The following is a 144179-nucleotide window of genomic DNA, read 5'->3' on the forward strand; positions in this document are numbered from 1 at the left end:
ATTACAGACCTCTACATGCTTTGTAAGTAGGAAAACCTGCAAAATCGGCAGTGTATCAAATACTTGTTCTCCCCACTGTAGGTCCTGCCTTATCTTACCAGACAAATAACACACATATTGTTGACCATTATTGTTCAACTAGCAATGCAGACAGGGGCCATTCAAATGTTTCATGGGTGAAGAGACTGACGTTCACGACCACATTTTCAAAATAAACTTTACTCATCCGCATCTCTGCCGATTCACCCTATCAGCTCTAACTGATATCATCAGCACTAGTGTTCCTACACAAGCTTGACTATGTTCTCCTGAAATAAATAAATGAATAGGAAGTTTATTTCTTCCGATTAGGGTTGTAAACATTGCTGGTGTGCTTAGTATTCAGTAAGAAGCACAGGGACCAATTTGTGGCTCTGATTCACCTATTCTCTTGGATGGGGACAAATACAACCATCAGAAAGGCAGTGGTGCAAGACCAAATACTTATTTCTACAGGACAGTCTGTCTGTGTACACTACAGAAAAGAAAGGTAGCGGCTGCATTGTGTTAAGTTGCGTCAATTCAAATCTGGTATTAGGAACAAAAGAGGTCAACACGACTTCTAAAATAGACTAGTATTTTAATTAATGCAAAATACTTCAATGGTAAATATGATGTTCGTATATACGGGTCCACTGAAATACCACGCAGGGCACTCAGAGAACTAAGCCATTGTTATGAGTTCTTCTTAAAATACTCTGACAGAGATAGTTCCCGCTCCCTGCTGGGCCTATCAGAGTAGAGACTGAGCGTGGTTTAGACTTACTCAGCCTATCCGTTGGCGCACAGGCTGGTCCCAGCCCCTTGGCGCTCCACTGTTGCACACTGTTGCCAGGCATAAGTTGTTTTCATCACAACCTGTAGAGTCAGCACCCATAGACACTGTTCCCCTGTACCTACGTCCTTGAGCGCGGTTCACAGATCACAAAGAGGCAGTGTTCGTGTCTGTGAGAAATACAAGTCTTATCTCATCCTACCCCCTAACGTTCCTCACATGAATCACAGCTTGTTATGTGAAACAATTTATATCAGTACAGTACAAACCTTTTATGTTTAATCATTAATGCATTCTTTCTAAGCTAGTCATCACATCTAGATCCCCACAATTGGCAATTGGTTGTTCTCATACAGGATATTTTCTCAAATTATGCAGACTTTGCCTCCCTCAGCGCAATTCAGAGAAATAGTGGGTGCATCAGTACTGTATCTGATGCTTTTCTTGGAAAAGAGGATGTGGTGAGTTGAGAGGGCCCGTCCTTTCTCAGTAAGATTTCAATGTTTCTTTGTAAGTATAAATAACCACTAGAAGTTCATGCTCTGGCATCATCGGTTCGCTGCCACATGAGTTGCCCTATTATTACATCAGTTCTTCAGCACTTCTTGCTCCATAAATTGTATACTATTCAATTGCTTGGGTCAACAGAGAATTGATTAAAAAGGACATTACATTGTGCATGATATAAGGCTTGATGCACTGGTGTAGCAGTAGCAGTGTCGATGGCTGTGTAACGGTCCCATTCCCTGTTGCAGCCATTCTCAGCCCGTTATTTATTTTTGCTAGGTAGTTAACGTTAGCTAGCGCTAGTTGGCTGTACCTGCAGCAAAACTTTCTCCACCTATAGCTTGGCCTCAATCTTCTTTTTGAAATGGCGAGCCAACGTTTTCAGCACTTTTATTTTCATGACTGATCAAAACTCATTTTTATTATAGCTCTCTCTTGTCCCTCTGCAGCAGACATAGTGAACAATATGTTTTGAACAATAAATCAAAATCGCAGTATCGAACCGCAATACATATAGAATCGCAATACATATCTTATCGGCACCTAAGTATCGTGATAATATCGTATCGTGAGGTCCCTGGCAATTCCCAGCCCTCCTACTCACCTGTGAACAACAGGCACATCTAATTTACAGTAGTCTTTTTTCTCAAAGTTGCCGGAATGTCACATGCATCTCCTTATTTCAGTACATTCATAACAGCCTAAACATTACAAAACGTATATTCCATCAAATAGGACTGACGTAATTAGACACTCTCTCATAGACCTCCGTACAAAAAAATGCTTATCTTACATGGACATATTTTGGGTGGAGTAAATCATTTCGCTTCGTCTCTTCCTCTCTGGATATACTTGCCAGACTTTATTCCAAGTGCAGACAAAATAACCAGATTTGATTGAGTTTCAGGCATCCATTTCAGGGAAATAAGCCTCTAAAACAGTACACGTCAGATACGCCACATGAACGATTACTTTCTCGATTAACATCTTAAGTATTACATTATAAGAGCTAAGTTTAAATCAGATAATTTAGCATCCACTATTTTTAGTTAGTGGTTGGAATAACCATTTTTTAAAAGATCCAATATGATATGGAACATCCATCACCATTACGGTCTAGCTGAGTATGTGCTTGTATCTCTTCCAGATAACGCTAATGGAGCTAAACAAACACATTTCTAATGTACCCTGGACAGTGAGGAGTCACTAACACACAGATTAATCACAGATCAATTCCATCGCCTTCATTTACTCACTATCTGCCCCTTTAGAACAGTTGTCTCGGTTTATACCTATGATGTATTTCTTCTAGCTAATGCACTACCTATTGACCTTCAGTCTATGACAGAGGAAATTGATTTGCAATGAAGCTCAAATGATGAACTCCTTAGCCACCGCATCCTGTTACACAATGAAATACACTATTTTAGTCTTAACAAATGTCAGCCACAGAAGAAACCTGTTTATGTAATGACTAAGTATAGGCTAGTAAAATGAGGTGTAATAAAGTCATATTTAGCATGTTTTTTGTGAATACATTTCGGTTGTGTAATTCTAATTTGTCTCAAGAGATGTTGTATATTGCCCTTGTTAATGGCCAAGGTGTGAACACATCTTGGAAGACATTGCCCCCTTGTGGCCATTTGCATTGCAAAAGCCAATCTAGAAGTAGTTTATCAATTGATAAAGGTGATACCTCTAATGAAAACTAAAAGAAACAAAGGAAAATATGATGCATCGATGGCAATTTATTCCTCATTCTGCGTTACATTACTATTGAAACTGAGTTCTGGTATGCTTCTGTTCTGCAACACTATATTTCCAACACCTCGGGCAGGTCAGTAAATACATGGTTGTGACATACACAACAACTTATATAATTGGACTTCCAAGAAAGCAGCAACAAATACGTCCCATCTTGGTCCGTTGACCTTTCCTCCCCAGAATGAATGGTACAACAATTACAGAAATAGTTGTTTCATGGCTATTAATCATCTCTTTCATTCAAAATAAAGATATACTCACAATATCTAGTTGATCTATATTGTTTTCAGAATTACTTAAAAGCATAACTTTATACAGAAGTATAAGCAAACTAATGCTTCTAAGGTAAATACATTTTCTAATGTACAGCAGTTAGTGTTACCTGTTGAAGTTTAAAGAATAAAGCGTTCTACAGGATAGGACCAATAGCCAAGGAGTAAGCCAGGACATCATGAAATACCTTCCCATTCAAAGACAATGCAGTCATAGACATTTTCATGTCATTCAGCAACATAAAAATATCTCCCGTGTGCAATGCAATGGATATCTGCATTATTTTACATGTCATGCTCAACCCTAGACTCCATGCACAAAAGACATGGAAAATAAAAAGCTATGGAGAGTTGTTAGAGGCCAACACTGTATTACCATGTAACCATGTTGCATTTATGAATGTGTAAGCCTTCATATTTTAACTTAAAGGGGAAACTTGATGTAAAAACTGTTCTTTATGATTAACTGCATTTATACAAATTCAATAAAAACAAAAGAAGCTGTGTTAAGCATTTATAACTCATTATGCCAATGGTGATGACTTCCCATGCAGTGACTCAGTGTTCCCTCTATGCCTTCAAGATTAAATGAACCACAAAGAATTAGGAAGTTTAAGCTTATTTTAAGTTACATTTGGTCGTTTTACTTGAATACTCACATTCAATATTTGCCTCAGCAGAATCCTACTCCCAATGTTCATACATTAAGACATAAAGCTATGGAGAGAAAAAAGAGAACTAGAACCATTTTTGTGTGTGCAGGCGTCCAGATCTAAGGACATCAATTAGAACTCAAGAACGGTCCCAATTGGGCAGCTTTGCTTCAATATGACTGGGTGTGGGACCAGCTGTGACATTACTGGAGGATGTTATTGTGAGGCTTAGAGGGAACACTGACTCATTCATTCTTGTCACATCAAGACGTCGACCACGTCTTCTACACGGTCCTCCTCCTCTGTGACTTTGAGTGACAGCACCTCTTCGTTGAGGAACAGGCCACTCAGCCTCTCCTTGCGGGCCTGTCTCTGTTCCTTCAGCTGTCTCTTACGCAGGGCTTTCTGCTGCAGCTTCCTCTGCTTAGAGCGTTTCTACAACAAATAGGACAAGAAGATAAGAGATGTGTGGCAGTGGCACACCAAGCACACAACAAAGGCTCAGGCTACGGTTCCATGACTCAAATGTAGGCTAAATGGTTTTTACTTGAGGCAGGGGATCCATTTTCCATTATATCTGGTCACCTCATCTTACAGAAGGTCACCTACATTGAGAATATTTCCCCGTTATCGCTGCGCAAAACTACTAAACTGTAGGAGTGTGTACATATCAAATAGGAATCCATTTGAATACCTCGTGTAGAGTAATTCCCACCACGAGGTGACTGCAATAATTATGCAAGGAGGAATATATACATTGATGTCCCAATAAGTGACATATTTTTGGTTGTTTTGGCTCTGTACTCCAGCACTTTGGATTTTAAATGACACGATGACTATGAAGTTAAAATGTAGACTGTCAGCTTTAATTTGAGGGTATTTTTTAGAATATGCTTCTAAACACTTCTACATTAAATGTAACCTCATTCATTGTATCATTTCAAAGCCAACGTGCTGGAGTAGAGCTAAAACAAACTGTTTAAATATTTTTGAACCTCACTGCAGCCTTCAAAGTGAACGTTCGTTCATTGTGTTTTTTCACAATGCAGGTCTCCCGCTTTCCCTCTGGCTTGTCAACATCCTCCGTTTCAGTGTCAGTTTATTTTTTCCACTTGTCTGTGCCTCCCATCCGTGGTTCAGTAGCTAGTATACTAGCACAGTTTGTAGCATTTTTAAGCTAACTACTCGACCAGGCATACAATTACAGGAAGAAGAGGGAAGCAAAATTACGTCATCTAAATACTCCTCCCTGGTGGACTTCTTTAAAATCTATTCTAGGGAGATTAAAGCTAGTTAAACATAAAATACTGCGTAATACTGGATAAGATTTATTTTTGTATTACGCGAGATGCTGTTGGCGCTGGTAAATACTTTCTTCTGAGCTTCCCTGTCGAGGGAGATTTCCAAATCATTGGTCCAATTCTCTAGGGAGGATAGAGCATCACCCACTTCTGTCAGTTTTTTAAATACATTTTGGAAGTAATATTTCTTGAACTCCGGTTGTCTAAGAGAAATTGGCTTAGCTCTGATATACAGTGCATTCGGAAAGTATTCAGACCACTTGACGTTTTCCACATTTTGTTATGTTACAGCCATATTCTAAAATGGATTACATTATTTTTGTTCCTCAATCTACACACAATACCTCATCATGACAAAGCGAACAGGTCGGTAGACATTTTTGCACATTTATTAAAAATAAAAAACAGAAAAACCATATTTACATAAGTATTCAGACCCTTTGCTATGAGACTAGAAATTGAGCTCAGGTGCATTCTGTTTCCAATGATCATCCTTCAGATGTTTCTACAACTTGATTGGAGTCCACCTGTGGTAAATTCAATTGATTGGACATGATTTGGAAAGGCACACACCTGTCTATATAAGGTCCCACAGTGCATGTCAGAGCATAAACCAAGCCATGAGGTCGAAATAATTATCCGTAGAGCTCCGAAACAGGATTGTGTCGAGGCACAGATCTGGGGAAGGGTACCAAAAAAGGTTTGCAGCATTGAAGATCCCCAAGAACACAGTGGCCTCCATCGTTCTTAAATGGAAGAAGTCTGGAACCACCAAGACTCTTCCTAGAGCTGGCCGCCTGGCCAAACTGAGCAATCAGGGGAGAAGGGCCTTGGTCAGGAAGGTGACCAAGAACCCGATGGTCACTATGACAAAGCTCCAGAGTTCCACTGTGGAGATGGGAGAACCTTCCAGAAGGACAACCATCTCTGCAGCACTGGAACAATCTGGCCTTTATGGTAGTGGCCAGACAGAAGCCACTCCTCAGTAAAAGGCACATGACAGCCCGCTTGGAGTTTGCCAAAAGGCACCTAAAGACTCTCAGACCATGAGAAACAAGATTCTCTGGTCTGATGAAACCAAGATTCAACTCTTTGGCCTGAATGCCAAGCGTCACATCTGGAGGAAACCAGGCACCATCCCTACTTTGAAGCATGGTGGTGGCAGCATCATGGTGTGGGGATGTTTTTCAGCGGCATGGACTGGGACACTAGTCAGGATCGAGGGAAAGATGAACGGAGCAAAGTACAGAGAGATCCTTGATGAAAACCTGCTCCAGAGCACTCAGGACCTCAGACTGGGGAGAAGGTTCACCTTCCAACAGGACAACGACCCTAAGCACACAGCCAAGACAACGCAGGAGTGGCTTCGGGACAAGTCTTTGAATGTCCTTGAGTGGCACAGCCAGAGCCCGGACTTGAATACGATTGACCATCTCTGCAGAGACCTGAAAATAGCTGTGCAGTGACGCTCCCCATCCAATCTGACAGAGCTTGAGAGGATCTGCAGAGAAGAATGGGAGAAACTCCCCAAATACAGGTGTGCCAAGCTTGTAGCGTCATACACAAGACTAGAGGCTGTAATTGCTCCCAAAGGTGCTTCAACAAAGTATTGAGTAAAGGGTCTGAATACTTATGTAAATGTGATATTTCAGTATATATGTATTTTTTTTGCAAAGAAAAATAAAATTCCCTGTTTTTCTTGGTCATTATGGGGTATTGTGTGTAATTTATGAGGGGGAAAAACGATTTACTCCATTTTAGAATAAGGCTGTAATGTAACAAAATGTGTTAAAAGTCCAGGGGTCTGAATACTTTCAGAATGCACTGTATGTTGTTGCTTTGGGTCGAATTGCAATTTAGATTTAAGTAGCTGTTTAATCTGTATTGAAAACTTGAGGAGCTATTCAAAAGCCATAGTGAACTTTAACAGTCAGAGTGAAACCCCTTCCTTACCTTGGAGTCACGGATGCGCTCAGCGGCACTGGACAGGTTCCCGTCGCTGTGGGCACGGCTGATGTTAGCTGTGCTGCAGTTGGACGTGGAGCCTGTGGATCCGGTGGAGCTGCTGGCACTGCTGACCAAGCTAGCATTGCTGCTGCTTGCCCCACTCACCCCACTAGTGCTAGCACTGCTGTGGCCACTCCTCTTCCAGCTGTCCCGGGTGCTGCTGGGGCGCTGCCGCGGACTGTGCTCCCGGATGTAGTTCCTCACCTGGAGGATAGGAATGTTAAAGCTTCACACATCTGAAAAGTTTAATTATTTATTTATTTATATCAGAGTACACTGCACAGCACACAGTGTCACAATTTTAAAATGTTGTCATATTGTGCCATTCACTCACCTGTTTCAGTTTCTCATCTGTCAGGCAGTTGAGCTCAATTATGAACTCGCTGTCTGTAGGGGATATCTGTGCACACGGGTCAATGATCTTGATGATGTCCAACTGCTCTCGTAGCCCCATCTCTGTGCTGACCTTTCTGCTCAGATATTCAATATATTCCACCTGATAGAGAGATAAAGCATGTAACATCTGCAACCACTGCTTTATAATTCCTGGCATTGTGAATTTGAGAGCTGGTCTCCATACCTGTTCATCATTGGTCATAGCACTCCAGGGGAGCTCATCCAAATTTCTATGTGGTTTGGTCTTTCTATTGGAGGAGAGGCAAGGGGAGCTGGGAACACTGGGTATGATGTCAGAGAGCACATCACTTCCACTGGTTATGTCACTTCCAGGCAACTGTGGATAAACAAAAAACATTATTAACCCAAATGGAACAACCACCAACATAACTCGACAATAATATTTATGTTATCACATTGGGGGGGACATACCTGCCACTCAAATTCGCTGTCTGACCAGTCCCAGTAAGTGCTGATAGAGGAAGACACGTCACTGCAGACGCTGCCCTCCGGGAACAGGTCAAAGGAGGTGAACTCCTGGTCGTCCAAAAGGGAGTAGCAGTCCTCCTGGTCTCCCACGGAGACGGAGGAGAACAGCTCCTCACTGCATTCTGAGCTGGCCACACTGGTTCCACAAGAAGTCAGGTTCCATCTGAAAACAGTCAACAAAAGGGACATTTTGGTGTGGTTAGTTTAGCCTGTTACAATACTGTCTTGATTTAAAAAGTGGAATGCAAGTCAAAAACAAGTAGCTAGCCATCAGCCTTACCTGTTACTATGGAAGCGGCGTAGAGGGTCTGTCCGGTGACAAGAGGATAACTGACAGCCAAAGTCACTGACATCCAATGTGCCTGCCTCACTGATGTTCCCTCGCTGAGACAGCAGTAGTGGAAAGTGCTCCTCGGGAGAGAGGAATTTTTCGTAACGAGCCTCAGACATTTTGTTTTCTCCACCTGAGAAAAACAGTGGGAAATAAGTGTAATTAGAAAATGTTTCATAGTTAGCTAGCTAGCTAGCTGGACAAATGTTAAACAAGGCTCCTTTCACTTGGATAATTAAGCAGATTAGCTACCTACCTACATGACCAAAAGTATGTGGACACCTGCTCGTCGAACATCTCATTCCAAATTCATGGGCCTTAATATGGAGTTGGTCCCTCCTTTGCTGTTATAACAGCCTCCACTCTTCTGGGAAGGCTTTCAACTAGATGTTGGAACATTGCTGCAGGGACGTGCTTCCATTCAGCCACAAGAGCATTAGTGAGGTTGGGCACTGATGTTGGGCGATTAGGCCTGGCTCGCAGTCGGCGTTCCAATTAATCCCAAAGGCGTTTGATCAGGTTGAGGTCAGGGCTCTGTGCAGGCCAGTCAAGGTCTTCCACACCGATCTCAACAAACCATTTCTGTTTGGACCTCGCTTTGTGCACAGGGGCATTGTCATGCTGAAACAGGAAAGGGCCTTCCCCAAACTGTTGCCAAAGTTGGAAGCACATAATCGTCTAGAATGTCATTGTATGCTGTAGCGTTAAGATTTCCCTTCAATGGAACTAAAGGGCCTCGCCCGAACCATGAAAAACAGCCCCAGACTATTATTCCTCGTCCACCAAACTTTACAATAGGCACTATGCATTGGGGCAGGTAGTGTTCTCCTGGCATTCGACCAAACCTAGATTAGTCTGTCGGACCGTCAGATGGTGAAGCGTGATTCATCACTCCAGAGTCCAATGGCGGCGAGTTTACACCACTCCAGCCGACGCCTGGCATTGCTCATGGTGATCTTAGGCTTGTGTGTGGCTGCTCGGCCGTGGAAACCCATTTCATGAAGCTCCCAACGAACAGTTCTTGCGCTGACATTGCTTCCAGAGGCAGTTTGGAAATCGGTAGTGAGTGTTGCAAAATACAATTTTTACACACTACCTGCTTCAGCACTCGGTGGTCCTGTTTGTGTGGCCTACCACTTCGCAGCTGAGCCGTTGTTGTTCCTAGGCATTTCCACTTCATAATAACATAACTTACAGTTGACCTGGGCAGCTCTAGCAGGGCAGAAATGTGACGAACTGACTTGTTGGAAAGGTGCCACGTTGAAAGTCACTGCTCTTCAGATCAGTAAATCAATTTTACTGCCAATGTTTGTCTAGAGATTGCATGGCTGTGTGCTCGACTTTATACACCTGTCGGCAATGGGTGTAGCTGAAATAGCCGAATCCACTCATTTTAAGGTGTGTCCACATTCTTTTGTACATATAGTGAATCTATCTGAGCTTGGTTGGCAAGCGTAGCGACTAGCGGTCTGTTAACAAAACATTGCTAACAACGGCTAACTATCTAGTTAGCTAGCTTCCCAAGCAAGCTTCCGAGTTGGTTAGCGTCAGTTAACTAACAAGGTAACTTTACAGTAGATAGCTAACTTGTTCATTTCAAGTGTTAACGACATGGTACATGCTAATTATCTAGTTAGCTAGTTCTTTTGGGACAAAAAATACAACAATTTTGAAGGCAAACAACGAGGCCTCGTTAGCGTTAGCTAAATCCTCTGCGAAATCGAAAAGGCAGAGAGCTAACGTTAGCTGGCTTGTTCGAGATAATCCATTAGCAAATAATACGCCCAACATTATTTGCCGCGGAACATCTTGCCAGGTCGAAAGAAGTTGACCAAGCAACAAACCTGCCGTTGTTCAAAGAAAAACAGTTATTTCCTCCTCCATTTGCAAATTCCCCTCGCCGAGCAAATTCTTTTGACAACACTACGCAACTTCGCAATCACACACACGTCAATTCGACGCTTTGAAAACTACTGCGCCCCCTTGAAAATAGGAAGTAGATTCGTCTTCTTGTCCTTCTTCTGTGGATTTTATATGGCGGATGGCAACCAACTTTAAGGTGCATTACCGCCACCAACTGGACTGGAGTGTGGACCAGAGACCGTGAAGTTATAAATCCTACCCAATAATCTCGTCTCCCTAAGGAAACTAAAGACATAATTAAATACTAAATCCCCTGAAGATTTTCCCCAGCAGTTCACTTAATCCTGACTCTTCAATCCCATTACTCCACTCCTCAAATCTAATAACAATCACTCCCTTTCACTCACATTTCTGGCACTGAAATAGAACATGTTCCACTGTCTCCATCTCCTCCTGACAATGATCACACCTCCCAGTCAGATGTCTCCCCACCCCTTTCAATGTGCCTTGTGTGTCCCAGTCTCAGCCTTGGGACTACACTTTCCTTCCTTCTCTCTCTGCCTGAGGACCTCCCTGCCCCCACCTTTTCCTGGATCTTATACAGGCGTCTTCCCTTTCTCTCCCTGTTCCACAATCCTTGCCACTTATTTTTTAACCACTGTTCTTATTAATCCCTTGGCTTCTGCTTTACTGATTGACAATTCCATCTCAACATTAGGATGTTTAAGAGCCTGTTTGGCAATAATATCAATTTCCTCATTCCCCTCTACTCCCACATGAGCTGGTACCCAGAGGAACATCACAAATAACCCCCATGTTTCACCCTATACAAACACTGCAAAACCTCATACAATACATCCTGTCTGCTCTGAGACACACATGAATTTAAACTCATCAGTGCTGCACAGCAGTCGGAGCAGATGACTACCCTGTCTGGCCACACCTCCTCCACCCACTCTGCAGCTAATAGTATGGCCAACAACACCATTGTGTAAACAGATAAATGATTTGTTGCTCATTTCGTCACTGCCACCTTAAAATCAGAAACACTAAAAGCTGCTCTTGTCCTCCCTGTTTTAGGATCCTTAGATCCATCTGTGAATATATTCAAGAAAGCATAGTATTGTGTTCTTAAATGTTCACTTACAACTGAATCTACTCCTTCCTCAACATCTCTTACCCTCTCAAGCATCTTCTTCTTCTGTTCTTCTTCTGTGGGTTTTATGGCAGACTACAACCCAAAAAGGTGTATTGCCTCCACCAATTGGACGGGTTGAAAAACCAAAACAAGGTAAAAAATAAAATCCATATGTGATAGGAAAACTAACTTAATCCACCCAAATAAAATAGTACATTGACAAAAACAAAACAAAACTCCCACTTCTTCCTTCTTTCAAATCTCCATATCTCCCTTCTCCGGCTCTAGGGCCTGAGAGGGTGGTACGGCTTGTGACAATATTCCATGTAACTCCTCAGCCGCCGAGAAATCTTTTAGTCCCAGGAACCGCTCCGCCGCTTCCACAATGATATCTATCTTCCCGGACCTTCTCTCCACCTTGGCAGTGCCATTAATCACCATAGCTTTAAAGGCCACAAAGTCCACCTTATTAACCTTTCAAATGTCAGGGTCCTGCTGGTGAAAGACATCCCATGCATCCTGCAGTGAAGGCCTATGCACCACCATGGACTCTTCAGGAGCACCATTCAAACCCTCAACCCTTTTAACAGCTGCTGCATATGAAATGCTCTGGATAGCCCTGACTTTGGACACCTCATTCTCTTTCACCCTTGTCGGGCAATCGAAAGATGTAGCTTCATGGTTCCCACCACAATTGCAACATGTCACATGTTCCTCACTTTTAAAACACATGATATGATCTTTTCCACAACTTGGACATCTCGGCTTCTCCCTTCTGCAAACACTTGAAAAATAACCAAAAGCTTTACAATTATCACACTGCATTTGTATGGGATAAATGCTCTAACTCCGTAGTTTATATACACCAACTGGATTTGAGTAGGGAGCGACTCCATATCAAAAAACAAAAGAACAGATAGACTTCACTTTTTCAACATACGATTCATCCAACGTGCATCAATCACTCCAGGAATATTTTTAATCTCTTCAAAATCGACTTCCCACGAGACGCCAGATATAACCCCCCTGTTCCTAAGAGACACACACGAGACTTCAAACTGATCAAATCGGGTGAGACGCAACGCACGTTCCTTCTGATCCGCAGAAGCACAAACAAATCTAAACAAGCCCGCCTCTCGTGATCCTCCCCGCCTTCACTTTACCCAACACTCTCCACCAGTTTGGATATCTCAAATGGTTTCTTCAAGATTGGTAATCTGTACAGCTGCTCCTCATTAACAAACCGTACTCCTAATAGACACGAAGGGACATTCTCATCACTGTACACTGCTTTACTCCGTTTCCATTCTTTTGGACAGTACTCCAATTCTCCTTGATTCTACCGCCATTGCATTCAGAATCCACTTCATCGTCCGCTTCCGCCATCGTCTTTCCGTCCGACGTTCTACCCTCTCCACAAGAGGATGTAGATGGCATGTCACGGAAAATACTACTATAAGCACAAATAGAACAATGAGACAGATATTTCACCGAACGTATAAATCTGAAGCATCCCCTTGGCGTTTCCAATCACTACCAAAAGTGAGAGGAAGCCCAGAGGGCAGTGGGAGAAGGAAAGAGTTTTACATTTATGTCATTTAGCAGACGCTCTTATCCAGAGCGACTTACAGTTAGTGAGTGCATACATTTTTTTTTTTTTCATACTGGCCCCTTGTGGGAATCGAACCCACAACCCTGGCGTTGCAAACGCCATGCTCTACCAACTGCTTCTAAGCAGATCACTGGATCCATAGTTCCCCTACCCTTCCTGAACCCACTCTGATGTGGCATACTAGCCCTCTGCTCTCCAGGAAGTAAATTAGCCTCTCCGTAATCATACGTTCCATAATCTTACATACATGTGATGTTAAAGCTCTTGGCCGATTACTTGTTGGCTTCGTTGGATCCTTCCCGGGCTTCCGGATTGGTACCACTACTGCCTCCTTCCAACTGCCTGGTAGTTTCCCCTCCTCCCTAACTCTGTTGTACAACACCAATACCTTATCCTGTGCCTCATCACTAAGATGGGCCAACATAACATAACATAGCACACCTCATCTTTCCCAGGTGAAGTTAACCCACCCTTACCTATTTCTCTTTTCACCTCTGCCCTGGTAAATGGTGCACTCAACGCATAATTTACATCCTCCAGGATGCTCCTCTCTCGTGTTCTCTCTCCCCCTCTGCCCCTCCTCTGACAGATTTGCGGAGTTATGCACTTGGACAAATGCTTTGGCCATCATCTCTCCTTTCTCCTCATCTGTTACTGCCACATCCTTCCCACTCGTCAACACTGGATAATCCCATTCCCTTCTGATCCCACTCATCCTCTTAATCATCCTCCACACTTCTCCCACAGGTGTCGCCCTTCCAATGGTGTCACAGAACCGATGCCAACATGACCTCTTGCCTGACGGATAGTTCTCACTATGGCCTGGGCCTGGTTATACTGAATCAGATGTTGGAAGTTATGCGTCCTTTTCAGTACTCTAAATGACCCTGTTCCTAATCCTCACCATTGCCCCACATTCCTCCGTCCACCATGGGACTGCTTTCCTCCTCCTCCTCCTCCTCCTCCCTGAACTCTTAGGTATAGCCTCAGTAGCTGCCCCCACTAACGCTGTTCTCACCCAGTTATTCATACTATCTACATCCCCTCTCATATCCACCCGAGCCATCACCTGCTCACTCAGCTCCTGAAACTGATCGAAGGCGTTTCCTAACAGAAATATGCAAATATATGCAAGAACACTCCAATTGGATCTCGCTAGCTCGTGCTTGGCTCTGCCCACCTCCTTGCTTGTTCTGACCCCTATGACTAATTTGTCTTGGTTTGGTTATACAAATCTTTGCTACACAGTACCAGTCATAATACACAAATCAAATCAAATCAAATCAAATTTTATTGGTCACATGCGCCGAATACAACAGGTGCAGACATTACAGTGAAATGCTTACTTACAGCCCTTAACCAACAGAGCATTTATTTTAAACAAAAAAGTAAGAATAAAACAACAACAAAAAAGTGTTGAGAAAAAAAGAGCAGAAGTAAAAATAAAGTGACAGTAGGGAGGCTATATATACAATAGAATAAAGTGACAGTAGGGAGGCTATATATACAGGGGGTACCGTTGCATAGTCAATGTGCGGGGGCACCGGCTAGTTGAGGTAGTTGAGGTAATATGTACATGTGGGTAGAGTTAAAGTGACTATGCATAAATACTTAACAGAGTAGCAGCAGCGTAAAAAGTATGGGGTGGGGGGGCAGTGCAAATAGTCCGGGTAGCCATGATTAGCTGTTCAGGAGTCTTATGGCTTGGGGGTAGAAGCTGTTGAGAAGTCTTTTGGACCTAGACTTGGCACTCCGGTACCGCTTGCCGTGCGGTAGCAGAGAGAACAGTCTATGACTAGGGTGACTGGAGTCTTTGACAATTTTGAGGGCCTTCCTCTGACACCGCCTGGTATAGAGGTCCTGGATGGCAGGGAGCTTTGCCCCTGTGATGTACTGGGCCGTACGCACTACCCTCTGTAGTGCCTTGCGGTCAGAGGCCAAGCAGTTGCCATACCAGGCGGTGATGCAACCAGTCAGGATGCTCTCGATGGTGCAGCTGTAGAATTTTTTGAGGATCTGAGGACCCATGCCAAATCTTTTTAGTCTCCTGAGGGGGAATAGGCTTTGTCGTGCCCTCTTCACGACTGTCTTGGTGTGTTTGGACCATGATAGTTCGTTGGTGATGTGGACACCAAGGAACTTGAAGCTCTCAACCTGTTCCACTACAGCCCCGTCGATGAGAATGGGGGCGTGCTCAGTCCTCTTTTTTTTCCTGTAGTCCACAATCATCTCCTTTGTCTTGGTCACGTTGAGGGAGAGGTTGTTGTCCTGGCACCACACGGCCAGATCTCTGACCTCCTCCCTATAGGCTGTCTCATCGTTGTCGGTGATCAGGCCTACCACTGTTGTGTCGTCGGCAAACTTAATGATGGTGTTGGAGTCGTGCCTGGCCATGCAGTCATGGGTGAACAGAGAGTACAGGAGGGGACTGAGCACGCACCCCTGAGGGGCCCCCGTGTTGAGGATCAGTGTGGCAGATGTGTTGTTACCTACCCTTACCACCTGGGGGCGGCCCGTCAGGAAGTCCAGGATCCAGTTGCAGAGGGAGGTGTTTAGTCCCAGGATCCTTAGCTTAGTGATGAGCTTTGAGGGCACTATGGTGTTGAATGCTGAGCTGTAGTCAATGAATAGCATTCTCACGTAGGTGTTCCTCTTGTCCAGGTGGGAAAGGGCAGTGTGGAGTGCGATAGAGATTGCATCATCTGTGGATCTGTTGGGGCGGTATGCAAATTGGAGTGGGTCTAGGGTTTCTGGGATTATGCTGTTGATGTGAGCCATGACCAGTCTTTCAAAGCACTTCATGGCTACAGACGTCAGTGCCACGGGTCGGTAGTCATTTAGGCAGGTTATCTTAGAGTTCTTGGGCACGGGGACTATGGTGGTCTGCTTGAAACATGTTGGTATTACAGACTCAGTCAGGGACATGTTGAAAATGTCAGTGAAGACACTTGCCAGTTGGTCAGCACATGCTCGGAGTACACGTCCTGGTAATCCGTCTGGCCCTGCGGCCTTGTGAATGTTGACCTGCTTAAAAGTCTTACTCACATCGGCTACGGAGAGCGTGATCACATAGTCGTCCGGAACAGCTGGTGCTCTCATGCATGCTTCAGTGTTGCTTGCCTCGAAGCGAGCATAGAAGTGGTTTAGCTCGTCTGGTAGGCTTGTGTCACTGGGCAGCTCACACCTACTCATTCAAGGGTTTTTCTTTATTTTTACTATTTTCTACATTGTAGAATAATAGTGAAGACATCAAAACTATGAAATAACACATATGGAATCATGTAGTAACCAAAAAAGTGTTAAACAAATCAAAATATATTTTATATTTCAGATTCTTCAAATAGCCACCCTTTGCCTTGATGACAGCTTTGCACACTCTTGGCATTCTCTCAACCAGCTTCACCTGGAATGCTTTTCCAACAGTCTTGAAGGAGTTCCCACATATGCTGAGCACTTGTTGGCTGCTTTTCCTTCACTCTGCTGTCCGACTCATCCCAAACCATCTCAATTGGGTTGAGGTCGGGGGATTGTGGAGGCCAGGTCATCTGATGCAGCACTCCATCACTCTCCTTCTTGGTAAACTAGCCCTTACACAACCTGGAGGTGTGTTGTGTCATTGTCCTGTTGGTATGACACAACACACAACCAGATGGGATGGTGTATCGCTGCAGAATGCTGTGGTAGCCATGCTGGTTAAGTGTGCCTTGAATTCTAAATAAATCACAGAGAGTGTCACCAGCAAAGCACCTCCTCCTCCATGCTTTAAGGTGGGAACTACACATGCGGAGATCATCCGTTCACCCACACCACTTCTCACAAAGACACGGCGAATGGAACCAAAAATCTCAAATTTGCAATGGTCTAATGTCCATTGCTGGTGTTTCTTGGCCCAAGCAAGTATCTTCTTATTATTGGTGTCCTTTAGTAGTGGTTTCTTTGCAGCAATTTGACCATGAAGGCATGATTCACACAGTCAGTTCTGAGCAGTTGATGTTGAGATGTGTCTGTTACTTGAACTCTGTGACTATAATGAACTTATCCACTGCAGCAGAGCTAACTCTGGGTCTTTCATTCCTGTGGTGGTCCTCATGAGAGCCAGTTTCATCATAGCTCTTGGTTGTTTTTGTGACTGCACTTGAAGAAACTTTAAAAGTTCTTGAAATGTTCTGTATTGACTGACCTTCATGTCTTAAAGTAATGATGGACTGTCATTTCTCTTTGCTTATTTGAGCTGTTCTTGCCATAATATGGACTTGGTCTTTTACCAAATAGGGCTATCCTCTGTATAACCCCACTACCATGTCACAACACAACTAATTGACTCAAACGCATTAAGAAGTAAATCAATTCCACAAATTAACTTTTAAGAAGGCACACCTGTTAATTGAAATGCATTCCAGGTGACTACCTCATGAAGCTGGTTGAGAGAATGCCAAGAGTGTGCAAAGCTGTCATCAAGGCAAAGGGTGGCTATTTGAAGAATCTCAAATATTCTACAATGTAAAAAATAGTAAAAATAAAGAAAAACCCTTGAATGAGTAGGTGTGTCCAAACTTTTGACTGGTAGTGTACATGTGAACTCCTTTTCTTTCCTATATTCCTTTCCTCTCTCCCTTTCCTTTCCTCGTTCCCTACCTCCCTTTCCTCTCCTCCTTCCCTATCTCCCTTTCCTTAACTTTTTTCCTAGCTAGGAAAGGAGGAAAATCAAGGGTTAGAAAAGGAGGAAAGGAAGCTAGAAAGGAGGGAAATAAAGGGAGTCGCGGTCTTTGTGGAGCGACGGGTAACAGTGCTTCGAGGGTGACTGTTGTCAATGTGTGCAGAGGGTCCCTGGTTCAAGCCCAGGTAGGGTCGAGGAGAGGGACGGAAATAAAACTGTTACATAAATATAACCTATTTTTGTAGCCCCGTGTAGCTCAGTTGGTAGAGCATGTCGCTTGCAACGCCAGGGTTGTGGGTTCGATTCCCACAGGGGGCCAGTATGAAAAAATAAAATAAAAATAATAAGTGTGTCTGGATAAGAGTGTCTGCTAAATGACAAAAAAAAAAAAAAAAGCTAGGAAAGGTATCTAGGGAATAAAATGGAGGAAATGAAAGGAAGCTAGGAAAGGAAGTTAGGAAGGATTTTTTTTTATAAAGATGTTTTATTGTCACATACACCGGATATGTGCAGGGAAATTAATCACAGGCTATGCTGTGGGGCTGCAGATGGATGCCTCTCGGTTGGGAGGTTGGAAGGGATTATGGAGATGCAGGAGGGTTTGTTTTTGTTAAAAGTTAGTAGGGCTCTTTTTAGTTACTTAGTAGTACAGGATTAGGTAGGAGGGTTTCATAGATGTATTTTTTTGTGTTTGTTTGTTTTATTTTATTCTAAAGTCTGTAAACTATGCTTGACCACACCCTTCAGTACAGTAGGAGGCGGCAGGCACCTTTAACGTTTATTTGCAGACCGCCATTAGAAGAAGAAGAAGGCATATCATGTGATCTACCATTACGGAAATGGTCTGGAATAAATAAACCGAGAAACTAGTCAGCTAGCCAGGTCAAATACATCATCATTTGAAAATAAGTTACACTAATGTAGGTGTGTTCGAGAAGTTTAGCTATATATATATGAATTATCATGTCTTCAAGCCATGCCAAAGTCGCGGTTGGTGTATCCAAAGACTCGAGTTTTTTGGGAGGAAGGATACCATCGGAAATCGAAATCATGGCTAAACAGCTGAAGGATTTAGACCAAGAAATGTTTAGAAAAATACTGAAAGGTTGGTTATTAAATTGCATGCCATTAACTTAGGTATATTGTTAAATTAATTAGTTTCCATTTCTCTCTCTCTCCCCGGTTTGTCCACATACACACGTTAACCATTTTGACATCACTTTTCTTGTGTCTATTCCCAGCGGTGGTGAATGCTATTGAGGGCAAGGACTGCAGAGAAGCAATGAAGGCTATTGCGGAAAATGCTGCCCTCCCTGAAGAACGGTTGAGTTATGTTGTGGCTGGAATGTACAGACTCCTAAAAGAGGCATTACGTATCCCCACATCATCTTTAAAACAAGAGGTAAGGAACTGGTTGTTGTTATGTTGTATTAAAACCATACTCTCATACACAATGCTCAGGTTGGATTTCTAGACAACGTCTGATTTCATGACTCCTTCATAACGTCTACAATAAAATGTTTTACCTCTTCTAGGTCTTCAAAGAAGATCTAAGGGAACTAAAGTAGGTTCTTCCATGTGTCACCTTCAGCACCTCATCACATCTCAAAGCTGTGAAGCATCACAGTTTATCTTGCCTATATCAAGGAATTTAACAACTACTTACAATAGGCCAGGGATCATCAACTAGATTCAGCCACGGATGGTAGGGGGCCTAATTACAAATAATTTGTAGACCGTAAATTGTCCGCAAGAAGCCCAAACAGATATTTGACCAAAACATAATCATTTCAAACCCTGCTTGTATTTATATACGATCACGTGTCTCTCTGTTTTTACAGTCTATTATTTGCTCAGAGAACTTAGGGGGCCAAATAAAACCACCCACGGGCTAAATTCGTCCTGCGGGCCGCCAGTTGGGGAACCCTGCAATAGGCAATCCAAGAACCCCATAATTTGTTTATAACAGAAGGAGCTGGCAGTATATTAGATCACACACATTACAAAATGTCAGTGTGTAAATGACCCCAAAGGTTTTTTTGTGTTTTTTTTTGTTGCATTTATCGTAATATGAAACACTGACTATACACTTGGCAGTCTACATTATTCAAAGCAATGATTCATACTGTACCATCAAAATATTATATGGAAATGTTTTGAATTGTTTTCAGCTGACATTCCATTCTTTCATTGTAGGATAGCTGAGGAATTCATCATAGACTTTGCAAGTGTGGTGTTTGGCAATCGGTATGTTGACTGTTATGGCTTAACATTAGCCTATAGTCCCACAATTAATTTTGTTGTTATACAGTGCATTCGGAAAGTATTCAGACCCCTTCCCTTTTTCCACATTTTGTTACGTTACAGCCTTATTCTAAAATGGATTAAATAGATTTATTTCCTCATCGATCTACACACAGTACCCCATAATGACAAAGCAAAAACAGGTTTTTAGAAATGTTTGCAAATGTATTCAAAATAAACAACATAAATACCTTATATACATAACTATTCAGACCCTTTGCTATGAGACTCGAAGTTGAGCTCAGGTGAATCCTGTTTCCATTGATCATCCTTGAAATGTTTCTACAATTTGATTGGAGTCCACCTGTGGTAAATTCAATTGATTGGACATGATTTGGAAAGGCACACACCTGTCTATAAGGTCCCACAGTTGACAGTGCATGTCAAAGCAAAAACCAAGCCATGAAGTCGAAGGAATTGTCAGAAGAGCTCCGAGACAGGATTGTGTTGAGGCACAGATCTGGGGAAGGGTACCAAAGAATGTCAGCAGCATTGAAGGTCCCCAAGAAGACTGTGGCCTCCATCATTGTTAAAGGGAAGAAGTTTGGAACCACCAAGACCCTTCCTAGAGCTGGCCGCCCGGCCAAACTGAGCAATCTGGGGAGAAGGGCCTTGGTCAGGGAGGTGACCAAGAACCCGATGGTCACTCTGACAGAGCTCCAGAGTTCCTCTGTGGAGATGGGAAAACCTTCCAGATGGACAACCATCTCTGCAGCACTCCACCAAATCAGGCCTTTATGGTAGAGTGGCCAGACGGAAGCCACTCCTCAGTAAAAGGCACACGACAGCCCGCTTGGAGTTTGCCAAAAGGCACCTAAAGGACTCTCAGACCATGAGAAACAAGATTCTCTGGTCTGATGAAACCAAGATTGAACTCTTTGGCCTGAATGCCAAGCGTCACGTCTGGAGGAAACCTGGCACCATCCCTACAGTGAAGCGTGGTGGCAGCATCATGCTGTGGGGATGTTTTTCAGCAGCAGGAACTGGGAGACTAGTCAGGATCGAGGGAAAGATGAACGGAGCAAAGAACAGTAGCCCAGCCAGATCCCGGACTTGAACCCGATCGAACATCTCTGGAGAGACCTGAAAATTTGCTGTGCAGCGACGCTCCCCATCCAACCTGTCAGAGCTTGAGCGGATCTGCAGAGAAGAATGGGAGAAACTCCCTAAATACAGGTGAGCCAAGGTTATAGCGTCAGACCCAAGAAGACTTGAGGCTGTAATCGCTGCCAAAGGTGCTTTAACAAAGTACTGAGTAAAGGGTCTGAATACTTATGTAAATGTAATATTTTATTTTATACATTTGCAAAAATGTCTAAAAACCAGTTTTTGCTTTGTCATTATGGGGTATTGTGTGTAGATTGATAAGGGGGGAAAAACAATGTAATCAATTTATGAATCGGGCTGTAACGTAACAACATTTTGAAAAAAATCAAGGGGTCTGAATACTTTCCGAATGCACAAAATGACAAACTTCATGAAAAGGTTATTTATTTCTTAAACTAAAATCCAGGTTTTCCAGCACTTAAGTGGTGGGTTTATTGTGCACAGAGAAACCTGTGGTGCTGACTCTGATTGTGGATCAGCTCACTGTCCCTTGCTTTCACTGTGTTTGTTTTCAGACGAACAACACTGGAGGCAGTGACTATGCAGCAGGGGCCTCGATTACCCTCCCTTAAGGATTTTAGATGGAGAGTGGATGTGGCCATTTCAACAAGGTACACTATACTTTCTTCACTATAACATAGGAGGGTCAACTTTTTGAAGGAGAAATTGAACAGAGAGAATTAAACTGAGAAAATATTGTGAGAACTGTAAATGTCCATGAAATGCATGCAGTGTTATCATTATATAGTAGTACAATAAATGGTTTGATAAATAGTAAACACATTTCATTATTGTGTAGTGAGAATTTAAAAATAAAACATAATTGCTTAAAGGCTCTGATTTAATAATACATGCATCACATAGTCTGTTGTTTTCTTGGAAGCTCCCTAGCTCGTGCCTTGCAGCCCTCCATTTTAATGCAGATGAAGCTCTCAGATGGAAAGGCCCATCGCTTTGAGGTAAAAATACTGTAACAACTTGCTGGTTATGGCTTTGATATGCATGTCTCCTCACAACTGGCTTACAAGGGTGAGGTTGATTTTAAGTTTGTCTAATGCATATAAAGATTGTTACGTGTAATTACTCAGCCTGTAATTATGTAGGCTTATCACAGTTGTAAGTAGGTTACTATGTAACAGTGTGTCCCTGCATTATACAACTGTAGCGACGACATGGTTTAGACTAGAGAATATGGTTAACATCTGTTTGAGACTATCAACATCTTATGGTGAAGGATTATGATATAACTGTCTGGTATTTCCAACACTTCCCTCAAACATAAATATTGTACTGTGTTCAAACAAGCGATCAGACATTGCATTTATTCCATAGTCCATTTGTATGACAGAGCTTGGTATCAGCATTCATAGTGTTAATAAGTGTTATTTCCTTCAATACAATTGGGTAATTTAAAGGTAGACTCAGCGATATGACCTAGATGCAGAAAGAAAACAGCATAGTTGATCAATTTCTACAACAACTAAGAGCGTTGAAGCGCGAGGCTCAACTTCTCAGCTGTTTTGGTCCCGTGGCTACCATGTTGTAAAAGCGTGAAGCGAACCCGTGCACATGCGCAGATACTGTGTGATGGCGAAGTTGTGCATCTCACTCATCGCAGTATCTGCGTGCTGCTTTTGTTTCTCTCTAGGTGCCTGTTTCCAAGTTTCAAGAACTCCGGTACAACGTTGCGCTTATTCTTAAAGAGATGAATGATCTGGAGAAGAGAAGCGTTTTGAAGATTCAAGATTAACTGAGCATGTCAGTAAGGTTATTAAAGGCCAGTAAGTGGTTTCATCAGGCAGGGTTTCTGCCATAAAACGGATTTATATCATTTTGACATGTCATGTGTAGATATTAAATATGATCAATTGTACAAAAATGGGTGTTGTGTTATTTTAAATATCAAATGTTTTTATTAGCATTTGACTTAATAAGGGTGTTAACGGTAAATGTATTGTTTGTGTGTTTTATAATCATCTGGTTACTTAAAGTTCAGTTCAAAGTAAAGTTGACCTAGAATTGCTAAGGTGACATGGGGAAAAGTTATGGGTCAGCCACAGGATTTAGGCTAAACCTCATCCAGGCCTAGACGAACTGACTGGGTTACACCGATGACCCACTTTCAGAGTCACTGTAAAAGAAGGTTGACCTGTCTGAAAATGGGATTGAGTTAATTTGCAAGCTCAGACGACCAACCTGTGTGGAGGAATTTGGGTAACCGCGTAACCCCCTAACTGTCTTTAGTCCTTGATTAAGAACACATTGTCCATGTAATACTGCCTGTAGCACAATGCCTAATGAATGTGTCACATTAGTAAAACAAGCTCAAGAATTTGTAATTTACATTTACATTTACGTCATTTAGCAGACGCTCTTATCCAGAGCGACTTACAAATTGGTGCATTCACCCTATAGCCAGTGGGATAACCACTTTACAAATTTTTTTATTTTATTATTATTTTTTGGGGGGGGTAGAAGGATTACTTTATCCTATCCCAGGTATTCCTTAAAGAGGTGGGGTTTCAAATGTCTCCGGAAGGTGGTGAGTGACTCCGCTGTCCTGGCGTCGTGAGGGAGCTTGTTCCACCATTGGGGTGCCAGAGCAGCGAACAGTTTTGACTGGGCTGAGCGGGAACTATGCTTCCGCAGAGGAAGGGGAGCCAGCAGGCCAGAGGTGGATGAACGCAATGCCCTCGTTTGGGTGTAGGGACTGATCAGAGCCTGAAGGTACGGAGGTGCCGTTCCCCTCACAGCTCCGTAGGCAAGCACCATGGTCTTGTAACGGATGCGAGCTTCAACTGGAAGCCAGTGGAGTGTGCGGAGGAGGGGGTGACGTGAGAGAACTTGGGAAGGTTGAACACCAGACGGGCTGCGGCATTCTGGATGAGTTGTAGGGGTTTAATGGCACAGGCAGGGAGCCCAGCCAACAGCGAGTTGCAGTAATCCAGACGGGAGATGACAAGTGCCTGGATTAGGACCTGTGCCGCTTCCTGTGTAAGGCAGGGTCGTACTCTCCGAATGTTGTAGAGCATGAACCTGCAGGATCGGGTCACCGCCTTGATGTTGGCGGAGAACGACAGGGTGTTGTCCAGGGTCACGCCAAGGCTCTTCGCACTCTGGGAGGAGGACACAACGGAGTTGTCAACCGTGATGGCGAGATCATGGAACGGGCAGTCCTTCCCGGGAGGAAGAGCAGCTCCGTCTTGCCGAGGTTCAGCTTGAGGTGGTGATCCGTCATCCATACTGATATGTCTGCCAGACATGCAGAGATGCGATTCGCCACCTGGTTATCAGAAGGGGGAAAGGAGAAGATTAGTTGTGTATCGTCAGCGTAGCAATGATAGGAGAGGCCATGTGAGGATATGACAGAGCCAAGTGACTTGGTGTATAGGGAGAAAAGGAGAGGGCCTAGAACTGAGCCCTGGGGGACACCAGTGGTGAGAGCACGTGGTGCGGAGACAGCTTCTCGCCACGCCACTTGGTAGGAGCGACCGGTCAGGTAGGACGCAATCCAGGAGTGAGCCGCGCCGGAGATGCCCAGCTCGGAGAGGGTGGAGAGGAGGATCTGATGGTTCACAGTATCAAAGGCAGCAGACAGGTCTAGAAGGACAAGAGCAGAGGAGAGAGAGGTTAGCTTTAGCAGTGCGGGAGAGCCTCCGTGACACAGAGAAGAGCAGTCTCAGTTGAATGACCAGTCCTGAAACCTGACTGGTTTGGATCAAGAAGGTCATTCTGAGAGAGATAGCAAGAGAGTTGGCTAAAGACGGCACGCTCAATAGTTTTCGAAAGAAAAGAAAGAAGGGATACTGGTCTGTAGTTGTTGACATCAGTGGGATCGAGTGTTGGTTTTTTGAGAAGGGGTGCAACTCTCGCTCTCTTGAAGACGGAAGGGACATAGCCAGCGGTCAAGGATGAGTTGATCAGCGAGGTGAGGTAGGGGAGAAGGTCACCGGAGATGGTCTGGAGAAGAGAGGAGGGGATGGGGTCAAGCGGGCAGGTTGTTAGGCGGCCTGCAGTCACTAGTCGCACAATTTTATCTGGAGAGAGAGGGGAGAAAGAAGTCAAAGCATAGGGTAGGGCAGTGTGAGCAGGACCAGCAGTGTCATTAGACTTAACAAACGAGGATCGGATGTCGTCAACCTTCTTTTCAAAGTGGTTGACGAAGTCATCCACAGAGAGGGAGGAGGGTGGGGGGGAGGATTCAGCAGTGAGGAGAATGTGGCAAAGAGCTTCCTAGGGTTAGAGGCAGATGCTTGGAATTTAGAGTGGTAGAAAGTGGCCTTAGCAGCAGAAACAGATGAAGAAAATGTAGAGAGGAGGGAGTGAAAAGATGCCAGGTCGGCAGGGAGTTTAGTATTCTTCCATTTCCGCTCAGCTGCCCGGAGCTCTGTTCTGTGAGCTCGCAATGAGTCATCAAGCCACGGAGCTGGAGGGGAGGACCGAGCCGGCCGGGAGGATAGGGGACACAGGGGAGTCAAAGGATGCAGAAAGGGAGGAGAGGAGGGTTGAGGAGGCAGAATCAGGAGATTGGAGGGAGAAGGATTGAGCAGAGGGAAGAGATGATAGGATGGAAGAGGAGAGAGTAGTGGGAGAGAGAGAGCGAAGGTTGCGGCGGCGCATTACCATCTGTGTAGGGGCAGAGTGAGTAGTGTTGGAGGAGAGCGAGAGAGAAAAGGATACAAAGTAGTGGTCGGAGACATGGAGGGGAGTTGCAGTGAGATTAGTAGAAGAGCAACATCTAGTAAAGATGAAGTCAAGCGTATTGCCTGCCTTGTGAGTAGGGGGGACGGTGAGAGGGTGAGGTCAAAAGAGGAGAGGAGTGGAAAGAAGGAGGCAGAGAGAAATGAGTCAAATGTAGACGTAGGGAGGTTGAAATCCCCCAAAACTGTGAAGGGTGAGCCATCCTCAGGAAAGGAACTTATCAAGGCGTCAAGCTCATTGATGAACTCTCCAAGGGAACCTGGAGGGCGATAGATGACAAGGATATTAAGCTTAAATGGGCTAGTGACTGTGACAGCGTGGAATTCAAATGAGAGATAGACAGATGGGTTAGGGGAAAAATTGAGAATGACCACTTGGGAGAGATGAGGATTCCTGTGCCACCACCCCTCTGACCAGATGCTCTCGGGGTATGCGAGAACACATGGTCAGACGAGGAGAGAGCAGTAGGAGTAGCAGTGTTTTCAGTGGTAATCCATGTTTCCGTCAGCGCCAGGAAGTCGAGGGACTGGAGGGTAGCATAGGCTGGGATGAAGTCAGCCTTGTTGGCAGCAGAACGGCAGTTCCAGAGGCTGCCTGAGACCTGGAACTCCAGGTGTGTGGTGCGTGCAGGGACCACCAGGTTAGAGAGGCAGCAGACATGTCACTTTATAGCCTACTGCAACATACTCTCTCAGAAAAAGTGTGCTATGTAGAACCATTTGTCCCTGTAGGAGAACCCTCTGAAAACCCTATTTGGTAGCACATAGAACATCTGCTTCCAAATCAAATTTTATTTGTCACATACAGTGGCTTGCGAAAGTATTCACCCCCCTTGGCATTTTTCCTATTTTGTTGCCTTACAACCTGGAATTAAAAATTGATTTCTGGGGGGGTTTGTATCATTTGATTTATACAACTTGCCTACCACTTTGAAGATGCAAAATATTTTTTTTTGTGAAACACAAGAAATAAGGCAAAAAAAACAGAACACTTGAGCGTGCGTAACTATTCACCCCCCCCAAAGTCAATACATTGTAGAGCCACCTTTTGTAGCAATTACAGCTGCAAGTCTCTTGGGGTATGTCTCTATAAACTTGGCACATCTAGCCACTGGGATTTTTGCCCATTCTTCAAGGCAAAACTGCTCCAGCTCCTTCAAGTTGGATGGGTTCCGCTGGTGTACAGCAATCTTTAAGTCATACCACAGATTCTCAATTGGATTGAGGTCTGGGCTTTGACTAGGCCATTCCAAGACATTTACATGTTTCCCCTTAAACCACTCGAGTGTTGCTTTAGCAGTATGCTTAGGGTCATTGTCCTGCTGGAAGGTGAACCTCCATCCCAGTCTCAAATCTCTGGAAGACTGAAACAGGTTTCCCTCAAGAATTTCCCTGTATTTAGCGCCATCCATCATTCCTTCAATTCTGACCAGTTTCCCAGTCCCTGCTGATGAAAAACATCCCCACTGCATGATGCTGCCACCACCATGCTTCACTGTGGGGATGGTGTTCTCAGGGTGATGAGGTGTTGGGTTTGCGCTCATCTGACCAGAGTACCTTCTTCCATATGTTTGGGGAGTCTCCCACATGCCTTTTGGTGAACACCAAACGTGTTTGCTTATTTTTTTCTTTAAGCAATTGGCTTTTTTTCTGGCCACTCTTCAGCTTAAAGTGGTCCTATGGACAGATACTCCATTCTCCTCTGTGGAGCTTTGCAGCTCCTTCAGGGTTATCTTTGGTCTCTTTGTTGCCTCTGATTAATGTCCTCCTTATCCCGGTTGGAGGATACCCGGATCTGAAGGGAATACACAGGAAATCCAGAATCCTCCAACCAACAATTTTGGAAAATCATTGAATTTATTGAAAGTTCCTGGGATTTTGCATCCCTACTCCAACGTGTCTAAAGTCTGACTGTATTGATTAGTAGTCTGGTAGAGAGTTGGTCTATATCATATCATCTGTTTATGTGGTCAACCAGGAGTGGATATTTGTTCAACTTTGTTTGGTCACCTGTTGTACTATGCTTGTGATCTTTTGTACTGTACTCTAAGAGAGACAGAGACAGAGAAAGAGAGACAGAGATAGTGACTAAGTAACTCTTGGTGCTGTGCCTCCCTAGACCACCAGGAGGCAGAAGAGAGTGAACCGGGTGAGCAGCATGGATCTTTAGGTCGATACCAACATGGGGTTTGGGTAACATGGGGTTTTGGTATCATGGGGTTTTAGTAACATGGGATTTTTAATTATTTTAAGAGAGTTGCTCAATTACGTCTGTTTTGTGTTCCAGAATGTATTGCTTTTTGCTTTTGTCGTTATGTCTTTATCTTACTTAGTATTCTCTTATGTTCTTTATCTTGAAGTGTTTCCATTATTAGTCCATGTATTATTATAATCATCTGGTCATTCTTTGTATTTTGAAACATTTGAATAAAGGGGTCATCTTTTTCTCAAGTCATTTTAGTTTGTTGTTGGGGTTTGTTGTGTTGTTTATCTCATGATGTTATTGATTATAAATGTTATGATATTGATTAGGATGCAGATTATTGTTATGACGTTAGTAGTATATAGATGATGTTATTGATTATAAATATTATGTTGATTAGGATGTAGATTATGTTTTTAGTAGTATAGAGATAATGATGTTATTGATTATAAATGTTATGATATTGATTAGGATGCAGATTATTGTTATGATGTTAGTAGTATATAGATAATGTTATTGATTATAAATGTTATATTGATTATGATGTAGATTATTGTTATGTTGTTAGTAGTATAGAGATAATTATGTTATTGATTATAAATGTTATGATATTGATTATTATGTAGATTATTGTGATGTTAGTAGTATAGAGAATGATATTATTGATTACAAATGTCATGATATTGATTATGATCTATATTATTGCTATGATGTTGTTAGTAGTATATAGATAATGATGTTATTGATTATACATGTTTGGATATTGATTGATGTAGATTATTGTTATGATGTTAGTAGTATATAGATGATGTTATTGATTATAAATGTTATGATATTGATTAGGATGTAGATTATTATTATTATTATGTTAGTAGGCAGGTAGCTTAGTGGTTAAGAGCGTAGTGCCAGTAACCGAAAGGTCGCTGGTTCTAATCCCCGAGCCGACTAGGTGAAAAATCTGTCGATGTGCCCTTGAGCAAGGCACTTAACCCTAATTGCTCCTGTAAATCGCTCTGGATAAGAACGTCTGCTAAATGACTAAAATGTAAATGTCTGAGTTTTGGTGGGCGGCCCTCTCTTGGCAGGTTTGTTGTGGTGCCATATTCTTTACATTTGTTAATAATGGATTTAATGGTGCTCCGTGGGATGTTCAAAGTTTCTGGTATTTTTTTATAACCCAACCCTGATCTGTACTTCTCCACAACTTTGTCCCTGACCTGTTTGGCGAGCTCCTTGGTCTTCATGGTGCCGCTTGCTTAGTGGTGTTGCAGACTCTGGGGCCTTTCAGAACAGGTGTGTATATATACTGAGATAATGAGACAGATCATATGACACTTAGATTGCACACAGGTGGACTTTATTTAACTAATTATGTGACTTCTGAAGGTAATTGGTTGCACCAGATCTTATTTAGGGGCTTCATAGCAAAGGGGGTGAATACATATGCACGCACCACTTTTCCTTTATTTATTTTTTTAAACAAGTAATTTTTTTCATTTCACTTCACCAATTTGGACTATTTTGTGAATGTCCATTACATGAAATCCAAATAAAAATCAATTTAAATTACAGGTTGTAATGCAACAAAATAGGAAAAACGCCAATGGGTATGAATACTTTTGCAAGGCACTGTACACACGTGTTTAGCAGATGTTATTGCGGGTGTAGCAAAATGCTTGTGCTTCTAGCTCAGACAATGCAGTAATATTTAAGAAGTAATATCTAACCATTTCACAACATATACCCAATACACACAAATCTAAGTAAGGAATGGAATTAAGAATATATACATGTATGGACGAGCAAATAGCACCTTTGAGATGGTTCTATGTGGAACCAAAAAGGGTTCTATCTGGATCCTTTTTTTTTTTTAGAGGGTTCTCCATAACACTCATTTTTTTCTGAGTGTAGAATGTGTCCATTGCTACGTGCATATGCTCTACCGTCCAAGAGACCAGTGATGGAATGCCTTCAGCCTACATACATCTATACAAGTATTACGCATTTGACCCATTTCAGAACATTGACCGACTTCTATCCACAGTCCAGACGCTCTCTGTGTTACAACTGAATTGTTATTAGGCAACCGCGTTAGAAACCTGTCCAATAGGAAGAGCTGGCTGTGGTCACATGACAGTTTATGTAACATTGTTTTTTTATTTTTTTTATTTTTACGATGACAATATTATTAATGGTGTAGGATCACGTCGTCTCAGAGTAGTGAACTGAGCAGAGGCGAAGACCTCAGAAAATGAGATAAATAGAGAACGACCTGTTTCTTCCAAAAAGGAAAGATTAATTTCGCAAGACTATACCACACAACAGCAGTCATTATGGGAACGGATAGTACAGATTGTATGCTGCTTCTTGCGGCAGAAGCTTTTAAATCTAAAAACTTCGGGCTCGCTGCAGACATATACGAATGTCAAATGCTGCACCTGCGCGACCCTGGTACGCAGCAAGATCTGTTGGTGAAACGGGCGGATGCCCTGGCATTTGCTGGCAAATTGACCGAAGCCTTCGAAATCTACCGAAAAGCTGCTAAAATCGAGAGACTACGACCAGTCCATCTCGAGAATCTTATTATATATCTCTCTAACAGTATTAAAAGAAAGGATGGGACAGACAGTCAAAGCAACAGGCAGGAGACGAACTCTTATTGCGTTGGATATGATGCATTTACCTGCAGAATATGTTATGGATTTCTATACGAGCCAGTTACCTTGCCTTGTGGACACTGCTTTTGCAAAAAGTGCCTGGACAGAGAACAAATTAATGTCTGCTGCAAAGAGTGCAATGACATTACCAAATTCAATGATGTGGACAATTATAGAGTAAATGTTGTTCTTAGTAACTTGTTATCAAAGTGGTTTCCAGTTCAATTACTTGCTGTTCATCTGAGACGTGAGGGGAATGGCCTATATTCAGAGAAAATAATGGATGCGGCTTTGGACAAATACAACGAAGCAGTACAAATAGGTATGGTATTTTACCTTTTCATTTAAATCAATGTTCTAAATGGTATCGAACTCATTCTAAATTAAATTAAATTAAATGAATGGCCTATATCCTATGCAATGTTGCAACAGTATGTAGGCTACTGTTTCCAGTGCGTATGGGCTGGCTTAATTGACAGCTGAATCAGCAGGTTTGATGTAACATTGGGTGTGGTGTAAACTGCGCTACATTGTAACAATTCTATGGGGAAATTATTATAACAATGTATCCTGTTTATTACTTGGCTTTAACCCCTTAATTCTGAGAGAGTCGTGCTTATGTCACACATGGGTGTGTGAAGGTTAAATAAGATGTTATGTTGGCTAGGCCAGGGTTTCCCAAACCGGGCCCCAGGACCGAGTTTGGGAAACCCTGTGCTAGGCGACCAAACATTGAGTAACATGTGAGCCATGGCATTTTGTTGTGATTGTGTAACAGACAATTAAAGGAATGTGGGTCAAGGGTAATCAAAGTTCAACAGTAGACACCGCAGTATTGGTTCCACTGTCATTATTGATTAGACACATACTTCTTCAAATGTTGAACAACAATAATCTTTCAACAATAATCCAAAATCCCCACATTTTCACTGTGATCTGAAGAAAACTGGTCTTGTGTGACATTCAATTATAGAATGATGGAATAATGAATAGATTATCACTTTCAGCCCCTATTTCAATTTCTATTGAATTTGACCTTGATTTTTGAGATGCCAAATGTCCACATGATATTGTATAAAGATATATTGTACAGTTATAGTTCTGGCACAAAGTAAGTCTCTGTCCTTCCAAGTGAATATGTTGTATTTCTTTTCCAGCTCCAAGGGACCATGTTCTGTACAGCAACCGATCACAGATCAATTCCAGTCTGAAGAATTACCAGGATGCCCTTCATGATGCAGAGATGGCATGCAAACTCATGCCTCTTTGGTCCATGGTGAGGGTTGGACGTTTTGCCATGTTTAATTTAGATCTACCATCAGAACTTCACAATGCAAAGAAATGGTAGGATTTGCACTGATTAGTCAACATTATTTTTCTTCCAGGGACATATTAGAAAAGCACAAGCTCTTGTCACTCTGGGGAAATGTGAAGAAGCGTTAAGAGAGTACCTGGTCGTCATTGCATTAGACCCTGAAAGTAAATTGGCAAAAACAGAGGCACAAAAGATTCTGAGTGATCTCCTGGCCCCTGTCACTGATCAAGTACACAACAGAATCCTAGACTGCACAAGTCTTCTATCTTCCAGAAGTAGATTTAAAGGTGGCATCCTGAACACCTCAAGCTGCATCATCACCACATCCTCCAAGTCTTACAAGGTAAGATAAGTCATCCATCTTCTTTTTCTATATAATACAGTACTATCTTATAGTGCCTGGAGTTAAGCTCATGAATTTACTAAAATGTCCTATCATCACCCTTTCTCACAGGATTACAAGAATATCATCACCTCTGACGAGAAGTTGACGTTGTCGCCCACGCTGAGTGAATCTAAGACAGATGGCTCGTTTGAGACGTGCAGCGGAAAGAAAGGAGCACATCAGGTGAATGTCTGCCATTCCAGCGTCACCAACAGGAGTGTCTTCCTCAAACGTAGCTCATCCGAGGACAGCGAAGTGGACAGTATCGACATCTGCAAGCGTTCCAAATCTGGTAAGTTTAAAGAACTCTGGTCTCGCCCCTTAAATGCTCTTCAATTCAATAGAGCTTTATTGGCATGATATACAGTGGGGGGAAAAAAGTATTTAGTCAGCCATCAATTGTACAAGTTCTCCCACTTAAAAAGATGAGAGGCCTGTAATTTTCATCATAGGTACACGTCAACTATGACAGACAAATTGAGAAAAACAAATCCAGAAAATCACATTGTAGGATTTTTAATGAATTTATTTGCAAATTATGGTGGAAAATAAGTATTTGGTCACCTACAAACAAGCAAGATTTCTGGCTTTCACAGACCTGTAACTTCTTCTTTAAGAGGCTCCTCTGTCCTCCACTCGTTACCTGTATTAATGGCACCTGTTTGAACTTGTTATCAGTATAAAAGACACCTGTCCACAACCTCAAACAGTCACACTCCAAACTCCACTATGGCAAAGACCAAAGAGCTGTCAAAGGACACCAGAAACAAAATTGTAGACCTGCACCAGGCTGGGAAGACTGAATCTGCAATAGGTAAGCAGCTTGGTTTGAAGAAATCAACTGTGGGAGCAATTATTAGGAAATGGAAGACATACAAGACCACTGATAATCTCCCTCGATCTGGGGCTCCACGCAAGATCTCACCCCGTGGGGTCAAAATGATCACAAGAACGGTGAGCAAAAATCCCAGAACCACACGGGGGGACCTAGTGAATGACCTGCAGAGAGCTGGGACCAAAGTAACAAAGCCTACCATCAGTAACACACTACGCCGCCAGGGACTCAAATCCTGCAGTGCGAGACGTGTCCCCCTGCTTAAGCCAGTACATGTCCAGGCCCGTCTGAAGTTTGCTAGAGTGCATTTGGATGATCCAGAAGAGGATTGGGAGAATGTCATATGGTCAGATGAAACCAAAATATAACTTTTTGGTAAAAACTCAACTCGTCGTGTTTGGAGGACAAAGAATGCTGAGTTGCATCCAAAGAACACCATACCTACTGTGAAGCATGGGGGTGGAATCATCATGCTTTGGGGCTGTTTTTCTGCAAAGGGACCAGGACGACAGATCCGTGTAAAGGAAAGAATGAATGGGGCCATGTATCGTGAGATTTTTAGTGAAAACCTCCTTCCATTAGCAAGGGCATTGAAAACATTTGACCTGTGTCATTGCCAACAAAGGGTATATAACAAAGTATTGAGAAACTTTTGTTATTGGCCAAATACTTATTTTCCACCATCATTTGCAAATAAATTCATTAAAAATCCTACAATGTGATTTTCTGGAATTTATTTTCTCATTTTGTCTGTCATAGTTGACGTGTACCTATGATGAAAATTACAGGCCTCTCTCATCTTTTTAAGTGGGAGAACTTGCACAATTGGTGGCTGACTAAATACTTTTTCCCCCCACTGTATACTGTAAGTGAAGTAGTCGTTGAGATTCACCATCTAACTCAAATGGTTCCCTTTTACAGAAGTGACCCAGAATGAACAAGCAACTTCCTGGAGTACAGTGCTTGCTGGCCTCATAGACCCGACTGACCTGGAGTGTTCTCTGTGTATGAGGTGAGTACTACCATCCATGACAATACTTGTAGCTGAATTGTAGTATTTGCCACTTAAGGCTGAAAGGATAGTAATATAGTGTTCTGCTTTTAATTCGGATGTTCTAGGATTAACAGTCATTTTCTTAGCCTCACACAAGTCAGTTATTTTACAAGTGAACACAAGATATCGATCTTCCTTTCTGATAGTATTAAGCAATAAAGATGAATAGGTAAACATTTAGCCTTATTTTTACCATTATAGCTTACATTTCATTATCAAACAATGTAATGGAAATGCAATGAGCTATATGTAAATAAGAAAACCTGAACGTAATCAACAATAGAGTAGTGAGAGATGTTCTAAGTGTCATTGTACCACTCCATTGCACTATATTGTGTCCTTTCTCTCCATGGTATACCCTAGACTCTTTTATGAACCAGTCACCACTCCTTGTGGACACACCTTCTGTCTGAAATGCCTCGAGCGATGCCTGGACTACAACCCCAAGTGTCCTCTCTGCAAGATGGAGCTGAAAGAGTATCTGGCAGAAAGTAAATACAACAAGACTGTCTTGGTGGAGAACCTCATCTGCAAGTATCTGCCATCTGAGCTCATGGACAGGCAGAAAGTCAACGCGGAGGAGATTGCAGACTTATCCAAGTAAGACTCACGTCAGCATACAGACACTCTCCCATTGATCCAGTACTGTGTAACAAAGACATGTAACATGACATTTATGTTTCTTCACCTGTAACTTTGGATATATTATTTCCTCAAACTAATACTTTTCTCTACTTTGATTTCTTCTTTTGCAGTCTAAACAAGAACGTGCCTATATTTGTTTGCACCATGGCCTTCCCCACCGTTCCATGCCCTCTTCACGTCTTCGAGCCCTGCTACCGGCTGATGATCCGCAGGTGTATGGAGATGGGTACCAAGCAGTTTGGAATGTGCCTCGATGATAACCTCAAAGGGTGAGTAAAGCCTGGACAAAGCAGAGAAACATTGTGTTGCGTGTTCCTCAGTCAGACAGGGGATATCGGCGTCATCTGGCAATTCATGTTAACAACTCAAAAGCCCCATTGGGTCAACTCTCTTGTTTGGCCCCATTGAGGGCCTTAGGCTATTATCAGAGCTGAGCAGGTCTTGCATGTCATTTTGTAAAAGCAACTTCAGATAGTTTATATAGACTACTTTATTGTTTGGTCCCTCTGTGAATGCCTTAGGCACGTTTTTGGTCTTATTTGCTTACCATATCTACTTTTTTGCCTTCCCCATAGATTTGCAGATTACGGTTGCCTCCTGGAGATCCGAAACGTGGAATGCTTTGCAGACGGCCGCTCCGTTGTTGACACCATTGGAAAAAGAAGGTTTAAAGTCATTGAGCACCACCAGAGAGATGGTTACAACACAGCAGACATTCAATACCTGGAAGACGTTAAGGTCATTATTAATCGCATGAACTAAAGCATTTGCATGAATGTTGTCTGAACATGTTTAAAGTGTATTAGTGTATCTCGCTGTGCTACTGAAGGCTGTTCTTGTTTTGTATAGGTGGAGGGTGTGACAGAGAAGGAGCTGCAGAGTCTCCATGATGCAGTGTACGACCAGGCCTTAATCTGGGTCAACTCCCTCAAAGCAGAACAGATGGAGAGGATCGTGGGGCACTTTGGGCCCATGCCGGAGAAAGACTCTGAACCACAGGTAAATATGTGAACCCTGGATACAGATCGTATATGTTAACTCTATTTTGATACAGTTTGTATTGAACAGGTTATGGATGGATTCTTCTGGTTGTCCCCTGTAGGCCAGTCCCAATGGGCCGTCCTGGTGCTGGTGGCTGCTGGCAGTCCTTCCCCTGGAGGGTCGAGCCCAGCTGCCCTTCCTGGCCCTGACCTCCCTGAAGGACAGACTCTGTGGCATCCGCAGAGTACTCCTCTTCATGACCCGCAACTGCTCCTCTCGGTGACTCCAACCCTCACACAACCATCCATCTCCTCCATGTGGATGTCTGTTTTGTCTGAAAGACCAAATGGTAACGAAAGCCTTCTGTGTAAATAGGTTATTGTCAAGTGGGCTTTGATTAGATTTCCAAAATGTGATGATGATTATTTCTTCCTTCCAAGGATTAGAAGAGGCTACTTATGGAGTGAATCTTTTAATCAGTGTGCTTTAAAGACAATGATTGATTTAGTTTTTGTTATTATTTATAAACACTGCGTGTGCATGCAACATGTTTACATCCCTGGGAGGGATGACAAACTCTAAACTATTACATAACTTTTTATTTCCAAAGAGTTTATTAACCACCACAAATTACATATTATCAAAACCAAAACCCCTGAAAATGTAGAAAATTAGTGGACAAAATGACGATATAGTACTGGTTCTGCTGCTGCTTTAACTATATCATTCAGATAATATGATTTTCTCCCTGTTTTGGTGTAGATGAATGCAATACACCTCCAGTTGAAATGAGCTATCTCCTACTTACGATGGAATATGTATTGTTATTTATATGACCTACTTTGCACTTTAGTTGCAGCATAAGTGATACTCACATTTTCTTCATGCATGGTGAGCAAAGATGGGTTGTGAGATTAGCCTTTAAGAAAGGAAAACCTTTTATTGTTTTGTTGGATGCTACATGTTTTTTTGTCTGACATACTTTTTTCATAGTTTTCTACTGTTATTTCTATGTTATGATTATCACCTTTTTATACAGACAATGGTTATGTTGTAAAATCTTGTGGAAATGTGTTAATGAACAACAATTATATTTTGTATTCCAAGGGCCAATTGTAAGTTATTGTATTTATATAGGGCTGCCTTGTCTCATATTTTTTGCAACATATATGCTCATAAATTAGAGATGACAGAAGTGACAAACAAACTAAAAGTGATTGCAATAACGGTTACCACTTGTGCAGCGTGATTCCTGGCTAGTATACATAAGGCAACGACGTGAATGTGAACATGCAAATAACTGTAGACGAGGGAAATATCAACTTTTAGAGTGTAGAGCGTGGCGGATTTATCAGCCTTTCCACTTTTACCACTTTCCAATATTCTCAGTTTGATTTGCAAAAAACTTTTTGCATTTGGTTGTCCTGACCTAAGCCCAAGACACTCTGAAATTATTTTCCTAACACATTACAGTCAGATGAAAGTCTAACCATTCTAAAAACTCATGAAGGAGTTGGAAGACTTATTTCTGACATTTGAACTGTCATCATCTTGTCTTTCAAGTTATTGTCCCATAAACGGTAGCATCAATCACTCAGTAATTTCTAATCTTTTTCAACATTTAGTGCCTTAAGTTGGATTTCTTCCATGATGCCAGTACCATAAAGCTCAAACTATGTAGCAGAATTCAGACTAAGGTTGCGTTCCATCGAGGCAGCAGAATTCAGACTAAGGTTGCGTTCCATCGAGGCAGCAGAATTCAGACTAAGGTTGCGTTCCATCGAGGCAGCAGAATTCAGACTAAGGTTGCGTTCCATCGAGGCAGCAGAATTCAGACTAAGGTTGCGTTCCATCGAGGCAGCAGAATTCAGACTACGGTTGCGTTCCATCGAGGCAGCAGAATTCAGACTAAGGTTGCGTTCCATCGAGGAAGATTTGGCTTAAAGTCCAAACTATTTTGCTGAGGAGACAAACAGTCATTTTAAACAATTCCAGTCCTGGTTCATTGTGAGTATTGCTGTTGTGGTAAGAAATATTGGTATTATATTGTATATCTTATCCCAACTAAATGAAAATCATCTTAATGCAAGAACACAATGAGGATTTTCAGTTGGACTTTCATAAACAACAACATTGAGCCTTGGTTAAGCTTGAGTTAAAAAATGTCAGGATTATAGTTAATTGATTGGCATGTCAATTCAAGTATATCATTTTTACTCTCCAACATCACACATTTGCATGTATATTAATTTGATATGGCTGTTGCATATAAGCCAAATTGTCATTCATCTATGCAAAGATGCATTTTACCCATTTACATCAGAAAATGCCAAACCAATAGAAATGCAAAGGTAGTATCTTCCTGACCTTTTTGAATTCCACATTGAACCTTGCACTAATGATCGAAGCCAATCTACCTCTGACACACTGACCTGTAGCTCTTCCACCACAGAACATGCTAATTGATTCAAATTGGCATGTCATTTGTTTCTGTGGAGATGAGGTGACCATGGATGGAGTCTTTTTTTTGGTGATTGTATTACACAGGTATAATTGCCTCTAACTGTATGTGTTTACAAAATAAATTGAATGTATGTTGTAGGCATCTTATCTGACGTTATATTTCTGTTTTGATGGAAATGTAGTCATTGCAATGTTATACAATGTACAGAAAACACACTTCTGAATAAATATATATTTATGGAATAAGAGCTAAACCGATGGTCTTTCATTTGAAGTCTCTCTTGTCCCGTGTTCTACATTTTTCTCCTTTGGTTACGTGTTAGTCTAAAGCAGTATCAATGTAGCTCTTTAGAAATGTCTAGAATGTTGGGACATAACAGAAAGCTTATGTAGGGCTGCATTGACTTTACACAACAGTGTGAATGTAGGTCACGGTTTAGGAGGAAGGAAACACCATTCCACTCCCCCTGCCCCACTGACCCACATTCTGCAGCCCTGCCTTTTTGCTGGAGGAGATGACCTGACCCATACCGAACCACACCTCCCTGACTGGGAGGGATAATGGACTCCGAGGAAGAGGGGACAAGTAGCACCAATGTAATTAGCAGGCTGTCTGTCTGGTGGGAGTAAGGGAGGGGGAAGCCATGGGGATATGTTTAATAGGGCTTACATAACGGGGCAGAGTCAGACATTACGTCAACTTTGAAATGAGGTCAGCATCTGCAGAGTATCAGGGTATCTTGTTCTGCCTTTGAGAGCAGTCGGTCCTGGAATCATGCCAAAATGGCAAGAAACTATTTTTTCCCCGTCTTTGTTCTTTTGAATAAGGTGTCATGCTTTGTTTATTCAGGACAGAAAAATGCAGAAACAAACTTTAGTGAGTGACAAATGGGGTCTCAAAGGTTTGAAGCGACTAAACCAGATACTATTAAACTGTACCGAGAGCCCCACTGGAACTAAAGAGTATAAAGATCCTCTTTCTCAGCATATGCCTTAAATGAGATCCTTCATCAGTGTGTCCTAGCCACTTAACACTAGTCTTATGTTACACGCCAAGTAAGGTTATGTAACTGAAATGATAAGGTCACTAGAGGGGTTGCTATGGGAACTTGGCAGATACACCTTCCCCCAATTTTATAAAACATGTAACACCATGACATAAGTAGGGCAAAGCAGTGCATTGTGGGAAAACTGGTTACCTAACTTACCCAGAAAAGGCATCTGGGAGGTTAAGTGCCTGTATGTGTGCTGATGTGTCGACAGAACTTGCGCTTAGTGCTAGATAGTCCATTGTAAACAGTATGGGAAACTGCGTGAGAGAGAGGGCTGTGTGTCAGAGGGCTAGAATGTGTCCATGTGAGAAGTGTGTGACTGTGTGTGCCACAAGCTCATATGATACAGTGTTAACTGTGAGGAGGTGTGTCTACTCACATGCTCAATGTACTGTACAGCCTCCCATGATGGGCTGGGGAGTGAAACTGCACAGTAGATGATGGCCCCGAGATGCTGCTGCCTGTGACTGATAGCCCTGAGATGCTGCTGCATTTGGCTGATAGCCCTGAGATGCTGCTGCATGTGACTGATAGCTCTGAGATGCTGCTGCCTGTAGCTGATAGCTCTGAGATGCTGCTGCCTGTGATGATAGCCCTGAGATGCTGCTGCCTGTGGCTGATAGCCCTGAGATGCTGCTGCATGTGGCTGATAGCCCTGAGATGCTGCTGCATGTGACTGATAGCCCTGAGATGCTGCTGCCTGTAGCTGATAGCTCTGAGATGTTACTGCCTTTGGCTGATAGCCCTGAGATGCTGCTGCATGTGACTGATAGCTCTGAGATGCTGCTGCCTGTAGCTGATAGCTCTGAGATGTTACTGCCTTTGGCTGATAGCCCTGAGATGCTGCTGCCTGTGGCTGATAGCCCTGAGATGCTGCTGCCTGTGGCTGATAGCCCTGAGATGCTGCTGCCTGTGGCTGATAGCCCTGAGATGCTGCTGCCTGTGGCTGATAGCCCTGAGATGCTGCTGCCTGTGGCTGATAGCCTTGAGATGCTGCTGCCTGTGGCTGATAGCTCTGAGATGCTGCTGCCTGTGGCTGATAGCTCTGAGATGTTACTGCCTGTGGCTGATAGCTCTGAGATGCTGCTGCCTGTGGCTGATAGCTCTGAGATGCTGGCTATGGATGGATTGCACAGAGGGTGGGCTCTGGCTTCGATACGGTCTCCTATCGCTTCAATGCTGCCAACACTTCCATACTTTCACACTGTGCTGGCTGTGCTTGTAATGTGCAGACAGCCTGCCCTCATGTCTCAGCCTTAAGCTGCTGGCGAGGCTGAGGCGTCATCACTGCAAATAAATTCATGCTATTTTAATGTGCTTAATCGAAGTGTTGTGTAATGGTTATCACATTGCAGCGGATATTGCAGGGTTTGTCTTTGTATCCCTCAAAGCTTTGTCTGTGATGAGGAATAGTCAATCTAAAGAGTATACATCCTAGTTTACAACACGTGACAACAGTTGTGACACAACAGAGAGTTTGTCTGCCAACATTTTTTTTACACAGGCACTGTGGAGACACCACCCAATGATTGTGTAATGATTTTTGTGCAGGCGAACTGTTGTATCACAAAAATGTTGTATCATAACCATTGTGTAAAATGCATTTTACATCAGTTGTACAAGTTGTATTGTGTATGTGGCCATAGTGTTATCTTGTATTCCACTTGTCTACTCTAATTCAATTAAATAAAGACGTATTCTTTAAACACCAGATGAGGGGGCCATTAGATTGCAAATGCTTTTCAAATGCAATGTTTGAGAGGGCTATCAACATGAGCTGAAACACAGGAAACATCTCTGCCACTGAAACATTCCTGACTCTTGGGAATGTGTGGTCTGTGCCTCCAACAAATCACCCCATGGGCTTAAATGGAAGGTTGTGGAACACAAAAGAGATTTCATGAGTCAGTGCCTCGGTTATCTCCCCTCTCCGATCCACTTTTGTCATCTGAAAGTACAGGGCCGTGAAAAAGTATTTGTCCCCTTTCTGATCTTCTCTATCTTTGCATATTTTTGATACTGAACATTATCAGAACTTCAACCAAAACCTGATATTAGATAAAGGGAACCTGAGTGAACAAATAACAAAAAAAAAAGATACTTATTTTATTTATTTAATTAACAAAGTTATGCAACACCCAATTCCCCTGTGTGAAAAAGTAATTGCCCTGTTACACTCAATAACTGGTTGTGCCACTTTTAGCTGCAATGACTGCAACCAAATGCTTCCTGTAGTTGTTGATCACTCTCTCACATCACTGTGGAGGAATTTTGGCCCACTCTTCCATGCATAACTGCTTTAACTCAGTGACATTTGTGGGTTTTCAAGCATGAACTGCTCGTTTCAAGTCCAGCCACAACATCTCAATTGGGATTAGGTCTGCACTTTGACTAGGCCGTTCCAAAACTTCACATTTAGGTTTCGCCAGACATAATGGTGGTGGTAGTGTGATGGTTTGGGGATGCTTTGCTGCCTCAAGACCTGGACGACTTGCCTTAATAGAAGGAACCATGAATTCTGCTCTTTATCAGAGAATTCTACAGGAGAATGTCAGGCCATCCGTCTGTGAGCTGAAGCTGAAGCGCAGCTGGGTCATGCAGCAAGACAATGATCCAAAACACACAATCAAGTTTACATGAAAATGGCTAAAAAGCAACAAATGTGAAGTTTTGGAACAGCTTGGTCAAAGTGCAGACCTAATCCCAATTGGGATGTTGTGGCAGGACTTAAAATTAGCATTGTGGCAGGACTTGATATTAGCAATTCATGCTTGAAAACCCACAAATGTCCCTGAGTTAAAGCAATTCTGCATGGAAGAGTGGGCCAAAATTCCTCCACAGCGACGTGAGAGACTGATCAACAACTACAGGAAGCATTTGGTTGGAGTCATTGCAGCTAAAGGTGGCACAACCAGTTATTGAGTGTAAGGGGGCAATTACTTTTCACACAGGGGCATTGGGTGTTGCTTAACTCTGTTAATGAAATAAGTAAGTCATTGTTGCGTTATTTGTTCACTCAGGTTCCCTTTATCTAATATTAGGTTTTGGTTGAAGATCTGATAACATTCAGTATAAAAAATATGCTAAAGTTGAGAAAATTAGAAAGGGGGCAAATACTTTTTCACAGCAATGTACATGCTTTTATGTGCATGATGTAACAAATACCCCCTCTCCAGCCAGGTCACTGTCAGTGGGATTCAGTAGTAATAAAGTGGACACTATGGACATCGAGAAAACTGTAGAATCACACTTCTTTAGTGAGGTGAAGCTCAATTCACTAAGTTGTCAAAACGAAATAATACCTAGCATTTAATAAGGTTTTATGTGTGTAACCCTTTAACACTGTGACCATAGAAGCAAATGTCTGGGCTAACATATCTGCACTTTGAAAGCTGCAGCTGAACGGCCTTTATATAACAGTACCCGACCCGGGCCATCCACTGGGTGTGTAGGTGCCTTATTCACCTAGACATAATAAAGCCTTTGATATGAGTAATGTGCTTGTGTAACACAGCAGAATATGGCACAGAGGTTTGCAATGGCAGCACAGCCCGAGAAGGTCAAGCGAGCCATGCCGTTCCAAGTGTGGTTGTATAACATGTAATTGGGTACAGTAAGCTACTTAGTTACAAATACTAGTACAGAGGAAGGAAGATAGTGTGCCTGCTTAGTCATATCATGTAAAATTAAGTTCCATCCAAGTCATTACAAACCAGAAGGTATTTCCAGGTACAGTATGTGGAATGTGTACTGTGCAATGCAGGCATGGCTTACTGGCCACAGGCAGTGTTAATGCTCCCTCTAACTTAATTTACATGCTACTGCAGTTCTAATGGATCAACACAGAATGCTTTGAGTTTTACATAGGTCAGCTCAGCTAATCACAGGTAATAGTATTTAATCAACATTTCTTGGTAATTCACAATTTTTGTAGTTACATGAAATAATGTTGGGTTGCATGAAATGAGAGTTAAAGCTATAGTTAGTCAATTAATATCTTGAATAGACATTTTCTCAAAACAAAGATTTGTTTATTTTTATTGCATGTTTTATTGGGTGTGCCCCTTTACATTAGGTTTGCATTGCAACCTTGGCTGCAACCACATCAAATAGCAAACCTTGCCAATGATGATGATGATGCAACCCTCACTTAACAGCCTTTTGAAGTTGAGGCTGAGCACCAACATGTGGTCGAAGAACGCGAACCCCAAGGACAACATCCTCAGAGTGGCAGTAGTTCTGCTGTGTGTGCTAGTGGTCATCCTGCGATGGGAAGGAGAGAGAAGAGTCACAGTTGCACTAATCTCGCTGTTCTGCTGGACCGATACGGATCTAGCAGCAAGTCCTCCCATGCTCTGGGCTGAAACAGTTCTACGGCTTTTGTTGATGCTAAGATTCCATCCTTCACGTGGGAGCTCTGTCTCTCTGTCAACCGCTGTCTTTTTATCAGCCTGGTGGCCCACATCAGGAGGTGGGTGGGGTCTTAGGCGGGTGTCGGGGTCACAATTTTCCAAATGCATTTTGTTGTTGTTGTATTGTGTATTTAAGTTCAGTCAGTGTTCCATGTCACTGTCGCTTCAGTTCTCCCTCAGCACCTGCAGTCCATCCCAGCACCTTCAGTCTGGACTCCACTGATGGGCAGAGTGATGTCACTATAAGTTCCACTGCCACTGAATCTAGATGGTGTCTGAGTGCCAATGACCTGTCCCCTTGTTTCTGAAAAAAACCCAATAATTGATTGCTTAGATTCTCCCTCAACGTCAATGTTTGACAAAGATTTGATGACTAAAAAACACATGGGTACATCAACTCTCAAGACACCCTGTAATGGAGTCACATATAATTTGTGTAAAAATAGTTTGTGGCAAATATCTAGATGAAGATGGTGGTAAGAGTCATGGTTGTTGTGGGTTCTGTTGTCATGAAGGACAGCTCTCTATAATGAAGTGTCAAACTCACAGTGCTATAAATACTCCCAGAGCACTGAAGCATGTGCTGCCAGTGCAAAGTGTCCTCTCCATGCAAACATACTTTCTTGGTCCCACAAGGACATTGCAGTTGAAGAGCTAGATCTGGGTGAGCAGCAGCAGTTGAAAGGTCTCCTGTGGTTTGAATTGAAGAGTGCAGACCATAAGGATATGGAAAGATTCTCTATGGAGGAATGGTCTAAGATCCTTCCCAATGTGTCCTCCAAAATCATAAAACATTTTAGAAAAAGGCTCAGGTTGCTTGAGTACTGAAAACAGGGGATCCAATCATTTAAACCCCTATCTTTGAGATTGTTTTTTATTCCTTAAAACATATATATCCTTCTCTGAGCAATTGTACTAGTATAAAATAACTGTACTTTTTATTTTATTTTATACAATATAGCTCAGTATTTGTCTTTTTTGCTCATCTTTATCAATGGATCCAATAATTCCGGACCCCACTGTATATTCACAAATTCATGAATTGAGCCGGAAGGTTGATGGAACAAGCTCACTCTCCCTGCCTGTTTCATCACACTGGTGTGGTGTCAGAAGTGGGATATCCACTGTAGTCGGTGAACCCTCAATCTTCTGGCCTGTAGCCCTGCGCACCATCGACTGTGCCACAAAAGCATGCTCAAGTGGCAGAGTTGATATCCGTGCTTATAAACACAGGGTCACTACAGTAAGGTTGTTCCCACTAGGGCCATACACATTTGATTATGTATAACGGATTTCATTTTTAGAAAAGTGAGGCGAGTGAGCGAATAAATAAATAAAAAATACTATTTTAACCCCTTGTAAAAATACTATGGTTATTATTTTGATTCCCATGATTTGATCCAATGCGATTCAACCAAATCCGAACTACCACACAAAAGCGAAGTGAATCTTTCTAATAGTCAAAAAGAATAGTTTAAAATAATCGGTTTCCATTTTCGGGGGGTTGAAATGTGAAGTGGGGCATCTGTTAAACAGTAAAAAAAACTATCTATATTTGTCAGCTCGATTGTTAGTAGGTACAAAGAGGAGCAACTGTCAGATGTAACTTCCTTGTATCTTACTGTTCTTGAGTTCAGATGACAAACAGAAACAGCATTTGTTCATTACCGCACATTTTATGTACAAGACATGTACACACGTCTAAAGGTAATACAAAAATAAAACAAAAATACATCAAACATGAGAGATTGAATAAATAAAAAGAAGAAACCTTCAGCTCTTTCTTTCCGTCCATGCTTATTCATCCCCAAATCAAAGATCAAGGTTTAAGGTTTTGACACACCTGAACCTCACTCATACAGGCTGACATTATCAGCTAAGAAATTTAAACAAATAACTAATTTAGTCATTGGTCTGTCTTACTTAAAGACATATAATGTCAACTGAATTCAATCGTATGCCTTATCAATCAATAATTCAAAACCTTTACTCATTTGGCCCAATTCCCAACTTACTCCTTTCACTGCAGCGTGTGATTGGAGGGTTTCAGTGTCTGACCAATCAGAAGCTTGAAGGTATTAGAAGAGCAGAAGAAGTAGAAAACAAAATATATACTCTGGGTGTGCAAATGCATTCTGATCCATCAGCGGACGGATTGTTCGGTGGGGTTTGGGCCATCTTCACTGCACTATCTGGGGCATCTCGCTCCAGGCTTTGGCCTTCTTCTTAGCCAGGGCCAACCATGGGGGCTCATCCTGAGCCAGGGCTGTAGGGGCTGGGTGAGCCAGGGCTCTCTTCCCTTCCTTCTCAACCACGACAGGCTTGGAGATCTCCAGGGAACACGATACTATGGACAACGAACAGAGAATATCTTTAGAGATACATTCACTTTTGGCATTATCTCAAAGAGACAAATGTGATCAAAAAATTCAATTTCAAAGTCAATTTTGATAAAAGGTACTTTGTGGTAGGACTACTTTTTTAGTTGTCGTCTCATTTCAGGCATGTAATTGAAGATTAGTAGTGCTCAGATAGGGATCCACAAGGGGGCAGCAGTGTATCAATCACACTCAGTCTTTGGTGAGAACAATGAAAACACTTTAATAAGAAAGAGATGCATGTGAGGTAGCAGAGTGGGACACTGATGAGTCTAACCTTTTACAGGAGATCCTGGAGGCTTGGCTTGGTCTTTTTTGACAGGACTTGTCAATGTACGAATTGAACTTTTTCTGTTAGGCTCCTCCTGGAAATATAGGTTTTGTGAAGAGATGAATTAAGTGCTTATTCATTCCAATATAACAAAGTAAATGGAACCTACACAACTTTACAGTCATAAAACATTAGTTATTGCATCAACATAAATGATAAAGAGCTGCCCAAAAATACGTATTTTGCTCTGTGTGAGGACTGGATGAATAAATGGATGGATGGATTGATTGATTGACGAGTCAACTGTTTTCCTCTCTCAAACAGTGGGCTTCTCGGTAAACAGAAGAACACATGAAACAATGTGCACCAGCCCTACCGTCTCTGCAGGGACCTTCTCTGTGGTTTCCTCCAATGAGTTCTCTTTTAAGATCCTCTGCTTTTGTCTGGCCACTGAGACCCAGTTTGGTGATTGAGATCCCCCACTAGATCCCCCACTAGGCACTCGACCCACAGACAGATCTGAAACAAAAGAACACAGGAGAAATGTCTTCAACTGGTGTGGAATATATAGGAGTGGCCTGGTAACTTCATTTGGCATAATGTTTTTGTTTGGAGTGGGAATGGAAGATAAAGAGGTAGGTGCAAACGAATGAAAGACAAATGTAGAAAAACAAAACCATTCCAGCTAATTTGTTGCTCGAAATAGTCATATGGAGGAAACTCTCCTTGGTGTTTATGTGTCTCTTTTTAGATAGCTCTCAATAAGTCTGATCTCAACAGCACTCATGGACCTGTTTCAGTATGAATTCTTAGTCCAAAGTTAGAACAGCAGTCTTAAGTCTTAAAAGCTCAACATTGTAAAATGGATCCAAACAAAGGTGACCTTACAAGTGAAGGATATGCCAAATATCACACGTGTCTGTAAACACTGACTGGTGTGATGGTGACTAAGATGGTTTTAGTACCTGGTGTTCTCTTTGGCTTGACCATATCATCCAGCTCTGAGGGCTTTCTGGGCAGGGCAGGTTTGCTGTTTGGCTGTGGTTCAGTGAACAAGGCCCTCTGTGGCTCTATGGGAAGTGGGTGTGCTGGGGGATTTTCACTCTCTGAGCCTAAGCGAAGCATACCCACAGAGGTCTTCCTCAGCCTGACACCAAACGGATTCTCAGTGGTCTCTTCCTCCTGGGATGCAGGGGGAGTGTCTTCAGGGGGCATGATGGGTGCTGTGGTACTCTGTGTTGGGCTGGGACTAGCAGGGACTTCAGCCCCCACAGGGCTAAGTGGCTCCACTCCACTTGGGGGGTCTCTTTTTGCTTCCATAGCCCCAGGCACAGTGACAGAGGGGGAGGGAGATGGAAAAGGGGAGGTTAGCTCTTTGGTGGCCAACCTTTGCCAGGCAGGGGCAATGGTGAACCTGGGTCTACTCTGCTCAGAGCCACCAGATGGTTTCCCAGGATCCTCTGTGGCAGTTGGTCCACTACAGTGCTCCTGGGGGCTCTGCTCTGGGCCAGCGGCTGCACTGGGACTGGTTATACTGGGCTGATCAGTTGTTACACTGGGCTCTTCCTGGTCCTGTGTGGTGTGTGCAGGGGTCTCCGGCGGGTCCAGGGACTCTGGAGGAGGTGTACTGCTGTTTAGCAGCTGGGAGACACAGGCTTGGTCTGTGACTGTTTGGTCAGGCAGCTCAGTGGGGCACTCAGGGCTCTCACAAGCTCTCTCAGGGTCTCTGTCATTGTCTGGAACCTGCTGGAAATCATCCTCCACAGAGGTTGGCGTTACATCCTCTTCCTCCTCTGGCTCCAATAAGGCTGTCTGTACTGGCACCTCTGAGACTGGCTCCATTTTGTCCTCCTCTGCTTCCTCTGTTTCCTTCTCCTCTACCTCTGCCCCCTCCCCACTGTTCTCTTCCTCCTCTTCCACTGAAGGCATGCACTGATCTTCTTTGGTTAAGTCCTCAGGGTTGATTTCCTCTGCATCTTCCTCTTCCTCCTTTGGTTTGAAATGTTCTACCACTAACTCCTCCTCAGATTCATAAGGCTCACCCTCCACCTCCTCTTGGGGCTCTGCTGGGCAGTCAGGTCCATCACTGGGGAGACAGGCTTCTTCCTGTGGGTCCGATGCCACCTCATCCACCCCGCTCTCAGCCTCTGACCCCTCCATATTCACCTCTACCTCCAGGAGCACAGCCTCTGTCTCCAGCCCCAGGACAGATGTCAGGGGACCCTTGAGGAAGCTCAACACCTCCTGGAGTAGAGAGCCTCCCTCCACAGCCACCTCACACCCAGGAGGGGCCAGGAGGAAGTCATCATCTCCAATAGGGGGCTCCAGAGAGTTCAGGGAGCCAAGCAGTGGGGCGGTCTGGGTCCGGAACCGGGGAGCTGGAGCCTCAGCCTGGCCTGAAAGACATTCCTCAGAGTCAGAGTCATTCTCTAAGGAGGGGGAGGGGGCATCCTGAGCATGAGACACTTCCTGTTGGTCACCCTGCTTATCCTCCTCTTCATCTGGGGCTGACCGCTCGGCCTGCTGGGACACCACGACCTCATCTGTCTGGTCCTCCTCCTTGTCCTCCTCCTCGGCAGCACCAGCCTGCTCACGTTTCACATCTGGAACATACATAACTACGTCAGAGCAGAGCCCCACTAAGTCCCTATATCATTATCATCTTATTATCAGTCAATGTATTGAGTAAGAATGATTATCTTTCCCATATTTTACCAATATTTACGCTTTCGTATATATCTGTGTATTGTTACTGTGATAAGGATAATTAATATTACCTTGCTCCTCCTCCTCCAAAGATTCTGGAATGACAACATTCAGTCTTTCCTCCTGGAATGATTCTCCCTCAGCCCTGCCATCAACCCTCTGAACAGAGAAGAGTCATTTCATCTTAACGATACAGTTCATTTAAAGATCATTAAGCTTTCCAGCTTCAGTCATATGGGACATGTTTTACACAGATCTGGTAGACTCATGAGCCATGCACGCTGACGGCAGGCTGGTGCGTTGTGGTTGGGCTACATGGGCTGGACTCTCTTGGCTTATTGGATAGATTTTTGGAGGGGTTCTGCTCTAGTGATCAGAGAGTTAGGCTAGGCATGGAACAGGGGGTGTTGGGGGTGTGTTGGCTAGGTAAGTGGAGTGAAGCGGATGGTTGTGTTGGGATGGGTATATCTTACAGTGGTGGGCCTCCTCGTCTTGGTGCAGGCCTTGTGTCGGACATCTAGGCGGTGGCGAGCGGCAGTGTTGTCCAGGCAGCCCATGGGACTGGCAGGCTGGCTGAAGTCTACAGGCAGGAGGACCAGGGGACTGACCGATCTGGAGCCTGCCTCACAGGACATCTACACATGAGAGAGGCCATGTTGACACAGCAAATAAATACAATTATTACAACCTCAATGTCTTCAGACATCTGTCCACACACGTCAGAACTTTCTGCTGATGCCAGATACCAGCTAAACAGATTCAAGAATGCTGTTTTGCTGTTCACCTGATACAGATGAACCCTATCCTGAGACATGGCTCAGTCTCCTACTCAAGACAAAGGAAAAGCATTCAGACAAACAGAGGGAGGACTGACTGTCTAAACAGCTGGATAAACAATGTCAGGGACGCCATTATCAAGACCTCTCAGCAGCTAAAAATACCCAGCCGCTGAAGTCCCAGGCAGACCTACATCCTGGCATTTTTTGCCTGGCTCCCCCTTACATTAGCTGAATACAGGCCTCCACTCTCGGCCCACTGGAATGTAGGTCTAACCTACTGTTTCTGACAGCAATTCACCCTAAAAGGTAAAGAGATGGACAGGAGACAGGAGGGCGAATGACCTTCAGCGACACCCTGACTTACTTTAAGTGATCTGCAATGACAACCTGTCTATCCTAAAATGAGGAATAGTGAGCTCAAAAGAAGACACCAATGGGCCACCTCTGAGCTAACATCTTGCTTTCATACAAAAAATGGATGCTTAGGATAAATAGCTATCTGGCATATACTATACAGATTTAACACAAACATATTACCAAATAGGATTGCTCCCATTATGGGCATCACAGTGTATTTGCCCTGTGCAACCAGAGACAGGTAGTCATACGTGAAACTACCTCTGTGTTGGTAATGTATCCAGCAGAGTAGGTTAGATCATTAGATATAGTCCTATTTGTAAGTCGCTCTGGATAAGAGCGTCTGCTAAATGACGTAAATGTAAATGTAAATATAGTACATTAAATGTATTGTATTTGGTATTGTATCCAGCAGAGTGGGTTAGATCATTATATATAGTAAATTAAATGTATTGTGTTTGGTATTGTATCCAGCAGAGTGGATTAGATAAGTAAATGCAATGTATTGTGTTTGGTATTGTATCCAGCAGAGTGGATTAGATAAGTAAATGCAATGTATTGTGTTTGGTATTGTATCCAGCAGAGTGGATTAGATAAGTAAATGCAATGTATTGTGTTTGGTATTGTATCCAGCAGAGTGGATTAGATAAGTAAATGCAATGTATTGTGTTTGGTATTGTATCCAGCAGAGTGGATTAGATAAGTAAATGCAATGTATTGTGTTTGGTATTGTATCCAGAAGAGTGGGTTAGATCATTAGATATAGTAAATTAAATGTATTGTGTTTGGTATTGTATCCAGAAGAGTGGGTTAGATCATTAGATATAGTAAATTAAATGTATTGTGTTTGGTATTGTATCCAGAAGAGTGGGTTAGATCATTAGATATAGTAAATGCAATGTATTGTGTTTGTTCTATAGCCAGACTCTATAACCAGAGCTCAGCTTGGCAGGGCCCCCTGACTGTGATTTGTGTTATGTCCCCATTTGTAGCAAACACCCTGAATGCCAGAGAAAACCATTGGAATTAATTCAGACCACACAGGAGACTCAAGAGCAACCCCCCCTCCCCCCAAAACCAACAGCACACTCCCTTTCATGGCTTGAAAAAACATCTTCTAGCTTGTTACAGCTCTGGGTCCAGCTGAAGCATCACAAACGAGGCAAAACACAAGCACATGACAACTATTTGGAGGTTCAGGCACAAACTAGTGCATCTGTGTATGTGTGTGTGTTTGCTTGTCATTGAGGACGAACAGACAGCAACTACTGAAAATCACACCTTGGTAAGATAGTACCCCAGTTCTACGTGCCTATGGGACTGTCCCCTATCTTCCTGACATCCCACAAGACAGCAGTTTAGACTTTATCCCCACCTATATGTCCATATCTACCTCAACTACCTCATACCCCTCCCTGCACATCGACTGGTACTGGTACCCCGTGTATATAGCCAATCGTTACTCATTGTGTATTTATTCCTCGTGTTATTATTTTTCTATTATTTCAATTTTTTCTCTCTACATTGTTAGGAAGGGCCCGTAAGCATTTCACTGTTAGTCTACACTTGTTGTTTACAAAGCACGTGACAAACAAAATTGGATTTTAAAATGCTGAATGGAGTTAGGTACCCTTCTGACCTCCTGTTAAACTCATGGCTATGTGGAAAAGACAGCTGATTGAGAAAGATGGTCTACCATCATTGATAGAAAAACAATAGAAGCTACGTGCTATTTGAGGGCCGTGTAAGCCTTTTTAAGTCAACCAAATGTCAAATTGTAGTCTCCCTTTTAGGACACTCCTTTCACAACTTCAGAGGATTATTTGGAGTCTCTTGGCAGATTCCTTCCAATCCTGTTCATTTGAGAAAGCCTTAAAAGATTCAATCAGCATTCATAGAAACTAGCCAAGTGTCTATTCCTTCCAATGGTCCCATTGTGCGGAATGTAAGCGTGCCAGCTAAGATAATAACACTAACGTACGTGCTGAGGGAGCTACACTTCACACAGCATGTACCACGGCTCATTAATCACTTCCAGTAATTTGATCATGTGACTCTTTTACCAAATCAGTCAGAGAGAGAGAGAGAGAGAGAGAGAGAGGCAGAAAATAGCAGTTTCTAAGGATCTTAAATTCTGATATGTATAACAAAACAAACCATTGTGTACATGTATGGTGTAAATATGGCCTGCACAAGCTGCTCTGAGCCTCAAATAAATAAATACAATTTATTTTTCTGCAATTCTGCACATTTTGCCATGGGGCAGAGAGATTTAACAATTGTATAACTCATTTCATGCAATTCTACTCATTTTGCCATAGTTATAGTGGAGGCAAATATTTGCAGTTTTTCATATGATAACTATGATCAATGGACCCCAACCCAGTTGGTAATTTGACCATGCTTACTACAAGTTTAGATAGCTGGCCGCTAGACTAACTTACCAATCTACATTTTCTTTCTGACATGGGCTAATTGAGTGACTGCTGATGCACAACCAAATTTCGAAATTGCACCGCGGGCCACCAGTTGGACCATCCCTGGTCTACATATTGTGGATGTATACAGCTCAACAATGTCTCCATCCTGATTCACTCCTATTGCTCAACACCGCATCTGACATGGAAGCTTTCATACTTCATCAAAAGACACACAGCTTCATACGTCATCAAAAGAAAGATGTACTCTAAGACATCAACTCATGTAATACGTCTGGGGGACATTAATTTATTATTCTTAAAATCAAATGACAATATAACCCACTCAACTTCTGATTGGTCATGGTGATCAAATGACCAGGAGGATTGTTCACCATGTCCACTGAACAGGAAGCACATGACTGCAATAACAAAGTAGCATACTGGAGACATGGATAACTGGTTATTACCTGGTCTTCATCGCTGTCGGTCCCTTCCAGACTCAGGGAGCGGTTCCTCTGCACCAGTTTGGAAGACTGGAATGAGACACAGACAGGATGAGTGACAATGCAGTTAGAAAGAGGGTGATCGGCAGTAATAGATCAGTAGACCACAGGTGGTTGGAAGCACCTTAATTGGGGAGGACGGGCTCATTGTAATGGCTGGAACGGAATTACTGGAATGGTATCAAACACATGGTTTCCATATGTTTTAATACCATTCCATTCCAGGCATTATTATGAGCCGTCCTCCCCTCACCAGCCTCCTGTGCTGTAGAAGTAAGCATGAATGCATGGAGTCATCCTCATGGTAGCTTTCATGAAACATGAATGTGTGGTATGTATTGTATGTGACAGGGATCGTGTGACTGCAGTCACATAGCACATACCACACAATTATAATCATAATAGGGACTGAAGATGAGAATTAGCTATGTAGCTAATCTGGTGCGTGCAATGATCGCTAACATGAAGTTGACCCCATAGACCCCATGAATACTATGCGAGTCCTGACTGCATAATGATGCGTACCCTGTGGGACACCCCAGCCAGGACAGTGTGCAGGGTGGAGTACTCTGGTGGGCTGCAGGGTAGGCCGTCATCCTCCGAAAGAGTCCCTGCATCATCCATCTTCTTCACACACAGAGACGGAGGAGAGCCTAGCCTGATGACCTGTTTCATCAGAGACAGAGGAGAGCCTGATGACCTGTTTCATCAGAGACAGAGGAGAGCCTGATGGCCTGTTTCAACAGAGACAGAGGAGAGCCTGATGGCCTGTTTCATCAGAGACAGAGGAGAGCCTGATGGCCTGTTTCAACAGAGACAGAGGACAGCCTGATGGCCTGTTTCAACAGAGGCGGATGAGAGCCTGATGGCCTGTTTCATCAGAGACAGAGGAGAGCCTGATGGCCTGTTTCATCAGAGACGGAGGAGAGCCTGATTGTTTCAGCTGGAGCTGCAGGGGAATAACATACTTATCAACCACTCCTATCAGCTATTTTCAAGTGTTTCCAGTACTTTTGTGTTAATAGGGAGTGGCTATCATGATGTGTGTGCAGGATTAGTACACTAAGCAGAGTGGCTTTTCCTGTCAGACCAAGTGTCTCTGAGACCACGCTTTTCCTGTCAGACCAAGTATTCTCTGAGACCACGCTTTTCCTGTCAGACCAAGTATTCTCTGAGACCACGCTTTTCCTGTCAGACCAAGTGTCTCTGAGACCACGCTTTTCCTGTCAGACCAAGTATTCTCTGAGACCACGCTTTTCCTGTCAGACCAAGTGTCTCTGAGACCACGCTTTTCCTGTCAGACCAAGTATTCTCTGAGACCACGCTTTTCCTGTCAGACCAAGTATTCTCTGAGACCACGCTTTTCCTGTCAGACCAAGTGTTCTCTGAGACAACGCTTTTCCTGTCAGACCAAGTGTTCTCTGAGACCACGCTTTTCCTGTCAGACCAAGTATTCTCTGAGACAACGCTTTTCCTGTCAGACCAAGTATTCTCTGAGACAACGCTTTTCCTGTCAGACCAAGTGTTCTCTGAGACCACACTTTTCCTGTCAGATCAAGTATTCTCCGAGACCATGCTATCCAACCCAGTTGTAGAGAACTCTTCTCAAAGTGGAATGATAAGTGAAAGTGAGTTAAGAAGCAATAGGTCCACTCTAGCTGAGAAATAGACTTTGCGTGGTGAAAGAAAGCGGTACCACAGATACACAAACGGAATATACTCTATCAGTATGAGCTCAGCTGCTCCCAAGGACACAGTCTCAGGTCTGTCTCCTCCAAGGCTTTAGAATCCCCATTCTTCTCCAAATGGCTGAACAACACCAGCCAAGTCTCTCTCTCGATTATCTCCTCCTTGTTCTAGCATGTTGTTGTGCCTAGTCAACACTAGCTGTATTATGCTTCAGACTTCTGTACGTACACTCTGACCCTCTGTGGGATTCTGTCCAGAACAGGTAGTGACAACTAAGGATGAGCCTTCGCTAGCGCCCAGTCTAACCGGCTTATGACCAGACTGGCTAATTTTATACCCAGGTTGTACAGACAGAGTGCCAATGCTAATACCGATGAAGAGAGCTGAATTTAGGAGATAGTAACATGAGCTATGGAGACACATTGTTTTCACACGTTGTGGGTGTAAAGTATAGAATTATAGCTACAACAGGTCATTTTCCAGCCAGTCCCAGTATGGAGGAATAGGACAGAGGATCTACTACCCACCTGTAGAGACTTGACTTTCCCATGGATGCTGTCCTGAGAGACTCCAAGACCCTCAGTCACCTCTGACAGGGGAGATTCAGAGACAAAGACACTGTCATGTGACAGAGTCTTATTCCCCATATTTATTTTGGGCCTTTGAAAGAAAGAAATAGAACAACTGAGTATGAGACATCATGTTAAATGACTGATCAGAACATCTGAGCTCCTAGGCATTAGCAGTTAGGCAGTGGCTGAGTCGTCTCCATTCAATCATGTAAGACTAAATCTAATCAAGTTTGTAGAAAAACCTAAAAGACCAGTAATGACAAGTCACTAGCCCTGACTGTGTCCCAAATGGCACCCTACTCCATGTATAGTGCACTACGTTTGACCAGAACCCTATGGACCCTGGTCAAAAGTTGTGCACTAAATAGGGAGCCATTTGGAACGCAAGCCCTGGGGAAGACATCTGCAGCAGGTAGCCTATAATGCTGCATGCTTAATGAATGAAAATTCACTAAGATCTAAAATGAGCGGAGAATACTTGGTTTATTATTCAGGTGACTAAGCGGTATGCAGAACGTTAATTCCTAGCAGTCCACTCTAAATTAGAACAAATATGTACCTTTAAAGTTGTATACATACGTAGAGGAGACTTCACGCTACCCGGTAGAAATTAAATGACGCATTTGTTCCTTGGGAATCAAATTAAATTGCTTGTATTGTGAAAATAATATCATCTTACCCAGAGCCCTTGTCTTTCTCAGAGCGGATGAGAAGTGTAGGTTTGGGGGCGTTGACATTGTCACTAGAATGGCTACACTTCAACCCACTGTCCCCCCCGGCAGGAGCAGCGGCCTCCTTTCTCTTCTTCTTAGCAAATAAGTTCTTGAAGGTCTGGAACTTGGACTTCTTCTTGCCTACAATGAAGATCACATCAAGAATAGAGCATGGCAGAGGTTATTCATCTCCAGTTAACAATGGGACCTATTCCTTCACTACCTTTTACACCAGTTTTTAACCATATTCTTTCACGTCTTTTCACCACTGAACAAAGAAGATCACCTAACAAAGCTTTGTAACGAACCTCTATCATTATTTGAAATGTAACTATTCCCTCATGTGAACTCAAGTAAAGTGAGAGTAATTTACCCTGTTGGTCATAAACCCAGGTAGCATTAATGAGATAGTAAAATACTCCCATTGTTCCATTTACATTAGCACCACAGTGGAAATTCTCAACACCTCTTTTTAACTACTTCAAGGGCTTTTTTGTGAGTGAAAACTCCCTCTCCCTAAACCTTTGTTGAGAATAATAGCAGACCGAGATCTGAGACATTTGCTGGAGTGAGCTGGGTGGTGCCTACAGTTCATTAATACATCAAGCTATTTTAGAAACAATATGTCAATTACACCAAAGTAGCAGCAGAACCAGAAACAAAGCAGAATGGCCAATTCTTAAAAGAGAAGGTCAAGTTAGTTGGATCCATAGAAATGTTGCCAATATTTGGGAGGGGATGACTGCAACGTGAAAAATCCTAGGATGGAGACCTTTAGCAGCCAGGAATGTAATCATCTGATTAAAGAGTGAGCTCTGCCTTGGAGGAGTGAAGCTTGCTAGTGAGAGACTATATTTATATATAAAGCCACACAATCTCGTGACTGGCTCACATACTCTGGAAAACACTTGAGATCCAATTGTAGACAAGGCCTAGAGCTGGCATGATCAACACTTTAAATTGGCCCATTCAGTTTGGCTGGAGAAGTCAACAATCAATGGAAAACTCCATCCCAGTAGGAGAGGTACTACATACTTGGATACATACTGTTCAAATAGCTGAGAATGTAAACTTGAAGACATTTTTGTCCAGAGAGGGTCTTTTTGGCAAACAGGCTAAATGTAGGCCTAGATGGGATACATGAAGGAGACGCATGACCAGGAGATAAACAGTCAGAAACAGAAATGTTCTGTCCCACTGAATATCCTTGTTGATCTGGAGAGCACTGCCGTAACCAACCACAACTTACTCCCCTTGAGCTGATGTTAAACCTATTACAAACTGTTATCCCAGGTAAACGTGGTCCTTTGTAGCTCAGTTGGTAGAGCATGGCGCTTGTAACGCCAGGGTAGGGGGTCTATTCCCGGGACCACCCATATGTAAAATGTATGCACGCATGACTAAGTCACTTTGGATAAAGGCGTCTGCTAATTGGCATATATTATCATATACACTCACTGCCCAGTTTATTATTAGGTACACCACCCCGTTCATGAAAACGTATCGCTCCTACACAGTGAGTCACGAGGCCGTGGCTTGCTATATAAAGCAGGCAGACAGGCATCCAGTCACTGTTCGATTGAACATTAGAATGGGCAAAACGAGTGACCTTTCACGCGCGACAGTGTCTAGGGTTTACAGAGACGGTGCGACAAACAAAACACAGCTCCTTGATGAGAGAGGTGGAAGGAGAATGGCAAGAATCATGCAAGCTAACAGGCGGGCCACAAACAGACAAATAACAGCGCAGTACAACAGTGGTGTGCAGAACGGCATCTCGGAACGCACAACTTGTCAGTCCTCGTCACGGATTGCTATTACCGCAGACGATCACAACAGGTTCAACTCCTATCAACTAAAAACAAGAAGTGTCTCCAGTGGGCATGCGATCACCAACACTGGACAATTGAGGAGTATAAAAACATTGCCTGGTCCGACGAATTCAGGTTCCTGTTGCGTCAAGCTGATGGCAGAGTCAGGATTTGGCATAAGCAGCATGAATCCATGTACCCATCCTGCCTCGTACAGGCTGGTGGCGGTGGTGTACTGGTGTGGGGAATGTTTTCCTGGCACACGTTAGGTCTCTTGATACCAAATCAGCAACTAACGTTTCCGACACCTTATAGAATCTATTCCCCGAAGAATTCAGGCTGTTCTAGAGGCAAAGTGTGGTCCGACGCGGTACTAAATGGGTGTACCTAATAAAACTGTGTATTATAAATCTAAAAATCTTTGAAGAGTCATGACCAAGAACGATCTAGTCTGTAGTACACATATAACTATTATCTTGACTGCAGATTAACTCCTTGGAAAATTCCCCCCTCTCCCCCACTACCCTCTCAGGCCGCCACGAGGATACTGCCATGGGGCAGCTGCCCATCAGGGTATGCCAAATTATCCCCTGGCCCGCCAGCACACCTCCAGCCACTGACAAATTATTAATTTTAATGGACTTCGCCCTCCGTGCTCTGCTTTAGAAGTTCAATCCGATAGAGATTATTCCCCTTGTCAGTTGGACCTATTCCTGAAGGATAGGGCTAATCCACGTCCCGGCTAGCCCTCCGGAGACGGTGCCCAGCCTGACCTTGCAGTCCCTGACTTCCTTGTTCCCAGAGCGCATCACAGCAGGGTGAAGGGTTGGAAGACAGACTGTGGAAAAATATGTTCTTATGGGAGATGATGGGAGCTGATGAGATATATTTTTTGTACTTCATTTCCTGCCAATAAAACTGTAAGAAAATCTCCTTCTTAAGCTTGACCTGATCCTCCCTGAAGCCCAGTGCTTTCCGCAAGAGAGATAATAGCACACTGGTCTAGAAGAAACACTGATACTTTAGCATTGATCTTGTGGAGGGATTCTCACCATGATAAAATCATCTCACTTCAACTTGCAATGAACCCCAAGGCTTCGCAGACACAAATCTTCAGAGGAGGCGTTGATCAACATAAACAAGGAAGTAGTGTTGCCATTCCCTTCCTACAGATTAGATACTGTAAATCTGATCAGATAGGATCTGCCGTTACACATTCACCATAGCACTACCACAGACAGACAGAGTTCCCCATGACCAGAGAATAGTGAAGAGCCTCTTTAAAAGGCTAGCAAAGGCATTTCAAGTGTGGGTTTACCTGTGCACTCTTCTGTTGTGTCTGCTGGATCCTGGTTGGTCAACACATCTGATGGTCCAGAGGCCATGATGCTGCAGTCGCTGCTGGGAGGGAGAGAGTAATTTACTATGGAGCAGAGGGAGAGAGTAATTTACTATGGAGCAGAGGGAGAGAGTAATTTACTATGGAGCAGAGGGAGAGAGTCATTTACTATGGAGCAGAGGGAGAGAGTCATTTACTATGGAGCAGAGGGAGAGAGTCATTTACTTTGGAGCAGAGGGAGAGAGTCATTTACTATGGAGCAGAGGGAGAGAGTCATTTACTATGGAGCAGAGGGAGAGAGTCATTTACTATGGAGTAGAGGGAGAGAGTCATTTACTATGGAGTAGAGGGAGAGAGTCATTTACTATGGAGCAGAGGGAGATAATGAACTATATTATAGAGGGAAGCCTTCCAGGGATTTGGGCAACTAATAATGAGACCACAGTCAGTTTAGACTATGTACAATGTAGATTCAATCAGGCACTGCATTTCATTCATCCCTATTTACTGTAACTCATCTGTGTGCATCTCCACTGAGGGCAACAACCACTTCCATAACCCTGCTCTCTATATAAGGAGAGATCAGGGATGGTCTCAGCCTACCAGTCTATCTCTACTACAATTCCCTCAGTGACACCACCCTGCCATGGCACAGGAAGAGGCTGAGATAAGCAGCCTGTGCCTGGGGCAGATTACTGGAGGGGACTGCCTGGAGCTGGAGCTAGCTCTGGTCTGGAGCTCCCAGCAGGATAGCCTCAGACCCGCCATGCCGACCCAGCAGGAGGAAGCCATCAGCGGGTCAGTGACAGCTAGTCTTAACCCCTGGCCCCACGGAATGGCTAAACAGGATGTGGAGGCAATTTGGAGTTCGACCGCACATGCAAAACTAGTTACTCCGTTAATAAGGCAATTACCTCCTCGGCCTATATGGCTTTCTGCCAACTCTGTCAAGGACCTGATGAGCTTAGAGCTCAGAATGGCTATTATTTGTGAAAATCTACATCCATGGCTCGGGGGTGGTCTTAATAAAGAATTCTCAAATACAATATCTTATGATTGACTTGTTTATTTCCATATTATCTTAAGTCTGGATGTGATGATTATAAGAACAGGGAACAACCAACAGAAACAGTGAACGAAAGGAAAATAAGTTACAATACTAAAACTTTGAATCATTACACCCAGCAGCGTAGTACAAATATATGAGGCAGTCAGGGAATAAATATAAACCCAGCTGAGAAAACCCAGAGGCGGTACTGTCTCATGGGAATTAGCAGCTGCAGTGCGTACTGGACTCCACTTCCTGGTGTGACATAAGCTGCTGGGAGCCTCCTGTGTCTGCTGTTACTTAACATCTACAGTTACATCCCTGCTGAAGTCCAAGGCCCTGTCCCAATAGCTTGAAGCTATTCAACTCAGCCTGAGTCTACCCCATCCACGTCAATGTTGCATGAGTGGGGAAACATATTGCACAAAAACTTGTTCAATAAGAACCAAATGTTCCTTGTGTGAGATAAAAAATGTGCCTTTTGTATCTGAAATCTTCTTCAATAATAAATAAACACATGGCAACTTCATTACTCCAGCTGTGAGAATATCATATGTTGAACTCCAAACTGCAGGCCTTTCTCTGTGCCACAAAAACATTTGATTACATTAGTTTAATTAGTTTATTTCAACAATTTACAAACCCTTGACAGTTATAAATAAACGTACATTCCAACTGGCTTCCCCGTTCCCCTGGCAACGCTTGTACCAAACAGAGCAACAGACAGGCCCACTCCAGACTAGCTAAACTACTAGACAACACATTGTCTGAGAAACTGAACCTTCTCTCAACTGAAGATATAATAAACATTGTAAGTATTATTTTAGTGAGTTGAAACATTCCACAGTGTTCGTCAGTGTAATGTAAACATGTTTCCCATGCCAATAAAGCCCTTTGAATTGAGAGAGAGATCCAATCTGCCTCTTCATTTCCTTGGTCATCTCTGAGTAAATGTTCCCTGCTTCACAGAGAAATAACACTTCAGAGATACAGAGACAATGTGTGACTGAAAACCCCCACAATGTGTGACTGTGTGACTGAAAACCCCCACCACCAATACCAAGGGAGACTATGTGTGACTGAAAACCCCCACCACCAATACAAAGACATCTACAACACAAACACACAGACACACCACACACAGTCGATTAAGACTAGGGGATGATAAGAGAGAGACTGGGGACCAGTATAGACTAGACCAAGGGAAGGAGTACTAGTTGTGCTTGTGACCAACAGAGAGCATTCTGGGGAGAATGCAGCCTGGGGTTGTTGTCACAGCTAGCCTATGAACCATAACCTCCCAGGGTCTGACCATGTGACCAACCCCAGTCACACAGCTCTGCTTCCATAGAGGAGCATCCTCTAGAAAAGGAGACAGCACAACTGAGTACGCACAACGCAGTGGGGCAGCATGGTTCAGGGGCAGGAGGGTTCAGCTGGGCTAATGGACTGACCTTGGACTGCCTCCAATACTGACCAGCAGCAATGACGTCCTCTGTTTCATGTCTTAACTTTTCAGGGGTTGAAAGGGAAGAGAGTTGGTGGGAAGGAGCAGTATTACATGATAAGAACAAAATAGTTTGTTAGATAAACAACAACATTATTTAGAAGATGATAAAATATTTGAGCACAGGGAGTTCAACAGATGAGTCAGCCAGTTCCAAGACACAGCCAGGTTTGAGTATTGTTTTTGTACTGGCGATCCCCTATTTCAGTACTGGCGATCCCCTATTTCAGTACTGGCGATCCCCTATTTCAGTACTGGCGATCCCCTATTTCAGTACTGGCGATCCCCTATTTCAGTACTGGCGATCCCCTATTTCAGTACTGGAGATGCCCTATTTCAGTACTGGAGATGCCCTATTTCAGTACTGGAGATGCCCTATTTCAGAGCCAGATGTGAGGAGTCACCTATGTTATGCAATCGAGGATTAGAGGATAGCAACTAGAGAGGTGTACGAGACAGACAACACCTTGATTATAATGTTCACACACACTCATCAGCAGTCAGGAGACTGCCATCTGGTCTAAGTCTTTCACAGCTGATGTTGACAAGGCCCAATCCATAGACTCGAAATCCACCTTTGCTGTGCTGAACATATTGTGTGATTGAAGCCTCACAGTGTCCTCTGAGACCGTCTTCTTGTCAACATCCAGGATACTTCTAATATTTGTGGAAAAGGAAATAGAGTTTGTAGGAGTTCATGTTATTTTATATCAAAGCATATCTAAAGTCAATCCAAACTAATCTGCTTCTGGAACAGTGCAAACCATCAACTCGGTTAAATAAGCAATTACATTATCTTAAAGTAGGGACGGTACACAACACATTCTACTCAGTTATGTTGAACACAAAAATCCCCTGAAACGGCAAGGTTTTCATGCCTCTTTTTTTAAAGGTAAAAAATAAAATGCTCCATGTGAATATTGTTAGTAGTAGAGCCAAGCAATGATACTGGCCATTTTGTTTTGTAGTTTATACAGGCATGCCTTTAATTTCAACTGGCGCGAGAGTCCTCTGGCAGTCTAAATGATACACATAGCCTGTGGAGTATGGAGCAATGAGGACAGATATACAGTGCATTTGGAAAGTATTCAGACCCCTTGACTTTTTCCACATTTTGTTTTCGTTACAGCCTTCCTCATTAATCTACACACAATACCCCATAATGACAAAGCGAAAACAGGTTTTTAGAAATGTACCACCTGTGGTAAATTCAATTGATTGGACATGATTTGGAAAGGCACACACACCTGTTTATATAAAGGTCACACAGATGACAGTGCATGTCAGAGCAAAAACCAAGCCATGAGGTCGAAGGAATTGTCCATAGAGCTCCGAGACAGGATTGTGTTGAGGCACAGATCTGGGGAAGGGTACCAAAAATATATGCAGCATTGAAGGTCCCCAAGAAGACTGTGGCCTCCATCATTCTTAAATGGAAGAAGTTTGGAACCACCAAGACTCTTCCTAGAGCTGGCCGCTGGCCAAACTGAGCAATCTGGGGAGAAGGGCCTTGGTCAGGGAGGTGACCAAGAACCCGATGGTCACTCTGACAGAGCTCCAGTTCCTCTGTGGAGATGGGAGAAACTTCCAGAAGGACAACCATCTCTGCAGCACTCCACCAAATCAGGCCTTTATGGTAGAGTGGCCAGATGGAAGCCACTCCTCAGTAAAAGGCACATGATAGCCCGCTTGGAGTTTGCCAAAAGGCACCTAAAGACTCTCAGACCATGAGAAACAAGATTATCTGGTCTGATGAAACCAAGATTGAACTCTTTGGCCTGAATGCCAAGCGTCACATCTGGAGGAAACCTGGCACCACCCTACGGTGAAGCATGGTAGTGGCAGTATCATGCTGCTGGGGTGTTTTTCAGCGGCAGGGACTGGGAGACCAGTCAGGATTGAGGGAAAGATGAACAGCGCAAAGTACAGGGAGATCCTTGATGAAAACCTGCTCCAGAGCGCTCAGGACCTCAGACTGGGGCGAAGGTTCACCTTCCAACAGGACAATGACCTTAAGCACACAGCCAAGACAACGCAGGAGTGGCTTGGGGATGTCTGAATGTCCTTGAGTGGCCCAGCCAGAGCCCGGATTTGAATCCGATCGAACATCTCTGGAGACCCCTGAAAATAGCTGTGCAGCGACGCTCCCCATCCAACCTGACAGAGCTTGAGATGATCTGCAGAAAAGAATGGGAATAACTCCCCAAATACAGGTGTGCCAAGCTTGTAGCGTCATACCCAAGAAGACTCGAGGCTGTAATCGCTGCCAAAGGTGCTTCAAAGTATTTAGTAAAGGGTCTGAATACTTATGCAAATGTGATCTGTTTATATATAAATAAATGTACAAAAATGTATAGAAACCTGTTTTTGCTTTGTCATTATGGGGTATTGTGTATAGATTGATGAGGGAAAAAAATGATTTAAGCCATTTTAGAATAAGGCTGTAACGTAACAAAATATGGACAAAGTCAAGGGGTCTGAATACTTTCCGAATGCACTGTATATGATGTGTAGTGTAGTTCGTTAGTAGTGGGTGTAGTAGATCAGTAGCCCTATATAAGGATGTTCAAACTGAATGCAATCTGGGTAAACGGATCTCAATCATTTTCCTAGAAACCATCCATTCCCCAGAACATATCAAGATGATCACAACAACCAAACAGGAGACTCAATGAATCGTTACAGGAGAAGCACAGTACCCAGGACAAGGCTACTGCAGGGCACAGCTGCCTGGAAGGAAGAACTCCTACAGTGGGCTGACTTTTAGGATATCAAGGAAGGATGTGTTCTCTTTTTTTATTGAGGTTCAACCCACCATTCTCTGCTATGCTGAGTGAATACTTTTCATTGGGTGGAGCCCCCATATGAGGCTGCACACCCAAAGTGGTTGGTCTGCTCAGCACAGTTTTTATTTTTCAAAGTTCTTTCAGCTGTTGAGTAAAACCTTACATACCTTAATGTTTGTGTTGAACCAGAGACACAAAACCATGGAATTTCATTTCCCGCTTTCTAAATGAAAGGAGTGACTAAGTCTGACTAAGAAATAAGCTTCTTGAATGTATAAGTTGTATCAAGGGTGCATTCAGTACAGAAGGGTTAGGCTACACATCTGTCCCAAATACGAGGTGTGTGTAGCAAGAAATACATTGTGTGTTGCACTCACATGATGTTGTGTGCAACAGGGCTTAACATGCGTGAATGCATTAATCTAGCTTGAACATATTAATCCAACAAGAGCAAAAATAAACATTTGGTGTTAGTAGTATAGCACAGTTCAATACAGCCCTCCTTACCCCTGTTCTAGAGGACAAGGAGGATTAAACCAGATCAGACACAAGTTCCATCTGGAAAAGGTGAGGCTTTACGGTCCAATGAAGACTGACTGTTTAAATGAGAACCATGTGAAACAGTGCAGGTGTTCCACACATCTTTTGTACTCATTCATACTGTATATCATATGGTCTCCATTTCTAAGTCAGTCTGTGTACAAGATGTCACATGAAAGCCATTACTTAGCCAGACTGCTGCTAAGAGGAACTTAGTTGGGACAGCTGACAGACACAAACCATGAAATGGGTGTTTGGGATGTGGTGGTGGATGGATGTGAATAAACCGTGGCAGTCAGTTACTCTGGGGGAGAAGAGCAGATCCCTTTCAGGCTGATTTACTGTTAAGTGAGTCAGTTCACAGTTAAAAAAGGGCTGCCTGGCTCTCATTCACATATTTGATAAATGAACTGAGTGAGGGGTCAATAAAGCTTTTATTGTCTTTTTAATGTCATGAGACACAAGGATAAAGGGGGAGATGGTTCTTTAACACTGCAAATAAACAGCCCCTATACAGCGCATTTCCAACCTAGTCCACAAGGCTACAACAGCGGTCTTAGTTTCAAATAACTCTATTTATTCATATGTTATGACTTGCAGAATCAATGCAGGCCTACTGTGTCCTAGTATTAGGGTTCAGAATCAGAACATAATTATAGCCCTTCTCTAAAACAGACATGTACACATGCCATGTACATTAAGCAGACTGCCAGGGACACATAGCATAAATGAGTACGTTCACTTCAGATAAATGCTCTGGCAATAGATTTATTTCCTCTGTCTTCATTCCTTGCCAGGATATCAAACGTCTCTAACCAGACTAGTAGAGAGAACAGACTTACTTCTTTCCCTGCAAGCAGCTGTAAAATCCAGCCATGGTTTCTAGATGGAAAGGTTCAAGAGATACAGTAGGCAGTACATCCTTTACCAGCTTGTCTGAGTGATGACGGCAAATGGAAGAGTCCCTGTGCAAGCCCCAACTGCAACGTTAAAGGCCACCAGTCCACTACACACTAACACCCCTCTTCTTCGTGTACAGAATGGCAGAAAGACCACGATAAAGACACAGAACCAACTTTGAGGCTGCCTGCCTGCCCTCCCAGTGACTAGCCTACAGTGGGAGGACACTAGTGTGAACTAACAGCCCGCCCCAAGCTACTCTTCCCAGCCCTCTCCACCTCCCACTTCCTCCCCGTCATTAGCCTAATCCCGAGCGGCAGCCTGCAGCTATTGCCTCAACCAGGCAGCTTACTTCCAGCCGATCTGACCCGTGTCTCTGTGATAATTAGATAGGGGGTGTCGTGAGGAGACGAGGGGATTGTCTTGGCTAGGAACTCAGTCTATCCTATCCCCATCAGAAAAACAAAACAGCCCAACCAAGAGTACCACCCTGCCATAGAGTCTGAGGCAACACAGACAACAGATGTCTAAATCTTAACCTCTAACTATGGCTAACTATGGTTCAACCTTCATGTCATTCATGTTGGGATGTCAAGTCATATGGACGACTAAGTAGAAAATCAATATGGGCTATTGATTGCACAGGTTTGATAATATGCCTAATTATCAGATAAACAGTATAAACTGTCATTCAGTTCCCAAACTTTGCATCTGCACTGTTCTTCAAGTAAATGCGTTTTTGTAACATTTTCTGTGAAAATTGTTAACAGTAGTTATTGTGCATAGAGTTGTATGGTTTGTTTAACTGCAATCAGTGGTTTTGGTTTGACATACATTTTAAAGTGAACACTAAGTCTCTGCATCATTCTGTTACCGTGGAATTGCTCAGAAGTATGTTATGGCAGAATGCTAACTTGTGCAAAACAATAAACACAATAAACACTAACACAACGTTTTACTTATTAATAATTCAAGCCAGCCTGAAAGTTTTTAACTAAACATCTCTATGTGAGATCGGGGTCTGTAAAGGATTTCGTAAAGCTGGATCAGAATACACCCAAAATGGCCAGATCTGCTTGGAATCTATGTAAACAGTCATCGACTCCAACTCTATTAACTCCAGACCTCTGAGGCTCCATTTCAAAATGAAATATTTCCCTCATCCTGAAAGTGTAAACACATTAGAAGCCTGTGTCACAGAGAGTGACCACAGCACTTCTACCATAACGTTTACTCTACTTAATGGCATTTCAAAGGAATATGACTTGGGTGATTACAAATTATTGATCAAATACATCATTAGAATCAATAGACTTAGCTTATCAACTCAATGTATACAATCTGGTGTCTACTATACACCGACAGAAATCACACGCAGCTATCATCTTAGTATTCAAACATCCAGACAGACTACCAGATACAGAATAGATTATCACACATGGGAAATCTCTATAAACTATATGTGGACTAATTTAAAAAACACATCATATATCCCTCTGTTTTTAAAACTAGGAGCAATGTCTGTCAGTTTTTCGCCTTGATTTTTTTTTGTGGTATTTCCTGAAACATTTTTAAACTGCCCCCACAGAAACCCATGCTTGCTTTGCTCATAACTGAGAAAGTAGAGCAACTAAGGATGGTGAGAAGGACAGTATGTACATTGGAGTTGGTTTAGGAGATAATTTCTCAGTGCAAATGCAAATATCAAGCATTGCTCAAGCCTGGACAACACTGTGATTGTCCTCAACTTTGTGGTTTACCAAGATACTGTAGTTGAAAATCAGGGTAAAATAACATACTGTTTTCAACTTACTTATATAATGTTGAATTCTGAAGAGTTCAATATTTGCCCATGATTGAGCAGGAGGCCCCTTTCACCCTGTTCTGTTGAATCCCTCATCCCCTCAACAGTTTGCTCTGACTCAGGTTTCTTTAGTCAACCCCTGCAGAGTACTGTTTCTTTTCTTTACAAAACGCTCTGAATTCCTGCTCACATCTGGAACACATCTTCTACGAGCAGCGATCTCTCTGGCTCTAATCAACTCTAATTAAGGCCATGTATGCAGCAGAACTGTAAATAACAAAAACATGATACTGTAAAACTGAGCTAGCCATGCTGGGTGGGAGGCTGAGGCTGAATGTGTCACGGACAGACAGGGATGTCTATACAGCAGCAAGAACACACAGTACTCCTGTCCCCTCTGTCTGGCCTAGTTTTCTTCTCATGGTGCTGGAAACCTTTTAGAGCTGACCCTTAAAGCGACCCGCTCTGCTCTACCACTTTCCATATGAAAAGAGATCCTGCTGGGTTTTACTGCTAGATGAAACGGTTAAAGGCCCTCTAGTCTGCCTTTTACCTACAGTTGTTACTGTTTTCACAAGGCATTCCTTCCATTCCAAATAATTTGCTGCACAACATGTGTGGGCCGTGAGGACACAAGAGAAAGTATTTATCTGAAGGGTTTAATTGCATGGTGATAAAAAAAAAAAATGAAAGCCACAATTATTTGATTAAGTGTTTTGCTCTTGGCTGTATCCTCTATTGAAAACATGGAATTAGTGCCATGGCTCAATCTGGTTGGTCCTACTGGTCGGCTGGGTGTGGTTTACAAGACTGAGGACAACCGTGACCACTATACTGACCCATGTTAAACTTTGTGGACCAGCTGCCAAAGCCAATAAGCTTTCTTCATGCCAATATGCTTCGAAATATTGCCATATATCATTGTTAGAAAAATTTATGGTCAAGAACAATGCAGATTAAATGTTGCGTTCAATTTGTACAATGAACTGCTACAACAATCCAGAGAGCACTGCAACCTTGATATCTTTATCCTTTAAAATCCATATACAATACCACCTATAAAGACATATACAAGGGGATATTTCTTCAAGATGTGCCGATATACGTTTGCCTGGCTACCGTCCACATCGCTCAGGGCAAACGCCACGCCTCGTTTGGAGCGATTGATAGAGCAGCAGAATTCAATTCAGAATGAGTCATCAGGCAAGATGTAGCCTCAAATTAATAACAAACCTTATCATCCTCTTATCATCAGATAACTAAGGGAGGCTCTTTAAAAGCCATGATGGAACTTCATTGCATTTGTCATTAGTGTGGTGCCCAGTTCTGCTGACATGTACAGTATTTAGGTATTAGGCAGGCCTATAGGTATACTTTATAAAGGAAACTCCTAGGTTGGAGCCCCTGCTTCTGTGTGTCTGGAACATCTGCAGCAAAATGTGATTATTTCCTTTGTTTTCATTCCACACAGTGGGTCAAGTCAACCCGTCTGTCCAGCACCAAACCAGCTCCTACAGGATCAGTGCTCCACCACTGCACTGACACAGGATGCAGGAGAAGGTGTTGTACAATGCAAGGACTGACAAACTTGTTTAAGTTAAATAGATACTGTAGCCTATATACAAATACATTTCGTCACTGTCACCTGATGATGTGTTTGGTCAGTTCTGCCCTCAGGAATGTGGGGGAACATAATTGAGGCACTAGACAAGTAGGCTATGTTCAGCAAGTCAACACTTCAGTTTGCCAAGTAACTCAACTCCTCCACGGAGTTGAGCGCAGACTAGAGTTTTTGAAATGAACCTCCGACTCGCTATACGTTGATACTTCAAAAATGTACATTCTTAAACCCTTACCGTGTACCTATGTTTGTCCTCTGTTATTGCGAGCCTTTCTTTGTTTGCTGAAATACATACTTTTTAATAAAACGTTAATAAAATACAACCACCGACTGTTTCCTTGTTGAGATTCAATAGAGCCCCACAGTGGTGTCAGAATACCCATAAAACCTAGCAGTCAAACAGGGAAATGGTTCCAATCCTTTTTCCACCATTCATTTTTCCCATAGGGAATTTTAGGAACACTTAAAATAAGGGCTGTGTTTCATGTAGGTTTACCCTGGTGTGACGTTTTGATAACCATGTAAATCTCTCTCAGACAAGGTGACTTTTATCAATATATTTAGCTCTATTTACTCTCATACAGTGAGGGAAAAAAGTATTTGATCCCCTGCTGATTTTGTACGTTTGCCCACTGACAAAGACATGATCAGTCTATAATTTGAATGGTAGGTTTATTTGAACAGTGAGAGACAGAATAACAACAACAAAATCCAGAAAAACGCATGTCAAACATTTTACAAATTGATTTGCATTTTAATGAGGGAAATAAGTATTTCACCCCTCTGAAAAACATGACTTAGTACTTGGTGGCAAAACCCTTGTTGGCAATCACAGAGGTCAGACGTTTTTTGTAGTTGGCCACCAGGTTTGCACACATCTCAGGAGGGATTTTGTCCCACTCCTCTTTGCAGATCTTCTCCAAGTCATTAAGGTTTCGAGGCTGACGTTTGGCAACTCGAACCTTCAGCTCCCTCCACAGATTATCTATGGGATTAAGGTCTGGAGACTGGCTAGGCCACTCCAGGACCTTAATGTGCTTCTTCTTGAGCGACTCCTTTGTTGCCTTGGCCGTGTGTTTTGGGTCACTGTCATGCTGGAATACCCATCCACGACCCATTTTCAACGCCCTGGCTGAGGGAAGGAGGTTCTCACCCAAGATTTGACGGTACATGGCCCCGTCCATCCTCCCTTTGATGCGGTTGTCCTGTCCCCGTAGCAGAAAAACACGCCCAAAGCATAATGTTTCCACCTCCATGTTTGATGGTGGGGATGGTGTTCTTGGGGTCATTGGCAGCATTCCTCCTCCTCCAAACATGGCGAGTTGAGATGATGCCAAAGAGCTCGATTTTGGTCTCATCTGACCACAACACTTTCACCCAGTTCTCCTCTGAATCATTCAGATGTTCATTGGCAAACTTCAGACGGGCATGTATATGTGCTTTCTTGAGCAGGGGGACCTTGCGGGCGCTGCAGGATTTCAGTCCTTCACGGCATGGTGTGTTACCAATTGTTTTCTTGGTGACTATGGTCCCAGCTGCCTTGAGATCATTGACAAGATCCTCCCGTGTAGTTCTGGGCTGATTCCTCACCGTTCTCATGATCATTGCAACTCCACGAGGTGAGATCTTGCATGGAGCCCCAGGCCGAGGGAGATTGACAGTTCTTTTGTGTTTCTTCCATTTGCAAATAATCGCACCAACTGTTGTCACCTTCTCACCAAGCTGCTTGGCGATGGTCTTGTAGCCCATTCCAGCCTTGTGTAGGTCTACAATCTTGTCCCTGACATCCTTGGAGAGCTCTTTGGTCTTGGCCATGGTGGAGAGTTTGGAATCTGATTGATTGATTGCTTCTGTGGACAGGTGTCTTTTATACAGGTAACAAGCTGAGATTAGGAGCACTCCCTTTAAGAGTGTGCTCCTAATCTCAGCTCGTTACCTGTATAAAAGACACCTGGGAGCCAGAAATCTTTCTGATTGAGAGGAGGTCAAACACTTATTTCCCTCATTAAAATGCAAATCAATTTATAACATTTTTGACATGCGTTTTTCTGGATTTTTTTGTTGTTATTCTGTCTCTCACTGTTCAAATAAACCTACCATTAAAATTATAGACTGATCATTTCTTTTTCAGTGGGCAAACGTACAAAATCAGCAGGGGATCAAATACTTTTTTCCCTCACTGTATCCGCAATTCATGCAAGACTACAAATCCCTGCAAGCTCCTGCATGTCATCTCTAGCTGACACCTTTGCTAACAGGTATTGTGTCAATTTAAAACTTGCACAATTTAAAGACATTTTGCCAATTTATTCATTACTAACTTTAGCTAACATTACATAGTTCATCCTTTGCCTCGATTCGGCAGTCTTGTCCACATCATCATGGCATTTGTAGTTCTTAATGATAGCAACATTAGCAGCTAATTAGCATTTTATTTTGGGGGGTAAATACAGGTGAATTCCTTGTTTGACCGCTAGAGGAAACAGTCGGTGGTAGCCAGAATAGATTCCGACCCTACGCTTGCTTACAGCTGCCCTGGGGTCAGACAGACTTCCTGTTTATATTAAGACACTGCGGTGCTGGCGCAAGATATTCCTCAGAAAACGTACCCCAATCCAGGGATGAGAAATTGCATTATAGTCAGAATTGTCCCATTATCCAACTATTACACCGAGAAGATTGAACGACTGATGGTTATTTAGCAGTCGTTCAATCTTGGTGTAGCAGTTGAGATAATGGGACAATTCGTAGTACAGCGCCATTTCTCATCCCTGGATTGAGGTACATTTTCCGAGCCATATATATATACTGAATAAAAATATAACCGCAACAATTTCAATTTTACTGAGTTACAGTTCATAAGGAAAGTCAATTGATTAGGCCCTAATCTATGCATTTCACATGACTGGGCAGGGGCGCAGCCATGGGTGGGCCTGGGAGGGCATAGGCCCACCCACTTGGGAGCCAGGCCCACCCAACCAGAATCTGTTTTCCCCACAAAAGGGCTTTATTACAGACAGAAATACTCCCCCTGTTGGACATACTGCCAAATTCTCTAAAACAACGTTGGAGGCGGTTTATGGTAGAGAAATTAACATTCAACTCTCTAGCAACAGCTCTGGTGGACATTCCTGCAGTCAGCATGCCAATTGCACGCTCCCTCAAAACTTGAGACATCTGTGGCATTGTGTTGTGTGACAAAACTGCACATTTTAGAATGGCCTTTTATTGTCCCCATCACAATGTGCACCTGTGTAATGATCATGCTGATTAAACAGCTTATTGATATACCGCACCTGTCAGGTGGATGGATTATCTTGACAAAGGATAAAATGCTCACTAACATGGAAACAAATTTGTGCACAAACTATGAGAGAAATAAGCTTTTTGTGCTTATGGAAAATTCCTGGGATCTTTTATTTCAGCTCTTGAAACATTGGAACAGCACTACACATTGCGTTTATATTTTTGTTCAGTGAAGCTTCGGCTCTGTGGTCTTTTAAGATAAACAGGAAGCCTGTCCGACCCAAGTGCAGCTGTAAGCAAGAGTAGGATTTGAATCTATTCTTGCTGAGTCAGTGGTTGTGTTTGATTAAGGTTTTATTAAAAACTATCGATTTCAGCAAAAAAAAGAAATGCACACAACAACAGAGGACAAACATAGGTACATGGTAAGGGTTTAAGAATTTACATTTTTGAAGTATCAATTTATAGAGTCAGAGGTTCATTTAAAAAAACTCTAGTAGCCTATGCCTCAACTCCGTGGAGGAGTTGAGGTACTTGGCAACAGTGAACAGCCTTTTATATCCCTAGAAAATTAGATGGGGCGTTACGATTTATGTATTCGAATAAGGAATATAAAGTTATTGATGGACAGATCATACCAGAGTTAGCTGCTGGCAATAAGCAACTGGACTAAATTGTATTGACCACACCCTATTGAAACAGCGTAAAAACACTAATCACCATTATCCTTCTGTGTTGCAAAGAGAAGGCAATAATAGGCTATTGAAAAAAAATAAAAAAACGTTGCGTTAAAAATCATTTTAAGAGGACGACGACTCACAAGCTAAAGAGAACATCGGATTATGTCCCAGGAGTTCTTTCAAGTGAGAGGTATATAATTCAGTACCATCGCATCGGTAAAGTTGAAGAAACCATCAACTGAATTCAACAGGCTTTTTGCGAATCTAAAATTGAAAATAACTGGAGCGAACCATATGGAAGATTAGCCTATCAAACAATTGTCTCTAGGTTCGTCTTGAAAGAAAGTGGTACTTACAAACTGAGTTATATATTTCAGAGTATGCAGTCATCCATCAAAGTCAAGAAGACATCGGTGATTTGTGATGATTAGATCTGGCCCATTGAGGTCTCGTGTCTTCAACTAGCCTGCAGCGCTGGAGTACCGCCCATGCTGTCCGCGAGGAAGTCGCCAAATTGTGTGCACCAGTTGACTCACTGGGAATTTGCTTTAGATAAAGATCAACTGTAAAATGAACCACAAACAATTTACCCCAAACAATAATTTAACAATTTAGGCCTACGTTATCAGAGTCAAAGATGATACAACATTGTAAAGTTTACGGGCCCCTGGGAGTCTGAGGCCCCTAGCTATTGCTTCTTCTATTTATGAATTTTCTGGTCAAATTCCCTAATTTTATGTCCATAGATAATCAGTGCTTGACTCGGACTGAAATAGGTGGGTACTCAATTTGGGTGCTGGTACTGCTTATATATAGGTGCAGGAGCTACACAATACTTTTGAGCTAATATTCTATAAGAGGAAGATGGGCTTAAGCAGTGGAAAAGTTGAGGTGCCGGTACTCGGCTCCAGTGAGCTCCTGCCCAAGTCAAACACTGTAGCTAACACATCTGTGCTGGGGAACTTGGAGAATTGATGGGAAAATATGGCCAGCAATGCTCTCTAGTGGTAGCTTTTTTGTATGGATCTTAAATGATATTGGCTGACAATTTGACAAATCTATGCATTATACAAGTTGACCACAACATTTCCAGGATGATTTTATTCAGAAAATAGAAGACATGTATTTGACATTTAAATGTTAGCAATTTGGCATAGTTATCCAAAGAGACTAACAGGCAGGTAAACTAAGTCCAAATAAACAACCACACATCGGTCATTGCAATCAGCTAAAAACTCATCAGTGCTGGAAAGAGATGGAGATATTTTCACCATAGGCAGACTCAAAGACGGATGGTAAAGGCCTACAGTAGGAAGAAACGTAGTAGGAAGTAGAAGTGATCCAGGCTCTGTCATAGCCGGCCGCGACCGGGAGACCCATGTGGCGGCGCACAATTGGCCCAGCGTCGTCCAGGGTAGGGGAGGGAATGGCCGGCAGGGAAGTAGCTCGGTTGGTAGAGCATGGCGTTTGCAACGCCAGGGTTGTGGATTCGATTCACACGGGGGGGGCAAGTATAAAAAAATAATGTATGCACTAACTGTAAGTCGCTCTGGATAAGAGCGTCTGCTAAATGACTAAAATGTAAAATGTAAGTGGTAGGAAGTAGGATTTGGCAACGACGTCATTGGAATAGTCACTCCCAGACTCTTCAATAACCTTTGCTTTTGAACCATTGAGATCTGGCAACGACGTCATTGGAATAGTCACCCCCCAGACTCTTCAATAACCTTGGCGTTTGAACCATTGAGATCTGGCAACGAAGTCATTGGAATAGTCACCCCCCAGACTCTTCAATAACCTTGGCGTTTGAACCATTGAGATCTGGCAACGAAGTCATTGGAATAGTCACCCCCCAGACTCTTCAATAACCCTGGCTTTTGAACCATTGAGATCTGGCAACGACGTCATTGGAATAGTCACCCCCCAGACTCTTCAATAACCTTGGCTTTTGAACCATTGCGATCTGGCAACTACTTCATTGGAATAGTCACACCCCCAGTGGTGCCCATGTCTATTCTCTAATAGGTGCGGACATTTTTGTCCCTGGCATTGTTGGGCGAAATTCCCCCTGAAAAGACAGACAATAGGTTTTTGCCATGGTATCCACAAATTTGCATAAATAACAAACATGCAACTCGTCACTTCTATCAAACTACAGAGTAAAGTGGTGGGTGAGACAATGGGTACCTTTCAGCTGGTGCTCCTTGGGCCATGCTGGGAATTTCGCCTGGATCCCACGGAAAGAAAATATATATAAATCAATCACACCACTTTTTAATGCTTTCCTAAAATACCATTCAAGCCACTGATTATAGCATCACTGCTATTTAAAATCATGAAATGTTATTTTTCTAGCTCCCTGGAGCAATTGTCAAATGCAATGTAATATGAATGAATAGCCTATACATCTATCGAAAAGAGGAATAGGAAGATGCTATTAAAACTTGTCAGATTTCAACAGAAATCCCCTTGGTAATTTCTGCTTCTTCATCCTCACACAATCAACAACACATGCACACAAATCTCAGTGCCAACCAACCTGCATGAGCCCAAAGCCGTTCCCAAGGTCTTCCCAGCCATGGTCCAAATGAATGGAAGTAAATGGTAGTGGAAACGCCTTTAGCGTAAATATTGATACACTAACCATCATATCGAAGTTAAATTTGGAGTCACACGATGATATGGTGTGTGTATCAATAGCCTATCAAGGGTCTTATTCTGGTGACATGATGATCGATGCTTGACTGCCGTTTGACAAATAAAAATATTATCGCTCTTATCCATAATATTCTCATCATGTAGATAGCCAACCCGCACAGCCGACCCGCAGTGCATCTGCGAGCTGTTGGCACATGTGCTATTTAACAACAGCTTTTGTGACAAAACTATCTGTAGAGTTGAAAATGCGATGGAAACACATTGTACTTTAGATTTTTATTCCGTACATGAAAATTTAAGCAAAAAAGTACATTGTGATTATTACGTCATCACGCACTGCTTTTTATCTGCAACAAGTCCATTTGGTGAAAACATACCACTGGTGGGAAAATTCACATTTTCTTTATGCGGATTCTTGAATATTCGCATAAAAATCCGTCGCCAATTGGATAGAAAGGTAGCTACTCACTGATTTTATTTGTATATAATAATTTTGTGCATATTGAAAATGACAAGTTTACCAGTCAACTGCATAAATAAAGGCGGGGCGTCTAAGTTTCAGAGCATGACGTTGCCTTTCCAACGACCAATGGAAACAGAGAGAGGGGAGGTCCTTTCAGCCAGGAAGGTATTTCAGCAGACACAATGCGATCGATATTTTGACACAGTGAATAATTGTCGCGTGTGTATATGCCCATGCAATACCATTATAGAACACGTACGAGCTACATTAGCTTACCATCTTCTTAGCAACTGTGTTGCCGCACGATGTCCCTGTCTGTCCAGAAATCATTTTGGTTCCTGATTCTGTGTATTTTCTCTCATGACGTTGTTGCAAGAAGAGGTAACTAACTTTTCGAAAACCTTTATAATAACCCAACATCAACAAGAAGCGATTTTTGAAAGGCATCTATGTGAAAACGTATAATTGCTCAGTAACATTGTTGCAATTTAGTTATGTTGCTCAATGTCTGTCGTTTGTTCAAAGCTTGCTACGTAGCTGATTTTAAGGCGGGGCAACTATGGCTGCGTTTACACAGGCAGCCGAATTCTGATATTTTGCAAGATTATTGGCAAAATACCTGATCTGATTGGTCAAAAGACCAATTAGTAGAAAATGATTCAGAATTGGGCTGCCTGTGTAAACGCAGCCATTGTAACCTTGACTAATTTGTTTTTCTTTAGTTAGGCGCAATGTTCTCTTCATCATGGCTGATGATTTGAGACCAACATTAGGATGCTACGGGGATCCTGTTGTAAAGTCACCAAACATTGATCAACTTGCCTCTAAAAGTAATGTATTTCACAACGCATATGCCCAGGTACGCCTATAACAGATAAAGATAAGTGATTTAACGCTGTAGCCCAAGCCTACTTTAGTTGGCAATCCGTTCTCTACCAATGATTGTAACTATATAAATTCATCTCCCATTTGTCTTGATCTTTCTGTCATTCAATTTGTAGCAAGCAGTGTGTGGACCAAGTCGGACCTCCTTACTAACAAGTCGTAGACCTGACACAACCCGGTTATATGACTTTAATTCCTACTGGCGAGTACATGCGGGAAACTACACCACTCTCCCTCAGTACTTCAAGTCAAAGGGCTACACCACCATGTCGGTTGGAAAGGTTTTTCACCCAGGTTAAAGGAATCCTAGCCATTTGTCAGCATGTTGACATTTATTGGGATGAGTCTTTTCCTGGATGCTGAGCGGTTTCCACTAGATGGGCCAGCCGCAATGTCAAAATTGGCTATATAGTAAACAAAATACATAACACATTTTTGTTTTGGTCTTAATTGAAGGTTAGGCATAAGGTTAGCATTGTGGTTAGGTTTCAAATCTGATGACTTTGTGGCTAGGCCAACTGGTGATCACACAGCAGAGCTGCCTCCAGGACAAGATTCATCCCAATAAATGCCAACCTGCCGTTTGTCTTAACCCTACTTAATATGTTAGCGCTTGGTGTATTCTTATCAGTCTACATTGAAAAATGAGTAACAATTATCGTGTTTTCCTCAGTGTCCACTGTGTTCAATGTTTTAAAATGCCTTACTGCTTAATTTGTGCAGTATCTCGTCATGTGACGTGAGTCTATCAAATTGCCAGAGGCTGTTTCTCATGTCTTCTTAATCCTCCTTAGTCTGTTGTGCTAATATCACTGTTATGTGCTTGTGTTGAAGGCATAGCCTCTAATCACTCGGATGATTACCCGTACAGCTGGTCTGTACCTCCTTATCATCCTCCCTCTTTCAAGTATGAAAATATGAAGGTCAGTGTTTGCCTTGACTGCTGCCATAACTCTCTAGTCTACAGATGCTTTAGCCATGTATGGCTTAAATGTTGTCGGTATACTGAATTAATTCCATTCAGTATACAGACATTAATTTTAGGATATAAATGGCTACAGATGCTTATGGCTGTTGTCTGATTTGAGCCCTCTGTGTATTATGTCAAATCTAACTGCCTAATATAAGATGTTTCTCATGCATTTGAACAAATTCCAAAAGGTTAAATGTTTAGCATGAGCGAAATGTATTGCTTTGTTTAGGTTTGCAAGGGCAGTGATGGCAAACTGCATGCCAACCTGCTGTGCTCTGTGAATGTGTCCGAAACCCCTCTGGGGACACTGCCTGACATGGAGAGCACAGAGGAAGCCATCAGGCTGCTCAAGTCCACCAGAGATTCTGACAAACATTTCTTTCTGGCTGTTGGATTCCACAAACCTCACATTCCCTTCAGAATCCCACAGGTACTGCAGCTGCCTGGCTTACTTCATAACACCAGGAGTGGTTAAACCAGGGTTTCCCAAACTCTGTCCTCAGGTCCCAAGGGGTGCACATTTTGGTTTTTGCCCTAGCACTACACAGCTGACTCAAATAATCAAGCTTTGATCATTTGAATCAGCTGTTTTATTTATTTTTATTTCACCTTTATTTAACTAGGTAAGCCAGTTGAGAACAAGTTCTCATTTACAACTGCGACCTGGCCAAGATAAAGCAAAGCAGTGCGGTAAAAACAACAACAACTGTGTAGTGTTAGGGCAAAAAACATAACGTTCACTCCTTGGGGTCCCGAGGACCGAGTTTGGGAAATGCTGGGTTAAACCATGACATAGATTAGCAATACTTACTGTTCTCTCAATAGAATGTAGATGGTATGATTTGTAACATACTGATGAAACTGCCTTTGCACTTGGAAAATGTAATTTAATTCCTAAATTGCCTAACTCTTTGTGTGTATTAGGAGTTCTTGACACTCTATCCCCTGGATAAGATTACCCTGGCTCCAGATCCTGATGTTCCTAAAGGCCTCCCCAGCGTGGCCTACAATCCCTGGACTGACATCAGGAAAAGGGAAGATGTCCAAGCGCTAAACATCAGCTTCCCATATGGGCCAATCCCAAAGGATTTCCAGGTTGGTTAGGTGTAGTTTCCTGATTTTGTAGGAGCAAGGTATCTTTTCTATATGGTTTTCAATGTGGCTCTAGATGGTTGAAGCACAACTGGAAGCAAATAAATCCACCAATCTGTTACACGATAGCTGCACGTTAGAGAGTGTCACTTGGGGAAAAAGGCCCCTATGACAGGTCAAATCAAATAGAGGCGATATGATGCAGACAAATGGTGAACTATTTAAACGCTTTTACAAAAATCTATACAGGTAGAAGCAGCATATTATACTTCAGCAGGTTGCATATTATTCATGACTATAGTATAAATGTTTGATTCAGCTCCAGATTCGACAGCACTATTATGCGTCTGTGTCATACATGGACTCCCAAGTGGGCCGGTTGTTGAATGCTCTGGATGATCTGGGACTGGCTGAAGACACTGTTGTGGTCTTTACATCTGACCATGGTAAGTAAACTCTTCGTTCTGTTTCAATACATTATGTACTGTAGAAAGAAATCTGCTGCATACATCACTGCTGTCTAGCCTATAATGGTTTGTCAGTGGCATTGACTTTTCAACAGGTAAATTGCTTTTGTAGTTCTTTGTCCACTAGATGGGGATGTGACATCAAAATTCTGCCTTTACTCTCCTGAAGCCTCAAGCTTGGATCCATTCAAAGCATATGTCGACTTTACTATGAACTGTTTCTTTATGCATGTTGCATAGCGATAATTAAATGTTTATAGTCTCATTGTTTAAATACATTGGCGTTTAGTTATGTATTTGTAATATGATTCATTTCTCTTACAGGATGGTCACTAGGGGAGCATGGGGAATGGGCCAAATACAGCAACTTTGACGTGGCCACTCGCGTTCCCCTAATGTTCTACGTAGCGGGTATGACTGCAGTCCGTCCTTGGCCAGAGGACGAGACCTTTCCCTACATGGATGTGTTTGGCCCAACACAGCATCACTTCACACAAGGTATACTATACACTCCTATAGTCAATAACTAGTTTTCATTCCTCGTGCACTTTTGTTTCATTGATCTGGCAAGACGTGATGATGATAGCAGTATGGTGGAAACTATCCAGTTATTTTTTTCTCTATCAGTGGTAGTGAAGGAGGATGCCATTAGGAAGATTCAATTGCATACTCCTCTCCCCTTGTCTCCTTCTCAAAACCCATTGGCGGAGAAGGTCAGAGGGGAGAGACCTCTGGCTTTCTCATCCAATGGGTTTTTAAGAAGGAGAGGATGTGAGGAGTAATGAATTGAGATCTTCCCATTCAGTAAATGGGCTGCGTTTAGACGGGCATTTCAATGCTGATATTTTTCTCACTAATTGGTATTTTGACCTATCAGATCAGCTCTGGAAAAAGAGCTGATGTGAAAAGACCTATTGTGATTGGTCAGAAGACCTAGTAGTGAAAACAATATCAGAATTGGGCTGGCTGTGTACAGTGGGGAGAACAAGTATTTGATACACTGCTGATTTTGCAGGTTTTCCTACTTACAAAGCATGAAGAGGTCTGTCATTTTTACCATAGGTACACTTCAACTGTGAGAGACGTAATCTAAAACAAAAATCCAGAAAATCACATTGTATGATTTTTAAGTAATTAATTAGCATTTTATTGCATGACATAAGTATTTGATACATCAGAAAAGCAGGACTTAATATTTGGTACAGAAACCTTTGTTTGCAATTACAGAGATCATACGTTTCCTGTAGGTCTTGACCAGGTTTGCACACACTGCAGCAGGGATTTTGGCCCACTCCTCCATACAGACCTTCTCCAGGTCCTTCAGGTTTCGGGGCTGTCGCTGGGCAATACGGACTTTCAGCTCCCTCCAAAGATTTTCTATTGGGTTCAGGTCTGGAGACTGGCTAGGCCACTCCAGGATGTTGAGATGCTTATTACGGAGCCACTCCTTAGTTGCCCTGGCTGTGTGTTTCGGGTCGTTGTCATGCTGGAAGACCCAGCCACGACCCATCTTCAATGCTCTTACTGAGGGAAGGAGGTTGTTGGCCAAGATCTCGCGATACATGGCCCCATCCATCCTCCCCTCAATACGGTGCAGTCGTCCTGTCCCCTTTGCAGAAAAGCATCCCCAAAGAATGATGTTTCCACCTCCATGCTTCACGGTTGGGATGGTGTTCTTGGGGTTGTACTCATCCTTCTTCTTCCTCCAAACACGGCGAGTGGAGTTTAGAACAAAAAGCTCTATTTTTGTCTCAGACCACATGACCTTCTCCCATTCCTCCTCTGGATCATCCAGATGGCATCATTGGCAAACTTCAGACGGGCCTGGACATGCGCTGACTGGAGCAGGGGGACGTTGCGTGCGCTGCAGTATTTTAATCCATGACGGCGTAGTGTGCTACTAATGGTTTTCTTTGAGACTGTGGTCCCAGCTCTCTTCAGGTAATTGACCAGGTCCTGCCGTGTAGTTCTGGGCTGATCCCTCACCTTCCTCATGATCATTGATGCCCCACGAGGTGAGATCTTGCATGGAGCCCCAGACCGAGGGTGATTGACCGTCATCTTGAACTTCTTCCATTTTCTAATAATTGCGCCAACAGTTGTTGCCTTCTCACCAAGCTGCTTGCCTATTGTCCTGTAGCCCATCCCAGCCTTGTGCAGGTCTACAATTGTATCCCTGATGTCCTTACACAGCTCTCTGGTCTTGGCCATTGTGGAGAGGTTGGAGTCTGTTTGATTGAGTGTGTGGACAGTTATCTTTTATACAGGTAACGAGTTCAAACAGGTGCAGTTAATACAGGTAATGAGTGGAGAACAGGAGGGCTTCTTAAAGAAAAACTAACAGGTCTGTGAGAGCTGGAATTCTTACTGGTTGGTAGGTGATCAAATACTTATGTCATGCAATAAAATGCAAATTAATTACTTAAAAATCATACAATGCGATTTTCTGGATTTTTGTTTTAGATTCCGTCTCTCACAGTTTAAGTGTACATATGATAAAAATTACAGACCTCTACATGCTTTGTAAGTAGGAAAACCTGCAAAATCGGCAGTGTATCAAATACTTGTTCTCCCCACTGTAAATGCAACCTTTGAGACACACTTCTATTCTTCTGTCTCTAAAAGTCATTCTTCCCCAGGACAGATTATTGGGAGAAGTTTGTGCTCCACTATGGCTGCATTTACACAATTCTGATCTTTTTCAGAGCTGATCTCATTGGTCAAAATGGCAATTGGTGAAAAACATCAGCATTAGGCTGCCTGTCTAAAAGCAGCCTATGTAACATTGTTATTCCCCATTAATAATCAAATCAAATCAAATCAAATTTTATTGGTCACATGCGCCGAATACAACAGGTGCAGACATTACAGTGAAATGCTTACTTACAGCCCTTAACCAACAGTTAGTAGACTATCGGTTGTGGGGCTGTGACTCACTCTACCTCTCTTCTCCACAGGAGGAACGGAGAGCAATGTGAACGAGCTGCTAGATGTCTTCCCCACCGTGTCCGTCCTGGCTGGGCTGAAGCCCCCACTCCCCTGTCCCGACAACTCCTTCAACGTGGAGGTCTGCACAGAGGGACAGAACCTGGCCTACACCTTCAACCACAACAACAGCAGGAACTCTGAGGCCATTGCCTGCAGCCAGTACCCCCGGCCCGCAGACACCCCCCAGGAGAACTCTGACCTGCCCGACCTGAAGGACATCCGGATAATGGGCTATTCTCTGCGCTCCTGGGACTATCGCTTCACCCTGTGGGTGGGCTTCGACCCTGCTAGCTTCCAGGCTAACCTGTCAGACGTGCACGGTGGGGAGCTGTACCTCCTGGAGGAAGACCCAGGCCAGGACCACAACCTGTATAACAGCTCTGAGCACAGCCTGCTCCTCCGCAAGCTGAGCCAGAGCCATCAGCAGCCCTGGGCCCAGACCCTCAAACAACACCTCCTATACCTCACTGCAGGGACCAAATCTAAAGGGATGGCATGATGCTTTGTTTGGGTAATGAACTATTTATAAGGGAAGGTCTTCATTTTTGCTGTATTCATAAGGGATGTTTCCATTGTAGGCAAGTACCTGGAACTAGATTATGATTCACATTTTCTTTAGGTAGTTTGTAGTTAGGATATTATGTACTGTAGGTTAACCAATCTACAATACAGGGATTTAAGGTGCAAGCATTATCTTAGCATTTCTGAATGTTGGTGGTAACATTCAATGGCAAGGATTTGACTCGAGCTCTAAATTGAACATAAAATGAGCTCCATGGAAACCACCAAGATCACTCCCTTTGATCCCTGTTCACTGGTTATTAGTATGCTAGGTTTGAGACGAGTAGATTTATTTTGCAAGCATGAAGTATGATTTCCTAAGGGACTGTAACAAACTGCAATGGTGAAATGCATTATATAGCCTATTCTTTCACCTAGGGAAAAGATGACAAATCACTTGGATTTGTTGGTCATTAGGGCCAACATGGGGAGGTCTTGGTGAACATGCTGTACTGTAAAACTATCCACTTTCATGCTTTGCACATAGATGTTATTTATTGACACTGTATAGATATTTTTTTGAAATATGTTGTACAAGTATATGCATTTCAAAATGTATCCAATCCAAATAAGCTTGTCTCTTTTTTTGTCTGGAATATATTCTTGTTAATGTACAGCAGGGGTGGATCCTTGGGGACCACAATGTATTCAGCGCCAGTAGACAGGCTTCATTGCCAGCTGGGCCGGAAAATTCCACTGTCTTGTTTTTTTTGCAGTCTGAAAGCGAGGTCAGTCCAGTTGGAGATGGATCCATGGGCTGATTGAAGCTGATATTTTAATTGCTTGCGCCAAAGGGGAATTGCATTTGTGCTCAAACTTTATCTGTGATTTTTAATTCTGTTTCAACTCCTGTTTCCAAGTTCTGCTAGAAAATGTTCCCCATTTAGTTTTCTTGCTCAGTGTCTTTCAGCTCCCAGACAGTGTGTTATAAGGAGAGAATGTGCATCTCCTCAGATGTAATGTTGGCCCAAAGTAATTTCTTACTACTCAAATAGTCCTTTTTACAAATACGTTGATTGTTCACTACTTATTTAGTAAGCGTGGGTCTACTGAAGTTGTGTCATTTAATTCCTTTTAGATGAAACCTCAAATGTAGTGCATACACTAAAATGGGTTAAGTTTACTATGTTAAGCACTGACACTCAACCTTGAGTTGTACCACCGTCATGATGTAATAGGGCAGAGCTTTATTCACTCACACAGGAATGTAATTGCCCTTAAGTAGACAAACATTAACTGAAAGATAATAATAATGTGACCTAATGCTGATGGATGACGGGCATTAACCATGCAAACCTTTTAATATGATTACAAACAAGGGATCAATGTGGATGTGGTCAGGGATCACGGCTTAAGATAATTATTGATCTGACACAACCACCATGTGATATCAGTGTGTGTGTTGTAAAGAATACCCATCTCATCCCAGGGTTGGTTTTGAAAGTCACATGCAGATTGGTTGGTTGTGTTTAGGAATCAAGCCCCATTTGTTAGAGGATTTAACAAATCCATATCAAATTAGTGTCACTTTATTGTCTTGTTGATTCAGATGCACCTTCTTAGGGTAACAGGTAATGGCAATTTATTCATGGGAAACATGCTCGAAAACGATCATCAATAATTAATGAATTGAGAGAATGTTGCTGAAAGACAAATCTTTGTTTTGGAAACTCCACTCCCAAGTTGGAGCAGCAGGACCTGCTGGAGGATGGAGAGTAAAGATGAGTTATTATCTGCCTATTGTCGGGCCCATGAAAGCCAGCTGGACTGTGTTAGGAACTAGTCTGACAACTATTACACTGGCAATCAGAGAGACTTGGAGATCATGAGCAAGCTCTCTCTCATAATGAAGTGGAAATTCTTTTGAACGTTGTCTGTCTGGTATGGAGATTGGTTATGGCTCACAGCAACTATTCATAACAACTGGTCTACATCAGCAATTCAATATGAACTCAGATTTACAAAAATGCCCAATGTTATGTTCTATGTTTAATCATTGATTTAGTTGATGTTGTTTGTCTGCCCTTGCCTCCATAATATGGTAATTAGAAACTATATTATTTCTCAAACTCAAGACTACATTATACATACAGTATTTCATTGCATGGAATGCACTATGTCTCGAGGGCAAACGTGCCTGGTCATTGTAGCTTGGCTGAGAGGAGCAGCTGGTACACAGTGTTTAGTTCCAGAGGGTGTTGTGCTGTAGGACATGGCTGGTACACAGTGTTTAGTTCCAGAGGGTGTTGTGCTGTAGGACATGGCTGGTAGACAGTGTTTAGTTCCAGAGGGTGTTGTACTGTAGGACATGGCTGGTAGACAGTGTTTAGTTCCAGAGGGTGTTGTGCTGTAGGACATGGCTGGTAGACAGTGTTTAGTTCCAGAGGGTGTTGTGCTGTAGGACATGGCTGGTACACAGTGTTTAGTTCCAGAGGGTGTTGTGCTGTAGGACATGGCTGGTAGACAGTGTTTAGTTCCAGAGGGTGTTGTACTGTAGGACATGGCTGGTACACAGTGTTTAGTTCCAGAGGGTGTTGTGCTGTAGGACATGGCTGGTACACAGTGTTTAGTTCCAGAGGGTGTTGTGCTGTAGGACATGGCTGGTACACAGCGGTGCTTCAGTGAATGGTGTGGCTGAACCCCAGTGTGGCAGATATTACAGCCCAGGATCTGATGCCCTTCATCTGGCCTAGTGAGGGAGAGTGCCAGCCAGGCCAGCAGAGAGACTATGCCCCCCTCCTCCCCCCCCTGTTCCATCACCCCCTATCTCCTGGCACAGTGGAGCTGAGATGTTGCCCACATCCAGAGCAGAGGTCTGTCTCAGTAGTGAACATGTAGACAGCTGTGTTTAACAGAGCTTTCTGGGATAGGAGACAAGTGGTCAGTACTATGCTCTCAGCATACAGTAGCAATAAGGGGAGATTTCAGTGTTAAATGGATGGCTTCCAAAACCCCTTGTACAATGCTTTTGTTTGTAAGATTATATATATACTGAACAAAAATATAAACGCAGCATGCAACAATTTCAAAGGTTTTACTGAGTTACAGTTCATATAAGGAAATTAGTCAATTGAAATAAATTCATTAGGCCCTTTTCAATGGATTTCACATGACTGGGCAGGGGCGCAGCCATGGGTGGGCCTGGGAGGGCATAGGCCCTTGGGAGCCAGGCCCAGACAATCAGAATGTTTTTTTCCCCCACCAAAGGGCTTTATTACAGACCGAGGTCCAGGGCTGGCGTGGTTATACATGGTCTGCAGTTGTGAGGCCAAATTCTCTAAAACAATATTGGAGGCGGCTTATGGTAGAGAAATCAACATTCAATTATCTGGCAACAGCTCTGGTGGACATTCCTGCAGTCAGAATGCCAATTGCATGCTCCCTCAAAACTTGAGACACCTGTGGCATTGTGTAGTGTGACAAGACTGCACATTTTAGAGTGGCATTTTATTGTCCCCAGCACAAGGTGCACCTGTGTAAAGATCACGCTGTTTAATCAGCTTCTTGACATGCCACACCTGTCAGGTGGATGGATTATCTTCGCAAAGGAGAAATGCTAATTACCAGTGATGTATACAAATTTGTGCACAACATTTTTGAGAAATAAGCTTTTTGTGCTTATGGAAAACTTCTGGGATCTTTTATTTCAGCTCATGAAACATGGGACCAACACTTGCGTTTATATTTTTGTTAATTGTAGTTTCAAATGGATATGATATGACTGTATCACAGGAGGTTGGTGGCGCCTTAATTGGGGAGGATGGGCTCGTGGTAATGGCTGGAGCGGAATTAGTGGAATGGTATCAAATACATCAAACACATGGTTTGATGCCATTCCATTTGCTTCATTCCAGCCATTATTATGAGCCGTCCTCCCCTCAGCAGCTTCCACTGGACTATATGTATGCCAAGAAACCTCCACTTACACTATTGTACTTGTCAGTCCTTTAACTAGACCTACTATCGGTGACTCTGTTTACCCGACTGTTTGTGTATTTAATGAGAATAACTTCAAAGATGCATAATTCATCATTTTTTACCTCCTTTTCTACTGACAGCTGCCATATGTTTAATTTCTGTCATAATCATCTCCATGGAGATGCATTACAGAGTAAAACAGATCCAGAGTTGACGCTCCATGTGAAAACATTCCATATCAGACAATGAAGTCAAGTTACTGATAAAACCCACTAAGATTTTTATACAAACATAATATTGCTGTCTGAAATTGTTATTCAAATGTTTATGACAATATCAATTAATATGCAAATGTCTTTTTTTGTGGTAAATAGGTTTTACGCATAAAGATGACCCAATTTCCAAAACCTGTCGATCTACTTAAATTATTCCATTAATTCTATAGTTTCTACTAGGGTGCTATGTGAGAGTATCTCACTGGACCTTAGGGACACTGGGAGGAGAAGGACTTGAGGTGTAAGATCATTACCCCAAGGTTCAGTCCCTCCTCTCCTCCCTCTATCCTCAGCATGGTGATGTGGGGGTCTGTGCCCTTCAGACTGCCATCTGCTGTGATGTGCTGTTATCTCCGATGGTACAGGGCCATCTGTTCACACTTTACCAAGTCAGAGAAGGAGGTGCTGGTAATGGTGCAGGCAGGGTGCTAAAACAGGAATCAGAGAAGGTGGTGTTGGTGGTGGTGCAGGCAGGGTGCTAAAACAGGAATCAGAGAAGGTGGTGTTGGTGGTGGTGCAGGCAGTGCTAAAACAGGAATCAGAGAAGGAGGTGCTGGTAATGGTGCAGGCAGGGTGCTAAAACAGGAATCATAGAAGGTGGTGCTGGTAATGGTGCAGGCAGGGTGCTAAAACAGGAATCAGAGAAGGTGGTGTTGGTGGTGGTGCAGGCAGGGTGCTAAAACAGGAATCAGAGAAGGTGGTGTTGGTGGTGGTGCAGGCGGTGCTAAAACAGGAATCAGAGAAGGTGGTGTTGGTGGTGGTGCAGGCGGTGCTAAAACAGGAATCATAACGACATGAGTTAGAATGAGGACACTACTTCTGAAAAAACACTGGCTAATCATAATAATACTCATAATAATAATAATAATAATAATAATAATATGAGGCTGTGGAATTAGAGGGAGATGCATCCCAGGGGCATTGCTAGATTCCTTAAATCACTCCAGCACATTAAGTGTAAAGAAATAGTTGTATATCACACTGCTGCTTTAAAGGACAGCTAGCCGCTTCTGTCTTAAACATACAATTAAAATAGCTTTTGTGGTGGTGGAACTGTGAAAATTACAGCACAGCATTACAGCACATAGCCATGATGTAATTGGTGGAAATGCATCATTTATTTTTGCAGCAGCAGCTCAATCATCAAGGGAAGACTATCCAATATATTATTGAAAGAATGAAAGTATGGCTACAAAATATGATTTATACAATACACAGTTATTGTTGAGAAAAATAACATCCTAATGGGAGTAGTGAAATGTTTATATCAATTTGCAGCCTGTGATAAATGTCATCGCCTAAATCTAAGCTGAGGAGACTGATTCCCTCTCATTAATTTGGTACAAACTCATTTGCATTATTCAGCCAAACATAAATACGTATTTTCTAATTGAAGAAGAACATGTTTCCATCACACTGCATGGTTTGGTGTTACTCGTCTGTACAGTATATAGTCACATTGTGACATATGAGATGCTTCATTTTTCCCTGTCAGGTAGATGAGATAACACAGTCATGAATGATGGGAGATTTCATCTTCAATAAACAGGGATCGAGAGTGAAAGGTTGATTGTGACTCATTAGTGACGGTAAGAGAAGTGTCTATACTGTGACAGGAACATAGCTACTATCACTGGGACACTACGCTGAGAATGACATAGGGGACCTGGAGGGACTGGTGTTCATTATCTGTTCCTCTGAGTGGATGCTGTTTGATCTGGTGGGATTTCTATCTCATATATAATTGCCATTGGTGCAACATGACCTTGTGCTCATCCATTTAGGCCCAGTCCCCTTTTAATATTTTAAGAATCCTTTTAAAACATCTTATGCATGCTGGTGTATACTAGAGTTCATCCTCTAAGCAGGCTTGCCCAGAGGGGACAATTATCAAGCAGACACTTTACATTTTCTCTGCTTCTGTGCTGGAGGTGTCTCCCTTTTGCAACTTGTAATAAACCAGATAGATTTTGTATGAACTACGACTGCTCTCCTTTTTGTTCAACTGGACATCCCTATTACACACTTCTTCTTCAACTGGGATACATTGCACAGGGACACCACTCTGAGGATGCATAGGAGACCTGGAGTCCCTTTATAACATATTATCCTGCATAGGAGACCTGGAGTCCCTTCATAACATGTTGTCCTGCATAGGAGACCTGGAGTCCCTTTATAACATGTTATCCTGCATAGGAGACCTGGAGTCCCTTCATAACATGTTATCCTGCATGACGCTGGAGTATAACGAGTCCATCCTTTAAAAGCTCACCCAGAGGGGACGTGTCTGAAAGAAGGAAAATTGAGTAAAAACATGTATTTCTTCCTCAGGAAAAGGATACACTGTATCAATTGAAAATACCCCCTCTACTATTTCATGATCAGTGGAATGGTTCATAAGAAAATTTACAATAGTTTGAAAATATTAAATCAATTATCAGGCAGACATTTGAGGAATTTATTGATCTCAGATCCCTATACATGACACAATAGGCAATATGTTTAGTAAGGACCCCATGAGTCAATATATGTTAGAATCACCTTTGGCAGCGATTACAGTTGAGTCTTTCTGGGTAAGTCTCTAAAGCCTTGTTCACACTGCAGGCTTTCATGCTCAAATCAGTTTTGTTTTTCAAATCCGTTTTGGACTACTGACTGTCCAAACAGCAAGTTACAAATAACCAAATCTGATTTGTGTGTGTTCAGACAGCAGTCATTTGCTGACAAGGCTATGCTAGTTGTCATAGTAACGACAGGTGTGCATTCAGTGGTATAGGCTGATTGGTGGTGGTGTTCCTGCGTCCTATCACAATGCCTGCCATGGACGTTGCTTTGAATGTTAAGAATCATAATGTAAGAACACTTTTAAAGCCTCATAAAATAATCCAACTTTCAAAACAAGTCATTTTTGACTAGCCACAGCAGTCAACTAGCTAGCTAGGTAGCTGTTTAGCTTTCCAGCAAATTCACTAATTTGTTTGTAAACAATTAACAAGCTAGTTAGCTACCACATGTTCTTGTCAAACTGTCAACAGAATGAGTAGCTAGCAAGGAACATAATAGGCTGAATAATAGTCTAAAAACCACTTGAGGGCAAATAAATCAGATTTGACCGTTCAGACACAAGTCACATGGCAGGAATCTGATTTTTATCTGACTTCAAACCACCTACAAAGGTGGTTGGAAATGTGGCTTGAAATATCCGATTCCATATACTTTTTGGCTGTTCAGATTGCAGGAACAACAACAGATTTGAGACGGATATGCAAAAAAAATGGATTTCAGTCACTTCGAACTGCGAATGTGAACAAGGCTTAAGCTCCTTCCACACCTGGATTGTGCAACATTTGCCCATTAGCCTTTTAAAAATTCTATAAGCTCTGTCATATTCGTAGTTGATTATTGCTAGACAACCATTTTCAGGTCTTGCCATAGATTTTCAAAACTGTAACTCGGCCACTCAGGAACATTTACTGTCTTCTTGGTAACCAACTCCAGTGTATATTTGGCCTTGTGTTTTAGGTTATTGTCCTGCTGAAAGGTGAATTAATCTCCCAGTGTTTGGTGAAAAGCAAATTGAACCAGGTTTTCCTCTAGGGTTTTGCCTGTGCTTAGCTCCATTCCGTTAATTTTTTATCCTGAAAAACTCCCAGTCTTTAACGATTACAAGCATACCCATAACATGATGCAATCCACCACTATGCTTGAAAATATGGAGAGTGGTACTCAGTAATGTGTTGTATTGGATTTGCCCCAAACATAACACTTTGTATTCAGGACAATTTTTTTGTCATAACAAAAGGGTGGAATACTTATTGACTCAAGACATTTCATTTTGATATTATGGGGTATTGTGTGTAGGCCAGTAACACAAAATCTCTATTGAATCAATTTTAAATTCAGGCTGTAAGCCTGTAACAAAACAAAATGTGGAAAAAGTCAAGGGTGTGAATACTTTCTGAAGGCACTGTATGTGACAGTGGCCATGCAATTGACTTTTGGTTTTAAATTGATTTGAAGATAATGTGGTTGAGCTACCAACCAGCATCCAATTCCCTTCACTCTCATCCCTGCCCATATGAATGATGTTCTGTCCTCACGCTAGCACAGCAGGACATGGCTAACATGCCGTCTGTGGAATGATGTTCTGTCCTCACGCTAGCACAGCAGGACATGGCTAACATGCCGTCTGTGGAATGATGTTCTGTCCTCACGCTAGCACAGCAGGATATGGCTAACATGCCGTCTGTGGAATGATGTTCTGTCCTCACGCTAGCACAGCAGGACATGGCTAACATACCGTCTGTGGAATGATGTTCTGTCCTCACGCTAGCACAGCAGGACATGGCTAACATGCCGTCTGTGGTATAAGTGAACCAGAGCCCAGATGAACAGGCTGGGAATGTGATTAAAATCACTTTATTGGTCAATTGCACACAAGGTCCAACCAAAATTTGACTTATGCTTTTAACCCAACCCCTCTGAAAGACATACAGTATAGATGTTTTGGAGAGGTGCAGGGGGGCGTTCACACTGGGCGCCCAGGGAGGTGAAGTGCCTTACTGAAGGGCACAACAGCAGGCAATGGGCCCCGTGTAGCTCAGTTGGTAGAGCATGGCGCTTGCAACGCCAGGGTTGTGGGTTCGATTCCCACGGGGGGCCAGTATAAAATAAAAAAATAAATGTATGTATGCACTAATTGTAAGTCGCTCTGGATAAGAGTGTCTGCTAAATGACTAAAATGTAAAATGTAATGGCAACTAGGATTTGATACCAGCAACCCTCTGGTTGCCAGCTCACTTACCGTTAGATTTTTCCAGTCGGACCAGGGATTTGAACTGGCAACCCTCTGGTTGCTGGCTTGGCTCGCCTCCCTAACCGCTAGGCTACCAGCCACCCCAGGGTGACTGTGACAGAGGCCACCCTCTTTCTAATGGCACTTCAAACTGTTCCTGAACAGGGTCACTCCTCCGGCAGAGCAGAGACAAGACAGTATGATTAGCAAGTCCCTGAATCTGATTATGTCCTTCGCTCATTATCAACCTCTTTCCTAGCGCCAAGTGTGATCATTACAACTGAAAGCAATAGAAATGCCAGTGACTCAAAAAACAATCACTTAAATGGCATTGGAGTATCTTTGGATATAGTGGCTAAGAGACTGGAGGGGTCAGAGCTTTCCCCTTGGGCACGGGCCTGATATCAACACAATACAAAACTAGTGTTTTGCAGTCACTCGAGGACTACACATTGCCGTGCCTCCCAAGTAGATCGCATACTGCACGTACTACATACCCCAACTCCCTTTCCCCCTTCAAACAAATTGAAATTGAAATCAAATTCAGAATTTATTGGACCTCTATCTCTCAAAGGCGCCTCTTTGACGAGTGATGAAAGAAAACTCTGCTCTTGATAAATATTTAATTCCCACATCAAAGAGGGAAATTACACTAATTACTATTCTCTTGATTTTAATAATTTGGAATCTTTTAGAACTGTGACATAATTTGTTTTTTCATGTTTAACCTTGTATCTGGTTCTCATCAGAACCATGTATCTAGAGAGTTGGGCCAATGTGGTTTCTGCATTATGATACATTTACATGACATTACAACATTCTATGGCAGCTATGTTAGCTCTCCATTAACATTACATTGGGAATATTTAAACAATGCTATGTAACTGAATGTCTAGAATTAGAACAATATTCTAAATACATTACTCTGTTTCTCATTAGAGGATGTCAGAGCAAGGTGATGGTGGTAAAGCAGGATTAAACACATACGCATTAACAATCACTCTAATTGGATTAAACACATAGGGATTAACAATCACTAACTGGATTAAACACATAGGCAGGCATTAACAATCACTCTAACTGGATTAAACACATAGGCATTAACAATCACTCTAACTGGATTAAACTATTAGGCAGTCATTAACAATCACTCTAACTGGATTAAACACATAGGGATTAACAATCACTCTAACTGGATTAAACACATACAGTGGGGAAAAAAAGTATTTAGTCAGCCACCAATTGTGCAAGTTCTCCCACTTAAAAAGATGAGAGAGGCCTGTAATTTTCATCATAGGTACACGTCAACTATGACAGACAAAATGAGAAAAAAAAATCCAGAAAATCACATTGTAGGATTTTTTATGAATTTATTTGCAAATGGTGGAAAATAAGTATTTGGTCAATAACAAAAGTTTCTCAATACTTTGTTATATACCCTTTGTTGGCAATGACACAGGTCAAACGTTTTCTGTAAGTCTTCACAGGGTTTTCACACACTATTTTGGCCCATTCCTCCATGCAGATCTCCTCTAGAGCAGTGATGTTTTGGGGCTGTCGCTGGGCAACACGGACTTTCAACTCCCTCAAAGATTTTCTATGGGGTTGAGATCTGGAGACTGGCTAGGCCACTCCAGGACCTTGAAATGCTTCTTACGAAGCCACTCCTTCGTTGCCCGGGCAGTGTGTTTGGGATCATTGTCATGCTGAAAGACCCAGCCACGTTTCATCTTCAATGCCCTTGCTGATGGAAGGAGGTTTTCACTCAAAATCTCACGATACATGGCCCCATTCATTCTTTCCTTTACACGGATCAGTCGTCCTGGTCCCTTTGCAGAAAAACAGCCCCAAAGCATGATGTTTACACCCCCATGCTTCACAGTAGGTATGGTGTTCTTTGGATGCAACTCAGCATTCTTTGTCCTCCAAACACGACGAGTTGAGTTTTTACCAAAAAGTTCTATTTTGGTTTCATCTGACCATATGACATTCTCCCAATCCTCTTCTGGATCATCCAAATGCACTCTAGCAAACTTCAGACGGGCCTGGACATGTACTGGCTTAAGCAGGGGACACGTCTGGAACTGCAGGATTTGAGTCCCTGGCGGCGTAGTGTGTTACTGATGGTAGGCTTTGTTACTTTGGTCCCAGCTCTCTGCAGGTCATTCACTAGGTCCCCCTGTGTGGTTCTGGGATTTTTGCTCACCGTTCTTGTGATAATTTTGACCCCACGGGGTGAGATCTTGCGTGGAGCCCCAGATCGAGGGAGATTATCAGTGGACTTGTATGTCTTCCATTTCCTAATAATTGCTCCCACAGTTGATTTCTTCAAACCAAGCTGCTCACCTATTGCAGATTCAGTCTTCCCAGCCTGGTGCAGGTCTACAATTTTGTTTCTGGTGTCCTTTGACAGCTCTTTGGTCTTGGCCATAGTGGAGTTTGGAGTGTGACTGTTTGAGGTTGTGGACAGGTGTCTTTTATACTGATAACAAGTTCAAACAGGTGCTATTAATACAGGTAACGAGTGGAGGACAGAGGAGCCTCTTAAAGAAGAAGTTACAGGTCTGTGAGAGCCAGAAATCTTGCTTGTTTGTAGGTGACCAAATACTTATTTTCCACCATAATTTGCAAATAAATTCATTAAAAATCCTACAGTGTGATTTTCTGGATTTTTTTTTCTTAATTTGTCTGTCATAGTTGACGTGTACCTATGATGAAAATTACAGGCCTCTCTCATCTTTTTAAGTGGGAGAACTTGCACAATTGGTGGCTGACTAAATACTTTTTTTCCCCACTGTACAGTGGCTTGCGAAAGTATTCACCCCCTTGGCATTTTTCCTATTTTGTTGCCTAACAACCTGTAATTAAAATTGATTTTTGGGGGGTTTGTATCATTTGATTTACACAACATGCCTACCACTTTGAAGATGCAAAATAATTTTTTTCACACACAAGAAATAAGACAAAAAAACAGAAAACTAGAGCGTGCATAACTATTCACTGGGCTTTGACTAGGCCATTCCAAGATATTTAAATGTTTCCCCTTAAACCACTCGAGTGTTCCTTTAGCAGTATGCTTAGGGTCATTGTCCTGTTGGAAGGTGAACCTCTGTCCCAGAATTTCCCTGTATTTAGCGCCATCCATCATTCCTTCAATTCTGACCAGTTTCCCAGTCCCTGCTGATGAAATATATCCCCACAGCATGATGCTGCCACCACCATGCTTCACTGTGGGGATGGTGTTCTCGGGGTGATGAGAGGTGTTGGGTTTGTGCCAGACATAGCGTTTTCCTTGATGGCCAAAAAGCTCAATTTTAGTCTCATCTGACCAGAGTACCTTCTTCCATATGTTTGGGGAGTCTCCCACATGCCTTTTGGCGAACACCAAACGTGTTTGGTAATTTTTTTCTGTACGGCTTAAAGTGGTCCTGTGGACAGATACTCCAATCTCCGCTGTGGAGCTTTGCAGCTCCTTCAGGGTTATCTTTGATCTCTTTGTTGCCTCTCTGATTAATGCCCTCCTTGCCTGGTCCGTGAGTTTTGGTGGGCGGCCATCTCTTGGCAGGTTTGTTGTGGTGCCATATTCTTTCCATTTTTTAATAATGGATTTAATGGTGCTCCGTGGGATGTTCAAAGTTTCTGATATTTTTTTTATAACCCAACCCTGATCTGTACTTCTCCACAACTTTGTCCCTGACCTGTGTGGAGAGCTCCTTGGTCTTCATGGTGCCACTTGCTTGGTGGTGCCCCTTGCTTAGTGGTGTTGCAGACTATGGGGCCTTTCAGAACAGGTTTATATATACTGAAATCATGTGACAGATCATGTGACACTTAGATTGCACACAGGTTGACTTTATTTAACTAATTATGTGACTTCTGAAGGTAGTTGGTTGCACCAGATCTTATTTAGGGGCTTCATAGCAAAGGGGTGAATACATATGCTGTCACGTCTCCTCCCGTTGCTCCCCTCCGGCGCTCTGATTCGCCGGTCTACTGAGCCACCGGTCTGAGCGCACCACCTCGGTAACACCGGAATGGAAACCCAACGCACCCTAATCACCTCCAGCGCACCTGCACCTCATTATCTCATCACCACCCCTATTTAGCCCTGGACTGTTCTGTATGATGTTGTGTGTGAGTGTTTAGCTTCGTGTCATTTACTCTGTTATTTTTCTTTCTTATTGTTAAGTAAACCTTGACCTTGTTAATTCCTGCGTCTGCGTCCTGCCTCTTCGTATACTCAGTACTCGTCACATATGCATGCACCACTTTTCCATTCTTTATTTTTTAGAATTTTTTGAAACAAGTGATTGTTTTCATTTCACTTCAACAATTTGGACTATTTTGTGTATGTCCATTCCATGCAATCCAAATAAAAATCAATTTAAATTGCAGGTTGTAATGCAACAATAGGAAAAACGCCAAGGGGGCTTTATACTTTTGCAAGGCACTGTAGGCAGGCATTAACAATCACTCTAACTGGATTAACAATCACCTCGAAGATTTTTTCTTCATCTAGTCTGGCGCGAAGGATATTCTACAGACACCCGATGAGGGTGTAAGTCGCTCTGGATAAGAGCGTCTGCTAAATGACTAAAATGTCAAATGTAAATGCCCGTCATTCGCATGAGAAAGAGACAGAGATATCGTGGACGTAGGTCCGGGTGCCTTGTAAGGATCCGACGTCGAGCGAGTAATCTGTCTCTTCTATCAATCCTATTAGCCAACGTATAATCATTTGAAAACAAAATGGACAACCTAAGATCAAGAATATCCTACCAACGGGACATAACATTTTTTTATATCTTATGTTTCACAGAGTCGTGGCTGAACGACGACATGGATAACATACAGCTGGCGGGATATACGCTACATCGGCAGGATAGAACGGCTGACTCCGGTAAGACAAGGGGTGGCAGTCTGTGTATATTTGTAAACAACAGCTGGTGCATAAAATCTAATACTAAGGAAGTCTTGAGGTTTTGGTCGCCTGAGGTAGAGTATCTCATGATAAGCTGTAGACCACACTATTTACCAAGAGAGCTTTCTTCTATATTTTTCGTAGCTGTCTATTTACCACCACAAACCGATACTGGCACTAAGATTGCACTCAATGAGCTGTATAAAGCCATAAGCAAACAGGAAAACACTCATTCAGAGGCAGCGCTCCTAGTGGCCGGGGACTTTAATGCAGGGAAACTTAAATCCGTTCTACCTAATTTCTACCAGCATGTTAAATGTGCAACCAGAGGAAGAAAAAAAACTCTAGACCACCTTTACTCTACACACAAAGACACGTACAAAGCTCTCCCTCGCCCTCCATTTGGCAAATCTGACCGTAATTCAATCCTCCTGATTCCTGCTTATAAGCAAAAACTAAAGCAGGAAGCACCAGTGACTCGGTTAATAAGGAAGTTGTCAGATGACGCAGATGCTAAGCTACAGGACTGTTTTGCTAGCACAGACTGGAATATGTTCCGGGATTCTTCTGATGGCATTGAGGAGTACACCACATCAGTCACTGTCTTCATCAATAAGTGCTTCGATGACGTCGTCCCCACAGTGACCGTGCGTACATATCCCAACCAGAAGCCTTGGATTACAGGCAACATCCGCACTGACCTAAAGGGTAGAGCTGCCGCTTTCAAGGAGCGGGACTCTAACCTGGACGCTTATAAGAAATCCCGCTATGCACGCCGACAAACCATCAAACAGGCAAAGAGTCAATACAGGACTAAGATTGAATCGTACTACACCGGCTCCAACGCTTGTCGGATGTGGCAGGGCTCGCAAAGTATTACAGACTACAAAGGGAAGCACAGCCGCGAGCTGCCCAGTGACACGAGCCTACCAGACAAGCTAATTCACTTCTATGCTCGCTTCGAGGCAAGCAACACTGAAGCATACATGAGAGCATCAGCTGTTCTGGATGACTATGTGATCAGGCTCTCCGTAGCCAATGTGAGTAAGACTTTTAAGCATGTCAACATTCAGACGGATTACCAGGACGTGTACTCTGAGCATGCGCTGACCAACTGGCAAGTGTCTTCACTGACATTTTCAACATGTTCCTGACTGAGTCTGTAATACCAACATGTTTCAAGCAGACCACCATAGTGAAGTGCTTTGAAAGGCTGGTCATGGCTCACATCAACACCATTATCCCAAAAACCCTAGACCCACTCCAATTTGCATACCGCCCCAACAGATCCACAGATGACGCAATCTCTATTGCACTCCACACTGCCCTTTCCTACCTGGACAAGAGGAACACCTACGTGAGAATGCAATTAATTGACTACAGCTCAGCGTTCAACACCATAGCGCCCTCAAAGCTCATCACTAAGCTAAGGACCCTGGGACTAAACACCTCCCTCTGCAACTGGATCCTGGACTTCCTGACGGGCCGCCCCCAGGTGGAAAGGGTAGGTAACAACACATCTGCCACGCTGATCTTCAACACGGGGGCCCCTCAGGGGTGATTGCTCAGTTCCCTCCTGTACTCCCTGTTCACCCATGACTGCATGGCCAGGCACGACTCCAACACCATCATTAAGTTTGCCGACGACACAACAGTGGAAGGCCTGATCACCGACAACGATGAGACAGCCTATAGGGAGGAGGTCAGAGACCTGGCCGTGTGGTGCTAGGATATCAACCTCTCCCTCAATGTGATCAAGACAAAGGAGATGATTGTGGACTACAGGGAAAAAAAGAGGACTGAGCATGTCCCCATTCTCATCGATGGGGCTTTAGTGGAACAGGTTGAGAGCTTCAAGTTCCTTGGTGTCCACATCACCAACAAACTATCATGGTCCAAACACACCAAGACAGTCGTGAAAAGGGCACGACAAAGCCTATTCCCCCTCGGGAGACAAAGGATTTGGCATGGGTCCTCAGATCCTCAAAACGTTCTACAGATGCCCCATCGAGAGCATCCTGAATGGTTGCATCACCGCCTGGTATGGCAACTGCTCGGCCTCCGACCGCAAGGCACTACAAGCCTCCTGCCATCCAGGACCTCTATACCAGGCGGTGTCAGAGGAAGGCCCTAAAAATTGTCAAAGACTCCAGCCACCCTAGTCATAGACTGTTCTCTCTGGTACCGGAGCGCCAAGTCTAGGTCCAAAAGGCTTCTTAACAGTTTCTACCCCCAAGCCATAAGACTCCTGAACAGCTAATCATGGCTACCCAGACTTTGCATTGTCCCCCCCACTCCACCCCACCCCCTCTTTTACGCTGCTGCTACTCTGTTTATTATCTATGCATAGTCACTTTAACTCTACCCACATGTACATATTACCTCAATTACCACGACTAACCAGTGCCCCCGCACATTGACTCTGTACGGGTACCCCCTTTATATAGTCTCCCTACTGTTATTTTATTGAAGCTCTTTAATTATTTTTTTATGTTGTTTTTTACTTAACACTTTTTTTTCTTAAAACTGCATTGTTGGTTAAGGGCTTGTAAGTAAGCGTTTCACTGGAAGGTCTACACCTGTTGTATTCGGCACATGTGGCAAATCAAATTTGATTTGATAACTGGATTAAACACAAAGGCATTAACAATCACTCTACCTGGATTAAACACATAGGCAGGCATTAACAATCACTCTAACTGGATTAAACACATAGGCAGGCATTAACAATCACTCTAACTGGATTAAACACATAGGCATTAACAATCACTCTAACTGGAATAAACACATAGGTAGGCATTAACAATCACTGTAACTTTGTAAATCGCTCTGGATAAGAGCGTCTGCTAAATGATGTAAATGTAAATGTAACTGGATTAAACACATACACAGGCATTAACAATCACTCTACCTGGATTAAACACATAGGCTGTCACGATCGTCATGAAAAGTGGACCAAGGCGCAGCGTGATATGAGTACATACTTTAATAGGTACTTTTCAAAAACAACAAAACGATACGTGAAGTCCTCGGTCATACACAAACCTACACGGAACAAGATCCCACGAATCACAAGTGCACAAAAGGCTGCCTAAGTATGGTTCCCAATCAGAGACAACAAGCAACAGCTGATTCTCATTGCCTCTGATTGAGAACCACCCCGGCCAACATAGAAACACATAACCTAGAACAGAACATAGAAAACGAAACATAGACACTACACAAAGAAACTAACACCCTGGCTCAACATACAAGAGTCCCCAGAGCCAGGGCGTGACATAGGCAGTCATTAACAATCACTCTAACTGGATTAAACACATAGACATTAACAATCACTCTAACTGGATTAAACACATAGGCAGTCATTAACAATGACTACAACTGGATTAAACACATAGGCAGTCATTAACAATGACTCCAACTGGATTAAACACATAAACAGGCATTAACAATCACTCTTTCTGGATTAAACACATAGGCATTAACAATCACTCTAACTGGATTAAACACATAGGCATTAACAATCACTCTAACTGGAAAAACACATAGGCATTAACAATCACTCTAACTGGATTAAACACATAGGCATTAACAATCACTCTAACTGGATTAAACACATAGGCAGGCATGAACAATCACTCTCTGGATTAAACACATAGGCATTAACAATCACTGTAACTTTGTAAGTCGCTCTGGATAAGAGCGTCTGCTAAATGATGTAAATATAAATGTAAATATAACTGGATTAAACATATACACAGGCATTAACAATCACTATATCTGGAATAAACACATAGGTAGGCATTAACAATTACTGTAACTTTGTAAATCGCTCTGGATAAGAGCGTCTGCTAAATGATGTAAATGTAAATGTAACTGGATTAAACACATACACAGGCATTAACAATCACTAACTGGATTAAGCACATAGGCAGGCATTAACAATCACTCTAACTGGAAAAACACATAGTCATTAACAATCACTCTAACTGGATTAAACACATAGGCATTAACAATCACTCTAACTGGATTAAACACATATACATTAACAATCACTCTAACTGGATTAAACACATAGGCAATCATTAACAATCACTCTAACTGGATTAAACACATAGGCAGTCATTAACAATCGCTCTAACTGGATTATACACATAGGCATTAACAATCACTCTAACTGGATTAAACACATAAACAGGCATTAACAATCACTCTAACTGGATTAAACACATAGGCATTAACAATCACTCTACCTGGATTAAACACATAGGCAGTCATTAACAATCACTCTAACTGGATTAAAAACATAAACAGGCTGTCACACCCTGGCTCTGGGGACTCTATATGTTGAGCCAGGGTGTGTAGTTTCTATGTGTTCTTGTTCTATGTCGGTATTCTAGAGTTGTGTTTTCTATGTTGGCCAGTATGGTTCTCAATCAGAGGCAACGAGTATCAGCTGTTGCTTGTTGTCTCTGATTGGGAGCCATACTTAAGCAGCCAGTTTACCCACAGTAGTTGTGGGATCTTGTTCCTTTTGGTTTGTTCCGTGTTGGTTGTGTTTAACCTAGGACGTCACGTTATCGTTTTGTTCGTGTTTATCACTTTGGTTAATAAAGTATGTTTGCCTTCAACGCTGCGCCTTGGTCTACTCCGTTCAACGATCGTGACAGAAGATCCCACCACACCAGGACCAAGCAGCGTGTCCAGGAACACACGCAGGAGGTAACTCTAGTGGATGTCCTCCTCGGTTGGGGACAGATTATGGAGGAGGAGGCCGTCCGGTACCGGAAGGCTATGAAGGGGGAGACCCAGGCAGGAGAGGAGAAGCGGCGTCAACCGGGCCGTGGTCGGACAGGCGAGAGGCACCCCCAATAATTTTTTAGGGGGGGGGCACACGGCATGGGCGACGGGGCAGCAGGAGGCTGCCACAGGTTGTATTGGGAGATTAGGAGAGGAGGCCACCGGGTTTGGGGGGCCAGAAGGCAGGTTGGCGGAGCCTGGATGGAGAGCAGAGCCAACTCCCCGTACTCAGGCATGGCAGCATGAGACTGGGCAGGTTCGGGGTATGCGGAGCTGCGTACTGTGCCACGAGTGGTCCGGCATAGTCCGTACGTACTGTGCGAGCACCCCGCACGTGTCGTGCGAAGGTGGGCATGCAGCCAGGACGGAGTGTGCCGGCTCAGCACTCATGGCCTCCAGTGCCTCTCCTCGGTCCCGGATATCCTGCGCCAGTGTCACGTGCTGTTATGCCAGTACGGGTACACAGCCCTGTACGTCCTGTGCTGATGCCTCACACAGAGTGTGTGAAGGTAGGCATTCAGCCAGGACGGGTTGTGGCAGCTCTTCACTGCAGGCCTCCTATCCGTCTCCACAGCCCGGCCCGGCCTTTTCCTGCCCCTCGCACCAAGCCTACGGTGCGCGTCGCCAGCCCGGCCCGGCCTGTTCCTGCCCCTCGCACCAAGCCTACGGTGCGCGTCGCCAGCCCGGCCCGGCCTGTTCCTGCCACTGCACCAAGCCTACGGTGCGCGTCGCCAGCCTGGCCCGGCCTGTTCCTGCCACTCGCACCAAGCCTACGGTGTGCGTCGCCAGCCCGGCCCGGCCTGTTCCTGCCCCCTCGCACCAAGCCTACGGTGCGCGTCGCCAGCCCGGCCCGGCCTGTTCCTGCCACTCGCACCAAGCCTACGGTGCGCACGCCAGCCCGGCCCGGTCTGTTCCTGCCACTCGCACCAAGCCTACGGTGCGCGTCGCCAGCCCGGCCCGGCCTGTTCCTGCCACTCGCACCAAGCCAGGGGTGCGAGTCGTCAGCCCGGTAAGGCCCATTCCTGCTCCACGCACCAAGCCAGGGTGCGCATCGTCAGCCCGGTCCGGCCCGTTGCTGCTCCACGCACCAAGCCAGGGGGTGCGCATCGTCAGCCCAGTCCGGCCCGTTCGGCTCCACTCACCAAGCCGAGGGTGCGCATCGTCAGCCCGGTCCGGCCCGTTGCTGCTCCACGCACCAAGCCAGGGGTGCGCATCGTCAGCCCGGTCCGGCCCGTTCCTGCTCCACGCGCAAGCCAGGGGTACGCATCGTCAGCCCGGTCCGGCCCGTTGCTGCTCCACGCACCAAGCCAGGGGTGCGCATCGTCAGCCCGGTCCGGCCCGTTCCTGCACCAAGCCAGGGGTGCGCGTCGTCAGTCCGGCACAACCCGTGCTTGGGTCACCGGTGCCTGGTCAGGTACCGGTCAGCTGCTCCACACCGGAGCTTAAGCAATCCGCTCCTACGATGTCCAGTCCAGCTCCAGCCAGCGGGGCCAGACCGGACCAGGGGCGCTACGGGGGGATTATTGGAGGGTGGTGGGCAAGCCCGGAGCCGGAACCGCCTCCGAGGAGGAATGCCCACCCAGCCCACCCCTGTTTGGTTTATGTTGAGGCGCGGTCGCAGTCCGCGCCTTTGGGGGGGGTACTGTCACACCCTGGCTCTGGGGACTCTATATGTTGAGCCAGGGTGTGTAGTTTCTATGTGTTCTTGTTCTATGTCGGTATTCTAGAGTTGTGTTTTCTATGTTGGCCAGTATGGTTCTCAATCAGAGGCAACGAATATCAGCTGTTGCTTGTTGTCTCTGATTGGGAGCCATACTTAAGCAGCCAGTTTACCCACAGTAGTTGTGGGATCTTGTTCCTTTTGGTTTGTTCCGTGTTGGTTGTGTTTAACCTAGGACGTCACGTTATCGTTTATTGTTTTGTTCGTGTTTATCACTTTGGTTAATAAAGTATGTTTGCCTTCAACGCTGCGCCTTGGTCTACTCCGTTCAACGATCGTGACACAGGCATTAACAATGACTCCAACTGGATTAAACACATAGGTATTAACAATCACTCTAACTGGATTAAACACATAAACAGGCATTAACAATGACTCCAACTGGATTAAACACATAGGCAGTCATTAACAATGACTCCAACTGGATTAAACACATAAACAGGCATTAACAATCACTCTAACTGGATTAAACACATAGGCATTAACAATCACTCTAACTGGATTAAATACATAGGCATTAACAATCACTCTAACTGGAAAAACACATAGGCATTAACAATCACTCTAACTGGATTAAACACATAGGCAGTCATTAACAATCACTCTAACTGGATTAAAACCATTCTGGGTTAGTACAAACTCCTACGAATTAGTTGATGTCCAGCATTGCACAGTGTGAGGGCAAATTGATAAAACTAACTTAAATGAATTTGAGAGTCAAATATTCTCCTGCATATTCTTTCAATACTCCACACTATAATATGTAACTTAATTCTTGAAGATTTAAAACCAAGTGCTGTTGCGTCATCCAAGCTGTATTGTTCATGTTATTGTCCAAAGGGTGATTGCTTTGACATTTTGGAGTGGGGGCCAGAGACATTTTGGCTCTCTGAGAATTTCTGTGATTGGAATCAAATGTTGAAATGTGATCCCTGGATTGGTTCACTGGAAAATAGCTTTTCTCCAGTGATCAAACTGGAACTTTGTGGTCTGGACAGGATTCACTATGGCAACTTGATATACAGCATTTTGCTCACACAATAACACCAACAACGTGTTACGTTTACTTAAGCCAAAAAGACAACCAACTGGATGATGCTACCAGAAACAATGTGAAAACTGTTTCTATGGATCTGGCTGAGCAACTTTTTATACCCAGCACCCCACCCCCCCCTCCCTCTCCCTCTCCCTCTCCCTCTCCCTCTCCCTCTCCCTCTCCCTCTCCCTCTCCCTCTCCCTCTCCCTCTCCCTCTCCCTCCCTCTTACTCCCCACACGCACACATTGGCTTCTCTCTCTCTTGGCTCTCATGCATTCAGCATATGCATTTGACATATTGTTTTGGAGAATGGCTGCAGGCCTCTTCCTCTGTGGCCTTTCTGCTCTTCAGACACTTACTGTCTCGTAATCTTTAGCTGTCACTTCCTGAGTAGGTGAAAATATGGGGAGAGAGAGAGAAAGAGAGGGAGAGAGATAGAGAGCGAGAGAGAGTGTGGACAAAGGGGTACATTGCTAATTGGACACCACAGATCCAGTTCCAAAGTGCATCACAGGTTTAATTGTTATTATCCAATTATGACGGTGTGTTGTGACTGGTAAGGTGAATAGGGGTGCCATTAAAACTTGTCAGTGGTTAAGCAGTACTGAAGGTTCTGTCAGAGGAAGGATGTCGGATGCACTCTCACATGCCTCCCTAATAAAGCTGAATCCTTATTAATTGACGAACTGTCACAACAGCTGTGAGGAGGATTTAATTGGGTACAGGGATGTCATGCTGTAATGGCAACCTCTGGGACCTGCTGGCAAAAAGTATTTGTTATTGGCAGGTGGTCTATCAGCATGGGCTACTTCTCTCCTGTAAGTCATTAGTCATTCTGATTGATAAGAAGTGTGGGATAAATAACCAAACTTATGAACGATAAGGTATATGCAAAAAGCCACTGTGTCTGGGGATTTTTCTGCATAGCTAATTCAATGTTTGAATAGGGGATAATCATAATATCATAATCATAATATAGATAATGAAGCTTGAGCTAAATCTGGTGCTATCCAATGCCATGCATTTTATTAGAGCATTCACAACATAGATTATCCACAGTTGTTAATGATGCTTTGAGCAACATACTGACATCATACCATAAAGAACGGTATCCTCTTTCTTTGACTGTTGCTGCCATTGTCCTTGTCGTTTTGGAGGAGGTAGCTAGTCTACTCTCTGTGTATAAGTGTTTTGGAGGAGGTAGCTAGTCTACTCTCTGTGTATAAGTGTTAAGAGTGCAGTTTCATTAGGGCCTGCTAAATGAGCACCATTATTAGGGGCCCTAGGGCCCAGCCTGGGAGTCGAATCAGTCTGCAGCACCCAGCCCCTGCCCCCAGCCACAACCATGTCTCCCTTCCCTTCCCGGGTGTAATTAACCAAGTGGCATGCCATGGAACGGAGGAGAGGAGGAGCGGAGGAGAGGAGGAGCGGAGAACGCTTCTGTTCCAAAGCCCAGTAATGAGCCTCTGTTGCTCCTGCAACACATTAAACATTTACTGGCAGAGCAAAAATGTTCAGCTCCCTCTCCCTCTCCTCTCACACCAGAAGACGGAAAGGCTGCGTTTTGTATCTAGTGTTTTTATAGTCAGGGAACCATACTTTAACAGGAGATTTAGTCACTGTTTGTATGATCGTATGCAGTATGTGTGTGAATGCTCAGTTGTCATTGCTTTCAGTTTATGGAAACCTGTAGAATAGCTGTCAAGGTCAGGTGAGACAATTTCTTAAATAGCAACACAAAGGTAAAATCCTTTACTCACCTCTCACCTCAGCAACAGGTTAATGGTAATTCTAAGAAGATGGTGTCACAAATGACGTGTTAAGGATAGCTATAGACTAGTTAGTTTCCTGTCCTTGTGTCTGGTCAAAAATACTACTACTAGGACTACTTAACAATGCTATAATGTGCATCGAGTTACCAATACACAGTCAATAAACACAGTCTATAAACAGTTAGGCTATCGTATAGGATTCCTTTAGGCATACACCCATGGGTGCTGTAGACCATGTTTGGGAAGCATATAGCACTCTCCAGGGTTCCCATCATCTCTAGATAATAAAACATTTAGAAAACCTAGCTTAGGAGTGCAGTAGCAGTTGAGCCTGTCTTTTGCAGGGGAGAGTAGAGCATATTGACCTGGCACCGCAGCAGACTTCTTCTGCCTTGCTAAACTAGAGAACAGAAGAGGCAAGAGGTTACCATGGCAACAACCCAGAAAGCATATCTGTTTTTCCAAGAGTAGTGAACCCTCCTTGTGTTTCATTGTCTAAAGATGCCCGGGTAATGCAGCAGGAGTTAATAGGGTGAAAAGGAGATATTTGCAATTTCATATTCCTCATATTTGGCCTAATTAAGTGCACAGCCTCAATCAAAGTGTCTTTATCAGAAAGCGGCTTTAGAGGGGGAGAAATAGTAATTATGAATGAATCACTGGTTGTCTGCCAGAATAATATATTACAGACTCTGGGCTCGATTCAATCAAAGTCGCATGATGGTTTTCATTATAAGATATGTGTGCACACAGGCAGTAGTTTGTAAACAATGATACTTCATAAACATTAAGGTCGTTTTGATTTATTCCTCAAAGCCCTCTATCAACCATTCATTCCGTCCATCAAGACATCAAAATAATGTGATGGCCATTGTTATCTACATATTACTATTCATTTGACCCGCTATGTCAATTACAACAATGAGCCGGTGAATGTTTGATAAAGCAAATTTCTATAACTGGAAAGTGTTTACAGCTTCACCATTCCATTGTCATCGATCTCAGCCCCTCTCTGCCAGTGTGTATCTGAGCCCCTCTCTGCCAGTATATATCCCAGCCCCTCTCTGCCAGTGTGTATCCCAGCCCCTCTCTGCCAGTGTGTATCCCTCCACTGAGATGAGGAATGATAAAGAGAAGGATGGTGTTAATGTAGGTCACCCTGTAGCGAGGAGTCACTAGGAGCAGGGACACTGGCTAATGACATTACGGCAGGATAGGAGGTGGCTATGATCAATACCAGTACTTCATCATCAGGAGTCTCTGCACACACACACACACACACACACACACACACACTCAAACACACACACACACACACAGGGAAAAGGTCAGTGCACTGCAGGAGCTGTAGCAGTACTCTGCCCAGTGATCAACCTTAGTCAAAAGACTCCATCTGAACACCTTAACCTCTCACTATGACTGGACTAGCATGGATATGATACATATAGCACAGAAACTGTTACTGAAATAAAACAAAAACATAATTATTTTGTGTCATTTATTTTCATGTTTTTGGTTATAAAAAAACAAGGAGTGGATAGTGAAAGTGATGAGAAAAGAGAAGAAGAGTGGATAGTGAAAGTGATGAGAAAAGAGAAGAAGAGTGGATAGTGAAAGTGATGAGAAAAGAGAAGAAGAGTGGATAGTGAAAGTGATGAGAAAAGAGAAGAAGAGTGGATAGTGAAAGTGATGAGAAAAGAGAAGAAGAGTGGATAGTGAAAGGCAATGAATACAAGGGAGAGGAGGGAAGAGGGGTCTGAAATGTTTGCATGCGACTAATCGTGAATGGTATGGCAATTTTGTCAGGGGAGGGATGTCTGCTTCTCTCCCAAGATTGATTAGGTACATCAAGGGAGCCACTTCCTCACCAGGGCGGAGACAGAGCGTAATATGGATTTGTCTCGGCGCTCATACTTCTTCATTTGTTTTCATTATGCAACGTCTAAATGGAGACCTACAAACAACAATGGCCGGATATCATCTCGGCTGCAATCAAGATTGGCCCGGCTGATTCATTGTTTTTGGGAGGCTTCCTCTCTCCAAGGGATTTGAATTGCCCGTTCGTCCTGTATCCCATCAGAGGGCAGTGCGGAGCAGCGATGGATTATGGGTCACAGCTCAGAGACTCCATCCTGCAACAGGACAGCAAGGACATAAATATAAAACAAAATAAAACAACTAAAATCATATTTCATCCAAATCGGACCATCGTCAATTTACTCATTTTTAAAGCCTGTCATTATTTTGACTCAGAGTTCAGGTACTGATTGGCAATACATAACCCAAAATATTGATTTTAACATAGGAAAAATTCATTTCAAAACAACGTAGACCTTTAGTACAGAAAGCAGTCATATATCTTTGTAGACCTCCAGAGCTGTCTTATTAAGTTGATCTCCATGATTTATATGGTGCAATAACATTAAACCTCCATTTGATTTCATATATGGAGAGAAACCAGAAGTGCAGTCTGTTTTTCTAATTCTCCACAGTTACAGGTGTAAGATCTTCATTTGAGCCAGTTTGCTACAGCAATAGAATATTCCTGCAGCAACAGGACATTTGAATAATTATTTGGATTATAATTAATTTACTTTTATGTAGTGGTTGATACATTTTATGTTAGGGCAAATCAAGTCTGAAATTCAGAAGTGGAAATTATAAACTTTTGAAGCCTTTTTAAAGTTGCGCTATGCAGAAATCGCTCCTCCATTTCCTGGTTGCTAAAACTCTAATAGTTTGCCTAATTTCAGTTTATGTGACAAAATAAGATGGTATAGTGTAGAGAATCATTGTACCATCTAAACCGCTGTGAAATATATTTTCCATAAACAAAAATATTGTTGTTTCAGCTGTTTGAAGCTGATGTACAAAACCAAAATTAAAAGAAGCAAAAACTAAACTTAAGAATGGGATGCATAGAAATAGCGCACATAGAACAGATCTACTGCTTCTTAGACTTGCTTTCAAGTAGAATGATATATCTATAACTCACATTTTCTATGTGAATTTGGTCGGGGCGCACAAAAAGTTACATATTGCCACTTTAAAACTCAAATACATTACAAGTTTGCATTTCCTGTATTGCAGGAAAATTCTCAGCAACAAGCGTGATCAAATTAAGATCCAACATCTGTAGTTGGATGGAAAAGCTCAATTAGAAGAACAACAAAACTCACACTGCTGAACAGTCAAAGATTCATTCCCTGCTCCCTGAAAATGCCATATCAGTAATACATTGCAAAATGCATAGTGCATAATGTTCCCTGCATTCAACATACTGTTTCAAAGGAAATGACCAGGGCTGTTTCTTGCATTTTAGGGCCCTAAGCGAGATTTGGTTAGCTGAGATTGTTAGCTGACATGGGCTATTTGAGTGACTGTCAGTGATCTACATAACAAGAGGAAAACTGCTGATGCACTACCAAATTTCAAAATTGCACTTTGTGTATTCTACTATCCATCTAACAATATGTTGAGTTCCTAAAAATAAAGGGCCTAACGGCTGCGGGGTCCTGAGCAGCCACTCATGTCGCTTATGCCTAGAAACAGCACTGGAAATTATTTCCCCAGGAAGCACAGTTGATAATGTCTCTTGGATCAAAGAATATGACATATAGACAACCCTCTTTATATGAAGTGAGGCTGCTCCCTCAGCCCATCCCAGAAATTAATTGAAGAGTTTATTTCTAAAACGCTATGTCCACCAATTTGTTTTTCATTTTAATTAATTTTTCACCAGAAATTATTGCTTATGGGTACCTTCATGTGTGTCAAATATTACTGTTCTCAGATTATTTATTCATAGATTTTAGGTGTGTATTAAAACGTTTTGTCAAATGTAAATGTTTTACATACTGTAATTGATATTTTTTGAAATATTTTATTTATATTGATGTCACAAATATATCATTTGTACAGTTCTTTATAAAAAATGTAGTTATTTGTTACATTTGACTGTGTAAAACCTAGCAGTACTACTTATTTCTCTGAGAGAGAGGCAGATATATAGCGTTTTGCAAAAAAACTGGATTATTTGTCTATCAAGTGATAGATTTCAAACAAATACGTCTATCATTGAACAACCCCATGCCATAATTTGATAGTGATAAAAAAACACCAATCTCTTTCATAAGCTCTTTAAACAATAAAAGCTAATTTACCAACTTTTCTGAAAATTGATATATAGGATTTTTGAAAGAAACTCTTCAATTTTCCATGAAGGTTTCCACAGAGAAGGTCCTTGTACTTGGCCCTGTGATGTCTAACCTAGGTATCTCTCTCAGATGACACTGGCAACCTTACCTGTAGTCTTTTTATTACCAACCAACACTTACTGTAATGTCTGTGTTCTGTCTGTCTTTGTTCTGTCTGTCTATGTTCTGTCTGTCTGTGTTCTGTCTGTCAATGTTCTGTCTGTCTGTGTTCTGTCTATCTATGTTCTGTCTGTCTATGTTCTGTCTGTCTGTGTTCTGTCTGTCTGTGTTCTGTCTGTCTGTGTTCTGTCTGTCTGTGTTCTGTCTGTCTGTGTTCTGTCTGTCTGTGTTCTGTCTGTCTATGTTCTGTCTGTCTAAGTTCTGTCTGTCTGTGTTCTGTCTGTCTGTGTTCTGTCTGTCTGTGTTCTGTCTGTCTGTGTTCTGTCTGTCTATGTTCTGTCTGTCTGTGTTCTGTCTGTCTGTGTTCTGTCTGTCTGTGTTCTGTCTGTCTGTGTTCTGTCTGTCTGTATTCTGTCTGTCTGTGTTCTGTCTGTCTGTGTTCTGTCTGTCTATGTTCTGTCTGTCTGTGTTCTGTCTGTCTGTGTTCTGTCTGTCTGTGTTCCGTCTGTCTGTGTTCCGTCTGTCTGTGTTCCGTCTGTCTGTGTTCCGTCTGTCTGTGTTCCGTCTGTCTGTGTTCCGTCTGTCTGTGTTCTGTCTGTCTGTGTTCCGTCTGTCTGTGTTCCGTCTGTCTGTGTTCTGTCTGTCTATGTTCTGTCTGTCTATGTTCTGTCTGTCTATGTTCTGTCTGTCTATGTTCTCTCTGTCTGTGTTCTGTCTGTCTGTGCTCTGTCTGTCTATGTTCTGTCTGTCTATGTTCTGTCTGTCTATGTTCTGTCTGTCTGTGTTCTGTCTGTTTTTTAAACACGTGTGAGATCCAATCCAGTGGTTTTTGTTGTTGCCATGGTAGCCTGGGAAAGCAGGCATGGGGTCCTGGGGAATATTAGATGTGTGAGAACAAAGGAGGGATGCATTGTCTGGTAATTACTCTGGTAATGCGTTGTCTGGTAATTACTTTGTGTTTTCATACTAGAAGGCTCTGGGGTGAAAAACTCTCCGCTGGATCATCTTTCAGCTCTCCCTTTTGCGCTTGGAATGAGTTTCAGAGTCAGCAACCCCCAATTCAGATTCCTCTCCTGCAGACACAAGACCTTGGGCTGGGGAGCTCTTTCAGGGAATCAAAAGGAAGGTGATTATTTGGTGTGAGCAACAGATTCACACACAGACACATTTGATTGAAGTGTTATTTTTTTATCTGGGGGAAAATAAATATTGAATTTGTCTGGAAGCAACAAATTTGTTTTCTCTATTTGTGTTTGTGGTACACAGCAAAAATTCCTTCCAAAATATGTCATTTTTTCTCACTGAATGCCTAAACTTCTTTATGCTGGAGAAATATTCAAGTCAAAAAAAGATCAAACCGTCAGTGTTAGTGTTTTTCAAAGTCTTGGGAGGCCATTCGCCCTTGACCACAATCAAACTTTAACATATTCATTCTGTAGACCAAAGACTTGTCTCAGCATCCTTTTCCACAACCTAACAGTTATTGCCATGTCAGTTCACTCAATGAAGCCACATGTTCTCAGATTCATTTTTGCTCTTTTCCTTTGGGGCTAGTCACCATGAATGAGGCTACCATATCTCCAGTACAGTCCCATTCACCTCTGCTAATGGCTTCATGTCAAAGCCAGGTGATGGTGTGCCAGTTCCTTTGTTCAGTTAGCAGATCAGCATTAAGACTTTCAGGGGATTTCGGTCTTTTGTGATTTTTTTAAATTAAACAAATATTTTCATGTGTAAAACTATATTCACTGCAAAGCCTTCTATTTCATTCGCACTGTGAAACAATTACAGTATATATATGGTGATGACAAGAGCAAGGGACATGACTCTCCCTCTCTCCCAGTGCAGATGCTCTGGGGCAGGATTGTGGTCATTTCAGAGAGCCACTGCATCTGTAAACGTAATTCCCAGGGGCAGGTCCATTTGCGAGACGTGATAGGAATGAAGGTGGGAGGAGAGATGGCTGCAGCTGGTCAAAGACAACCACACTGACCCTCTGTGGTAACACAATAATTCTGTAAAATCCCTAACACACTCAAATGTGACATAAAGCAATGGGACAATAAAGACTGTACTGAACTGAAGTGTTGTAATCAGGAAATGTAATGGGAACTTGACAATGAGCTCGCACAGATTTACTTTCATTTTGCTGACCATTCAATCTTCTGAAATAGCAGCTCCTTTTACCCAAAATATTTGGTTTTATAAAAGGGAAACATGATGAATGACGTACTGTAGAATACAAACATTCGAAGCCACGTCTGTGAAATGTCTCCCTATGCACAGATGATGAATGAGATGTGTTGTGAGAGCAGCCGAGAGGAATGTCCAGTATAAGCCAAGTAACAACAACACCACGTCTTTTTAGATTAGTTTTATACCCTGGAACTATTTGTAACCAACGATCCCTGTTGTCCTCAGAGACTACAAGCTCCTCCCTCTAAGAGAATTGTAACCAACGATCCGATCCCAGTGGTCCTCAGAGAATACAAGCTCCTCCCTCTAAGAGAATTGTAACCAACAATCCGATCCCAGTGGTCCTCAGAGAATACAAGCTCCTCCCTCTAAGAGAATTGTAACCAACGATCCGATCCCAGTGGTCCTCAGAGAATACAAGCTCCTCCCTCTAAGAGAATTGTAACCAACGATCCGATCCCAGTTGTCCTCAGAGAATGCAAGCTCCTCCCTCTAAGAGAAGCTCCGGAGTATCAAAGCAACCAGGGCTGTCCTAGTAGCTGTAGACCACATGTGTTAAACTCATTCCATGGAGGGCCGAGTGTCTGTGGGTTTTCACTCCTCCATTGTACATAATTGATCAATGAAGGTAATTGATAAGTTAGGAACTCCCCTGACCTGGTTGTCTAGGTCTTAATTGGAAACAAATAAAAAGGAAATAACAAAAACCAGCATATACTCAGCCCTCCATGGAATGAGTTTGACACCCCTGCTAGACTGATCACCGCTCTACACGCCGCATGTCTATGACTCAGTCCAAACAGCCAGCAGCTGTTTACAGGCTGCCTTTGATGTTGACATGGGCGATCTATCACTGCTTTCACTGGGCTGTCTGGTGTAGCAGTGTTGAGCCATGCTCAGTGTCAGGGAGCAGGGTTCACCTTCCCAGAGCGAGCGAGCGAGCGAGAGAGAGAGAGAGAGAGAGAGAGAGAGAGAGAGATTTCACATTTCAGATTCCCTATCAAATCTTACAATCCCACACTAAACAAACAACAACACGAAGAGCTATCTATCCAAAACGGAGATGTATGGATAAACCACTTCTCCAACCTTTTCGGCCATATAACAAAGAACCAGGAGCAAAAATATATACATGATAATTTACAAAATATAGAATCAGCTATTAAAGACTACCAGAACCCACTTGATTATCCAATTACATTGAACGAACTACAGGACAAAATACAAACCCTCCAACCCAAAAAGGCCTGTGGTGTTGATGGTATCCTAAATGAAATGATAAAATATACAGACCGCAAATTCCAATTGGCTATACTTAAACTCTTTAACATCATCCTCAGCTCTGGCATCTTCCCCAATATTTGGAACCAAGGACTGACCACCCCAATCCACAAAAATGTAGACAAATTTGACCACAATAACTACCTTGGGATATGTGTCAACAGCAACCTCTGCATAAACCTCTGCATTATCATTAACACTCCTACATTTCCTCAGTGAAAACAATGTCCTGAGCAAATGTCAAATTGTCTTTTTACCAAAATACTGTATGACAGACCACATATTCACCCTGCACACCCTTATTGACTTACAAACAAAACAAAACAAAAGCAAAGTCTTCTCAAGATTTGTTGATTTCAAAAAAGCTTTTGACTCAATTTGGCACGAGGGTCTGCTGAATAAATTTATGAAAAGCGGTTTTGGGGGAAAAACATACGACGTTATAAAATCCAACAAGTGTGCGGTTAAAATGGGCAAAAAAGACACACATTTATTTTTTTAGGGCCGGGGGGTGAGACAGGGATGCAGCTTGAGCCCCACCCTCTTCAACATATATATATATTAATTGGCGAGGGCTTTAGAAAAGTCTGTAGCACCCGGCCTCACCCTACTAGACTCTGAAGTCAAATGTCTACTGTTTGCTGATGATCTGGTGCTTCTGTCCCCAACCAAGGAGGGCCTACAGCAGCACATAGATCTTCTGCACAGATTCTGTCAGACCTGGGCCCTAACAGTAAATCTCAGTAAGACAAAAATAATGGTGTTGCAAAAAAGGTCCAGTTGCCAGGACAACAAATACAAATTCCATCTAGACACCGTTGGCCTAGAGCACACAAAAAACGATACTTACCTCGGCCTAAATATCAGCGCCACAGGTAACTTCCACAAAGCTGTGAACGATCTGAGAGACAAGGCAAGAAGGGCCATCAAAAGGAACATAAAATGTGACATCCACATCCACTGGTTAAAAATACTTGAATCAGTTATTGAACACATTGTCCTCAAGAATTCACAAAATGGGACAACCACCAAATTGAGACTGCATGCAGAAACATCAGTGTATAACGTAAAACCCCAAATAATGCATGCAGAGCAGAATTAGGACGATACCTGCTAATGATCAAAATCCAGAAAAGAGCCGTTAAATTCTACAACCATCTAAAAGGAAGCGATTCCCAAACCTTCCATAACAAAGCCATCACCTACAGAGAGATTAACCTGGAGAAGAGTCCCCTAAGCAGGCGGGTCCTGGGGCTCTGTTCACAAACACAAACAGACCCCAGAGAGCCCCAGGACAGCAATACGATTAGACCCAACCATATCATCAGAAAACGAAAAGATAATTACTTGACACTGGAAATATTTAACCAAAAAACAGATCAAACTGGAATGCTATTTGGCCCTAAACAGAGAGTACACAGTGGCAGAATACCTGACCGCTGTGACTGATCCAAATTTAAGAAAAGCTTTGACTATGTACAGACTCAGTGACCATAGACCTGGCTCTCAAGAGAAAACAGGCTATGTGCACAATGCCCACAAAATGAGGTGGAAACAGCAGCATTTTCTAACCTCCTTCCAAATGCATGACCATATTAGAGACACAGATTTACACAGACCCACAAAAAATTAGAAAGCAAATCAAATTTTAATAAACTCCCATATCTATTGGGTGAAATACCACACTGTGCCATCACTGCAGCAATATTTGTGACCTGTTTCCACAACAAAAGGGCAACCTCTGTAGAACAAACACCATTGTAAATACAACCTATTTATTTTCCCTTTCGTACTTCAACTATTTGCACATTGTTACACACCGTATATAGACATAAAATAACATTTGCAATGTCTCCATTCTTTTGAAACTCTTCAAATAAAATCAAATGTTATTTGTCACATACACGTGTTTAGCAGATGTTATTGCGGGTGTAGCGAAATGCTTGTGCTTCTAGCTCCAACAGTGCAGTAATATCTAACAAGTAATATCTAACAATTTCCCAACCTATACCCAATACACACAGATCTAAGTAAGGAATGGAATTAACAATATATACTGTACAGTCGTGGTCAAAAGTTTTGAGAATGACACAAATATAAATTTTCACAAAGTCTGCTGCCTCAGTTTTTATGATGCCAGTTTGCATATACTCCAGAATGTTATGAAGAGTGATCAGATTAATTGCAATGAATTGCAAAGTCCCTCTTTGCCATGAAAGTGAACTTAATCCCCAAAAAACATTTCCACTGCATTTCAGCCCTGCCACAAAAGGACCAGCTGACATCATGTCAGTGATTCTCTCATTAACACAGGTGAGAGTGTTGACGAGGACAAGGCTGGAGATCACTCTGTCATGCTGATTGAGTTAGAATAACAGACTGGAAGCTTTAAAAGGAAGGTGGTGCTGGAAATCATTGTTCTTCCTCTGTTAACCATGGTTACCTGCAAGGAAACACATGCCGTCATCATTGCTTTGCACAAAAAGGGCTTCACAGGCAAGGATATTGCTGCTGGTAAGATTGCACCTAAATCAACCATTTATCGGATCATCAAGAACTTCAAGGAGAGAGGTTCAATTGTTGTGAAGAAGGCTTCAGGGCGTCCAAGAAAGTCCAGCAAGCGCCAGGACCGTCTCCTAAAGTTGATTCAGCTGCGGGATCGGGGCACCACCAGTGCAGAGCTTGCTCAGGAATGGCAGCAGGCAGGTGTGAGTGCATCTGCACGCACAGTGAGGCGAAGACTTTTGGAGGATAGCCTGGTGTCAAGAAGGGCAGCGAGGAAGCCACTTCTCTCCAGGAAAAACATCACGGACAGACTGATATTCTGCAAAAGGTACAGGGATTGGACTGCTGAGGACTGGGGTAAAGTCATTTTCTCTGATGAATCCTCTTTCCGATTGTTTGGGGCATCCGGAAAAAAGCTTGTCCGGAGAAGACAAGGTGAGCGCTACCATCAGTCCTGTTTCATGCCAACAGTAAAGCATCCTGAGACCATTCATGTGTGGGGTTGCTTCTCAGCCAAGGGAGGGGGCTTACTCACAATTTTCTCTAAGAAAACAGCCATGAATAAAGAATGATACCAACACATCCTCCGAGAACCTTCTCCCAACCATCCAAGAACAGTTTGGTGACGAACAATGCCTTTTCCAGCATGATGGAGCAACTTGACATAAGGCAAAAGTGATAACTAAGTGGCTCGGGGAACAAAACATCGACATTTTGGGTCCATGGCCAGGAAACTTCTCCCATTGAGAACTTGTGGTCAATCCTCAAGAGGCGGGTGGACAAACAAAACCCCACAAATTCTGACAAACTCCAAGCATTGATTATGCAAGAATGGGCTGCCATCAGTCAGGATGTGGCGCAGAAGTTAATTGACAGCATGCCAGGGAGAATTGCAGAGGTCTTGAAAAAGAAGGGTCAACACTGCAAATATTGACTCTTTGCATAAACTTAATGTAATTGTCAATAAAAGCCTTTGACACTTATGGAATGCTTGTAATCATACTTCAGTATACCATAGTATACATAGTATACTACATATACATAGTATACTTCAACACCATAGTGCCCTCTAAGCTCATCACTAAGCTAAGGATCCTGGGACTAAACACCTCCCTCTGCAACTGGATCCTGGACTTCCTGACGGGCCGCCCCCCAGGTGGTAAGGGTAGGTAACAACACATCTGCCACACTGATCCTCAACACGGGGGCCCCCTCAGGGTGCGTGCTCAGTCCCCTCCTGTACTCTCTGTTCACCCATGACTGCATGGCCAGGCACGACTCCAACACCATCATTAAGTTTGCCGACGACACAACAGTGGTAGGCCTGATCACCGACAACGATGAGACAGCCTAGGGAGGAGGTCAGAGATCTGGCCGTGTGGTGCCAGGACAACAACCTCTCCCTCAACGTGACCAAGACAAAGGAGATGATTGTGGACCACAGAAAAAAAAGAGGACTGAGCACGCCCCCATTCTCATCGACGGGGCTGTAGTGGAACAGGTTGAGAGCTTCAAGTTCCTTGGTGTCCACATCACCAACGAACTATCATGGTCCAAGCACACCAAGACAGTCGTGAAGAGGGCACGACAAAGCCTATTCCCCCTCAGGAGACTAAAAAGATTTGGCATGGGTCCTCAGATCCTCAAAAAAATTCTACAGCTGCACCATCGAGAGCATCCTGACTGGTTGCATCACCGCCTGGTATGGCAACTGCTTGGCCTCTGACCGCAAGGCACTACAGAGGGTAGTGCGTACGGCCCAGTACATCACTGGGGCAAAGCTCCCCTGCCATCCAAGACCTCTATACCAGGCGGTGTCAGAGGAAGGCCCTCAAAATTGTCAAAGACTCCAGCCACCCTAGTCATAGACTGTTCTCTCTCTGCTACCGCACGGCAAGCGGTACCGGAGTGCCAAGTCTAGGTCCAAAAGACTTCTCAACAGCTTCTACCCACAAGCCATAAGACTCCTGAACAGCTAATCATGGCTACCCGGACTATTTGCACTGCCCCCCACCCCCACCCCTCTTTTTACGCTGCTGCTACTCTGTTAAGTATTTATGCATAGTCACTTTAACTCTACCCACATGTACATATTACCTCAACTACCTCAACTAGCCGGTGCCCCGCACATTGACTCTGCACCGTTACCCCCTGTATATATAGCCTCCCTACTGTCACTTTATTTTACTTCTGCTCTTTGTTTTTCTCAACACTTTTTTTTTTTATGTTGTTGTTTTATTCTTACTTTTTTTGTTTAAAATAAACGCACTGTTGGTTAAGGGCTGTAAGTAAGCATTTCACTGTAATGTCTGCACTTGTTGTATTCGGCGCATGTGACCAATAAAATTTGATTTGATTTGATTTGATTAGTAACATCTGACAAAAATACCTAAAAACACTGAAGCAGCAAACTTTGTGAAGACCAATACTTGTGTCATTCTCAAAACTTTTGACCTCGACTGTACATGGACGAGCAATGACAGAGCGGCATGGACTAAGATACAGTATAATATTATAGAATACAGTATATACATGTGAGATCAGTAATGCAAGATATGTAAACATTATTAAAGTGACTAGTGTTCCATTTCTTAAAGTGACCAGTGATTTCAATAGGCAGCAGCAAGTGATGGCTATTTAACAGTCTGATGGCCTTGAGATGGATGCTGTTTTTCAGTCTCTCGGTCCCAGCTTTGATGCACCTGTACTGACCTCGCCTTCTGGATGATAGCGGGGTGAACAGGCAGTGGCTCGGGTGGTTGATGTCCTTGATGATCTTTTTGGCATCCTGTGACATCGGGTTCTGTAGGTGTCCTGGAGGGCGGGTAGTTTGTTAATTTCTGATTGTTTATTTCATTTTTGTTTATTGTTTATTTTACTTGCTTTGGCAATGTAAACATGTTTCCAATGCCAATAAAGCCCCATTGAATTGAGAGAGAGAGAGAGAGAGAGAGAGAGAGAGAGAGAGAGAGAGAGAGAGAGAGAGAGAGGGAGCGAGCGAGCGAGCGAGCGAGAGAGAGAAACTAGGGGTTAGGGTTAGCAAAAGGGTTATAGGCCCTGCCACTCCATTGATGATGGGTCTAGTCCAGGAGGATTATATAGATCATAAACAGTTGGACGTCTCACCCTTTCTCCCATAACCTGGAGAGAAACAGCTTTTACTTCCTTTGATCATACCAAATGGAAATGCTTGGTCTGGTGGATGGGGGTGTAGAGGGGGTCAGTGAGGGGGTCTGGTGGATGAAGGTGTAGAGGGGGTCAGTGAGGGGGTATGGTGGATTTGGGGGTGTAGAGGGGGTCAGTTTGGGGGTCTGGTGCTATCTCCTCAGGGGTCACAGCAGAGGGCAGGTGGCAGGTTTAAATGGTCAGCAGATAAATTATGGCTCCACATCTGGAAAAGTTTGGCAAATAAATAACGTCCGGTGGGTCATACACCATCAGCTTCCCTCCAATCTACCAGTGGAAAGACAACATTCGTTCTTATTATAACCTTGGGAAACCCAACAGATATTGTCAAATATGGTCCCCTGTAGCTCAGTTGGTAGAGCATGGCGCTTGCAACGTCAGGGTTGTGGGTTCGTTTCCCACAGGGGGCCAGTATGAAAAATGTATGCACTCACTAAATGTAAGTCGCTCTGGATAAGAGCGTCTGCTAAATGACTAAAATGTAAATGTAAATAAGGCGGCTGTGATTTCTTGGGGGGAGAAAGCTGTTGTTGTCAGTGCCGGGGCGGCCTAATAAAATATAGTATATTGCCACACCTGAGAGAGCTGCCTGGGACTGGCTGCATTGATCTATGATGACTGAGGCTGCTCCTTTATGGCAAATCACAGAGGTCAGCCGTTTCTTGTAGTTGGCCACCAAGTTTGCACACATCTCAGGAGGGATTTTGTCCCACTCCTCTTTGCAGATCTTCTCCAAGTCATTAAGGTTTCAAGGCTGATGTTTGGCAACTCAAACCTTCAGCTCCCTCCACAGATTTTCTATGGGATTTAGGTCTGGAGACTGAATAGGCCACTCCAGGACCTTAATGTTCTTCTTCTTGAGCCACTCCTTTGTTGCCTTGGCCGTGTGTTTTGGGTCATTGTCATGCTGGAATACCCATCCACGACCCATTTTCAATGCCCTGGATGAGGGAAGGAGGTTCTCACCCAAGATTTGACGGTACATGGCCCGTCCATCGTCACTTTGATGCGGTGAAGTTGTCCTTTCCCATTAGCAGAAAAACACCCCCAAAGCATAATGTTTCCACCTCCATGTTTGACGGTGGGGATGGTGTTCTTGGGGTCATAGGCAGCATTCCTCCTCCTCCAAACACGGCGAGTTGAGTTGATGCCAAAGAGCTCCATTTTGGTCTCATCTGACCACAACACTTTCACCCAGTTCTCCTCTGAATCATTCAGATGTTCATTGGCAAACTTCAGACGGGCCTGTACATGGGCTTTCTTGAGCAGGGGGACCTTGCGGGCGCTGCAGGATTTCAGTCCTTCACGGCATAGTGTGTTACCAATTGTTTTCTTGGTGACTATGGTCCCAGCTGCCTTGAGATCATTGACAAGATCCTCCTGTGTAGTTCTGGGCTGATTCCTCACCGTTCTCATGATCATTGCAACTCCACGAGTTGAGATCTTGCATGGAGCCCCAGGCAGAGGGAGATTGACAGTTATTTTGTGTTTCTTCCATTTGCGAATAATCGCACCAACTGTTGTCACCTTCTCACCAAGCTGTTTGGCGATGGTCTTGCAGCCCATTCCAGCCTTGTGTAGGTCTATAATCTTGTCCCTGACATCCTTGGAGAGCTCTTTGGTCTTGGCCATGGTGGAGAGTTTGGAATCTGATTGATTGATTGCTTCTGTGGACAGGTGTCTTTTATACAGGTAACAAGCTGAGATTTGGAGCACTCCCTTTGAGAGTGTGCTCCTAATCTAATCTCAGCTCGTTACCTGTATAAAAGACACCTGGGAGCCAGAAATCTTTCTGATTGAGAGGGGGTCAAATACTTATTTCCCTCATTAAAATGCAAATCAGTTTATAACATTTTTGACATGCGTTTTTCTGGATTTTTTTGTTGTTATTCTGTCTCTCACTGTTCAAATAAACCTACCATTAAAATTATAGACTGATCATTTCTTTGTCAGTGGGCAAACGTACAAAATCAGCAGGGGATCAAATACTTTTTTCCCTCACTGTACACATACACTACCAGTCAAAAGATTTAGAACACCTACTCATTCAAGGGTTTTTCTTTATTTTTACTATTTTCTACATTGTAGAATAACAGTGAAGATATCAAAACTATGAAATAACACATATGTAATCATGTAGTAACCAAAAAAGTGTTAAACAAATCAAAATATATGTTACATTTGAGATTCTTCAAATAGCCACCCTTTGCCTTGATGACAGCTTTGCACACTCTTGGCATTCTCTCAACCAGCTTCACCTGGAATGCTTTTCCAACAGTCTTGAAGGAGTTCCCACATATGCTGAGCACTTGTTGGCTGCTTTTCCCTTTGTAGTCTGTAATCGTTTTCAAGCCCTGCCACATCCGACGAGCGTCAGAGCCAGTGTAGTACGGTTCAATCTTAGCCCTGTATTGACTCTTTGCCTGTTTGATGGTTCGTCGGAGGGCATAGCGGGATTTCTTATAAGCGTCCGGGTTAGAGTCCTGTTCCTTGAAAGCAGCAGCTCTACCCTTTAGCTCAGTGCGGATGTTTCCTGTAATCTATGGCTTCTGGTTGGGGTATGTACGTACGGTCACTGTGGGGACGACATCATCGATGCACTTATTGATGAAGCCAGTGACTGATGTGGTGTACTCCTCAATGCTGTCTGAAGAATCCCGGAACATGTTCCAGTCTGTGCTAGCAAAACAGTCCTGTAGCTTAGCATCTGCGTCATCTGACCACTTTTTTATTAACCGAGTCACTGGTGCTTCCTGCTTTAGTTTTTGCTTATAAGCAGGAATCAGGAGGATAGAGTTATGGTCAGATTTGCCAAATGGAGGGCGAGGGAGAGCTTTGTATGCGTCTCTGTGTGTGGAGTAAAGGTGGTCTAGAGTTTTTTTCCTCTGGTTGCACATTTAACATGCTGGTAGAAATTAGGTAGAACGGATTTAAGTTTCCCTGCATTAAAGTCCCCGGCCACTAGGAGCGCTGCATCTGGATGAGCGTTTTCCTGTTGATTTATGGCCTTGTACAACTCATTCAGTGCAATCTTAATGCCAGCATTGGTTTGTGGTGGTAAATAGACAGCCATGAAAAATATAGATGAAAACTCTCTTGGTAAATAGTGTGGTCTACAGCTTATCATAAGATACTCTACCTCAGGCGAGCAAAACCTCTAGACTTCCTTAGAATTTGATTTTGTGCACCAGCTGTTGTTTACAAATATACACAGACCGCCACCCCTTGTCTTACCGGAGTCAGCCGTTCTATCCTGGCGATGTAATGTATAGCCCGCTAGCTGTATGTTATCCATGTCGTCGTTCAGCCACGACTCGGTGAAACATAAGATATTACAGTTTTTAATGTCCCGTTGGTAGGATAACCGTAATCTTAGGTCATCCAATTTGTTCTCCAATGATTGAAGATTGGCTAATAGGATTGATGGGAGCGGCAGTTTACTTGCTCGCCGTCGGATCCTTACAAGGCACCCCGACCTACGTCCACGATATCTCCGTCTCTTCCTGCTGCGAATGACAGGGATTTGGGCCTTGTCGGGTGTCTGTAGGATATCCTTCGCGGCCGCCTCGTTGAAGAAAAAATCTTCGTCCAATACGAGGTGAGTAATCGCTGTCCTGATATCCAGAAGCTCTTTTTGGTTATAAGAGACGATGGCAGAAACATTATGTACAAAATGAATTACAAATAACGCGGAAAAACACACATAATAGTACAATTGGTTAGAGGGCTGTAAAACGGCAGCCATCTTCTCCGGCGCCGCCATTAGCTCAAAATAATTGAGGAGTTCCTGCACCTGTCAAGGGTTCTGATGCGAATGTGGTGTGGAATCAAGTGCAGGACACAGGAGCTCAGTCAAACTTGACTTTACTGGAAAGGCACAAAATAAACGGGTCAAACTAACCCGGAGGCGAACAATATGCAACAGTGCGTAAAATACAAAAACCGACTACGCACGAACAAAAGTGCGACGGTAATAACTAGCGTCTGTCCAAACAACAGGAGAACACCAACAGACAGGAAAACAATTACACACAACACATGACAGAAACAACGAGAACTTATAGGACACATAATCAACACTAAACATGAACAGGTGTACTAAACAGACCAAACCAATCAAACATCGAAAACAAAGAACGGTGGCAGCTAGTACTCCAGAGACGACGACCGCCGAAGCCTGCCCGAACAAGGAGGAGGAGCAGCCTCGGCCGAAACCGTGACAGCACCTAAATATATTTCAGTCCAAGTCTAGCACTGGCCTAAACTGTCACGATCGTTATAAACAGCGGACCAAGGCGCAGCGTGATATGCGTACATCTTTTATTTCGTACACAACACTAACAAAACAACAAACCAAACGATACGTGAAGTCCTAGGTTAACACACCAAAACAAACCTTACGGAACAAGATCCCACAAATAACTAGTGCCAACAGGCTGCCTAAGTATGGTTCCCAATCAGAGACAACGAGAATCAGCTGCCTCTGATTGGGAACCACCCTGGCCAACATAGAAAACACGAACTAGAACACAACATAGAAAATCCACACCCTGGCTCAACATATAAGAATCCCCAGAGCCAGGGCGTGACATAAACATGCATACACCATCAGATGCATAGCAAGCAGTAGGGAGGGGGTGGGCAACGAAAGGGATATATATTGACAATAATAATAATAATAATACATTTTATTTGGCTGATGTCTTTGCAGACACCCAAGGACATCTTACATCAAATCGAGTTCTGTACATAACATCTATTTCATTTAGGCCTAAGTCATGAATTTGAATTATGCTTGATTATTAACTAAAACACAACAACAATGAAAATAAATTGTAAAAAAAAAAACAATCACCTTATCAATTTCTAAATAATGGGTGGGTTCTGGCACGTGTCACTTCGCACTGATACCATGTACAGTAAACAGTAGCTATCGCTATGTAGGCCTGGCTATACTGTGTAGGCTACTCACCGTTACCTAGTTAGCTAAGACTCACTAGCCAACTTGGCTAGCCAAAACAACTAAAATGGCCAAACAAAGCTCACTGTTACATTTTTTCAATAGACTGTGCATAGAAGAGGATGTTGGAACATTTGCCAAGTTATTTGGTCTCAGCGATTTCTCCATGAAGGCGCACTTGATCTCCCGCCCCCAGCAGAGAATTGCACTCAGCTTGTATTTTGACTCATAAAGTGATCTGGACTAATAAAAGGTTGGTGACCACTGTTCTGGTCTATTGTGATTATTACTGTTCTATCAGGGCATTATGTTCTAGTCTATATAGGCTTTTAATTACAGGCCTGTGGGTTATTATATGTAGGTCAATGTGAGTCATGGATTTAGGTAGGCCTACAAGACTATTTTGTCTGTAATTTGAAATCACGTTAGATGGTTTGGTGTGTGCAATCGATTACAGTAGGGTATAGTGTAGGCTTTTATGATAATTTAAATTATGATTTGAGTGCCCAAATTTGGGCCCACCTACATTTTTGCTGGCCCTGCCATCAATGGATTTCTGCCTACGCCACTGCACGACAGACTGTTAAAAGCAGCTGGGCCAGAGGCCACATGTGCTGAGTGTCAGAGAGCTAACCTCATCAAATATCTGTCTTCAGAACCTGTCTCTGTTACCAAACATCCCAGTAATGCAATGTAGGCAGGGTATGGAGAGAGGAATCTGAAAGTCATTTTGGCAAACTGTCATTCCCCAGGTCCTGACAAGCAAAAAAAAACAGGATTATGTCTGATCTGCATGTAAAACCCAAATAATGTGAAGGAAATGTTCTATCAGGAACCTTTCGGTGGGAGATTATCATAATGGCGCAGTAATAATCTGTCAGATGAACGCTCAGTCATCTGTTCACATCTATCAAGATTTCATCATTTCTTAATCAATTGAATTATTTCACATGACTGAGCAGGTGAATGACAGAGCTTTATGTTGAATGGTGGAGTAGGAATGAGACATATTTACATTGATATTATAGTCTCCTCCCATATGAGTTTGGTACAGTGAGCCTAACGTGGATCAGTGGAGGCTCCTCAGAGGAGGAAGGGGAGGACCATCCTCCTCAGTGAATTTCATAAAAATACAAATGGTAAAACATTTAAAAAGTGATCATTTTTAGATAAAACTATACTAAATATAATCACGTCACCAAATAATTGATTGAAACACACTATTTTGCAAAGAAGGTCTACAGTAGCCTCAACAGCACTCTGTAGGGTAGCACCATTGTTTAGCCGGAGGCCATCTAGCTTCCGTACTCCACTTGGTACATTGACTTCAATACAAAACCTAGGAGGCTCATGGTTCTCATCCCTTTCCATAGACTTACACAGTAATTATGACAACTTCCGGAGGATGTCCTCCAACCTATCTGAGCTCTTGCAGCATGAACTGACATGTTGTCCACCCAATCAAAGGATCAGAGAATTAATCTAGTTCTGAAAGCATAAGCTACAGATAGCAAGCACTGCAGTGCATAAAATGTGGTGAGTAGTTGACTCAAAGAGAGAGAAAGACAATAGTTGAACAGTTTTGAACAAATTAATTTATTCACAAATTAAGGAGAAACAATGGAGAAATATATATAGAGAGAGATTGTCATTTTTTTCCACTTTCAGTTTCACTTACTTAGATAACAAATGCAGCTAGCTAGTTTAGCCTACTGAAACACCCTGCTCAAACAAAGGGATGTTATGTTTTAGCTAGCTGGCTATAACTATCCAACACAACACTGGAACTCTTCCAAGTCAAGGTAAGCTTTTGGTTTTACTAATTTATTGCCACTGGGGCCCGCCGGTGTAACTGCTTACTGACTGTACACTGTAACTTTACTGCATGATTGTAGCGGGTTTACTAACACCTTAGTATTATTAGCTATGCTGACTATGACGTTACTTTAGCTAATATGGTGACAACGATGTACGCTGTGTGTAGCGGTTTGGCTTGGAAAGGTTTTTTTGCCTGGTCACATACAGTGGCTTGCGAAAGTATTCACCCCCCTTGGCATTTTTCTTATTTTGTTGCCTTACAACCTGGAATTAAAATGGATTTTTTTGGGTGTTTGTATCTTTAATTTACACAACATGCCTACCACTTTGAAGATGTAACATGTTTTTTATTGTGAAACAAACAAGAAATAAGACAAAAAAAACAGAAAACTTGAGCGTGCATAACTATTCACCCCCGCAAAGTCAATACTTTGCCGAGCCACCTTTTGCAGCAATTACAGCTGCAAGTCTCTTGGGGTATGTCTCTATAAGCTTGGCACATCTAGCCACTGGGATTCTTGCCCATTCTTCAAGGCAAAACTTCTCCAGCTCCTTCAAGTTGGATGGGTTCCGCTGGTTTACAGCAATCTTTAAGTCATACCACAGATTCTCAATTGGATTGAGGTCTGGGCTTTGACTAGGCCATTCCAAGACTTAAATGTTTCCCCTTAAACCACTTGAGTGTTGCTTTAGCAGTATGCTTAGGGTCATTAACCTGCTGGAAGGTGAACCTCCGTCCCAGTCTCAAATCTCTGGAAGACTAAAACAGGTTTCCCTCAAGAATTTCCCTGTATTTAGCGCCATCCATCATTCCTTCAATTCTGATCAGTTTCCCAGTCCCTGCCGATGAAAAACATCCCCACAGCATGATGCTGCCACCACCATGCTTCACTGTGGGAATGGTGTTCTCGGGGTGATGAGAGGTGTTGGGTTTGCGCCAGACATATAATTTTCCATGATGGCCAAAAAGCTCAATTTCAGTCTCATCTGACCAGAGTACCTTCTTCCATATGTTTGGGGAATCTCCCACATACCTTTTGGCGAACACCAAACGTGTTTGCTTTTTTCTTCCCACTCTTCCGTAAAGCCCAGCTCTGTGGAGTGTACGGCTTAAAGTGGTCCTATGGACAGATAATGCAATCTTCGCTGTGGAGCTTTGCAGCTCCTTCAGGGTTATCTTTGGTCTCTTTGTTGCCTCTCTGATTAATGCCCTCCTTGCCTGGTCCGTGAGTTTTGGTGGGCGGCCCTCTCTTGGCAGGTTTGTTGTGGTGCCATATTCTTTCTATTTTTTTATAATGGATTTAATGGTGCTCCGTGGGATGTTCAAAGTTTCGGATATTTTTTTATAACCCAACCCTGATCTGTACTTCTCCACAACTTTGTCCCTGACCTGTTTGGAGAGCTCCTTGGTCTTCATGATGCCGCATGCTTAGTGGTGTTGCAGACTCTGGGGCCTTTCAGAACAGGTGTATATATACTGAGATCATGTGACAGATCATGTGACACTTAGATTGCAAACAGGTGGACTTCATTTAACTAATTATGTGACTTCTGAAGGTAATTGGTTGCACCAGATCTTATTTAGGGGCTTCATAGCAAAGGGGGTGAATACATATGCACGCACCACTTTTGTATTATTATTATTTTTTAGAATTATTTGAAACCAGTTATTTTTTTCATTTCACTATTTTGTGTATGTCCATTACATGAAATCCAAATAAAAATCCATTTAAATTACAGGTTGTAATGCAACAAAATAGGAAAAACGCCAAGGGGGATGAATACTTTTGCAAGGCACTGTACAGCTGATGTGTTGTGCATTGAAGTCCACAAGTGAAGGGAAGAGGTGAAAGGAGGATAGCGCATGGATGCGAGAATGAATACAACGTGGCTGTGTGTTTACCCGTGATCAGGGGTGTATTCATTCTGCTGATTCTTTAGGAAAATGTTTCTTAAAGCAAACGGAACAAAACGGGCATAAACATACTTGAATTTGTCCAACAGAAACTCTCATTTGAAACTGTTGGACTAATGATTACATCCTATATCAACTAGAGATTCAGGCAAGAGTGTGCAAGGCGGTATGTCACTGTCTGTCACCTCAAATTTGTCTCTCGACCTGTGTGCACCTAATGTACGCTGTAAACTTTCATTCATAGGCTAGGTTGTAGCAACCTCACGATGGGTATAGGGAAAATTTGAGTATTATGTAGTAGCCTAAACCTATCGCTGTTACATTGAACTGGGTGAATTGAATATGAATGAGAGTCATCCAATATGCTGTAATAGAAATAAGGCCATGCTCATGAAATAAAATCATCCTCCCTCATCTTAAACGGCACTGACCGCCACTGACGTGGATATGACTTGTCTTATTGGGAAAGATTAAACTAGCTCTTTTAGACAAAGAGATGTGGATAGAGAATGCATTAACAATCAAACTGATTGCCTGGCAATGAACTGCATGTGAAACCAAGATGTAATAAATGAAATGGATCTGTCTGTGCATCTAAAGCAGGTGGAATCTAACAAGCAAGCCAATTACAGAGCAGTGCAATGTGATGTGCTGTTCTCATCAGGCACAGTGTTTAATCAAGAATCATTCAATTAAGTGCTCACACTCAAGTCAGTACCGCTGCGCTGTATATGTGAATAGGAAATCTCACATCCCTGCATTTTAACAAATGAAGAGATTGAGGAGAGCAATCTATTTAATCGACCACTTTGAACATATATTGTCAGTGAGTGTAAGTGGATTTTCCTTAATATTATCTGTTAAATGTTTTAAATCAACACACAATGTGTGTTTAGGATCCATGGAGGTATGTCGAATATTCTGTTTGAAAATGGGTTCCCAAAAGGTCATTTTGAAAGGGGAGAGCAATATACCTATTAGTTTTGAAAAGTGCCATTTTCAATGTGGGAGAAGTCTGGGAGGGACATTTATTTGGTAGTTTTTTTGTATTTACGTCAATGTTATAGTATATATAGCATGTGGCCTGTAGCAAGGCCCATCAATGTTATAGTACAGTGCATTCGGAAAGTATTCAGACCCCTTGACTTTTTCCACATTTTGTTACGTTACAGCCGGTCACGCCCTGGCTCTGGGGACACTGTTATGTTGAGCCAGGGTGTGTAATTCTGTTTGTATTTCTATGTTGGCCTGAGTGACTCCCAATCAGAGGCAACGAGTGTCAGCTGGTTGTCTCTGATTGGGAGCCATATTTAACTGTCTGTCTTTCACTTTGTTTTTGTGGTTTCTTGTTCTTATTTGGTTTGTGTTAAACCGTAGACATCACGTTATCGTCCGTTGTTTTGATCGTGTGATCATTCTATTAATAAATATGTACGCATTCAACGCTGCGCCTTGGTCCTCCTTAGACGAGCGTGACAGAAGAAACCACCAAAACCGGACCAAGCAGCGTGTCCAGGAGCCATCGCTAGCAGATCTCCGTGGCAACCTCGACTGGGTCAAGCCTAGTGAGGAGCAGAGAGGGTGGACTTGGGAACAGTTGAGGAAGAGCTTCGACTGGGTCAAGCCCATTGAGGAGCTGAATAGCGGGAGTTGGAGACAGAAGAGCGAGAGTTGGGCGAGAACGATAGAGGCCTGGCCCACGGGGAGGAGAGACCCCCAGAAATTTTTTAGGGGGGGGCTCACGACGTCGGGGCAGCAGGAGGCCGCGATAGAGCGGTCCAGCGGGTTGGCAGAGGAGGCCGCCAGGTTACGGGGGCCACTGGTCGAAGAGGGGATGGAAGGTGGAGAGGCACGGCGAGAGGTACTGGGGTGTGTTACCAGTCCGGTCCGGCCCGTTCCAGATCCCGATGTAGGGCCAGTGGTGTGTGTCCCCAGTACGGTCCGGTCTGTTCCTGCTCCCCGCACCAAGTCAGTGGTGCGCTTCGTCAGCCCGGCTCGGCCCGTTCCTGCTCCCCGCACCAAGACAGTGGTGCGCTTCGTCAGCCCGGCTCGGCCCGTTCCTGCTCCCCGCACCAAGTCAGTGGTGCGCTCGTCAGCCCGGCTCGGCCCGTTCCTGCTCCCCGCACCAAGTCAGTGGTGCGCTTCGTCAGCCCGGCTCGGCCCATTCCTGCTCCCCGCACCAAGTCTGTGGTGCGTTTCGTCAGCCCTGTCCGGCCCGTTCCTGCTCTCCGCACCAAGTCTGTGGTGCGCGTCGCCAGCCCAGTCCGGCCCATTCCTGCTCCCCGCACCAAGTCTGTGGTGCGTTTCGTCAGCCCGACTCGGCCCGTTCCTGCTCCCCGCACCAAGTCTACGGTGCGTGTCGCCAGCTCAGCCCGGCCTGCTCCCCACACCAAGCCAGTGGTGTGCGTCGTCAGTCCAGCACGGCCCGTGCCTGTTCCACTGGTGCCTGGTCCGGCACCGGTCAGATGCGTTACGCCGGAGCTAGAGCAATCCGCTCCATCAGTGTGCAGTCCAGCTCCGGCCAGCGGGGCCAGACCGGACCAGGGGTACTTTGGGGGGTTGGAGAGGGAGTGGGGATCAGGCCCGGAGCCGGATCCGCCGCCAAGGCGGAGTGCCCACCCGGTCCCTCCCCTGTGGTATTTAGTTGGCGCGGTCGGAGTCCGCGCCTTTAGGGGGTACTGTCACGCCCTGGCTCTGGGGACACTGTTATGTTGAGCCAGGGTGTGTAATTCTATGTTTGTATTTCTATGTTGGCCTGAGTGACTCCCAATCAGAGGCAACGAGTGTCAGCTGGTTGTCTCTGATTGGGAGCCATATTTAACTGTCTGTCTTTCACTTTGTGTTTGTGGTTTCTTGTTCTTATTTGGTTTGTGTTAAACCGTAGACATCACGTTATCGTCCGTTGTTTTGATCGTGTGATCATTCTATTAATAAATATGTACGTATTCAACGCTGCGCCTTGGTCCTCCTTAGACGAGCGTGACACAGCCTTATTCTAAAATTGTTTAAATCGTTTTTTTTCTTCATCAATCTACACACAATACCCCATAATCACAAAGCAAAAACAGGTTTTTAGAAATGTTTGCAAACGTAACCACACAGCATGATGCTACCACCACCATGCTTCACACTAGGGATGGTGCCAGGTTTCCTCCAGATGTGACACTTGGCATTCAGGTCAAAGAGTTCAATCTTGGTTTCATCAGACCAGAGAATCTTGTTTATCATGGTCTGAGAGTCCTTTAGGTGCCTTTTGGCAAACTCCAAGCAGGCTGTCATGTGCCTTTTACTGAGGAGTTGTTACGAACCCCGTGGCTTTAAACGTCTAGGGTGGATGGAGAAGAGACCCGTAACATAATTCATGCAAATTAGACTCGTGACATGGAACAGTGAGAACAAAAACTACACGACAACCATAAACTACCGTCAAACATAAAAGGTTTATTGCTGAACACACGGTAAAGGTTTGGGAAAAAGGGCTGAGCAGGACCCAAGAAATGAAACAATAGTGTAAAACACCCCTAAACTGATCTTGCCTGCCTCAAGAACCGCTAAGCTAATCATACAAAAGTACAGTGGGTGGTCCGCTCAGGTCTAACTAGTGTTTTTAGACAGATTTCTTCCTACGGGTAATGTACGCCCAAGGGCAACTTGCTTAAACTCCCCTTTTCCCAGAAACACACAAAGTTACCAAACAGTAACCAGCAAATGAGTGAGTACACAAAACACAGGACACCACAGTATCCATACTCACATACGAAAAGTAGTCTCTAACAAAGTTACCAAACAGAGTAACCAGCAACTTAGTGAGTAAACAAAACACAGGACACCACAGTATCCATACTCACATACGGAAATAGTCTCTCAAAGTTACCAAACAGAGTAACCAGCAACTTAGTGAGTAAACAAAACACAGGACACCACAGTATCCATACTCCCATACGGAAATAGTCTCTCACAACTGACCGGCTTTTAAACAATGGGATGTGTGATTGAAAAAACAGAAACAGGTGGTGCAATGCAGAGGAATGTTCACTGATTGGTCCACCTTAGCAATCAGCAGACACCCCAACGACCACCAATCAGGAACATACAGGACACCTGTGATTAGGGCAGAAGGAGAGGAAAAACACAAAAAAGACACAGGATACCTGTATCCGTAACACTCCCACCCTTAAAAGAGCAAACCACAATGGTTTGCGACACACATACCATCACAACACCCAAAATTCAAAGATCATCCTGACGGGATAACAAAAAAAAACCTAGATCATTAAACACGAGACAAAGCATCTGCCAACACATTATCCGACCCCTTTTTGTGGCGGATCTCCAAATTATAATTTTGCACGACAAGTTCCCAACGCATAAGGCGTTGGTTCTGGTTGTGGTCCTCTGTAGCTCAGCTGGTAGAGCACGGCGCTTGTAACGCCAAGGTAGTGGGTTCGATCCCCGGGACCACCCATACACAAAAATGTATGCACGCATGACTGTAAGTCGCTTTGGATAAAAGCGTCTGCTAAATGGCATATTATTATTTATTTTTTTTACATCCGGTGGAGAAAAACTAAGGGGTTATGGTCAGTATACACTATCACTGGTAATGCACTGGAACCAACATAAACTTCAAAGTACTGCAGAGCTAACAACAAAGCTAGAGCTTCTTGTTCAATGGTGGAATAGTTTGTCTGACATTTGTTAAATTTCCGTGAAAAATAACAGACAGGATGGTCCACTCCACTCTGGTCCTGCTGCAGTAGAACAGCACCAGCACCTCTGGCACTTGCATCTACCTCCAGTTTAAACGGTCGTTCAAAATCTGGCGCAGCAAGAACAGGAGTACTACATAAGAGTGCTTTAGCAGTGTTGAAAGCAGTACGACAATCTTCAGACCATACAAATGTTCTCGCCGGACTGAGCAAATCCGTTAATGGAGCAACTACCGCAGATACATTTTTACAGAAACTACGGTAGTAGCCAACCATCCCTAAAAAGCGGCGTAGCTCTCTTCTGGTGGTAGGTGCGGGAAATGCATTTATAGCTGAGACCTTGGCATCTAGAGCGCGCACCTGACCATGGCCGACCTGTTTACCAAGATAAGTAACAGTGGCCTTCCCAAACTCGCACTTTGCTATGTTCAGCGGGCGGCCATTATGGATTAGGTTGAAAACGCAAACAGGGGATGCCTCAGCACGCCAGGCCGCCAACGGGTGTTGGGCTGATTCGTACGGTTGTAAGGCCGGAATCAAGACAGAGGCCTCATAGTGAATGTGGTTTGAAAGTCCCAGTCCCAGATCACAGTTATGAACCGTTCATTTTTGAGGGATTTGTTTCTATATCAGATGACGAAGCGTCTCAGCGTCCAGTTAGAATCCTCAGAGATACTGGTGCGGCGCAGTCGTTCATACTATCTGATGTGTTGCCCTTGTCCAATAATACATATTGTGGTTCCAGTGTGTTAGTACAAGGAATTGAAATGGGATTCGTCCCAGTGCCATTGCACTTTGTGAACGTACACTCTGAGTTAGTCAGTGGAGTGTTCAGAGTTGGCGTACGTCCTATGTTGCCAGTAAAAGGTGTGACATTTATAATGGGCAACGATATTGCCGGAGGAAAGGTGATACCCGTATTGGAGGTATTGGATAAAAGTGACCAGTCTCTCTCCGAGGAGCTGGCACAGGGTTATCCAGATGTGTTCCCTGCTTGTGCTGTCACACGTGCTCAAGCACGACAAGTGGGGAAGGGTAACAAAACATTTCTGCAGTATTGAATGTCCCCAAGAACACAGTGGCCTCCATCATGGATTCCGTCTGGCCACTCTACCATAAAGGCCTTTTGGTGGAGTGCTGCAGAAATGGTTGCTTCTGGAAGGTGCTCCCATCTCTACAGAGGAACTCTGGAGCTCTGTCAGAGTGACCATCGGGTTCTTGGTCACCTCCCTGACCAAGGCCCTTCTCCCTCAATTGCTCAGTTTGGCCGGGCGGCCAGCTCTAGGAAGAGTCTTGGTGGTTTCAAACTTATTCATTTAAGAGTGATGGAGGCCACTGTGTTCTTGAGGACATTCAATACTGCAGAAATGTTTTGTTACCCTTCCCCAGATCTGTGCCTCGACACAATCCTGTCTCGGAGCTCTACGGACAATTCCTTCGACCTCATGGCTTGGTTTTTGCTCTGACAACTGTGGGACCTTATATAGACAGGTGTGTGCCTTTCCAAATCATGTCCAATCAATTGAATTTAACACAAGTTTACATTTACATTTTAGTAATTTAGCAGACGCTCTTATCCAGAGCATCTTACAGTTTTTAGTGAGTGCATACATTTTTCATACTGGCCCCCCGTTGGAAACGAACCCACAACCCTGGCGTTGCAAAAACCTGTTTTCACTTCGTCATTATGGGGTATTGTGTGTAGAATGATGAGGATTTTTTTTTATTTAATCCATTTTAGAATAAGGCTGTAACGTAACAAATTATGAAAAAAGGGAAGGGGTTTGAATACTTTCCAAATGCACTGTATATATAGCATGTGGCCTGTAGCAAGGCCCATCAATGTTATAGTATATATAGCATGTGGCCTGTAGCAAGGCCCATCAATTTTCCTTGGAGAACAGACCCTTATTTAGTTGGCATGCATTTGTATTAAGCAGTCTGCTTAGACATGCAACCTGTCATTTAACGTGTACCCAGTTCCTCCTGTTGTTTAACATGTACAGTGAGGGAAAAAAGTATTTGATCCCCTGCTGATTTTGTACATTTGCCCACTGACAAAGACATGATCAGTCTATAATTTTAATGGTAGGTTTATTTGAACAGTGAGAGACAGAATAACAACAAAAAAATCCAGAAAAACGCATGTCAAAAATGTTATAAATTGATTTGCAAAACATAACTTAGTTCTTGGTGGCAAAACCCTTGTTGGCAATCACAGAGTTCAGACGTTTCTTGTAGTTGGCCACCAGGTTTGCACACATCTCAGGAGGGATTTTGTCCCACTCCTCTTTGCAGATCTTCTCCAAGTCATTAAGGTTTCGAGGCTGATGTTTGGCAACTCGAACCTTCAGCTCCCTCCACAGTTTTTCTATGGGATTAAGGTCTGGAGACTGGCTAGGCCACTCCAGGACCTTAATGGGCTTCTTCTTGAGCCACTCTTTTGTTGCCTTGGCTGTGTGTTTTTGGTCATTATCATGCTGGAATACCCATCCACGACCCATTTTCAATGCCCTGGCTGAGGGAAAGAGGTTCTCACCCAAGATTTGACGGTACATGGCCCCGTCCATCGTCTCTTTGATGCGGTGAAGTTGTCCTGTCCCCTTAGCAGAAAAACACCCCCAAAGCATAATGTTTCCACCTCCATGTTTGATGGTGGGGATGGTGTTCTTGGGATCATAGGCAGCATTCCTCCTCCTCCAAACACGGCGAGTTGAGTTGATGCCAAAGAGCTCCATTTTGGTCTCATCTGACCACAACACATTCACCCAGTTCTCCTCTGAATCATTCAGATGTTCATTGGCAAACTTCAGACGGCCCTGTATATGTGCTTTCTTGAGCAGGGGGACCTTGTGGGCACTGCAGGATTTCAGTCCTTCACGGCGTAGTGTGTTAACAATTGCTTTCTTGGTGACTATGGTCCCAGCTGCCTTGAGATCATTGACAAGATCCTCCTGTGTAGTTCTGGGCTGATTCCTCACCGTTCTCATGATCATTGCAACTCCACGAGGTGAGATCTTGCATGGAGCCCCAGGCCGAGGGAGATTGACAGTTATTTTGTGTTTTTTCCATTTGCGAATAATCGCACCAACTGTTGTCACCTTCTCACCAAGCTGCTTGGCGATGGTCTTGTAGCCCATTCCAGCCTTGTGTAGGTCTACAATCTTGTCCCTTACATCCTTGGAGAGCTCTTTGGTCTTGGCCATGGTGGAGAATTTGAAATCGGATTGATTAATTGATTAATTGCTTCTGTGGACATGTGTCTTTTATACAGGTAACAAGCTGAGATTAGGAGCACTCCCTGGGAGCCAGACATCTTTCTGATTGAGAGGGGTCAAATACTTATTTCCCTCAATAAAATGCAAATCAATTTATAACATTTTTGACATGCGTTTTTCAGGATTTTTTTGTTGTTATTCTGTCTCTCACTGTTCAAATAAACCTACCATTAAAATTATAGACTGATCATTTCTTTGTCAGTGGGCAAACCTACAAAATCAGCAGGGGATCAAATACTTTGTACCCAGAGTTTCCTGCAGAGAACAAAATCACTGATTCCACTTCACTAATTATTTGAGTCATCCACATTAATGAGATGCTTTGACTTATGGATGTTGGATGGTAACCTGCAGATATATAGCTGTAGTGGTTGAAAAATTACTTTGATGATCCGCAATGCCATGAAAATGTATCTTTGAGATGATTTTATTGCATGGTTGCCTAAGGCAATTAAATCAATACATCTTAACTGTCAGCAGGCAGACTCAGTGCCAAAGCCAAATGAAATGCTTAGAGTCAGATAATAAACGCCTTTTGATACCTCATTTGGGAAATTATTTAGCAGGTAGGAGTCCTGTCCCCACACAGAAATACTTCAATTTGGTATTATAAAACACTTTAAAAAAGCCTCTTGCCTTCCAGTGGCTTCCAATGCATCAGGATCCTCATAAATTAATAAGGCGTGCTGGATCATGCAAATTGTCCCTGTGATGAATAAATGAGAAGCCATTAGTTCCATAAAGAATGCACTGTTGCTTGGACCAGTAAACACTATAGGCTCATTCAGATGAGAACCAGTGTAATGCTGCTGATTACAGGGGATTTACCATACAGGCAGGCACAGATTCAATGTCATGTCCCCCCTGTGAATGTGTGAGTTGAGTTCACCTCTCCTCTAATCATAGTCCTGTTTCTCTAAACTGGACAGCTGCTGCACCATCTCACATATCAGGTGGCTGTGTGTTTCACTCAGAAATGATGACCTTGTTTATAAAACAGATGATATACAGTATTGTTGAAAATGCATCATTTACTGTACTGACTCGTTGGTTTGGGGAACAAATGGTGAATTCTAAAACCATAGCGGTTTATTACAATTCTAAGGAGACTAATGCCATTCTCACAAGTCATTAAAGTAAGGGATGCAATCATTAAAAGGAGATGCCATCGAAACGTTGTGATTTCACTCAAGGCAACTCTGATGCAATGTGCATTCCCCAATTCAATTAATCAGACACTTGATAATGGCATAACAGAACAGTAATTGGAAATCAGACAACAGAGAGGAACAATTTATCTGGTTCATACCATTTTTATTCAATTTTTTACAGAAACATTAAACATTTAAAAACAACATAACTATCATTTCAGTTTTTGATCATTACATATAACAATTTTATTATAAAATAACCATACAATAGGCAAAAATAATAATACAAAATGGCAGAACTTGTGCAACACATGTTAAATACAAAGGTAACCAGGCAGGAAGTTTCTTTGATACATAACGCATTTTTTATGAATCCTTACAACTATACGTTCATAAATCCATAGCATAACAGTAACCCTGCTCTGTACAAAAATGAACAAACTAAAAACTACAGCATGCCTGAACTAAAACATCTTCTGTCTTTGCATTTTATGTTTACAACATTGTCCATCTTTAAACTGTCGGCAAAACGTCAGTGAGAGAAAAGGCTATTTACTTGGAATGGTAACCCTGTTCTTCCCTGACGTCTGACAAACATCGTAGGCTACATCGTTTAGGGACTAGGTAGCGTTTAAGCATTTATAAAGCTTGAGCCTCGAGGAACAGTATGTCATTAAGCTAATGTATGGCTATCAGCATTGCTAACTGTTTTGCAAATGAATTGCTATTGTCACACTGTGAAAGATTTATATTAATGTAGCAATGCTGCATTTCACAGTTAAAATGGATCTTACTGAAATGTTGCCAGAACTGACAGTGATTGTTCCATTTCTGAAAAAAATGTTGGTTTTATCTCTAAGGCTTTAACATAGGGATCTGATCTTTGGGAAATTGCTCTACTTTTCACAATAAATTTGACCATCTGCAACATAATAACATTACAGACTTTCAATAATACTTTCAGAAATATAATTGTATCAAAAGCACATGATTTTCCTTCAAATGTTTATCCCATTTGGTAAATAAATGTCTGTAAATTGTAGTTCATCTATTTCATTAAGTAGGAAGCACAGCCATGATAAGTAAATGCCTTTTTTCTGTAACAAACCTTTTCAACTGTTGTTGACTGAAGCTGTACATTAGTTTATATAATCTCATTGTCTCTCTTTTACAAAAGGAAGTGGTGGATGATACAGAGAAATGCCACTCCAGGTGACATTGGAATGACTGAAACGCCAAGGTCACACAGGACAGACTACCAAAAGGTCAAAGGTTAAGGGGCGGTGAGATGTCACAGGTCTGCAATAAACTCATGTCAAGGCAATGGATTTCCAATGTATTTTTGTCAGCTGTGGGCAGTCAACAGAAGTAATATATACTGTATGGTACATGTGGTCCAATCCTTTACACCATAGGACAAAAACCAGAAAGCACCTTGTCATTCTGTACAGATATAAACAACAAGAGGATCTATGGATAACTGTTCTTCATTTCCCCTAACAGATGTCTGCTACACTGCTTTAAGACACCAACAAGCTGAAGGAAGGGTTGAACATATAGTTGAATGATAGCTACCACCTGTTGACTTCAATTTGCAGAACAACCACGTGTGGTGAACCGAAGGTCAAGCTTCGCTATTGTTAGTGACACCAAGTGACTGCCAATTGTTTGCAGTCACAGACACAAGCCATTTAGATTACAAACAAATGATACTAAATTATTCAGCTAATGGGAATAACATTTCAGATGTCCAATCTATGACTTTTGACATAGTTTATAATGAACGGTTGATAGGTATTTGATATGTTTATGTGTTATGAGGGCCCAGTCCTAGTTGTATCAGTCATATTAAATATGACACAATATCCACTGAATATGAATCATCATCGAGTCATACAGTCGTTAATTGACCAACATGTTGTGTTGCTTCGTGTTAACTAAGTAGTATTTGCAGTGCTTCATTTGCAGAGCAATGCTTCCAGGTGGGACAGTGTTAATTGGAGATGATCTTTCCTGATGTAGTGGTACAATGGAACAAGAGATAACAAAAACCAAAATGGCTGACTTCAGTCGAGCTATTAGGCTTTGTGTTGTCCTCACTCACTCCATAAAAAAAAGCAGCTTTTCAGAAATAATACATTATGATTAATAAGAACATGATAAATATACAACAATTTGTAACACAACGCTATTGTGTTGATAGAATGTCTGATTTCTTCTAGGTGTAAATTAATAAGGAGTTTGATAGCATAAATGGTTGGTTTTGACGCCTGCTGTGCTGAACCCCCCCCATAGTCTCTACCATAGATGAGCTTGATTTGTTTACATTGAAGTTAATTACAGCAAACTGAGGAAAACATCCTTTGAACATGAACACTGAAAGTCTATGTTGATCCTGCTCTTAAGTAGCGCCTGATAGTAACAAATACTGTTCAGGCTTTGAACTGATAAGACGGCAAGGTGAGCAGCACTCCATCATGTATCTACTACAATGCTTAAAAGATTTGTAGGCTATTTTCAATAACATTTCTCTAGAAGTATTCATTTTAAAATGAAAATTCCTGTATTCATAAAATCTATGAAATATCAACATTTGTAGCAGCAATATATAATCAAGCCAATTAGGGACTCATTTAATGAGTAATTCCTTCCTGATATGTCATCATCACCACCTGGTTTTACCAAGCAGAGGACTAGGTCACACCATACATTGGCTTGGTAACACTGCCAGTCCAGATGGCACCTCATTCAACGTTTCACAATTTCCATGTTTTAGACATAAAACCGTACATTTGAAACAAAAACGGATCATGTTCTCCCGGTGGATATAAGCCAATTTAATTCAGCCTTTCCTCATTGTGGAATGAATACAAGACATTAGCTGCTCCTCGTCAGTGCCAGACAGGGACTTAGTTTGGAGATGGTTGTTTATATCAGACGATGGATTAGAGAGAGAGGGGAGAGAGGGGGAGAGAGGAGAGAGTGAGGGAGAGAGCGAGAGAGAGAGAGCGAGAGAGAGAGAGAGAGAGAGAGAGAGAGAGAGAACAGGATACCAGTGCTACTTGGTGCTGTTGACTAGCTGCCAAAGGGCCACAGATTTCCCTGACAGAATGGCCTATCTCTAGCGCCAACAGGAACAGCTGGGAAAAACCACTGGAAATGTACAAACTGCTTCCCTCATAAAGGCAAAGACAGTTGGCTACTTTGGACTGGAGGAGAAAATGTGATCATTTGCATAAAAAAATCATGCACATGCTTCATTTTCCTCAACTCTGACTGATAGTTATGAGATTACAAATTGTCACAAAAGGCAAAATGAAAAATTAACTTCAGATACAGTACAAAGAAGTTGTTAAGTTGATAGGTTCTCTTTCAGATTTTTCTATTAATTTAGTTACAAGTAGGACTGGTGTAAATATTGCTATTACCACATGGTGTGGTATCCTACATCTTTAAAATAGATATGGAATTGACTGAGCACTGTTGTTAGGTTACGATTAGCATGTAGGCTATAGCACTGATCCATAAAACAACACTGAATGACATGAACCCTAAATAAGACAGTTAATGGATCAACATTAAGTGATTTTTTAAAATCCAGTTTAACGTTTTGTTTTGTCTGTAATTTGTTCAGTCTTTTCTTAGGAAATTCCAAAACGCTTAATTTGGCTTAATGACCTCAAATCAATAGATACAAATTCCAAACTTCTTATAGGGACCACCATTCTTACTTCTAAATGTCAGAAACACTGAATGTGAATTAAGTGCATTTCTCTTTTGATTCGGCTCTTGTTCTTAGTAACAAGATAATGAACACAATTAGTGCTATCATCCAGCTATTGCTGTAAATGGGTTGGAGTGTTAATCTATTGATTCTAGGTAATTACAGTAAGTCACGTTCAGCATTTTCATGTTTAAGCGTTTCTGAATATCCTGTTCACTATCCTCAAAACAATAAAAGAGTTAGAAATTTGATACATGTAAGTCACACATTTGCAATTTTAAACCAAACCTGGTATCATAATTGCCAGTAAAAAGTACATGAATAAATTGTGGTTTTATGAAAAAATCTAATATACCAATATGGTATGGAAAAACCATTTAGATTCATTCTTGTTCTTAAATATAGACTCTTAATAATGTCCACTGGATACGGAGGCACTTTGTTTTATCATAGTGAAAATCATACTTCACACACATCCTCATCTTCTCTCATACACATTTAACCATAGAGATACTCCAATAAACTGTATGGACTGTGCTAGAGAGAGAGAGGTGCGGACACCCAGCATTAGAGAATCCATCCCCAAAATCATCTCTGCACAGTGCAACACACACACTTCCCTTCAGTTCATTCTCTTACATCACATCCAAATAAAGAAGACCAAAAACAAAACAACCATCATATTTCCTCCTTAGGAAAACTGCCTGTATCTCATATAGACGCATACAGTATGTCCATCAAGCCAAGTTTAAATATATGGACAATCAAATGTACAACTATGCACAGAACACATAAGAAGTGTTACTATGGATTATGCTTCAACAGTCTACACCTCTCTGTGGACAACCGAACCAACATTGCAATATACAGCAGTAATCGTAGACAGTGAAAAGATCATGTACAGATCTTCTGACGCGTTAATGGACTCATTGTGGTGTATACTGTTTGTGGTGGTGCTATAACAGTGATTGGATGATTCATATTTATTTAAAGGCCCAGTGCAGTCAAAATGTGATTTTCTGGTGGTTTCATTTCTATTTCCACACTATGAGGTTGGAATAATACTGTGAAATTGTTAAAATGATAATAATGCCCTTTCAGCCTGTTTGGTGGGATGGAGTTTTGGCCTTCCATGGCGACATCACCAGGTGGTAAATTAGTTAATAGACCAATAAGAAACATTTCCTGTTTCCCCCTCCCACTCAGACCACTCCCAGACAGTCCTAGCTAAATTCTTGCTTGAGAAATTGCTCTTTGCTAAGTAGCTATTTTTATTGATTTTTGACCATTTTAATTGAAAACAATCACAGTACAGTACTTAATTGTTATCCAGAAATGATTTGATATTGAGATATAAATGGCTGCATTAGACCTTTAAATGCAGTCTCAGGTGGTGCAACACTTTATGTCTTCCCCGTTGCCTGAGACCCATGGAAATGTAGTGCTGGTTTGGAATAAATCCGGCCTCTTATTACTGTAGTTAACCAAACAACAAACACAAAGACACCACCAACCTCTTGGGCTGAAAGACACAATCCTTATCTGCTGTAGTCGACACAATGTTACTAAGCAAACCCCCAAAACGAGAGAAATTGCTTGTGGTGGCAGATTTAATTTGATTATTCGTTGTTCATTTCCCGCGTGGCGCAGCGGTCTAAGGCACTGCATCTCAGTGCTAGAGGCGTCACTACAGACCCTGGTTCGATTCCAGGCTGTATCACAATCCGGCCGTGATTAGGAGTCCCATAGGGCGGCGCACAATTGGCCCAGCGTCGTCCGGGTTTGGCCGGGGTAGGCCGTCATTGTAAATAAGAATTTGTTCTTAACTGACTTGCCTAGTAAAATAATAATAAAATAAATAATCATTATTTCTAATGATTTGTTGTTCCATTGGGACTAAAGGGTAGGCCAACTGTTGCTGTATGTATTATCTGACATGAGACTGAGGTCTTGAGGACCATAAATCAACATTCAGATAGTAGTAGAGAGAGACACTTATCCAACACAAAACATGTGAAGAGTTGAAAGAACTTATAAATTCATGATCCATATTCTTGTTGGAATGGAGGTGTGAACTGAACAAAGCTCCCAGTGTTCTAAGAGGCCCTCAGGAGCGGTCTGATCAAAACAACAACAGGGAAATCACAGGGCTCTGTCGGGCAGAAAACCACCAAAACAGCACAGATCCTTCTCCTCTAGTGGCACGCTTTGGAGACATTCCACAGGTC

The 144179-nt window shown here is 43.0% G+C and overlaps 6 protein-coding genes and 1 long non-coding RNA gene across 14 annotated transcripts in view; 3 read left to right on the forward strand and 4 right to left on the reverse strand.

Annotated features, from left to right (window-relative positions):
- Positions 1-3049: 3049 nt before the first annotated feature.
- Positions 3050-10528, reverse strand: LOC121544908 (protein FAM199X). Of its 2 annotated transcripts, none has more exons than XM_045226244.1 (7): positions 10383-10528; positions 8484-8667; positions 8147-8366; positions 7899-8051; positions 7653-7814; positions 7265-7522; positions 3050-4445 (listed from the first exon to the last, which is right to left on the reverse strand). In XM_045226244.1, the coding sequence occupies exons 2-7, from the start codon at positions 8651-8653 to the stop codon at positions 4269-4271; spliced, it is 1140 nt and encodes a 379-aa protein (XP_045082179.1). In that variant the 5' UTR covers positions 8654-8667; positions 10383-10528; the 3' UTR covers positions 3050-4268. The 2 variants fall into 2 exon arrangements, with proteins under 2 accessions (XP_045082179.1, XP_045082173.1); XM_045226238.1 differs by having other exon boundaries at positions 10379-10527.
- An 8062-nt stretch (positions 10529-18590) lies between these two features.
- Positions 18591-23547, forward strand: commd5 (COMM domain containing 5). 2 transcript variants are annotated; one of them, XM_045205760.1, is made up of 7 exons: positions 18592-18909; positions 19046-19206; positions 19340-19368; positions 20001-20051; positions 21731-21826; positions 22099-22174; positions 22864-23547. In XM_045205760.1, the coding sequence occupies exons 1-7, from the start codon at positions 18768-18770 to the stop codon at positions 22963-22965; spliced, it is 657 nt and encodes a 218-aa protein (XP_045061695.1). In that variant the 5' UTR covers positions 18592-18767; the 3' UTR covers positions 22966-23547. The 2 variants fall into 2 exon arrangements, with proteins under 2 accessions (XP_045061698.1, XP_045061695.1); XM_045205763.1 differs by lacking the exon at positions 20001-20051 and having other exon boundaries at positions 18591-18909.
- A 6767-nt stretch (positions 23548-30314) lies between these two features.
- On the forward strand, positions 30315-38701 carry LOC123492862 (LON peptidase N-terminal domain and RING finger protein 3-like). Of its 2 annotated transcripts, XR_006661898.1 has the most exons (11): positions 30315-31097; positions 31933-32051; positions 32161-32433; positions 32545-32767; positions 34232-34322; positions 34728-34964; positions 35120-35278; positions 35585-35747; positions 35859-36008; positions 36112-37687; positions 37724-38701. XR_006661898.1 is itself a non-coding variant. In XM_045226252.1 (10 exons), the coding sequence occupies exons 1-10, from the start codon at positions 30452-30454 to the stop codon at positions 36271-36273; spliced, it is 2223 nt and encodes a 740-aa protein (XP_045082187.1). In that variant the 5' UTR covers positions 30315-30451; the 3' UTR covers positions 36274-38701. The 2 variants fall into 2 exon arrangements, 1 of the variants encoding a protein (XP_045082187.1); XM_045226252.1 differs by having other exon boundaries at positions 36112-38701.
- Positions 38702-45573: 6872 nt separating this feature from the next.
- LOC123492864 (CRACD-like protein) lies at positions 45574-74078 on the reverse strand. 5 transcript variants are annotated; one of them, XM_045226263.1, is made up of 13 exons: positions 66179-66450; positions 59435-59517; positions 56272-56446; positions 55548-55680; positions 53857-53997; positions 53296-53361; positions 49746-49907; positions 49344-49431; positions 49047-49169; positions 47532-48962; positions 46943-47085; positions 46573-46660; positions 45574-46264 (listed from the first exon to the last, which is right to left on the reverse strand). In XM_045226263.1, the coding sequence occupies exons 1-13, from the start codon at positions 66211-66213 to the stop codon at positions 46098-46100; spliced, it is 2835 nt and encodes a 944-aa protein (XP_045082198.1). In that variant the 5' UTR covers positions 66214-66450; the 3' UTR covers positions 45574-46097. The 5 variants fall into 5 exon arrangements, with proteins under 5 accessions (XP_045082198.1, XP_045082197.1, XP_045082195.1 ...); XM_045226262.1 differs by lacking the exon at positions 66179-66450 and adding an exon at positions 73944-74078 and having other exon boundaries at positions 47532-49169; positions 59435-59514; XM_045226260.1 differs by lacking the exon at positions 66179-66450 and adding an exon at positions 73944-74078 and having other exon boundaries at positions 47532-49169.
- A 1028-nt stretch (positions 74079-75106) lies between these two features.
- LOC123492869 lies at positions 75107-76303 on the reverse strand. The gene is made up of 3 exons (XR_006661901.1): positions 76127-76303; positions 75775-75814; positions 75107-75655 (listed from the first exon to the last, which is right to left on the reverse strand). It is a non-coding gene; the product is annotated as an uncharacterized LOC123492869 (long non-coding RNA).
- A 543-nt stretch (positions 76304-76846) lies between these two features.
- ids (iduronate 2-sulfatase) lies at positions 76847-84246 on the forward strand. Its single transcript, XM_045226267.1, has 9 exons — positions 76847-77089; positions 77431-77567; positions 77710-77887; positions 78428-78516; positions 78796-78996; positions 79491-79661; positions 79978-80104; positions 80450-80623; positions 83083-84246. The coding sequence occupies exons 1-9, from the start codon at positions 77014-77016 to the stop codon at positions 83610-83612; spliced, it is 1683 nt and encodes a 560-aa protein (XP_045082202.1). The 5' UTR covers positions 76847-77013; the 3' UTR covers positions 83613-84246.
- A 59496-nt stretch (positions 84247-143742) lies between these two features.
- The window catches only part of LOC121585607 (AF4/FMR2 family member 2-like), a 335853-nt gene continuing 335416 nt past the window's right edge, over positions 143743-144179 (reverse strand). Inside the window, exon 21 of the mRNA XM_045225453.1 lies at positions 143743-144179. This exon is cut by the window's right edge and continues 462 nt beyond it. The gene's annotated coding sequence lies outside the window, so the exon portion shown is untranslated.

This window comes from Coregonus clupeaformis, chromosome 2, assembly GCF_020615455.1.
Source record: "Coregonus clupeaformis isolate EN_2021a chromosome 2, ASM2061545v1, whole genome shotgun sequence".
Taxonomy (NCBI): domain Eukaryota; kingdom Metazoa; phylum Chordata; class Actinopteri; order Salmoniformes; family Salmonidae; genus Coregonus; species Coregonus clupeaformis.

What these genes read in the sequence shown, in the direction of transcription:
- ids (XM_045226267.1), top strand. Translation starts at nt 77,014, where the DNA reads ATGTCCCTGTCTGTCCAGAAATCATTTTGGTTCCTGATTCTGTGTATT. An exon ending in CAATCCCAAAGGATTTCCAG is followed by an intron (nt 79,662 to 79,977) that starts GTTGGTTAGGTG and finishes TGTTTGATTCAG; the next exon opens with CTCCAGATTCGACAGCACTA. An exon ending in GGTCTTTACATCTGACCATG is followed by an intron (nt 80,105 to 80,449) that starts GTAAGTAAACTC and finishes TTTCTCTTACAG; the next exon opens with GATGGTCACTAGGGGAGCAT.
- LOC121544908 (XM_045226244.1), bottom strand. Translation starts at nt 8,653, where the DNA reads ATGTCTGAGGCTCGTTACGAAAAATTCCTCTCTCCCGAGGAGCACTTT. An exon ending in ACAGCGAATTTGAGTGGCAG is followed by an intron (nt 8,052 to 8,146) that starts GTATGTCCCCCC and finishes GTTTATCCACAG; the next exon opens with TTGCCTGGAAGTGACATAAC. An exon ending in CAGATGAGAAACTGAAACAG is followed by an intron (nt 7,523 to 7,652) that starts GTGAGTGAATGG and finishes CCTATCCTCCAG; the next exon opens with GTGAGGAACTACATCCGGGA.
- commd5 (XM_045205760.1), top strand. Translation starts at nt 18,768, where the DNA reads ATGTCTTCAAGCCATGCCAAAGTCGCGGTTGGTGTATCCAAAGACTCG. An exon ending in GTTTAGAAAAATACTGAAAG is followed by an intron (nt 18,910 to 19,045) that starts GTTGGTTATTAA and finishes GTCTATTCCCAG; the next exon opens with CGGTGGTGAATGCTATTGAG. An exon ending in CATCATCTTTAAAACAAGAG is followed by an intron (nt 19,207 to 19,339) that starts GTAAGGAACTGG and finishes TACCTCTTCTAG; the next exon opens with GTCTTCAAAGAAGATCTAAG.
- LOC123492864 (XM_045226258.1), bottom strand. Translation starts at nt 66,213, where the DNA reads ATGGCTGGATTTTACAGCTGCTTGCAGGGAAAGAA. An exon ending in CACAACAGAAGAGTGCACAG is followed by an intron (nt 56,447 to 59,434) that starts GTAAACCCACAC and finishes TCTTCATTGTAG; the next exon opens with GCAAGAAGAAGTCCAAGTTC. An exon ending in TGGCTGGGGTGTCCCACAGG is followed by an intron (nt 53,362 to 53,856) that starts GTACGCATCATT and finishes GTCTCATTCCAG; the next exon opens with TCTTCCAAACTGGTGCAGAG.
- LOC123492862 (XM_045226252.1), top strand. Translation starts at nt 30,452, where the DNA reads ATGGGAACGGATAGTACAGATTGTATGCTGCTTCTTGCGGCAGAAGCT. An exon ending in CAACGAAGCAGTACAAATAG is followed by an intron (nt 31,098 to 31,932) that starts GTATGGTATTTT and finishes TTTCTTTTCCAG; the next exon opens with CTCCAAGGGACCATGTTCTG. An exon ending in GAGATTGCAGACTTATCCAA is followed by an intron (nt 34,965 to 35,119) that starts GTAAGACTCACG and finishes CTTCTTTTGCAG; the next exon opens with TCTAAACAAGAACGTGCCTA.